This window comes from Eretmochelys imbricata, chromosome 10 (assembly GCF_965152235.1).
Source record: "Eretmochelys imbricata isolate rEreImb1 chromosome 10, rEreImb1.hap1, whole genome shotgun sequence".
In the NCBI taxonomy this organism is placed as follows: domain Eukaryota; kingdom Metazoa; phylum Chordata; order Testudines; family Cheloniidae; genus Eretmochelys; species Eretmochelys imbricata.
In genome coordinates this window covers 69707029-69847865 of record NC_135581.1, presented here as the reverse complement: position 1 = coordinate 69847865, position 140837 = coordinate 69707029, and the positions used below count along the sequence as shown (strand labels likewise).

At 49.9% G+C, this 140837-nt stretch overlaps 4 protein-coding genes and 2 long non-coding RNA genes across 7 annotated transcripts; 2 read left to right on the top strand and 4 right to left on the bottom strand.

The window, feature by feature from the left end:
- Positions 1-50669: 50669 nt before the first annotated feature.
- RHCG (Rh family C glycoprotein) lies at positions 50670-70163 on the bottom strand. The gene is made up of 11 exons (XM_077828316.1): positions 69977-70163; positions 61598-61784; positions 59285-59435; positions 56565-56712; positions 55689-55855; positions 54633-54770; positions 54401-54537; positions 53663-53787; positions 51995-52068; positions 51497-51574; positions 50670-50878 (listed from the first exon to the last, which is right to left on the bottom strand). Exons 1-10 carry the CDS (start codon positions 70161-70163, stop codon positions 51506-51508), a joined length of 1383 nt encoding a protein of 460 aa, XP_077684442.1. The 3' UTR covers positions 50670-50878; positions 51497-51505.
- An 18646-nt stretch (positions 70164-88809) lies between these two features.
- Positions 88810-113681, top strand: TICRR (TOPBP1 interacting checkpoint and replication regulator). Its single transcript, XM_077827999.1, has 22 exons — positions 88810-89525; positions 91022-91307; positions 92374-92612; positions 92876-93119; positions 93443-93575; positions 94717-94859; positions 96721-96930; positions 97867-98018; positions 99221-99321; positions 99680-99773; positions 99928-100007; positions 100745-100990; positions 102044-102140; positions 102353-102425; positions 103371-103517; positions 105347-105437; positions 106018-106079; positions 107026-107181; positions 107896-108050; positions 108440-110717; positions 112645-112755; positions 113111-113681. The coding sequence occupies exons 1-22, from the start codon at positions 88866-88868 to the stop codon at positions 113227-113229; spliced, it is 5877 nt and encodes a 1958-aa protein (XP_077684125.1). The 5' UTR covers positions 88810-88865; the 3' UTR covers positions 113230-113681.
- Positions 96759-100839, bottom strand: LOC144270982 (uncharacterized). The gene is made up of 5 exons (XR_013347288.1): positions 100715-100839; positions 99667-100073; positions 99184-99296; positions 97860-97988; positions 96759-96893 (listed from the first exon to the last, which is right to left on the bottom strand). It is a non-coding gene; the product is annotated as an uncharacterized LOC144270982 (long non-coding RNA).
- Positions 101997-104072, bottom strand: LOC144270983 (uncharacterized). Its single transcript, XR_013347289.1, has 3 exons — positions 103632-104072; positions 103328-103555; positions 101997-102037 (listed from the first exon to the last, which is right to left on the bottom strand). It is a non-coding gene; the product is annotated as an uncharacterized LOC144270983 (long non-coding RNA).
- A 966-nt stretch (positions 113682-114647) lies between the features above and the next one.
- KIF7 (kinesin family member 7) lies at positions 114648-131610 on the bottom strand. 2 transcript variants are annotated; one of them, XM_077828834.1, is made up of 19 exons: positions 131534-131610; positions 130202-130597; positions 127946-128146; positions 126106-126523; positions 124679-125213; positions 123555-123692; positions 122842-123069; positions 122275-122441; positions 121460-121569; positions 120922-121074; positions 119755-119957; positions 119324-119521; positions 118947-119072; positions 118089-118265; positions 117486-117701; positions 116835-117041; positions 116171-116369; positions 115829-115975; positions 114648-115522 (listed from the first exon to the last, which is right to left on the bottom strand). In XM_077828834.1, the coding sequence occupies exons 2-19, from the start codon at positions 130527-130529 to the stop codon at positions 115122-115124; spliced, it is 4152 nt and encodes a 1383-aa protein (XP_077684960.1). In that variant the 5' UTR covers positions 130530-130597; positions 131534-131610; the 3' UTR covers positions 114648-115121. The 2 variants fall into 2 exon arrangements, with proteins under 2 accessions (XP_077684960.1, XP_077684961.1); XM_077828835.1 differs by having other exon boundaries at positions 114649-115519.
- Positions 131611-134918: 3308 nt separating this feature from the next.
- LOC144271739 (ras-related and estrogen-regulated growth inhibitor-like protein) lies at positions 134919-138032 on the top strand. Its single transcript, XM_077829311.1, has 4 exons — positions 134919-135057; positions 135694-135747; positions 136319-136395; positions 137607-138032. Exons 1-4 carry the CDS (start codon positions 134919-134921, stop codon positions 138030-138032), a joined length of 696 nt encoding a protein of 231 aa, XP_077685437.1.
- The last annotated feature ends 2805 nt before the right edge of the window (positions 138033-140837 follow it).

The window sequence follows — 140837 nt, the reverse complement described above, 5'->3', positions numbered from 1 at the left end:
ACAGTCTGCTCTGAGGTTGGTACTCACACTCTTGAGTCACCTGAGACAGCTTGACAGACACATCTGATTTACTGTCGCCCGGGTGCTAGGGTTGAAGACAACAGAAGTCAGTAATCTGGGGGCAGGTCTACACTACGGGGCTAAATTGACCGAAGTTACTCAACTCCAGCTACATGCATAACGTAGTTGGAGTTGACGTCGCTTGACTTATTGCGGTGTCTACACTGTGCTGGGTTGACGGGAGACACTCCCCCATCAACTTACCTTATGCTTCTCGTTCCGGTGGAGTACCGGACTCAATGGGAGAGTGATCGGCAGTCGATTTAGCGGGTCTTCACTAGACCCGCTAAATCGACCCCGGTGGATCAATCGCTGCACATCGATCCCCTGGTAAGTGGAGATAAGCCCTGAGTCCACATTGGAAGCGCAGACATAAGCAGACGTAAGCCTGGCCTGCAGCTGAATCTGAGAAATTCAGAAGAAACCTGGAGCCCAGAGCCTGAAGAGAAGCCATTTCAGCAACCCTAACAATGCCAGGGAGAAAGCAGCTCATGGCGGGAGGAGAGTCTAAAGATCGTGTGGCGGGAGGGAGTTAGAACGAGAACAATCTAGGACTGAGCTAGAGAACTGCAGATGCACAGAAACTGGGGAGACAGAACTGGGGAGCTGCTAGTATAGTAACGATGACCATGAGAGACTAATATTTGTAAATGGAACCTCTGTAAACCCAAGTGGGGCAAATCTGGATTTCAGTTGACGGGAGGGGAGACTTTTGGAAGAGGACACAAAAAGCTGGGTGAAAATGGAGTTGATTAAAACAATGGATGGGAAAAGAACTGAAAGGAAAAATGGAAAGGGTCCAAGAATAAAATGAATGTCTCTTCAGTGAGAGCTGTACTATGAGTAACATCACAAGCTAGCAAGAGGCCAACATCCAGAAAGTAACTGCAGAGAAGAAAGCAGCTTCTGAGAGATGAAAAATTTCAGGTGCAGGAGAGAAGTAGGAAAGGGAATGATAAAAGAGAGAAGAGACGAGAATGAAAGGAAAACTGTATAACAATAAATAAGGAACAGGAGATCAGCAAAGCAGATAGCGGTGCTGCCTTTGAGAAGGCAAGAGGGGGGAATTATTGACATAAGAAGCACGCTGCTAAAAATTCAATACATTCCTTCCTCAGTTAGTATTTGCAAAGGAGGGCAGGGAAGAGATATCAAACCCAAGCACACATTTCCCCGGAGAGGACAAAGGAAATTGGGATTGCCCTGGACCAGGAAATCAGAGCTGCTGCAGGCCCAGGCGGGATCTGCCCTAGAATTCTGACAGATGAGACAGAAAAACAAAGAGCCATCAGTACATCGAGTGAAAAGGAGACACCGATCAGCTGAGAGCACTTAATGACACAACCAGACTTATGGGCCGTAGAGGAGATTTAGGAGCCCTCCAGACCTGTAAGCATGACATCAGCAGAGGGGAAGGTACAGGAAGTACTAGTCAGAACAGAGGAGGCCCTCTCCCCGCCCCCAAGAGTTATATAAGGGTGTCAAGGACGTGCTGCTGGAGAAAACTACTACCTTAAGTTTAGTTGAAGTTTTTGATATAAACACCAGGCAAGGAACAGGACCCACAACTAGGGGACAGGGGAAGAACTATTGTACCTGAAGTGATAGAGACTGGTGATTGTAGGTTTTGGATTGTAATTCGCCCTGGGCAGGGACTGTCCCTGTTTACAGTATTTTGCATCCAGTGCAATGGGGCACCAACCCCATTTGGGGTTTTTGGGTTCCACCATAATATAAATATTTACCGGCTGCTATTAGCACCAAGGCAGAGGTAACTGGAGAATGAAAGCTGGGGGGATGGAGGGAGGGAGCTGGGACACTGCCACAGAGATCAGAGCTAGGACAAATGTTGTCCACTTTCTATACCAGTGACCTAGAAAAAGCAGAAATTCATTGGCTCCATCATGAAGTTTACATATGACACAGAAATGGAATAGGAGATGCAATTCTGTATTATCCGGACAGAGGCAGAGCACGGGACAGACAGATGAACTACACGAGTCAGTGAGGAGAGAGAGAAAGAAATAAGACTCAGAACCAAAGAGAGTGGGAAATATCTTCAGTGTTTTGTGGCGTATGGCCCCTGAGCAGGAGAAGAGGAATTTGGGCTCCGCTGGGGAGAGAACACCGAGTACAGTTAGAGAGGACTGAACCCCAGAACACACAGAGACAACCGAACAAACACTTTCAGGCAAGTTGGGCAGAGCGAGGGCAGTCTGATCAGCGCAGCCCGGGAGCCAGTTCAGAGGAAATGGCCCTGGGCCACACCTAGAATTGTGTGCACAGAGCGGGTCACCTCCTCGTAACAGGGATATTACCGGAAAGGAGAAGCAGAAGTAGCCAGAACAATAGCGAGGGGAGGATCTCAACGACTCAATGTCAGAGAAAATCTGTATATACCCAGGAATAGCTTTCTGAAGACAAACACATTGAAAAGGGAGAGGAGCGCTCAGAGGAGAATTCACAGACTATTCTGAAGGGGCCAGAGACACCTATGTAAGCTGGCCAGATAATAAGGACGTAGCAGAGCTGGCACTGAAGAAATTACACAGGTTTCTCTCTCTAAGAATTTAGCAAGATTCAAAGAGGGACTGGATATTTAACACGGATTACCCAGAGTTAGAATAGGTTTCAGAGTAGCAGCTGTGTTCGTCTGTATCTGCAAAAAGAAAAGGAGGACTTGTGGCACCTTAGAGACGAACAAATTTATTTGAGCATAAGCTTTCGTGGGCTACAGCTCACTTCATCGGATGCATTCAGTGGAAAATACAGTGGGGAGATTTATATACATAGAGAACATGAAACAATGGGTGTTACCATACAGACTGTAAGGAGAGTGATCAGGTAAGGTGAGCTATTACCAACAGGAGAGAAAAAAAACCCTTTTGTAGTGATAATCAAGGTGGGCCATTTCCAGCAGTTGACAAGAATGTGTGAGGAACAGTGGGGGGGGGGGGGGGGGGAGAGAATAAACATGGGGAAATAGTTTTACTTTGTGTAATGACACATCCACCGCAATCTTTATTCAAGCCTAATTTAATGGTGTCCAGTTTGCAAATTAATTCCAATTCAGCAGTCTCTCGTTGGAGTCTGTTTTTGAAGTTTTTTTGTTGAAGGATTGCGACTTTTAGGTCTGTAATCCAGTGACCAGAGAGACTGAAGTGTTCTCCGACTGGTTTTTGAATGTTATAATTCTTGACATCTGATTTTTGTCCATTTATTCTTTTGCGTAGAGACTGTTTGGTTTGGACAATGTACATGACAGAGGGGCATTGCTGGCACGTGATGGCATATATCACATTGGTAGATGTGCAGGTGAACAAATCTCTGATAGTGTGGCTGATGTGATTAGGCCCTATGATGGTGTCCCCTAAGGTGACACAAGTACTCCTTTTCTTTTTTAGAGTTAGAATAGTAGATGCTAAATAAGTTTTGTAAGGGAGATAAAAAGCCTCATGCTTTCATGGCTTAAGCCAGTCTCTGACTATTACGGGTTTGGGGGACACTTTCTCAGGACCAGATTATTCCCACATCTGACTACTGTGGGGTTTCCTGCTGTCTCCTCTGAGCGCCTGGTGTTGCCCACTCTCCTAGACAGGATACTGGACCAGCTGCATCAGGAGTCTGATCCACTACGGCAATTGCTATGTCTTTGCCAAGTCTTTCCTGCAGGAGTGTTTCACTGATACAGGGGGACCTTCCTTTAGGGAACTGACGGCAACAAACCTAAACAGCCAAATTTGCAGCAGCGACTCTACCAGGGATCCGTGAGTGCATGCAGAGCCGCATATTGGCATACATGCCGCCATGCTTTGCAGACACAAACACCCACAGAGTTCAAATAGTGCACACAGATGTTAGAATGTCTGGGCAGAAATTCTAGCTCTTGTGTACATACACACACACACACGAATAGTTTCAGTGCACAGAGGTGTTGGCACCAGTCAAGGACAGGCACAAGTATTTGCTTGGGATTGAAAATTAACGCCGAAACGTTCGTCATCTTCATAAAGCACCTGAAAGCAGAACAGCTGTGTGGCCTAAGGGCGAAGGTGTTTGATGGCAGCTCAGAAGACTGCAGGTTTGAGTCCTGCCACAGCGGGTTTAGTTTCCATATGTTACAAGGGCAAATCTTATAGACTGGTGTGATGGTTGCCTATCGGCTTTTAACTTCTGAGTGCTGAAAGGTCACAGCTACTGCGGCACTTCAGCAGAGCACTGCTCAGTGGAATTCAAGGGCATCCAGAAGAGCATCCATAAGGCCATACAAATACCAGTTTGCAAAGGACAACATGGTACAGTTTTATAGGGCTCTGAAGGCAAAAGGAAATTTGGTACAACGTAGGTTTGAGTTTCTGGTTAGCACCTCTTGGGGGCTGTGCTGTGACTGAATCCAAGAGAGTTTTGCTACGCAGGCTGCATGGCGTTACACAGAGCTTGGGCATAAGTGGGAGGTGTAATGGCTTGGAACAAGCATGAAGACTCAGGGTGACCAGGCCATGTGGAGAAGAAGTGGACTGAGGACCAGACCCTCCGCTGGTTTGAGTAGATCTAGCACTATTAACTTCAGTGAAGTTATGCTGACTCAAATCAGCCAAGGATTTGGCCATGAGAACTGACTTAAAGCTAAAATCTCAGCACTTGAATAAAGCTAATCTGACTGGGTCAATCCAACACAGATCCTGTAAAGGAAAAAATTGTCTCTTTCTAACTTTGTAGGGCTCCCTGGTTAAGTTACTCAAACAGTAGAGAAAGGTGATCCAGAAAACATCATTTACTGGGTTTTTATAAAGCTTTCAGTGAGTCTCTTATGAGAGAGCTATTAAGGAGACTAAATAACTCTGCGATAAGGGGCAAAGTCTTGTTATAGATTTAAATCCGGTTAAGTAACGGGAAACAATGAACAGTGGAGAAATGGCCACTCCTCAGAGCAGAGGGAGGTTAATACTGGACCAGCCTAGGGGGTCTATATTGGGCCCATTGCTCTATAATACATTTACTAATTGTTTGGTGGAGGAAATGGATAGCAAGTTGGTGCTGTTTGCCAAGAACATCGAGTTCTCTTTGTTCATAAAAATCACAGGGTATTGGGAGGCATTCCAGATGGACTTTAAAGCCTTGAGGGAGGAGAGAATCAGCAACAGATGGAATTCAGGTTGGATAAAAAAAACCCTTTAACAAATCAAGCAAATAAATTAAACATGCCCCAAGCAGCGTTTTTAACCACCATGGAGGGCTGGGGGGAGGGAGTTATTCTCCCCATGCATTAAAAGTCATGGGAGCTAGGTGGGATTCTGGAAAAGAGCATAGACTCGCCAGCAGTGCGAATACACTGCTATGATGCAGCCACACCTATCTTTAGACAGGAGTGTTACGGACCAGGGCTGTAAATATCCCAATAATTATACTGCAGGTAAAGCCCAAGTTCCAGAGCCCTAGGAATTTTCCATAGAAACATCCTAGCTTCAGGGTCCTAGAAAACTATGGAATTTTCCATAGAAACATCCTAGCTTCAGGGTCTTCTTTGGCTGATCGTTTTTTCTGTTTTCCTAGAGGTTGACAGTGCAGATCCAGCCGAGCCTGGCTTCTCCAGGCTGGAAAGAGGGACTGACCATAGGGGAATATGATTTGGAAAGGGGAAAAGAGAGAGAGCGAGCAATGCATACAGGGGTCCAAGCTTCTCCAGCATTTCCCCTTAAGCTATCTCAAATCATCCTGTCCCACTCATTAATGCCTCCATACCAAGTAATGCAAACCAATGCCAATAACACAAGTGGGGCTGCTAGCCAGAAGCGCAACATTGTCGCTGAGTAGGAGAAAACCAAACAGCCAAACTTGCTGTGACAAAATCTGCTTTTACTACTCAGGGCCACGGAAACGGGTAGTGATCAATGGCTCCATGTCTAGTTGGCAGCCGGTATCTAGCGGAGTGCCCCAAGGGTCGGTCCTGGGGCTGGTTTTGTTCAATATCTTCATTAATGATCTGGAGGATGGTATGGATTGCACCCTCAGCAAGTTTGCAGATGACACTAAACTGGGAGGAGAGGTAGATACGCTGGAGGGCAGGGATAGGATACAGAGGGACCTAGACAAATTGGAGGATTGGGCCAAAAGAAATCTGATGAGGTTCAACAAGGACAAGTGCAGAGTCCTGCACTTAGGACGGAAGAATCCAATGCACCGCTACAGACTAGGGACCAAGTGGCTAAGCAGCAGTTCTGCGGAAAAGGACCTAGGGGTGACAGTGGACAAGAAGCTGGATATGAGTCAACAGTGTGCCCTTGTTGCCAAGAAGGCCAAAGGCATTTTGGGGTGTATAAGTAGGGGCATTGCCAGCAGATCGAAGGACGTGATCGTTCCCCTCTATTCGACATTGGTGAGGCCTCATCTGGAGTACTGTGTCCAGTTTTGGGCCCCACACCACAAGAAGGATGTGGAGAAATTGGAGAGAGTCCAGCAAAGGGCAACAAAAGTGATTAGGGGACTGGAACACATGAGTTATGAGGAGAGGCTGAGGGAACTAGGATTGTTTAGTCTACGGAAGAGAAGAATGAGGGGGGATTTGATAGCTGCTTTTAACTACCTGAAAGGTGGATCCAAAGAGGATGGATCTAGACTATTCTCAGTGATAGCAGATGACAGGACAAGGAGTAATGGTCTCAAGTTGCAGGGGGGGAGGTTTAGGTTGGATATTAGGAAAAACTTTTTCACTAGGAGGGTGGTGAAACACTGGAATGCATTACCTAGGGAGGTGGTGGAATCCCCTTCCTTAGAAGTTTTTAAGGTCAGGCTTGACAAAGCCCTGGCTGGGATGATTTAGTTGGGATTGGTCCTGCTCTGGGCAGGGAGTTGAACTAGATGGCCTCCAGAGGTCCCTTCCAACTCTGTTATTCTATGATTCTATGAAACACACCCACACCCCAACTACTCAGAATAGTCTGTACCCTCCCAGTGTAAGCTCAGGAGAAGTTTTGCTCTCAGAGACGCCAGTGTAAATCCAGAGCAAAGCCACTGACCGCACGGCAATTACTGCAGATTTACACCAATGTAACAAAGAAGAATCGGGCTCTTCAATTGTTATTAACAGTAATATAATAAATAACCCAGTGCAGCATTTGCCTCAATGACTTTGCAGGCCAGGGGAAGAAATTCAGCAAATCTTCCCCTTCCCAACAGGAAAGCGTCTGGTTAGCATCACGGTGTGCAGAACAGCTTCTTAGTTGAAATTCTCTTGATCTGATTCAGGCAGGAACTATAGAACAATCTCTGATCTCACAGAAATCAACCATGAGGGAATGACGCTAAAGCCACGTTTTGGCAAAGCCACCAGAGAAGAAGGGGAAACGAAGCCATGTTCAGACAGCTTTTTGAGAGAACAGAATTTGTCCTATTTTCTTGGTGCGATAGTCATCCCCATTTCAATGGGCCACCATGCAGCCCCTGAGCCCACCAGAAGTTTCATTTCATCCAACTCTCTCATTTCTCCCGAGAAAGAAGGTAGCTATCCCCCCCTAAATTTTCCCTTTGTTCATTTCATCCCAAGTTTTATGCGTCCTTGTGACATCCGCTTTGCTGTTAACACTCTTTGGATACCTGTAGACTGCTTCCATGCCCCCCTACCCTCCATTAGCTGTCTCTAAGCCATAGTTGAAATAGACTGTATGTGGGTGGAGAAATTCAGTCTGACAGCCGTTTAACGCTGCACCATTTGGCAGATTTAAATGCTATTTTAAATATAGGCTATGACACAACGTACAGAAATAGCACTGAAAATCCCCTGTCATGTTCCATATTGCGAGGAGCAGAGAAACAAGCCAGGCTGGGAAGCTGGGTTATTTTTATTTATTTCTTTTTAATGTGTCTGTGGAAATGTGTTTTAAGGAGCACAGAGCCAAACAACCCTCATAGAAATCTATATATTCGTTTCAGCATGGCGTCTGTCCTTGTCACCACGCCACCAAAGCAGCTTTGCTGGTCAATGGCTGGTACGACGATATATGTATTACCAAATAGTCCATGACCTAGATGAATAGACCTCAACCCTGAACTTCTCCAGCTTTGCCACCCCCAAGCCCTGCCTACCTTTTATTTATTTACATTTTTTTAATAATAGGATTTTTCTCTTTCCCCCTAAAATAGCTAGAGGTAATTATTAACTTAAGGCTTCTGGTTCACTGACCCCTCTCACCAGGCTAGAACCTCGGAGCAGGACCTTGTGGATAGAAACGGTGCAAGAGCAGCAGCCCAGAATTAAAAGGGAATGATGTCTGCAACGACTAATTTATGCAGCTAAGTGTAAAACACACAATGAATCCCCCTCAGATCAGCTCTAACACCCCTGCAGCCAGAGCATTTCTGCTCATTTGCTGATTAACTGCTGCGGAGCAGATGCAGGCTGCATCCTGATTGGCTGGCATGGGGCAATCGTTTAGAAAAGGACCCATAGCTGTCTGCTTGGTTTAGGAGAAACCTGCTTATACAAGTTTAAAAACAGAGCCAATGAACAGGCTGTCTTAAAAAGAGCGTCCAGATTTGAATGCGCTAATTTATCACAGTAATCAGCTATGGATTTTGCTCAGAAGCCAGGCCAAGATGACAGCAGAGCGAGATGACAGCCTCACACAACTGAGCAGAAACATAGCAGAATCACAGGCCAAGCCAACACTGTCAGTCACCAGCCTTGATTTCTCGAGGGGTTGGGAGTGGGGGGAGGGGGTTTGATGAGCTTGTGATCTGGTAACAGCTGCAAAGCAGTCACCAGATTTGGATTCTCAGGGCTGGTAGCAAGATGAGGCTGCACCCTTGACATTGAACTTGGGGTGCTAGCAGGAGGGCAGACAGGAAATCCCTCCTCAGATGCTTCCTCAAAACATGGGCTTTGCAAGCTGCTATTTTATCTGTTTTTCCTCTCATAAGCTCCTGTCCTGTACACACCCCCAAGGCAGGGCATGCAATAGGAATCATCACCATTCTGTGCTCTTATGTAGCACCTTCCATCTGTACAGTAACAGAGGGAGGATCATGATGGCTTTAGAGCCAGAGGGTTGAGAGCCAGATCACTTGGCTCCATCACTGATTTACTATGTGGCCTTGGGCAAGTCACTTAGGACTAAATTCTCCCTTGTTACGAGGGTGTAGGTCTTGAATAGCTACATTGGCTTCATTGGAGTGACTCTGGATTTGTACTAGTGTAACTGGCTGCAGTATTTGGCCCTCCCCCTCAAAACTCAGATTACCCATCAATATACTGTGGCTAACAACATGGACCACTTTCATAGGAGGAGTGAGATGGTTAGTTGATTCCTGTACAGCACTTTTAACACCTGGGCTTGGCACAGCAGAGAAGAGGGAAGGAGGGAAAGGTAACTCCAAGTTAAAACCACCATTGGGCTGCTCTAAACTACACTTCCTGCAAGGGTCCCATAATCAGTGGTCAACAGAAGTCTATAAAGAGAAGATCTACTTGCCTCTACTCTGTTCGATACCCACGAAAAGGTGTGGAACATGAAATTGACATGTGGTGGGGTTTTTCTAAGTGCTCCTCAATCCCTGTGCCCTTTCACCAGACTACAACCAGTTTGTAAGCTCTTAGGCTTTCCCACATGACCATAATACTGACTGAACAAGTGCAAGACTGAAGTCCCTGCTGAAGTTTCTATGGAAGGCCATTGGACTTCCTCTAGGTGCTAACTGATGTTGACCTTCTGTGTGCCTTCTGGGTCTATTGTACTTGTCATGGAGTAACTTACCCATGTGAAACGCACACTTAAGGATGGGTCAACCTGTGAGCATGGAAAACAAAACAGACCCAAAGAGCCAAACTCTGCCTAGCGTGAGCAGGTGAAACTCCCAATGGGCCCAATCCTGCTCTCACTCACCCCAGGAAGAATCTGGAGTAAATGAATAGAGTCCAGTCTCCAGATTTATACTGGTGTAACTGAAAACTGAATTTGGCCCATTGACCCTCTATCCTCAGACATACACCAGTGTGGAAGGAATGTAATGCTGTTGACTTCAATAGAGTTACTCTTGATTTATAGCAGTATAAGTTCAGGCCCACTGACTTCAATAGGAGTTATACCTGCTACACTAGGAGATGAATTTGGTCCCTACAGAACACCAAATGGTGTAAGTTACTCATTTTACACATTCACAAAATGCCAAAGTGATGCAAGTTTCACAGTTTTATTGCTTACAACACAATTTACCTCACTGTTCAATTTGGCCCAGGGATATCAGCCATAGCAATATTTCCTGAAACAAATAGGTCACTTCCACAGCCATTTCACAGCCAGTCGCAGGCACCAGGCCCACAGCTTGTTTGCTTGAAAGCCAGAAAGGAAGAACACACGTTTCTTCCCTCTTTGAACAGCCTGGGCCAGGATCTGATCTCAGCTAAAGCAGTGAAGACCCCAAGTAACTCTATGTCTCCTTCCCCTTGACTATGCAGGCTAGCAGGAGGCAGGAACCTCCCAGAAATTAGAATCCTTCATCCCTTCTGGACCCCCAATCCCAGTGAAGCAGGAACATGTGTTCCCATGAAAGAAGTGCACCAACCCACCGCTAATACACAGAGTGATGCAAAATGCCTGCAGCATCTTAACTCCTCCTTGAAGGCCTACTTCTGCCATGATGCCCGCTATATCTTCTACTTACTCCTCTCCATTTATCTGAAAATGGGGTTTTTGTCCATCATGCAATGCACCAGCCTGTATCATGTTATTGCATCATCTTGCAAGCTGTTTGGGACACGGATCTTGGGTTCTTATCTGTACTGAAAGCACCTAGTACAATTGAGGAGGGGGGGCACTAAAAGCAATAGACAAAACCCTCAGCCTCTTGACACACCTGGATTTGGGTCAGACTCAGCCCAGTCTGTCAAAAGATTCAAGCTCCTTTACAGTGAGCCAGTGGTTGATTTCTCCCACCCTCTAAAACCTTGCAAAACTCATCATTCCCCATAGTTTCCATGCAAAATTCCAGGGAGGCTCTGCAGAGAGATCTCAGTTTTGCCTTGCATTTTGGGTTCACTTGCACCTGGAACTCTGGCAAACTGATATCAGACTGTGTTTGCACTGTCTCCCTGCCAGCCACAACCTGTGTGTTTCCCAGGGCTCTTCTGATCAGTGCAGATTTCGAGTAACCAAGTTTTTTGTATTTACAACAGCCTTTGTCCATCCAAAAAGAATAAACTCAGCTTGTGACTTTTGGAAATAGAAGTGCTATGTGTACTTCAGTGGCAGGTACCACAAACAGAGAAGCTCTGAGATGGCATCATTCTCCCTGTCTGTGCATTGAGTTGGCATCAGGCACCTTATGTTGGATTTGGTCCTCCCCAGTGAAATCTGATACTGCACCTCGCTGCCCTTGTTTGTTCCATCACTGGCTTTCCCAGTGCAGCTGGTAGGTGCGCATATTCCCAGACCAATGTAATATGCAATAGCCATTCAAACTGACAGACATGATGAGCCAGTTCTATCCACTTGCATGAAAGAGCAGAGAAACGGAGTCTTTTGTCCTCTTTAATATTCCACAATAGTCTGTCTGGTCAATGGACCTTCCTTGTTGGCCAGAACATTCTGTGGGAGATCAGCACTTTACACTAGCTAATGTTTCTCTCCTGTCTTATGATTTTCAATGTCACAGAGGCTTACAATACAAATGCTTAAATATTACCTTACAATATGAGATACAGATGCTATAAGTGAGATTAATGCAGGCAGCAACTCACAAGCATTCAATAAAGTTTAAACACTAAACACCCTCTTATAACTGCAATACCTATTTTAACAATACTAGCTCACAGCTGAACCAGCCTGATTCCAGCCATGTGTTTGTCAGTGTTCAGCTGAGAAATGGGGACTGTGGCATGAACTGGTACCAGGTCTGCCAGCGTCACAAAAGCAAAGACCCCAAGACTTGCTGTTCCTCACAAAACTTAGTTCGTTGCTTGTTTTCCATCTCCTCTTCAGTCCGAATAGTATTTTCCCCCTCAGATGTTTGGCACCAAGATAACTTCCTCCTGAAGACACCACAGCTCAGAACAGGCCTGGAGCCTGAGGGCAACATCTAGTTTGTTCAAAATGGGGCACATTGTTGCCCCCTGCATGTGGTACTGCAGGCCATGGCTACTACAGAACCCAACATACAGAACTCTGCCTTGATCCAAGCACAGGACACTTAGATCAGAAGATCTGCAGTGCCCAGCACTCTGCGTAGGCAGCATTGGAGAGCTGAGTGGGGCCCATATCACTCTCAACCATACTTTGCACTACTGCTGGTCAGAAAAACTTCAACAGAACTCTAGTCCATCAGAAAATGCGGTTCCGTCAAAATGCTTCATGATATAAGATCAATTTCACCAGAATTGTGTTTTGGAAGAAAACCGGGGCTGGGTGCGGAAGAGTTCTGACAGGATGTTTTGACATTTTTGCAACAAAATATTTTGATTTTTCATTTTGAAGTGACTTTTCACTTCAAGTTTTTACAAATGTTGCATTCTAATGTACTGTTGTAATATAATACAAAATAAAAGTCACAACAAAAACAAACCTTGTAGATCAAATCCAAATGATTTCTTTCCCCAGAGTTTTTCCTTTTGCAGAGAATTTTGAAATTGGGGGGGCGTGTTTTGATTAGGAATAAAGCCAAACTTGAAAAATCTCAAACTCCATTGCAAAATAAAACTTTCATTCTCCACAGAGGTCTGCTTTGGACACCTCTGATATAGGTAACCCTTATAGAAATGCAGGTCTGCAAAGAATCTCAAGAAGTCATCGAGTCTAGCCCCCGGCGCTGAGGCAGGACCAAGTAAACCTAGGCCATCCCTGACAGGTGTTTGACAAACCTCCAGTGATGGGGATTCCACAACCTTCCTTGGAAGCCTATTCTAGTGCATAACTATCCTTACAGATGAAAAGTTTTCCCTAATATCTAATCGAAATCTCTCTTGCTGCAGATTAAGCCCATTATGTCGTGTCTTATTTCCAGCTGACATGGAAAAAAATTGATCACCGTACTCTTTATAACAGCCCTTAACATACCTGAAGACTTATCAGGTTTCTCCCCACCCGCCAGGCTTCTTTTCTCAAGACTAAACATGCCCAGTTTGTTTAACCTTTCGTCACAGGTCAGGTTTTCTAAACCTGTTATCATTTTTGTTGCCATTCTCTGGACTCTCTTCAATTTGTCCACATCTTTCCTAAAGTATGGCACCCAGACTTGGACAGCTGGAGAGGGACAGTGCTGAGTAGAGTGAGACAATTCCCTCCCATGTCTTACGTACGACACTCCTGTTAATACACCCCAGAATGATATTAGCAGGAGGAAGGAACTGTTTATTTATGACTTATACAGGATACAGACACATGCAAAGGCAGATGCCAGGACTCTTTTAAAGAGACAGACAATTAAATAACCTTTTCTGCTGTCTGAAAGCTAATGTGTCTCCATCCCAGGGGGGAGTTAGACCCGTAGATTCCTCCTCTTTAGATTCTCCGTCAAAGAGTCTGTGAAACAGAAAAAAAGATCTACGCTTTCCCTGCCTGCATCTATTTATTAAGATTTCTCCTTGTTCTTCAAACAGATTGGCAAAAGGAAATTGCAGCCACTACTTTTCCTTTTCCAACTCCCCTCCTTGTGCATGGCCATGAACAGACTAACCACAAGCCACAGTGTTCTCCTCTCCCACCAGTAGACTGCAGATTTGCTGTCACATCCCTTTCATCCCATGAAGCAGAAGGGCAGTTCATGTTTCTGAACTACAGCCCTTGCTGAGTAATAAAGCAACTGCATAGGTACCCACAATGCACTGGATTGAGAAAACGCAGAGGAAGGAAAGTTCACCAGGCCTAAACTCCAGGACATCTTAAGACACCATGGTCTTCTCAGGATTCCAGGCTACTGTGTCTGGAGTCAGTCGTAGAAGCTACAACATACAGATTTTGAACACCTCAAGTTTGAGGATGTTTGGAGCCAGGATTTTGGCTCTAGCTGCTACAAAGACAGATTTTCAAAATTCAGGCCCAGGTTCAGACTGAGTTGAGAATATGGGGGGGTCTGAGCTGGAGATCCTTGCCCAGGCAAAACCTTCTGCTAAAGCAAATAGGAACTTTGCTATATCAGGCCCTTCTGCATCCCAGTCCTTTCCTCTTTCCTTGAAGCTTATGTTTTCCATAGTACCAGCCTAACCCACATGCATAATCAGAGACTTCTCAGAGAACATAATACCTTGTCCTTGTCCAGTTACTTAACTGTGGGCTCTCCCCAAATACAGATTGCTCAGCCAGGGTACCATGCAGCCTTATCTCTGTACCATTCAGATAAACCAAAGAACACCATCACCATTTTCCTGTGACCATCTGTATCTTATCTCAGGGAGGAAATACCTTTTGGGTCCTTGTTGGCTGGGGGATGGACTTTGTTTGGGATCTGCTTCCTGGCTTGTCCTTCCTTCCTTGTTTCTCTCTCCCACTCCTAAACTGCTTCACTGCACTCTAAAAAGAGTTTCCGTTGAGAGCATTAAAGTCACTACAGTGGGAGTCTAGCTGCTCCCTGGACCTCAGAAGAGGGCAGAACACAGGGAAGCTGAGCATGCCCAGAAGCTGCTAAATGGAGTTCAGTGGGAATGCTGGGAGGAGCAGGGTCTAGAAGGAGGAAGAAATGGGGTTCTATGAATATAACTTCTCCCTAGCAAGCAAGGGCATTTTTCTGCTTGTTGACCTGCTTGGCAACTGGGCAGGGATTGTATATTTATTCTGCTCCCTTATCTTCACTTTCCAGGTCTCTGCTCTCAAATCTGTCTTTCCACTGACTCCATTATAAATGGAGCCACCCCCTTTTGCATCTGCCCCATTATATCAGGGCTCCCTTTCTTTGCTGAACAAGTCTCTAGACACATCCTGGGTCATAGGCACATCCTGGGACAGGTTCAATTCCTCCCCAGGGCTCTACTGGGGACGTGAAGAACCCTTTCCCGAGGTGGAGATGCTGAAGGCAGGCTCCACAAAGGGCTTTTGGTGTCCCAACAAAGTTTTAAATCACAGCAACACTGATATCCACAAAGCCTCAGTTAAGTGCTAAGGCTCCCTATACAACAAATGGGAGACATGGGCACCTTAGACTGTGATCCACAAAGCCATCCCACTAAACTAGCCAATGGGAGACGCTGGAGAGAGGGGTGTGTGCTAAGCCCCCTCCCTCCCTCAGAGATAGGCACCTAAGTCCCTGCTGCAGGGCTGCACCTCGTTCTGCCAGTGATCAACGAGCTGGGTAAGATCGATGCTCAGCCACCCAAGTGCCCTGCAGGACTTGAAACTAAACAGCTGCAGGAGAGAGCTCGCTAGTGGATAGTGTTCTCACCAAGTATGTGGGTGACTCCCAGGTCATGTCCCTTTGTCTCCTGAGGGGCAAGAAGGGATTTGAACGGGGATCTGGCACCACTTAAGGGAGTGCACGAACCACTGGGCTATAAAGTCATTCTAACAGTGTAGCTGGTCCAATTAATATTTAAGTATTTAATTGTTTAATTAAAGTGGAACAGCTTCAACAGGAAAGATTGTGGGACCCCCAAATCAGAATATTCCATAGCACAGTGGTGTGGGCTGAGATGCTGCTGATCCTTGTACACATCCCTTTGCCAGCTACAGAGGAAATTGACCAGAGGCTAAGGGAACTCCTTCCCTGTTTCACCTGAGGGGTCAGATCCAGGACGCATGCTCAGAGGCTATTCACCGGATTGGGCCCCTACACATGACTTGGGCAGCTGAATACCCTAGCTTTCCCCTTCTGTGAATCACACTGGGGCAGGGGTGGCCAACCTGTGGCTCTTCAGAAGTTAATATGGGGCTCCTTGTATCGGCACTGAGTCCGGGGCTGGAGCTAGAGCTGCCAACTTTTCAGTGTGCCAGGGGGTGCTCACTGCTCAACTCCTGGCTCTGCCACAGGCCCTGCCCCCACTCCACCCCTTCCTGCCCCCTCCCCTGAGCCCGCTGTGCCCTCGTTCCTCCCTCCAGAGCCTCTTGCACGCCACAAAACAGCTGATCGGGAGGTGCGGGGGAGGCGCTGATTGGCGGGGCTGCCAGTGGGCACGAGGCGCTGGGAGTGGGGGATGGAGTGGTTGGGGGGGCTGCTGATGTATTACTGTGGCTCTCTGGCAATGTACACTGGTAAATTCTGGCGCCTTCTCAGGCTCAGGTTGGCCACCCCTGCTCTGGGGCTTAGGCAGGAAATAGCAGCCTGAGGCCTAGAGTGAGGCCGCAGCGCACATGCCCAGAGGAAAAAATGTAGGTGCCAAGTGAGTTTAGGTGCCAGCCAAGCAGTTTTGTGGACCACTGTAGTGCCTAAGAACAGGACTAAGGGGTCAAAGTACCTTCATGGATCCCACCCAAAGTGTCTCTGCCCCACTTGCTGATACTATTTTAATGAGCATTGAGATTTCTCCTTTTCATAGGAGAATGTCCAAGTGTGTTATGAGGGTGACTCACATATAGCACGTATACAGTGCTTTACAACCTCAGAGCACTCTACAAACATTAAGAAAATAATGGCGAACATGAGTAAGACATGCCTCACAACCCCGTTTGAGACAGAGAGGTTCTAGATGGTACAGGAGGCGCAGAGAGGTTAAGTGACATGCTCAAGGTCACATAGAAAGCCAGTGGCAGAGCCAGGAATAGAACCCACAAGTCCTGGTTCCCAGTCTCCTGCTCTAACCAGCGGACAATACTCCTCTCCAAGAGCTGGCAATACAACTCAATGGTCCTGGCTCCCAGTCCCACCTTTCTCCTCATCCCCTGCCAGTGCCACAACTTCCCACCGTGCCACCAAAGGCGAGAGCCACACCGCAACCCACCTGCCTGCCTATGGGGAGCATCGCCACCACCTTGCTGTGCACATTCCCTCCTGGAGGGGGCAGCCCAGCAGCAGCGCATGCTGGTGCTTCCAGGAGTGGCATGGGGATAGAATAGGGACATGGTTTCCCTTGTCCTCCTTCCCATCATGCATGATATGCAACTGTTTTGTCTCATCTTCCACTGGGCGAGGTCTTGTCTTCCTATGTTTGTGCTGCACCAGCACAAGCCTACCCCCCAATCATGATCAGGACCTCCAGGCTCTGTGATAATGCAAGTATAATAAATAACAATGCTCAGTGGGAAGGCCCCTCTCAGAAGCACGGCCTCTCAGAGGGCGCGATGGCATCACAGCGTGGTGTCGCCATTGTCACCAGACCTTGCCACGGTAGAACAATCTGGCTGCTGGGTACAGAGTGAGCTCTGGGCATCGCCAACCCAGCGGGCATCGTGAGCTTCCCACTCATGTGTTGCTCTTCACATTGGGGACGGGGAGTTGCACATTATATTGGTGCCACTCAGAGGGGTGGGAGGGGCAGCTGCCAGCCACACTCTAGCCCTCCCCCCTCTCGCCCTCACCAGCTGCGCTAGCAGCTCGGGTCTCTTTCTTTGTTAACCGCTGAATTCATCTGACAACTCAAAGAGAGCCAGGGAGAGGAGAGAGACCTCGCAGCCCTCAGCAGCCTGTGCCTTCCCCAGCTCCCCCTCTGCCCTCATTTGCAATGCTTGAGTGGGGATTTCTCTATTTGCTAAGCTAACAATGCAAGTTCCCAGGGCCTGGGATGATGATGACATCACTGCAATGCTGCAGGGCGGGAAGGGGGATTGCACAAGGCAGAGGCAGGCGTGGGAAACCGAAGCATCTGCTGTACAAGTCTCTGCCAACTGCTTTCAGCCTCACTCAAAGGAATCCCAGGGAATCAAATGGGGGCAGAGAGCGCAGGGAGGGTCATGTGACCAGAGGAGACCCATAGTTAGCCTCAGGTCCTCTCCCACCAGCCTAGTAGGGAGGGGGATGGTGAGTGGGGGGCATTGAGAAATCCAGGCCTTCCTCAGCTTTCCTTCCCTTTGGTCTCCTGTACTGCCTCTCGAGCTCTCCTCCACCCCATCCCTTGCTGTCATTCTACTCACTGTGGGAAAATCATCCCCTCTCTAGCAAAAGAGCACCATGAGCCTGCTGTGCTGGGGGAGTACCCAATGATCCCCAGCACCCCTCTAACCATGCTCAGGCCCTCGTGTGTGTCAAGAGCAGAGTGTCCTGTGAGTAGTGTGCACCAGGCCCATAAAGTGACAGAAGCACAGGACCAGATATGGCAGAATGAGCCCCCCACACATGCTCCCAAGGGCCACCAGGGATGGAGTGGTTAGGTAGCAGAGGGGGAAGGAAGGGGAGGAACTAGGCCAAGACTAGGTGGGTATAATGGCAGTACAAGGATGGGGGGGAGTTGGATGTGTAGCAATGATCTCCCACAGCACTAGAGACGGCAGAGGTGTAAGCTCAGAACAAGGAAAGCAGCTAGAAGCGTTTATTTGACAAGAACCATTTTGGCCATAAAGGTACCATGGCAATAGTATCATTGCAGGCAGGGAGGTAGAAATGCTGGAACGGTGGTGCAGCCAGGACAGACTCATCCCAACTGAGAGTACAAGCAAACCAGGTGCGAGGAGGGCACAGGAAGGGCAAACAACAGGGTGTGAGGGTACAGTTAGTGCCAGATAGCAGACTAACTTTTATGATGTGGACCTGGCCCCTGAGCCCCTCCCACCAATTTATTTCAGCCATCAGACAACAACAGCTGCCTTGGCTGAAGGGAAACGGAGACCTGGGAATAAAAGACTTATCCCATCCCTGACCCTCCAGGCCAACCACATGACCCAGTCCGGTATCCCTAATCGCTCACCTTTACCCCTCCCAGCGTACGAGGGGCGGGCCTGTCTCCTCTGACCAGATGTCATGTGGAGGCCCCCTAGCTGCTGCTTGTAGTTACAGCAGATTCTTGCCCCTCATGTGCAGCTCTATCAAAGAGTTGATGGGGGTTGAACACTGACTCTGACCTGCTCCTACTCTGAGGCCTGTTCATTACAGAGTAAATGTGGAGGTGGCATTTGCAAATCCCTCAATTACACAGGCCAGAAGGCTGCTCATGAAGAGGCTTTATTAGCAGTTGCCTTGTTCATTAGCTGCTTCTCCTCCACAGCTGTCTAATTATGGCCACCATTAAACTCTCACTGTCTCCCCCACCACTGCCCTGACCCATAACCCTCTTATTGACCTTAATTACACTTTCTTCCTGGGGTGAGCTGTACTCACCTGAGCTGGGTAAGCCTGCCCACCTTCCTGGGACTCAATAGGTGAGCTGGGTAAGACCCTGCGGGGAGGTTCACTAATTGTTAGCTTCCCCTGAGCAGAGTAGAGTGCAGGGGGTGGAGAAAGGCAAGCCCCAGCCCTGTGTCTTTCAGCCAGCCACATGCTGTATACCAGATGTTTGCTGCTGAAAGGCTGAGGGCTGCCCTCTCACTGAGCTAAGAGATGGTAATTAGATCACTAGCAGAGCATTGAGGAATGCAGTGAAAGAGGCTCCCACCTGAGCTGATGGGTTGGGCCAGGCCTGCAGCTGAGCTTGCCAATTTATTAGAAAAAGGAAGGGAGAACAAGGCCTCCTGGCCCAGGGAACCCATAGTGCCCACTAGACAGATTAGTACAGCAAGTATAAGGGGGGCAATGGGGCTAGTCTGTAAAGCACTAGACTGGGACTCAGCCGCTTTGGGTTCTATGCCCAGCTCTGACCTTGAGCAGGTCACTTCACTCTTCTGTTTCCTCTCTCTTGTCCCTTTACGCTGCAAGCTCTTCAGGGTAGGCATTGTCTCTTCTAATACACATACAGTGCCCATCACAATGGAGACCTGCCCTTGATTAGGGCCTCAAGGCTCTCCTGGAATAGAAATAATAAATATACTCAATGCAGTCACATATTCCCTGTCATGTGCATCGTGGGGAGGCACAATGAAGGGGGGAGCATCATCTGCTGCTGGGACTAGCTTGGAGACCGTTTTCCCTGTCAGTTTTCTCTTCCTTCCTTCAGCCATCCCCATCATGAATACAAAGAAATACAGGGGAGATGCAGACATGTCCAGAGACCGCATCTATATGTAACAAACCCAAATAGCCCCTTCTAACTCCACGCCTGGGCTGGCTATTGCTTATCTCTTCCTTTCCTCCGTCTCCTCAAAGGCGCCAGCACTCCAGCCCCACAATGACGCAATTCGCGGATTCATTATTAGTTTTATCACACTTGCCCTCTATCCTTTCTTTGTCTCTTTACTTCATGTGTTTGCTGGACATGCTGTGTAAGCCCTTCAGGGCAGGGACCCTGTCCTCACGTCCCCAGTAAAGCATCAGGCAGAGCTACGACGCTGCCTGAACATTTAATAACCATAACAACGTATACAGAGGGAAACCCTGTCCTGCCTCTGAGGAGCCATGCTGAGGACTGAGTTAGTCCCTACACCATCCTGCTGCTACAAACCAGCATGGCTCAAGGCAGGCTTCTAGGCACGGAGCCCTACAAATATTTAGGCACCTAACTCCCATTTATTTCAGCAGAAGTTAGGAGCCTAAATACCTTTCAGGATCGGGGCCCCGGCACTTTACAGCTGCTAGGCAAAGGAGCAGCATGTACCCCCATTATTCTTAGCATGTCTTAGTGGCTGCAGCTTTCCTACAGGGGTCACTCACCCTATGGCAGTGGTTCTCAACCAGGGGTATGTGTTCCAGGGGGTACATTTGCTCATCTAAATATTTGTCTCGTTTTACAACAGGCTACAAAATAGCAAAACAGCACCATGAGCTGTCACCAGGGAAACTAAAATTTCATACAATGACGTGTTTTATACTGCTGTCGTATATGCTATATGCTGAAGTGTAAAGTACAATATTTATATTCCCATCATTTCATTTTACAATTAGATAGCAAAAAATGAGAAAGTCAGCAATTTTTCAGTAACAGTGAGCTGGGACACTTTTGTATTTTTATGCCTGATTTTGTAAGCAAGTAGTTTTTAAGTGAGGTGAAACTTGTGGGTACACAAGACAAATCAGCCTCCTGAAAGGGGTACAGTAGTTTGGAAAGGTTGAGAATCACTGCCCGATTGGCTTGTGAACGACTGAGGTGCAAATTAGCAATATGACACGGTGGCCTTAAAGTTCCTTTCCAGGTGGTTTCTTTTAAATATCAAACATGGGCATTGTTCCTTCACATTTTCTATGACCATCCCTGTTCCTAAGTAAGGAAGAGAGCCCTTCATTTCTTCTCCTCCCTTTCGATGAATGTGGCCAAGCAAGGGTCCTCAGATTAAAGGGAGGAGATTGAAATACACAGCCCTAGCTTCCCACACAGCCCCTCTCTGCCTTGCATTTGAAAGATACCAACTCTTCTCCACACCTCCCTCTCTGGGAAGAGATTAAAAAAACAAAAACAAAGGGGAATAAAGTTCTTATTTCCACCACATTTGCCATTTCCTGGCCTAAGTAAAGAGTGTCATAAGAGTGACAAGCTAAAAGCTGCTGATTACTGTGGATTCATGGCATTTATTCTCCCACTGAAAAGAGCAAACATCAGAAATAATGTGGTCCAGCCTGCCTCAGAGCCTAACCCTGCAATTAATCAGCATTCATGTGAAGAAGGTGCAAGAGCATCAGGGAGAGAGTAATTAAAGTCAGATGCATTCATTGCTTCTCAGAGGCATGGGAAGAGCCACCACAATCCTGACCAAGGATATAGCTCTCAAAACTCAGCTGGAGCTATGCTTCCCATACATATCAAGCCTCTCTCAGCTTGGCAAAGGCCTCTCCATTGCTGCTTCTTTCTGTTTACCCATCTGAACTGCTCTTAACAGCTCTACAGGGGAACAGTTCTCCAGCTCTTCCCTTTTGCCCATCCTTCCGCCTCCCGATAAGCCTCATTAGCTTGTTTCTGTATACCCAGCCCCATGCACTGTGAAGGGCTGTTCCAAATTATTCTAGTCTGGCCCCTTCATCCATCCCAGCCATCCTCAGCCATCTCAGGATGAAGACTTAGTTAGCACATCTCCTGTCCATCTTGTCTTTGGGATGAGATATACAATAGGTAAGATTACAATTTAGTCATGGAGGTCACGGCAGTCACAGATTCTGTGACTTTACCTGACCTCTGTGACTCCTAGGGCTTCAGGAGGAGGAGGTGGGACTGTGCGTCTCTGCTCTGCAACTGGGGCTGGCTGGAACAAGGACCCGGGGGCTGCAGCTGGGGCCGCATGCCCCAGCCCCGCATATTTCTCCGGGGGCTGCAGCTGGGGCCGTGTGCTGCAGATGGGGCCATGTACTCCAGCCCCATGACATCCCAGATTTGGCGGGGGCTACAGCCAGGGCCACGTGCCCAAACCCTACAGCTTTTGCCTGGGGCTGTGCGACCCTGCCAGGTGGCTGCACCTGGGGCCATGCGCCTCCCTTGTGGCTTCCCAGGGCCATGTGCCCACCCACCCAACCCTGCTGTGGCCAGGGCTTGGCAGGGACTGTAGTCAGGTCCATGCACCCATCTCTGGAGTGGGGGCTGCGTGCCCACGGGCCTGTCAGTCCCCCCTCTTCCATGGGACTCTATTTCTCCCCACTACCTAGCCCCACTCCCGGTTATTTTTAGTAAAGTAATGGACAGGTCACAGGCTCCGTGAATTTTTCTTTATTGCCTGTAACCTGTTTGTGGCTTTTACTAAAAATAATCATGATATAATCTTAGCCTTAACAATAGGGACTAACTGTGACACTGGCAGATGCCAGCTCATGCCAAGGGCCCCGTGTCTCAGTTGAACAGTGACAAACACAGAGCTAGAACAAGTCTGGCTCACCTGTATGTTAATATTGTTAAAATAAAGAGTAGAGTTATAAGAATGCGTTTAGTATTTGGACTTTCTGAAATGCTTGTAAATTGCTGCCTGCATTAATCTCACTGATGGCATCTGTCTCCCATATTGTAAGGTAATATTTGAGTGGTTGTATTGTGAACCTCTGTGACTATGTAAATCACCAGTCAGGAGAGAGAGATTAGTTAGTGTGAAGGGCTTTTCTTAAACAGAAGATATTATGCCCTTCCCAAAAGGAAAGGTCCATCAGTACCAGATGGACAATTGTAGGACTTTGCAACTGGAATTTCCCTTCGTGATATCAACAAATGGACAAAGGACTTATGTTGTCCTGCTCTCCTTTCCTGTGAAGATGAGTCATGCAAGTGGACTCCTCCCATCAGCTGAGTTTGCAGCTCAGAGCACATGGTAGCAGGGGGATAAAAACCCCAAACCAAAAGAACTTGGTATCTCTGTGCTGCTTGGACTCCAGGATGCAAGGTTCTCTAGGCATAAGCAAGAGATCCCCAGGTGATTAGTCCTAAAGAATATATAGATTTTATGGATTATAGAAGCTTCTATTACCTTTTGAAATTTGAGATTGTAACTCGTTTGTGTACTTATGTTTGCTTACTTTAACAGTGCAAATAACTGTCATTTCCTTTTCCTACTTAATGAATCATAGAATATCAGGGTTGGAAGGGACCTCAGGAGGTCATCTAGTCCAACCCCCTGCTCAAACCAGGACTAATCCCCAATTAAATCATCCCAGCCAGGGCTTTGTCAAGCCTGACCTTAAAAACTTCTAAGGAAGGAGATTCTACCACCTCCCTAGGTAACGCATTCCAGTGTTTCACCACCCTCCTAGTGAAAAAGTTTTTCCTAATATCCAACCTAAACCTCCCCCACTGCAACTTGAGACCATTACTCCTTGTCCTGTCCTCTTCTACCACTGAGAATAGTCTAGAACCATCCTCTCTGGAACCACCTCTCAGGTAGTTGAAAGCAGCTATCAAATCCCCCCTCATTCTTCTCTTCTGCAGACTAAACAATCCCAGTTCCCTCAGCCTCTCCTCATAAGTCATGTGTTCCAGACCCCTAATGATTTTGGTTGATTAAATCTTTATATAGTTTACGATAGGACTGGCTACAAGCATTGTCTTTCGTGTGAGATCTAAGTTGCAATTGACCTATAAGTGACTTGTCTTTTGGGACTGGAAGTAAACTGAATACTGCTGTGAGTCTTGGTATAAGGGACTATCAATCACAAAGTTAGGGTCACCTGGGTGGCAACACAGACTGGAGTACCCAAAGGAACTGTAACTCCATGTTAAGGTTGTTATAGCACATGAAGGTTTACAATTGTTAATCAGTTGGTGAAATCAAAGTATGGAACTCACAGCCAATGTGGGGTTTGTGCCTGGTTCCTAACAGTCTGCCCTGAGTTTAGTACTCATGCTCTCAAGTCACTTCAGGCAGCATTATACTTACCATTTGTGCTCCATAAGATCTCAAAGCGCTTTTCTCAGGAATGGGGCTGTTAACGTTAGTTTGTGACCACATTCCAGTTTGGGTCATTATACTTCTGCTCACCTATCTTGGAATTTCAGCTGGAGAGAGGATTCTTCTTCACTCCTTATGCTGTTCTTAATCTTACTCTGCATTGTGAAACAGCTTGCAATGTTCCAGCGCAGAGGTAGCTGCTTCCAGCAGTGGGGGAAGTGGTTCCTGTGTACGTATTGTTCACAAAAAACGTTGGGCTTCTTTGAAAACGAAAGGCATTACGGGAATGCAAAACCCTATCTTCAGCAGCTGCAACGGCATTTGTTGTCACACCACTGCAGTAGCAAGACGTCTCCAGCGCTGCTTCTGTCCCTCCATCCTCAGCAGTTTTAGCCCACGGCAGGTCAGACTACCCACACGTCCTCCTTCCTCAAACATGCCCAAAAGAACCCCCCCCCCACAGACCTGCACCCCGACACGTGCAAAGAAGCACTCTCACACATGCACACACAGACCCGTGCTGACACACGGATCGCCCCTTTTAATTGTGCACCTGTAATTCCCAAACCAGCACTAGTGCATGCCCGCGCTGCATTTCAGCAGCCTTGAGGCTGCACAGCCTGGCTTTGGGCAGGGGGAGGGGAGAGCCGCTCTCTTTTCCCCTGGCTCCAGTCCTATTCCCCACAGGGGAATGAGCCATTTGTTTAGTGAAGTGAACGAGAGGATTTGGGGAAACGCTGTTTAGTTTAGCTTCCGCTTATTTGAACCTTGACATGTCTCAGTGATGCAGAAAGGGGAGGAGGGCCAGGGTTCCTGCAGGAGAAGAAATCCTTCTTGTCTTCAGGTTGCCTTGGACTAGCGCTTGCTCACCCTCTCTTGGGGTTGGGATGCCTGATCTCGCAGAGACCTTTAATCCGCAGGGGATCAGTACATTAATCCACTAGAGCATGAAGGGCCTGAGCTGTGTTTAATGGCTCCCTTTTGTGCGGGGGAATGGCTAAATGATCATACAAGAGAAAAACCCACACAGGGGTCAGAGGGAATGCAGTAGGAGATTAACCCTCCTAACCCCTCTTCAGTCGACAGGGAAGGGTCAGACAAAGGGGCCTGACCAGCTGCCATGAAATGCTCAGAAATAAGAGCTCTGGAGACCAAGATCAGGTGAGATACAAAAATATACCAATTGGTCCAGCCCAGCAGAGAAGAAAACCTACTGACTTGAGGTTGGGCTGTGGGAGCTCAATGCCTGGCTCTGCTTTGGGAAGCAAAGTCACTAGCTCCCATACTGTCTATGCAAAGATGAGCTCTGTCCCAGTTTTTTCATCCACCAAGGCAGGTGCTGTTGTGGACCTTTCTGGCGGCAGTTGTTCTCGGCGTAGCACTGCTCGGTCCGAGGTTGCTTCCCTGCCTCGCCGTTTAGCAGGATGTGAGCTAGTCACAGGTGCGATGATTTTGCTTTTACACGGAAAGTGAAGGCAATTTTAAACCCAGGAGACATGCAATGGGTTAAAAAGCCTCTCACCTCTGGGCTGCCATCTCCAATCCAGCCTTTGATCAATAAAGAGAAAAAGTTGTTACTTGTTTCCTGGTCTATGTGATATGAGTCCTGGGAGAGTCTCACACCAGCTCCTAGTGGACTATCACTATTATTAGCACCAATTAACCTTCTCATTGGCAGCCTTAGCAGAGAGGCCGAGGTCTGAATGGGTCACTTGGACGCTAACCTCCCATTTCACCCCTACAGGGGGGTCCCTTCAGGACAGGGGTTGAGGCAGTGAACGGGAAGCGTACGCTGTCCCTGCCCAGGCTGTTCCAGGTGTGTGGTGAAGCAGAGGGCTCACTATTCATGAGCAGAGCATTCACAAGCACCCTAAAAAAATAAAACCTTTTAAAACAAATGACTCTGCCTCCCCTTCCCCAAATCCTCGTGCTCCCAGTCCCCCACCCCCACCCCAGCAGGAGCTGTAGCACCAGCCCGTGCTCTGAGATTCCCTGCTCCCCTCCCCCTCCAATTTTCTTTAAAAGGAGAATAACCTGCGATCATTTTTTTTTTTTCCCCTTTCTGGAAACTAATGGACTCCTTAAATAGCAAAAATTGCACCCTGTAATTAAGATCTTGCTTTTTAAATGATTAATCATTCTAACCCCTTCGAGCAGCATCCCACTTACTGTTCCTCTCACATTGAAATGCAGATCTGAGAGGGAGGGAGTGGAGCAGATCTGCCACAGACTAGAGCAGCAATTAAACCTTCCCAGCTGTCGCTTGGCCACTGTCTCCTTCTGGGAGCAGTGGGTGTTTTCCAGGGTTCTCTGCTTAGTGTCCCCCTCTGGATCCTGCTTTTGACCCAGGACCTGCACTCCAATCCCTGTTTTGTTTTGGGGTTTTTCATGTTTTTGTCCCTGTACTTTGTTGATGTCTGGATTCTGTGGCCCCTCCCTTACCTGAGGGGGGTGGGTCTTCCATTGCTTTGGTGGGCTCCAGCCACCAATCTGTTGTCTGATAGGCTGCGTCTCCATCTCTCCCAATGACCAGTTGTCACAGAGACAGGGCCACAGAAATGTCAGCTTAGCCTCAGTTAAGGTGTGTATGTATTTCCACTCAGGTCTCCATTGCCATCTCATGATGACGTGTGGAAATTCAAACATAAAACTACTCCTAGCCTTAGGAGAAGCCAGCTGCACATCCATGCTCCCAGGCATGAGGTATGAAGAACATACGCCTTAGGTAACACACAACCACAAAATAAAGACAGCTCAGCAAGGATATGCAGCATGCAGACACTCACAGCAAATGTAGAATCAGCAATTGCTCCCCATCCTTTCCACACCACAGAGTGTTTATCCCCACCCTCTCTAACGCACACATAGAATGAGGGTTAGAAATAAAATCATTTGGCTTTTGAGGTATTAAAAAACATACCGAGGGACCTGGCCTCATCAATGATCTGTGGCTCCTAAGTTATTAAAATTAAACATGTATGTTACCCCAGGAACAAATATGCAGTATTCTTTCTATATAAGCTTGTACACAGCGACATTGGGATATACACAGGCACACACACCTGTTTCCTCTCTCTCCCCCCCCCGCCCCCCCGCTTTCCTGCTGGTAATAGCACACCTTACCTGATCACTCTCCTTACAGTGTGTATGGTAACACCCATTGTTTCATGTTCTCTGTGTATATAAATCTCCCCACTGTATTTTCCACTGAATGCATCCGATGAAGTGAGCTGTAGCTCACGAAGGCTTATGCTCAAATAAATTTGTTAGTCTCTAAGGTGCCACAAGTCCTCCTTTTCTTTTTACCACCCATCAAGTGACTCACCAGAGCCCTGGGATATGTCTCCCACCGCATTCACACTTTCCTGGGACGTGCCATATGAATCTGAAAGATATTGGAATATTTCATCAAGCAAAACATATTATTTAAACCCCATCCAAAGAAGTGTCCCTCTGGCCCAAAGCCCCTCTCACCCTCTTTGAGCCTAAGACATGCTGGAGGAAATACCTTGAATGTTTTCTCTGAACATGCAGGTTAGGTTCCAGCTCATTGCTGGATGGTAGAACTGCAACATGATGCAACCCAGCCATGCAAAATGCAGTCACTTTTCATTAATCAGCGTAGTGTAATCCCGCTGGTTTACGAGGTTAGGATGTCAGAACTTGACATATAGCCCAAAGTCACGAGATTTCACTCTTTTCACTACAGTAAATGAGATGAGACTTTATTCCCTGTATAAATCCCATTAAACGGGCTTCTCTTCCCCCACACTTTGCTCCAGGGCCACCTCACCATTTTTGTCCTCTTTCTACTGAGCCTTATACTGAAACTCCATCAGTGCATGAAATTCTCTTTCTGGCCAGCAGAGGAAGCAAATGGCTTCAAAGGAATTTGGAATTCTAGGGATGAAATTCTGCCCCAGAGGGCAGCCCAATACTTTTACCTTTAATATGTTTCCAGACTGCATCATTTTTTCCAGACATCTTTGGTGGCGGATGATTCTTGGGACCCTGTTGAGATTTTGGGGTCAAAGCCTCCATTAAATCTAGTTGTTCCCTTTACCTCTGTCTCTCCTGCCCACTGTCATTCTGCATGAGCTGCGATGTATGTTTCATATCCTAGAGGCCACTAGGGAGTAAGCAGTCTCCTCCCCAACACCACAGGAGTCCACACTTCCAAATTTCCCACTGCAACACTGCCCCTCTGTCTCCAACTCTGAGCCCCAGATCAGCGATAGCCTTAGTAGGTACAGAGAGGAGTCCAGACAATCCAGGGGTGAGAATGCCAAACTCCAGAGCCCACAGAACTAATCAGAATTCTGGGCCCACAGCCAACTCAAAGCTGAGGCCTGGTTCAGCAAGGAGAGTGCATGTTACCACGTAGACTCCCCTCGTGAACAGCCAGATGGTAAACCCCAGCCATGCTGTGACGAAAACTGTGTTATCATCAGAGTTAAACATGGCTGTTGTGGCTACTATCAGTCCTGGATTTGGGGCTTGTTTACACTACGACTTCAGCTGAGTTGAGGGGAACCTGGTTTCCACATGACTGTTCCCTGCCCTGCTTACAACCCAAGGCTATTGACTGGGGTCAGGGACATAGTTGGAAGCCATCTGCACTGCCAAGTGGTGCTATATGGCACCTCGGCCTCCTGACATGGCTGGGAACTGTAACAAGGATGGGCCCTTCGTCTGACAATCATGGCATGCCAACCTTGCTTATTGTGTCCCCACCTGTGCCCTTCTCCTCCACCAAAGCCATTCTTGATGTCCACTGGTCTTCTTCTCCCACTGCCTTGGGCATGCGTTTTACCAGGCTGGACCCAAGTCCAGAGATGCTCTCCCCATTCCAGTTCACCAAACCACAACCCTTGCTTCATTCAAGCCCTTATTATACTCCACTCCTTCTGAGGGGCCCACAAGATGTGAGCCTTTTGATTAAAACAAGCAAACAAAAGACCACTAAGTCCTCCCCCCCACTTGGGATTCTCCAGACCAGTTAGGTGGGTGTCTTTTAGGTTGCGAGCATGTTGGGCCAGGGACTGTCCTTTTTTCTGTGCTAAGGCACTTTTCAGCCCAAGCAAAGGTGGTACAATGTGGCCTATAATAAGAAACAATGATAATGATGCTAAGAGTATAGAAGCAGGATAGTTTTCTGCGTGGTCCCAACTGCAGAGCGGACAGGACCTTTGTAAATGTATTGCACAAGGAGGAGATCACAGGGCACAAGACAGACCAACTCCTGAATTCATACAGTAAGGGCAGAGCAGAGCTATAGCCAAGGGCAAAAGTTCACCAAGGGAAAGTGGTGGATGGTGCAAATGGTTCCTAATGAAACCACATTCCCAAGACAGCAAGATGAGACTAAGAAAAAGTACATTATGCTCTGTATGCATGAGCCCCATCCCAACTCCCTGTTCATTTGAGTGGCCCCTTTTCTCTTTTCCACTCTCTGCCCTCAAAGTTCCAAGACACAAGACGACAGCCTCTCCCAGAGCTCCCTGCACACACTCATTTGCATTTTCACCAGCCTTGATTAATGCAAGTGCCTGTTTATAGAGTTACAAGCTCCAAATTAGGTTGCCGAAGGCATCCCAGGCCGGCCCTGGAAAAATCTCCCTGGCTGAAAGGAGCCATAACTAAGCCTTAAGCAGACGTCTTTATTCAGCTGTAATTGACGTTTAACAGACATCTGTAACTTCGTCTGGACTTTAAAAAAAAACAGTTCTCCCCCTTTCTTTATGTTCCCCCCTTTTATCCAGCAGTCAAAAGTGTAAGAAACCAACACAGAGGCCCCACTCCGTCACTGTTCAGTCGGGGCTGTGACAATAGTGGGCCTGAAAGAAAGGCATCCCTACGCTGCACACAGTGGCTGCTTGTATGTCTATTTACCTCCTAGAGTGTTTTATGCTAATCCATTGGCAAGTGGCTACCACTTCTGCATACTGATTTGACTCAACTTCAGACTGAGCTGGGGCCTGTTGTCTGAAGGAAGGACCATGAAGTGCCCCCCTCCTTGGCTCACTAGAAAAGGACATCTATGTTGTTTGCAGCATCGTCATGAAAGGCAAAGTTCCCCACCCAGCCCCCGTAGAACCGCCATTCTGGCTGCATTAAGTCTTTTTCTTTCAGTCACCTTTGGTCAAGTAATGATGGGGTGAAGTGAACTGACTGGCCAGACTAAACAAGGGCTCCCAGTCTGAGATTCCTCCACTGGGAGGGACTCCCACTGGGGAGCAGACAGCTTCCAATGCAAGGAGAAGTGAAAGGAAATCATTACGCACCATTTGGTCCCAGAACTCAGTATAGTCATTCATTGAGTTTTGCATGGAGTTCATCCCCGCATGCAAAGGGCTAGCTATAGTCCCCTGAGGAAAGGTATTCCAGATACCAAACTTGTACCATGCTGGATCTTAGCCTATAGGGTACAGAAGTAGATAGATACAGCTGGTGTAGCTATAGACATAGGTCATATATATATATATATATATTGAGAGTATTGATAGTTACATAGAGAGAGTGGTATATGTAATGATTCTGTTTCTGATGACATTTGCAGCTATGGGAGGATGGTTATGATTTGGGGAAGTGTTATTAAAAATCAGGATGAAATAATTTCTTTGTTTCTTGTTTGCTCATGTTGTATTCTCTCTTCCCTCGCACACAATATTTTATTCCAATATCTGATGAAAGAATTTCCAATTCAGGTTTCATTGGAGGAAAGTTTCTCTCCTCTCTTGTAGGGACACAGTACCCCTCCCCTCCTTCAGCCTTGTAAATGTGCCCCTTTTCTACCCTGTAGGTGGCCCTGTTCCCAGGACGATGTTCCAAATTTCAAGACACAAGACACCAGCCTCTCCCAGAGCCCCCTGCACACACTCATTTGCATTTTCTGTAGGTCATGTTTTCTATAGTACCCACCTATCTAATATAACCTAGCTAAGGATTATATATAGCGCAGTAGCATCTAAGCACTAGAACAGTGTTTCCCAAACTTGGGACGCTGCTTGTTCAGGGAAAGCTCCTGGCGGGCCGGGCTGGTTTGTTTACCTGCCGCGTCCGCAGGTTCGGCCGATAGCAGCTCCCACTGGCCGCGGTTCGCCGTTCCAGGCCAATGGGGGCTGTGGGAAGTGGCGGCCGGTACATCCCTCGGCCAGCACCACTTCCCGCAGCCCCCATTGGCTTGCAGCGGCAAACCGCGGCCAGTGGGAGCCGCGATCGGCCGAACCGGCGGATGCAGCAGGTAAACAAACAGGCCCGGCCCGCCAGGGGCTTTCCCTGAACAAACAGCATCTCAAGTTTGGGAAATACTGGACTAGAACATAAAAGCCCAGAACCAAAAAGTGTTTTTCTTTCTCTATGCTGTATGAGGCGTTGCTCCGCATGTCTGACATGAGTCTCACACCAGTTCTGGTGGTCAGGACTCCTTAAAGAAGAATGAAGCAAAAACCATAACTCCTTGTATTCCACACACAAACATAAAGCCTCCTCCTCATGTCTATCTATGTCAAGTGTGACTAGCTGTTCTAAACCATGAAGGTGAAGCCAAGCGAAGCAGCTGTGGGATGAGGAATAGAGTCAGGAGGTGCCATTTTTGATGCCTGTCTTGCCAGATGTCACACATGGAGCTTCTAGAAACACGGTCACCACTGCGAGCTATTGGGCCAGTTGCTTCACAAGAAGGCAGGCAGGGAGCTGGAGAAAGTGGGTAGGAGGTAGACTGAGATATCTCTAGGGAAGAAGAGACAGAGAGAAGACACACTAAAGTCCTTTGTAGGCCTGACAAACCCATGAGGGCACTAGGATGGGAAGGTTAGAAAACACCTCAGAGATGCTGTCATCCTCCAGAGCAGGGGCTACAAAGAGGTTTCCAGTCACAAGCCCCACAGCTTTGCCGGCTGCTGGCACCTCAGCCCTTCGTGCCTACTCCTCCACACCTTGAGGAGCCTCCAGGCTGGGCCATGGCATGCTGCAACTGCCGCCCATCTCCGATACTAACCAACTAGCCGTGCAGCTTGAGCGGATGTTGTAATTACAGTGACAGATGCCTTGTGAACCAGAGCACTTGCATTGCAGTGGGGAGGCACTGGTTGTTACAGCTGAGGTTTTAGTCTGGTAACTGGTACACTTGCCCACCTGAAGTAACCAAGGAGGATGCAATCCGTCATCTGGGAGTTTGGCCCTGCAGAGCCTGCCAGAAGCCCATGCCACTGAGCATGATATTGACTCAGCATGTGGGAAGTTAGCCCCTTCAATGCTGTCATTCCTGTGCATAGATGAGTCTAATTTCCAATTACCCCTGCTCCTTCCCTCTTATGTTCACTGTTGTGTACCCAGCTAGAAGCAGGGTAGTGTCCTTTTCTAGTGAGCCAAGGACAGGGGCACTTCATGGTCCTTGCTTCAGACAACAGGCCCCAGATCAGTCTGAAGTTGAGTCAGATCAGTATGCCGGCCCCACGCAAGATCCGTACAGGTAGCTGTGACCTACTCTCATGGACCTGTTATGATCTCCTGGAGATTTGACCAAATTCCTAAAAGGAGAAGATCAAAAAGAGACAAAAATTAGCAATTGAGACAGAGAGCGAGCACACAGGATGCTGTAGGGTTATAAGAGAACTATAGAAAAGAGGGCAGTAAATCTAGGACCTGGTCATTGATGACTTGGAAGTCAGGCACAAGCAGTGGCTGGAATGTCTCAGCCCTGGAGAAACTGCAGACCGTGAAAGATCCATTCTACTGGGAGTGGCTGGGGGACCCAGGAAAGAGCAAAGGGAGCTCAGGCCTTGCCTACATGGGAAGGTTTTTTTGGCACAAGTGAAGGTGTGAATTTAAACTGCTGTAGTTATACTGGTATAAGCCCCAGGGGGACCCTCTTATTCCAGTAGAAGAGTGACTTTTTTCAGCTTAGCTTACAATATTTGGGAGGGGGTTAGACTAAACCAAAAAATCCATTCTTATACTGGAATAAGAATTTCCATGCAGGGGAGGAGTTATACTGGCATAACTTATCTATATAACTGTACTGGTATAACTAGTAAAACTTTCCCATGTAGGCAAGACCTCAGTGTACAATGGGCCCAATTCTCTGGTTCCGCTGAGCTCTGCTCAGTGCAGGCCCCAAGTGGAAGTAAAAAGAGACTTTATTTCCCCCCCCCCACCCCAGTCCTGGGGTTGCCCAGAGGCCACTTTGGTGCCTGGTCCAATTTAGAGCAGCCTCAGGGTTGCTCTACATTGTACCCTGCTGCCTATGTCTTAAAGGTTGTTCTGGCACCAGCTCTCTGGCCATACTCCCTTTGCCACAGCTATGCTAAGTGCTCTGAGTGGGATGGCATAGGGCCAGTATGCTGGCTCTGTTCCACCTGGGGAATCCTCCAGGCCAAAGGAATGCTCAATTTACAAGCTAAGCTGACTTTTCAGCCCCTTTGTGCAACTGGAGCATCACAACCGGGCACTACCATAGCCAGTGATCTGGCCCTTTGTATTTCAAAGCCAAGGCCAGTTTCTTCCCATTTGCACATAAAAGGGAGATTCCACTGCTCAGAGTGGCAGCAGCTTATACTGCATTGTGTACCACTGGGTGTAACTGCTCTGGCAGGGAACACAGATTTCTCCCTGATGTTTTTCCCTCCAACCCATATGACATCACTGCTGCTCTTCCATGCTGGAGAGAAGCTCCTAATGGCTACACAAGGAGGGAGAAATACGGTTCCTGTGTGGGCCCCTTCTAGCACATTACCTGCAATTCTGTTTCCCTCTGCGCCTTGCAATGCAGAGTAGCACTGATCTAAAAGGTCATGTGCCAGGAGCTGGCCATCTTCATGTCAGCGAAGTATCTTTAGTTCAAGTGCTCTCACAAGATTAATACCCTGAAATTCTCCAGCGGCTGAGAGAGGGCAGGAAAGGAGGGTCTTTCCATGGGTGACCATTCACAGTGTCCATAAAAACAGACAAGAGGGAGGAATTCCTGACCCCGAGCCAATAAGGATGGGCTCAGGATGCCAAACAGGGGACTTTGGCTCAGCATAAAGAATGGGGAGGTCAGGACTGGGGTGGTATGATGAGGTGCACTGGCAGAGTTGTCTGTAAGAGACGTGTCCATAGCTCACCACTTGATCTAGCAGTCACTGAATTCCCCCAAAGTCTGTTTTAAACTAAGAGCCTGGCCCTACAGCACTAGGTGGAATCTGCAGCAGGCTGTGCTTTGTTGTTGGGAGCGTGGAGGAGGCTCAAAGGCTGTTCTAACACCTGAAACAATATGGCTTCCTCTGGTTTGGGTTCTCGCCCTCTTTGTGGGGTGCCAGGCAATTCCCTAAAACCCTGCACTGAGCATTGGCACTTGCAGAAAAGTGTCTCCCTTGCCAGGCCCGGAGTGGAAGTCAAACCACTCAGTTGTTGTTTCATACCTTTTGTCCCCAGCTGGGCACAATGGAGCCTGGGATCACGGACTTAGACAACTAGGGACATAGGGGGACTTTAGCCCTCCCAAAAATTTTGGGCTTACACTAAGGACGCCCTGAATTTGGAGCAGACACGCGTTTCTCTCACTTTATGAAACATGCACAAATGTAGTCATGGGGTTCAATTACTTACAAAAATGATACCCAGCAGCTATGACATTATTTTTAACTCTAGCCCCCACCAAATAACAAAGCTGTCTATGCCCCTGGAAACGGAGCAGCGTCAATCACCTGAGATTGCCAAATCTGTGCTGAGAAACCAAGCACAAATTGGTCCTGGGAGCAGGAGACAAAGCAGTTTCTGCCTTGGGTTTAGTCTGAGCTCAGCGCTTCTCAGAGCCTCGGAAAAAGAAACTCACCCAGAGTCCAGTGGCGAAACTCTCATTAGCTCTATGGGATGAAGGATCAGCCCACTACTGAACAATGACCTCTGACCTCTAGAACAAGTGCAACAAATACAGTGGTTTCAGCTTTAGGGTAGGGAATGGGCGAGACCTTGAGGCAGGGAGCCTGGGCATTAGGTGATGACTAGAGGAAACCTAAAATGAGTCAAAGAGACTCAGGCTCAAGATCCCCCCCCTTCCTCCCACCCGCATCCCCCAGCTCTGTCTCCTCCCTAGAGGTAAGAGGTGGGTAAGTAGCACCATGTCTCAGCGCGTGATATGCACAGTGGGGGTTACATTTATGAGGGCAATAACCCCCTCCCTTTCCACCCCTCCACAGCCTGCCTGCTGCAGAGCGAGCACTTTGGGAAAGTGACAGCCCTCTGCTGCGCTGGGAACTTGACAGCTTCCACACTGCTCTGTGCTCTGGCCCTGACACAAAGCCCAGCCAGCCCCCCATACACCTGTCTGTCTGGTGGAAAAGGAGGGAGCTAAGAGTGCTGTGCCTTAGCCTAGGGCGCCTCAAGCTGGCAGCTCCAGAAATAGCCTGGAAACCCTTGGTTTTAATTATTTGCCTTTCTTCTCTTAGGTCAGCCTGTTCTGGGTCATGCAGGGAACTGTAGCTTCTTCCCTGCTGGGAATGGGCTACAGCAGCCCAGAGGAATACTTCCATAGCACCACTGGGGTGCATGGGGCTTTATAGTCAACGGGCTAGGACCCTGCACCTGCTTACGCCAGGCTTGAGTTTGGCCCAGCCTGCCTTAGACAGTGACTATGTTACTGTCCCATATTTCACATATCAGGGTTTGATGGGAAGCTGCATCATGTGGATCCTCATGAGGCCTCCAGTAAAGCTCACTGTGATACCAGTTCCACCCAGCTCACCACTGGGAAGGGTCCCAAGCCTGCAGCTGAGCACAAGGTACCCCGTGAACTTGATACTTGGGTAAGAGGGCAGAGCAGCACCAGTCCCCTTGAGCCACTGCAGAGAATGGCGGGGAGAGAACAGTTCCCACAGGGGAAGGCTGGGCGCCCGGCTAGGACAGGGATGGCAGGGAGCTTTCCCGGGCCCCCTCTAGGGGTTTTGGTCTCTGGGCCAGTAGCCACCTCTGTCCTTGTGATCAATGCCACTGAGCACCAAAGGGCATGTTCAGGGTAATATCCCACCTGATGACCAGCAAGTAGGGAACATCCCTCCCTCTCTCCCTCCTGGTTAACGCTCCAGTTGGCTACTCCTGACACCAGTGCTAAGCCCACTGCAGCACAACAGTCTCTCCCATACTGCCCCTGCCCATCCATGCCAGCCACTTTCAGCCCCCACTCTGGGGCAGGGGCTCCTCCAGCGCTCTGGAATCTCACTGTATTGTGGCTGGGGCAGAGATGGGGGATGGGTGCAGACTGTGTTTTATTTAGATTGAATGGGTGAGCGGGTGGTGGCCCAGGTGCCCTAATGGCAGAACTCCCACTGCAAACTCTCGTGAGGTCAGCCGAGTCCCAGAGTACTCAGAGACTGTGGATGCACAGTGCAGTCTGAGATTTCATTATAGCAGCCAAGCAGAGGAAGTGCAAGAGCAATACAGCCGGCAGGCCATCCCAGCTGGGGCATCACTGGGTGACAACGGGATGTCCTGGACAGTAATGAGACATCACAACATGACAGGAGGTGGTTTCAGACAATGAATTCACACTGCCAAATGTGGATGATGGTGATTGCAGCAGAACCTTCTCTGAGCTGCTAGAACACCTGATGGACGGGAAAGAAATTGGGGAGAGCCAATGCCCAGAACTGCGGAGGCAGGACAATGAAGATAGCACTGGTGTCTGAATCTGGTGTCTGATGGATTTGGTGTCTGAGTGGCTTGGTGCCCAAGGAGTGTCAGCAAAATGAAAATCTCTCTGAAAGGGAAGGGTTGAGCTTTGTCTCCAGAGGTCTTGGGGACTCGAGTTTTATTCTTGCAATCTCTCAATAATAGCACCTGGGACACTCAGTTCTCTTTGCGGTTAAAAGGGGTCTCACTGGTCTTGAAAACCATACCATTTCAAAATCCACTGTACACAGGCTGGGCCAGGCATTTCAGTATGGGACAGGGATTTCTCAATGGGGGAGCAGAGAGAGAGAGACAGGGCCTTCCAGTTAGATCCTGTTCCCCATTAGAGAGGTTGGGAATAAATGAATCTTTAGGGGAGACATTTTTTAAACACCCCATTGAAAGGGCTTCCCCAGAGGAGCTGGGAGCCATTGGCTGCTGCGTGTCCCAAGTGGCAAAGGGAATGTGTGTGGGAATGGAGTACAGCAGCCATTCCTGGGGGACAAGCTTTATAAATCAAAGCCAAGCTGCTGAGGCCCAAACTCCACACATCCTGATTCATGGACCGCTCTGGAAAGGCCTCTGCGGCTGTCTTTTCGTGGCCACAGAGAAAGTGTCCCACCCTTCCCCCCGCCGAGGCACCTCCCACAAGTCCCCACATTCCCTTTCGTAGCCCATAACTCACCAGAGCCCCCGAAGCAACAGGAAACTGCTGGGACTATCCAGATTGGAATCGGGGGTGAGCTGTTATCTGTCAATCAAATGCCTATGCAAAAAGAACCCCCACAAAACAAGATGTCTGGTGTGAATCTCCTGATCCCGTTAACCCGGGGGCTCTGCCAGACTAGGCCCGGCATGCAATCACGGGCTCCATGCCTTGCCTAGCAACAGGGCACCGAACAGCCTGAGGCCTCACTGGAGAAAAAAGGCCCATTCTTGTCTGTGAAAGATTCATCGTTTGGGCTGAAAGTGGCCCCTCCCCTCTTTCAAATACTTGTCAGCAGGGAGAATAAAGCTTAGATACTGGGCTGATCAGATCATGGCTAATCTGTTATTCGTTGCCACTAAAACTGCCAGAGGACTTTCAAACAACTCTACTGTGTGTGTGTGTCTGGAAGGAAGCAGGCGGGAGGCAGAGGGACGCTCAGGCCATGGTGCATATCAATGAAGGCTGCTGAAGGCACAGCCAGACGTGCATTTTCCTCTGTGTCTGTCATGGGCTGCAGGAGGGCACTTCCAGGTTGCAGCGCTCTGTAGGGACATACCAAGCAGCTAAATCCATAATGCTGTCTCTGCCCCATCCCAGAAACCACGGAGGATTAACTGCAATCCCCAGCACTAACTAAAGAGTCAAGGGGGGAAGAGGACACAGGCCTGTTTCCAGCCAGGTGGGAGAAGCTTGCAGCAGGATATTAATCTGACATCACCCAGGTGAACCAGCCACAATGTAAATGCCACAGGAAGCTTGGCCAAATGCAGGGGCCCACTGGTATAAGGACTTGGCTGCTTCCAGATCTTCCAGGACCGGTGGTGCTTTCATGGTCGCTTCCCTGCAGTTTTGTGAAGTTTCCCACTTCGACAGCACTGGCACCTGTAGCCAAAGCTCACAAAGCAGCGCCAGCCAAAGTGTGTACATCTCAGAAAAACACCTTTCAGGCTGATCGCAAAGGAATAAGAGGAGAGATTGACAGATACCAGCAAATTCCCACAGGTGTGCAAAAATCTTACTGATTGGCCCAGCTCTGCTCTTATTTACACCAATATAAATCAGTTGGGACTTCACTGACATCAGCAGAACTGCACTGTTGTAAAACTGGTGTGAGATCAGACTGGGACATGGAGTTCAGAGGATGGCACAGAAGAAGCAGCTCACATGTTAACCAATCTCATATGAAGAATGTTAGTGCTAGAGACCGAAAGCCTTGGCTGGAATTAAGCAGTGCAGCTGGCTGGAAAATGTGGCTTTTTTCTATATCAGAGGGTAGCCGTGTTAGTCTATAGCCACAAAAACAACAAGGAGTCTGGTGGCACCTTAAAGACTAACACATTTATTTGGGCATAAGCTTTCGTGGGTATAAGAAGTGGGGTTTTTTACCAACGAAACCTTATGCTCAAATAAATGTGTTAGTCTTTAAGGTGCCACCGGACTCCTCCTTCTTTTTTCTATAGAAAATTTTGCATTTAAAAAAAAAATAAATTCAAACCATCCGCCTGAAACCAAAAAAACCCAGAAGTGTTCAGTATTTGGCTGAAAAATTTTGGTTTCTAGCCAAAAAGTTTTTGACTCAAATTCAAATTTTTCTGCAGAAAGCAGATACTTATTGCAGGAAAATTCTTCGTCAAAAACCCAAATTTTCCATCAAAAAACCGTTTTTGACGAGCCCTATTAAGCAGAGAGCAGAAGTCCTGGATAATCTCTGCTCAAAAAGCTCAGTGTCTGAACCTTAGTCTTCATCCAGAGCACCCCTTGGTAAGCCTGTTTTGGGCTCTTTACAGCCAACTTTGCTAATGCACCTCCATTTTGTCCCATAACACCCCCTGCTGGGCCTGTCTTGTGCTCCTTACACACAGTTTTATTGATGCATCTCAAGCCCAGCCTGCAGCACTGATAAACCCTCAATCTTACAGTTCTTCCGTGCTTGAGATTTGGGGAGGTGGATTATTGGGGCGGGCCAAATTGATGAGAGTCTGGTGAGGATGGGACAAGGGGTGCCCACTTAGACTGGTGCCTGGACTGAATCCTTCCAGGCTCAACAATCTCCTCTTAATCAAGAGTAATTAATGACCTTGTGGAGGATCTCAGCCTCAGCCCTTCCCTGCTCATGTACCAGCCCAAGGGGGGAGGAGACAGTGTAGAAGAGGGTAGAGAATTAATTGGATATTGTGCTGGGAATCGCCTCCTGGTTGCTGTCAATCTTTGAGTGAACAGCCTCTTGTCTCACTCAATGGGAACGTTATATGCTCCTTTAATCCTCCAGTCTGTATTGTCAGAGCTTCTCCCTCCTCCTGTCTCTTCTCCCCACCCAGGACTTCTGATGACCCCAGCTGGCAATCTTCTGTCTGATGCAATACAAAGAAGCCCTTAACTAACACACTGTGATCTATACAGGCAATAAAGGCTCCCCTTTACAAGGGCTTGCAGGCAAAATATATGCAAATGTTCATCCCAGTGTGGGTGGTTAGGTGTGTCACAAAAGCAATGACACAGTTTGGCATGATTCACACTCTCTTTGCAGCAGAGGGCCAGGACTAGAGTAGTGGGAAGTGCTGCAAGTCAGAGTGGAAGTGCTTGGGCCGAGCTGTGTACGTGGCCTAAATTAGGGACAGCAGGGGACTGCTTCACATAGGGACTGAGGTGCAGCAGCAGAATGGTGCATGGGAGACCAGGATGGGAATAGCAGGGAGCTTAGCCAGTCATTGGCAGAGCTGCCGGAGCGTGGGGCACAAGCAGACAGCAGAAGATGTTCCCAGTCAGAGGGCTTGTGTACACTGGCACTTTACAGTGCTGCCCAGAATGCCAGAGCTATTGGGGGACCCAACATGGGGTTGCTACAGGTCAGGACTGAGCTGCGTTGCCTCCCTGGCATGTGACTAAAACAAACAGGATAATGTCCCCTAGATTCAGTTTGGCTGTGGAGGTGTCGGCGAGGGATACAATCAAGTGTGTACAGTTTGGACAGACACGTGTACATTTGCAAACCAAATTTCCTTTGTTCTTCTAAACAGGTGAAGTGCAGCACTCTCCCCAGCAGTGCTCACTGGCTGATTCCTCTGAGGTGCCATAGCAGAGTGGGACTCCCGAGGAGAGCTGAATGAGGAGGGGCAATGGCCTTGAGGGCCAGTTCAGGGAGAGCATTTGGAACATAGAGGAAGGTGCAAACATACTTGTGTGAGGAGCTGACAAATGGGAGACAAAGCTGGTGTCGCAGGTGGAGCAGGGGGCAATGTACGGCAACCCCCATTCGTGTCCATCCCATAGATGGCGCCCAGATGCCCTGGGCACATCTGTCGCAGAGACGTCCTATGGGCACCCCCGGTAGCCTACATCCCAGAGAAAGTGCAGGGATGACAATCAAAGACTGCATGAATTCTCCACAATGTCCCCTTGACAATAGCTAGCTCCGATTTCGCACATTGGCATTTCTTCCTTCATCTCCTCCTGCAGACCATCCAGCCTCCAGCTGTGGTCCTCTTCCCTGTTGTTTCATCCTGCCTTCCCATTCTTTCACCCTGTGTTACCAATGTTCTCAGGAATTGCATCCATCTCTGGGGATGCCTCCTTCTCTGCAGAATCCCCCTGACCTTCCTCTCTGCTTGTCTCGACCTTAGAAAATGCTTCATCGCAACTTCCTTTAGCCAAATGTCACTAAGCCACAAGACGGGCAAGAGGAGCCTCCTCCAATGAAACTCCATTTTCTCCCTCTCCCTCCTCAACCCAGAGCTTCCATTTGACTGCATAGTCTGCAACCTTCATGCCATCCTTGACACTGGATTCTCCTTCCCTTTTGAGGTCTGAGACCTGCCTTTGGCTGCCTCTGCAACCTTGACCAAGAGTAGCATGGCCTCCCTGCAGGAGTCTTCATGCAGGTCAACATCTCCTCCTGCGTAGACTATTGCAACTCCCTTCTCCCCCTCACACACACCCCGGTCCCACCTTTCCAGATTCCAGCACACCCAGAATACTGCTGTTCCCTTCTCACCCATACAAAGCAGGCTGGCCAGCCCATCTAGCTCAGCATTGCCTTCCTTGTGTTTGCCATCGTTCGGCCATCCTTATAGCCCTTCTCTTTCAACCTCTCTTCAGTTGTCTAGCACTGGCCTCTTGTCTTTCCCTTTCCACTGTCTTACCACTACTGTCTTACCACTACTACAAAGGTGCAAGTTCTTGCTCCTTTGCAGCACCCTGTCTGTGCCTTGCCTCGCTCCCTCTGGTAAATAAGTGCAGAATTTCACTCGTTAAAGCACCATATGAAAGATGCTGTACATAACATGGCGGCATCCTACTGCAGCTGAATTCCCCAGTGTCTGCGGTGTCCCCTCCAGTGACTGTGCAGCCCTGGGACAGGGAAAAGAACCTCAAGACTCAACCACATGGAAGAAGAATGAAAGTTAAAGCAAATGCTGTGTGGAAGCCAAGCACCCCTTCGGTGATCTGCTCCTGTCCTGTGAGCTGGGCGTTGGAAGGGCACTAGCAGCCAGCAGCCTGCCTAAGTTTCTCCCCTGAGGGTTTGGATCCCTGCTCTGGGAGTGTGTGCTGTTCCTCAGGAGGCAGCATGCACCTCCTGAAGCCAGGAGGCCATGTTCCTTCCCACATTACCACATGAATAGGGCCGGGGAGGCAAGCCCCCACTGTCCACTCAAGCAAACAATTTGGATAGCAAATTGACATAATTACAAGGGACAGAGAGAAAAGAGAGGAGTGCCCCCTCCCCTGTGCTCCAGAGGGCCCGACCCCTGCCAAGTTACTTAGACCCTTTGTGAGACTCAATGCTAGGTACTGATTAGAAAACGTATGCCCTTTTCAAGGGCTCTAAGTGATTGGCTGCCTTAATCTGATTACAATTTACAGAGCTCCTTCAGAAGGGTCTGAAGAGCCATTCACACACACAGGGACACAGGGTCCAACACACACACACATGCATGGACACACTGAGACCAACCCACACATATATGAATAGACACACCGTGACTGACACACATACAGGTGACACAGAGACTAATGCACAGCTACACTGTGGCTGACACACATGCATACAGACACACCGTGACACACTCTCTCTCTCTCTCACACACACACACACACACATATGCAGGGACACACAGACTGACCCAGGCACACCACAACTGACACACAACCTGACACACACGCACGTGTGCACAGACACACTGAGACAAACACACGTGCACACCCTGACAGACGCCCCCCTACAGCTGCACAGTGGAGTTCCTATTCCGGGGGAGCTAGTGAGCTGAGTACAGGCCTTGCCCTTGTAAGTAGCTCTGTGGCAGCCCTTTCAGCAGCTGGCACATGATCTAAACCCACCTGCCTGCCTAGTCACCACAGGATTAAGTGCTGCTGTTCCCCACCTTGCCCCTTGCCCCGTTCCAACGCCATTTAATGGCCTCCCCTGAGGAAGCCACCATCTTTACATGAGAAGTTGTTTTTATCTTTTCTGCTTCTCGGCCCATACATCCCAGGGGATTAACTGCCAGGCTGGGCCTTAGAGCCTATGTGAACGTGGGTTTGTCCATCCAGCCCACGCTCCTATGGGAACCTGTCTGGACAGCTTTGGCCAGTGGCCTCATCCTTCCCATCCAACTGGTACCTCCTAATCCCCAAGAGCCTGGGCCTGAAGCCTTCCATGACTTCTTTTCCCATACATCCTCCTGCCCTCCAGAAGAGGCCAATTCTGTGTTCTCACCAGCCCCTCAATGGGAAGCTCCCAGCTGGCTGTCACTGAACTTCACACACGCCATCTTGAGACTGACATTCTTTACCAAGGCTCTGTTGGGGGTAGTGGGAAGCAAAAGGGGGAAAATCTACAGAGCCTAGTCCACCATCTCCCAGGGACAGGCATGGGAACGTACTACCAGGGAGGAAAACAGTCCATTGAAAGTTAGTGGACAGAGCAAATGTATTTGGAGGGACGGAGGGGCTGAGATGTGCAAGGCTCTGCCTGCCTGTCAGACACAGGCACAGAGAGCAGGGCAGACTCAAAGTTCAGCAAAGGGCCCTCACACAGTGTTCTCCCCCCAGGGAGACACGAGTTAGTGGCCTTGTTAAGCCAATGAGGGCTGTTTGACCTTTTGGGCGCTGACCTCCTCTGCCGCGGGGAGCAGCGAGAGGGCTGCCAGGAAGGACATGTCTGCACTGCATTGGGAGTGAGCCTCCCAGCCCGGGGCCACAGACTCATTTTGAAAAAAGCTGCATAGCCAGTGCGGCTCAGGCTGGCCAAAGCTGGGGGGTGAACAGTGGGCTTGAGAGACCGAGCTCCAGCCTGGGCTGCACCATCTGCAAAGCTCTTTTTTAGAGCACCAGCATGAGCCCTGCTAGCCTGAGTCTGGAGCAGGGCATGGGGCAGGGAACACACAATCCTAGCATAATGCAAGGCAACGCTTCTGGGAGCAGCCTATGGTGCAGACCTGGGGGACTGTGCAAGGCAGGGCACAGGAAGACACTAGCACTAGTTCCATTGCATGGTGATAAGCTGATAGAGATGAGATAAATAGACAGGGTAAGGATAGGGCCAGAATAACCTGAGAACCACGACACCTGGCTCCACCTGGCTCCTTGGGAGCTCCCTCTTTGGTGTGGCAACCAACATGCCCATTAAAAAGACTCACTCCCATATTTTGGGTTGAATATTTTAGGATTCACTTTTTAAAAGGGGGCACTTTACGACACCTAAGAGGTTTCCGAATTCTAGCTGGGCAGATTTCCCCCAGATGAAGGTATGTGCACAGAAAGGCCTGCTGTTTCCTTCCCTAGTGAAAACAGGTTCCGGGGTGAGCAGTGGCAGATTTAGAGTTAGTGGGGCCCTGTGCGCAGCTTCATTTTCAGGTTCCCCCCCCTTGGGACCCAACAAAGAAAAAGAACATTCTCTCTTATCTCCCTCCCGTTTTTCATTCCTTTTTCTTCATCCTCCTCCTATATTATAAGTAATAAGAAGTAAATGAAAATAAAGTGAGGTATCTTGATTGGGGAAGGGGATTGGGGTGCAGGAGCGGGTGAGGGGTGCAGGCTCTGGGCTGGGACAAGGGGTTGGGGGGGAGGGGTGCAGGCTCTGGGAGGAAGTTTGGGTGTGGGGTGTGGGGTCTGGGCTGGGACAGGGGATTGGGGTATGGGAGGGGGTGAGGGGTGCTGGCTCTGGGCTGGGGCAAAGGGTTGGGGAGAGGGGTGCAGGCTCTGAGAGGAAGTTTGGGTGTGGGGTGCGGGGTCTGGGCTGGGGCAAGGGGTTGGGAGGGGTGCAGGCTCTGGGAGGAAGTTTGGGTGCAGGCTCTGGGCTGGGGCAGGGGGTTGGGGTGTGGGAGGGAGTCAGGGGGGCAGCGCTTACCTCTGGTGGCGCGGCTCCCAAAGCGACCAGCACACCCTTCTGGCAGTGGCTCCTAGGCGGGGTCAGTTCTCAGCCAATGGGAGCTGCGGAGTCGGCACTCGGTGCGGGGGCAACGCGCGGAGACACCCCCCTCCCAGGGGCCGCAGGGACATGCCGGCCGCTTCCGGGAGCGGCGCGGCATGGAGGGAGGGAGGCAGAGTGGGCAGGGAGCCGCCTTAGCCTTGCTCTGCTGCTGCTGGCGTATCTCTGCATGCCCCTTGGGGGGGGGGGGGGGGGCAGTGGGTCTCCGTGCGCTGCTCGGGGTGGGGGCAGCACGCGGAGCCACCTCCCCCCAGCCAGGGGCGCATAGAGACATGCCAGCAGCCAACCACTTTTGGGAGCAGCACGGTGCCAGCGGCCATGGCATGCAGGCAGCCTGCCTACCTGTGCCCTGCCGCGCTGCTGCATTTTGGGGGCCCCCCTGTTGCTGGGGGCCCTGTGCCACCGCACAGTGTGTTTAATGGTTAATCCATTCCTGGGGGTGAGGGAGGTGAGATTAAATCTTTCCCCTGCAGCACTAGGAACCCAAACACCACAGCACCAAATTAGAGCCTGGGAGCCTGGGTGTGCCCCAGGCCTAGTCCTCAGTCACGCCCTTCCTGCCCTTGGGGCAGGGGTCGGAGAATGACTTTAAGCACCTCACCCTGCCCCTTACATATTCCGACCTAATCCCCTACTGGGAGCGCTTACATCTGCTCTACACCAGCCAGGAAGGCCCTCGGTGGGCGGAGATATTCCCAATGGGGCCATTTCCACCCCCCTGAAGGCTCCATTATGGTGCCAAAGCTGCATAAAAAGGAGGTGAGCAAAACTGAGACTCAAGCCCCATGAGTCAAAATAGAAAGTGAAACTCATCAGGCTTGAGTAGGGTTACCCGATAGCAACTGTGAAAAAACGGGACACGGGTTGGGGAGTAATAGGCACCTATTTAAGAAAAAGTCCCAAAAAACAGGACTGTCCCTTTACAAATGGGATGGATGGTCTCTCTAGACTTGAGTGAAATGCTCTGTAAACAAAGAGCATCACAGGGAAATCTTGAATACTGTGTGCAGATGTGGTTGCCCCATCTCAAAAAAGATATATTGGAATTGGGAAAGGTACAGAAAAGAACAACAAAAATAATTTGGGGTATGGAACAGCTTCCATATGAGGAGAGATTAATAAGACTGGGACTTTTCAGCTCGGAAAAGAGACAACTAAGGGGGGATTAAGGGGAGGGATAGCTCAGTGGTTTGAGCATTGGCCTGCTAGACCCAGGATTGTGAGTTCAATCCTTGAGGGGGCCATTTAGGGATTTGAGCAGGGGGTTGGACTAGATGACCTCCTGAGGTCCCTTCCAACCCCCTGATATTCTATGATTCTATATGGTAGAGGTCTATAAAATCACGACTGGTATGAAGAAAGTAAATAAGGAAGTTTTATTTACTCCTTCTCATAACACAAGAACTAGGGGTCACCAAATGAAATTAATAGACAGCAGGTTTAAAACAAAGGAAATATTTCTTCACACAGCACACAGTCAACCTGTGGAATTATTTGCCAGGGGATGTTGTGAAGGCCAAAACTATAACAGGGTTCAAAAAAGAACTAGATAAATGTATGGAGGATAGGGTCCATCAGTGGCTATTAGTATGGTATCCCTAGCCTCTGTGTGCCAGGGATGGATCACTCAATGATTACCTGTTCTGTTCATTGCCTCTGAAGTACCTGGCATTGGCCACTGTAGGAAGACAGGACACTGGGCTAGATGGACTTTTGGTCTGACCCAGTATGGCCATTCTTATGGAAAATGCAGTAAGGTCCCCAAGCCACCAGATCAGTTAGTTAAGCAGGGAAGGAACTACTTCACAATACTGGAATGGCTTTTTATCACATTAATAGAATTATTAGCACAAAAGACTGAAGCTCCCAACGTCTGTCCCTGGCTCCCTACAGGCATGGGGGTGAAGGGGGCTAGGATCCCTGCCAATTCAGCCAGCTGGACCCCTGAGGCAGGGGCACCTCATCTCCCTCTCTCCAGTTGACCCAGGAGTGGTGCTGATTGCTACCAGCCTCGTCACAAGGGTTTGAGTCTTTACTGCCCTGCACATTGTGCCATCATGTCCACCAGGGCAAAACCCTGCCACTTGGATCTGATCATGTTACACACTCCCTTTGCACTGCTCTAAGGTGCATGCAGTGGAGACTCTGACTCAGGGCCTTTGGACGGGGGAGAGTGTCAGGAAGAGCTCCCCTTTTAAAGATCCAAACTGCCCCACAGCCGCCCACCCCTTAATTTTTGCCACCCTGTCCAAGTAGAGGTGGATTAAGACTTATTGGGGCCCTGGACACAAAGAACATTTGGGCTCCCCACACCCTCTTCACCAGGAGGCCCTGTCCCTTGCTCCTCCTCTTCCTCCCATAAGGCCCTGCCCCCTGGCCAGGCCAGAACCCGGAGCCAGACCATGGTAAGGCATGGTAAGAGCTGCCCAGGGAGCCTGGGCTGCTGTGGGGAGCCCCAGGCCCGCCACCTGTCCTGGGCAGTGTGGGGACATGGGCTGGGGGCTGCTCTCGAGCACCCCAGCCCACCGTGCAGGGGTCCCCCCAGCAGTCTGTTAATCCACCACTGTGCCCAAGCATGTCCAGTACTGGCCCATACTGCCACAGTGCTCCAAGCTGCAAACTTTGGGCCATTACTGCAAAGGATGGCAGTCCTTTTTTCTAAAATAGCAGGGTCATCTCAGGTCAAACCAAGACAAACCCTGATTTCTACCAGAGCCTCTCCTGGCGCTGGGTTTCCTCAACCCGGGAACACAGCATTTCAGAGCCTCCTCCTTTGTCACAATGTTTTTCAGTTCCACCAAGCAAACTGTCCAATTAGAGCAGGGCCTCTTGCTTCCATCTTTGCCGACATTTAATTAACATGCTGCCACTGGCAGCTGCTGACAAATTCCAGAAACATGTTGTAAAGGGTTTTTGTCTTTACCCAGCATGGAAAATGAGGGTGTCACATCCCAAGGGGGCGTGAATAGCTACTTTCACCTCCCCCTCTCAGGTGTGAGAATTACAGAGAAACATAGAGAAGAGACCCCATCACCCCTCCCACCGCCTTTCTTTCCTTTTCCCTCTCTGTTCCTCATATATTACCCTGAGAAATACACTGGCTCCAGAACAGGTTTTCTCCCCTGCCCCCAAATTCCTCTCTTATTGCCAGTTTTTCACTTATGTGCTTGATGGATGGAAGAAGGTCGAGTGACTTGAGCACTGGACTGAAACTCAGGAGACTTAGGGTCTATTCTTGGCTCTGCTGAGTGATCTGGGGCAAATCACTTCCCCCCTCTGTACATGGTTTCCCCATCTGTAAAATGGGGATAATGATATTGCCCTCCTTTGTAAAGCACTTTCAGCTCTACCAATGAAAAGCAATGTACAAGAGCTAGGTATTATTAATATGGGAAAGGGATCCACATTCTGTATCTTGGACTCCAACGGATCAGGACTCTCCAGCATAACCATCTAGACAGAAGGGAATGATCTGTCCCAAGAGAGGGGGTAGGCACGGAGGAATGGCCTGAAACCAACAAAGAGGGAAAAGTTCCGAATAGTCAGTGACTGGGCAGTGAAACAGCTTCCCCAGGAGAGCGATAGAGGCCCAGTCACTGCAGCCTGGAGAATATGGGAGTGGGGACAACAGAGGCAGCAGTTCTGCTCAGACTGGAAGAGCAAAGTGACCCATTTTCGCAAGGGATCAACGTGCAGCAAAAATATTTCCACCAAGCAGCCAGCACAACACTATTTGGACCCAAACACCAGCAGTTTGGAGAAGCAGAGCCAGTACACCAATGATCCGCAAGGCAGTCCTAGGCCCTGATCATCGGAACCATGTAGGTGTGATATCTGCGTGCATGGTTATTGTGATTTCACATGCAGCGAGTACAGCTGTGCACCCAAAGGCCCAGCCTGACCTCAAACCAGTCACTGATATGGGCACTGGCTTGGAATGTGAGCACAGATGGGCCTGATTTTCAAGAGCTCAGCATTTGCCATGAGGGCCAGATTTCCAAAAGGGCCCAGCACCCCACCTGCTGAGCAATTTGGAAAATCTGGCTCTTTACTTTGGTGCCTAAAATGGGACCTGAGCTCTCTGGGAAATTTGAGTCCATGTAAGTGCTCAGCTCTAAGCAGCTAGGCCCTGATATGTCCCAGGCACAAGAGCATTGTCAGGCCACGGTGTTCAAAACACACAATATGTCTGAAGTCAGTCTGAAACCAGACCATGTGGGCCGGAGTCCCTAAGGTGTGGAGCTTCCCAGCTCCCTGGACTTCACGGGGCGTTGAGGAGAGGGGGGTTCAGCACCTGGGAAAAGATGGATTGAAATGTATTTCAGGAACATGGTGCTGGGCCCATAGGCCAACTGGCTCCCCTCACCCCATGTCCTTGGGTTTTAGATGCTCTCTCCTTTGTTTTCACCAGCAGCATTCCCGTTCCCTGCCCCAGTGTAGTAGCAAGAGGGGGCTGTTGGCCTGATCAGCTCCTTGATTGCACTGGCTCGGAGAGGAGGCTGGTAGCATGGGGCTCTGTGCAACAAAAACAGGGATCAACCTGCCCTCCTCCCCACACCAAACCTTCCATTGAAGGCTGAAAAATTCCCATGAACCAATCATGTTGCAAGTGAATCTGTCTCTATCCCAGCATCCTCCCACCATGGCTCCCTTTGTATTGCTACTGGGCGAAATGGGGCAATGGACAGAGTCCCACCTGACTCTCGCTGCTCATTAAAAATGGGACATCTCGTCACCCTAGTAAAGGGACAGTCCTGTTTTTTGGGACTTTTTCTTATATAGGGGCCTATTTACCCCCCACCTCGTCCCGTTTTTTCACAGTTGCTTTCTGGTAACCCTACTCATTACCCAATGGAGCACACCCCTGGAAAGAATAACACAGTGCTTTTTATTCACACGTCCAAGGAGCAAGAGCTAATGACAAAGAGGAGGGAGAGAGAAGGGCAGCCGAGCTCCAGGAGTCAGGGACGGTGGTCAGGCCAAGAAAGCAAACATTTGTTTTGAGTCAGCATCGCAAAGGAACTGAGAAAGGGAGTAGGCACGCAGACTCTTGGGTTCTAATCCCTTGAGCAAGTCACTTTCTTTCCTTGTGCCCCTTGTTCCCCATCTGCCAAATAGGAGTAATGATGCTTACCCACTTCACAGGGGTGTTGGGAGGGTTAATTATTAACGATTGCAAAGCACTGGATATGTGCCAAGTACGATTATCTCCTCTAAGTGTAACAGCGCCCCCCAGCTGCAAGGACATGCTTCTCTTACCCCCAAACTGGATCCATTATTATTGTCCCTTCATCCTCCACAATCCCCAGCATCCAAGGTGTCGCGAGGCCCAGTTAACTCTGGGCCCAGACACAGCGCCAGCTGAATTGTTCCTGTGTGAAATCTGGGAACTTGAAAGCTGAGAGATCCCACCCAACAAGCACCTAGTAAAACAACTCCCCCCACAGGTGCTAAGCCCCCTCCCACTGCCGCTGCCCTGTGGCAGTGCTAAGGGAGATGCCCCAGTGTCCGTTTCAAACCTCTAGCCCCGTGCTCTCAGGTAAGCAAAGACATATGGCTTCACTGGCTGTTCTCCAGCATGTTGGCTGTGTTGGCTTTACTGGCTGTTCTCCAGTGTGTTGCTTAGTGTAAACAGGGCCTCTTCCAAGCTATCCCACCACGGAGGGGAATGTGGGAAAGGAAATGGGGCCTTCGGAAGCACTCAGAGTCTGTGTCCAGTTGGGGATTGTCGCAGGGCACCTCCTTTTCTCAAAATACACCAATAGTGTCTCTGGAGAGCTAGAGACGGAGGAGGAGTCCGAATGCCACCTAAAGGAAACCCAGAGGAAGAGGCAGGTCAGGGGTCTGTCTGTGACCTCTTAACATCAGGATGATGGAGAGTATCCCTCCCGCCCACTGGCTACCTGGCACATTCCCCTGGCAGCTGCCCGGCACCTGCACCCCTCCCCCCCCGACTGGCCTAGTGACTGAGCAGTCGCCTTTGGGGTAAGGTTTCACTAGGCTGGGCATGGCCTGAGACACATGTGCTGGGCCGTTTAGCACCTCTCCTTACCCTTCTCCCGGTGAAATCCTGCCCTTTACTGTGACACCAATAACAGGCAGTTAGTACAGTCACACCACACACCCATATACACCCACTCCCCAACCCCCTTCCTGCCATACCCACATGAGAGAGGTCTCGGTGCCCAGCATTTCTGCCACGAGGCAAGCATGCTGTCGTGGATCCCTGATGGATAAGCCCATGTGTGCATGGCACTGGCCAGTGCCCTGTGCCTGTGTGCTGCCACGAGGGCAACTAGGATCCACTAGTCCCTATCCATGCAGACTTCCAAGTGCTGGGTACTAGTGCTCTAGGGGCACCCTCTGCCCGACCAGCTCTTGGGCTCTTCAAGGCCTGCCCTCCCCATGCATCGCAGCCCTGCCTACCCAGCTGGGTTAGGAAGTCACAGGTTTGAGGGTGGGGTCATGCATGTGGTACAGGCCGCTCTCCTCATCCTCAGGCACCTGCAAAGACAACGAAACTTCCATCAGGTCCCCATGCCCTGTCATGAAGGTATCGACAGAGCCTGCTTTCCTGCCAGTGGGGGGTGCCATAGCCACACAGCTGGGGAGGGAAACTATAAACAATGGTGCGGCCATGTCATGGACAATAGCGCCACCTTGTGGCACACCACAACTCCCAAACAGTCCACAGAGCTCAGGCCTAAAGCCACGAACAGGGTCCCAACACCTCCTTCTGCCACGCACCGGCCCCCATCACCAAACCCCATTACCCCAGCCATATGGACACTGAGCCCCAAATCCTCATCAGCCGAAGGGCACCTGACTGCGACACCCTCCCCTGCACTTCCTGCAAACAGGCCACCAGGCCCCGAAGCTCCCCTGCCCTGGCCACAGTGAAAAGGACCAGCCCCCATAGCTCACCTCCCAGTAGACATCATCCTCAAAGCAGTTCTCATCAGCAGGGTCCCCCAGGAACGGCAATTTCAAAATAGCACCTTAAAGCCACAAAACAGAGTGAGATGGGAAATGCCTCAATCAATGAGAAACAAGCAGGCCAGGGCCAGGGGAAAGCGGCCAGGGACGAGCCCCACTGGGGTGAGTGGCTGGGGGAGAGCGGGATCAGGAAAACTATTCCCTTCCTGTGTTGTAGGTGAAGTGAGGTTGGGTCAGTTTTGAGCATGTCTAGCCCTGGCCCTTCATATTCTCCCTGCCCTGCAGGCCCAGGGGGGTCTTGTTTCGGGGAAGTCAGTGAAGTGGAGTTCACAGGCTGGGGGTAATTTTAAAGCGTGAATCATGTGGTGCATTATAGCAATGTGGGCAACCCTATGGGAAACATCTGGGGAAGGGGCCATCTCCTCTCCTACTATCTGTTAGATGCTGGAAGCAGAAAAGTGCTTCCTAAAGATGGAGACCTGCTCCTGAGTGAGCAACATCCCTGGGAGGCAGCAGGCGAGGCTTGGGCTAGAATTCCGCCGTACCCCAACCACCCACAGGATGGTAGCAGCAAAACGTCAAATGGGGAAATGCAGAGCATCTGACCGCAAGTGTAACACCCGGGGCAGCCAATCAGAGATAGAAAAAATTAGAACTAGAGCTCACCCTTAGCTCAGCACTGAATCAAACCCGACTCACATCTAACCCAACCCAGCCACAAACTGAACCAGACCCAATCAGAGACAACCCCAAATGAACCTTTAAGTTGGTCCCAACCCCACTCAGAGACAACCCCAAATGAACAGCAACTTCCAAACTAACCAAAGGACTCAGGCTGAACCTGCTGAGATTCAGGGTTCTGCATTCGCTGATCTATTTCCTCTCCCCTTCTGGACTTGGGGGAGTTCAGCTGGAAGCAGAAGCCTTGGGGACCTCACAAGCCCTGGCCTGTTTTCCATGGAAATGCTCAGCTCTGTTTGGGATACAGAACTGATCCCCTAAAATTGTTATGTTCCCCATTCATTGCAGCCTTCCTGGTTCCTGCTGCTATTTTCCAGCCCCCCTTTTGGTTCATAACATGCCCCAAAGTCTCATCCTGCCTGCTAAAAGGGTCTGGAGCGGCAGATGGGGCTGCAGAACATCTGGGCAATTCCCCACCCCAGGCTGTCAAAGATGTGCCTTATCCCAGTGTGTCTCGTGGTGGACAACGTGCCAGAGCCAGGATCTGCCCATTCTGCTGGGGACCTGCAGGGCACAGCACTGTGCTGCCACACGAGGAAGGCCTACCTCCAGAGGGCAGTAGTTTTGGAAATGACATCATAGTCTCAACCAATCAACATTTCCCACATGACATCGGGAAGTGCCACTTTTGGAGGTAGGACTTCCTGCGATGCTGGGGTGGGAGAGGTATTAAGGGGTTGTTGTGATAGGGCCAGTGGGGAACAAAATAGTCCTTGGAATGCCACATGTTTGCAAGCCTTAGGGCTCATCTCAATTTCAGCGGCTGCATGTGGGAGCAGAAGGGTCTTCTAGCCCAGGAGATGGACCCTTCCTGTAAGCCAGGGTGTGAGCAATTTGAGTGGCTGAGCCGGCCACTCTACAACCACAGCCTGGACCTGGGCCTTCTCCTCCATTCCCTGCACCCCGCCCACTCACCCACAATGGCCCCCCCAGCCAAGGCCATGGCCAGGGACACGAAAATGCCAGCTGCCTGGAACCCCCCTTGGACAGTGGGCGTCCAATCCTTGTAGTCACCCGTGAAATCAAAGGCACTGATGAGCCTGCGAGGAAGGGAAACGATGAGACCAGCTGTCAGAGAGACACTCCTTTGAGTCAGGGAGTCCGCGCTGTGGAGGACGGGGGAGCTGCATTCACAGCCCCTTCAAACCATCTCCCTGGCACTGAGAGGACACATTCCCATCGAAGAGTGGGGAGATTGTAGCAACATAGCCCGGCCTCTTTGCTTTTATTCCTTCTTTTCCAGTCTGTTCCCACCCCCAGAGGCCTCAGCCTGGACCTAGAGGGGTCCAAAAACCACGAGACCCAGGGTAGCTTTGAGACCTTCACAGTTTATCCTGGAGTTTGACCCAGAAAAGGAAGCAACAGAGATAAAGAGATGCCCCTTCATGAACCCAACTGCCCCTGCTCAGAGTCCTCCAGAATGAAGGTGGGCCTTGGAGTTATAGGGGCTCCCAAAAGGGGGCAGCTGGAAGAGGCGGCAATCCTCCAAGCCTGACTCAGCCCTACAGGCCCAGCACCACTCAGGATGCATATCTGTAAGGGGGAACTCAGCTGCTGCCACTGACTCATCTCATCTGCCTCCCCCTCCCCCCAAACACACACGCTGGCCCATAACCCACCCCATCGCCATGGGAGAGATTTAAGCCATCTTACCCTTCTTTTCCATACACCTCTTCAGTGGCTGCGGCTGCGGTGACAGCCCCCACGATCCCCCCAATAAGCCCCGGCATGGCATGTAGGTTGTGGATGCCGCAGGTGTCCTGGATCTTCAGCTTGGACTCCAGGAATGGCTGGAGGGAATGGAAGAGAGAGAAAGAGAGAGAGAGATTATTTCCTCTCCCTAACTAAGAGGCAAGAGCCTGGAATTCCTCTGAGCAGCACTTACCATGAGGTAGACAAACCCAGCGGTGGACACGATGCCACAGAGGAATCCAACGATGAGGGATCCGTATGGAGTCAGCATCATCTCCGCGCTGGTCCCCACAGCCACACCACCAGCCAGCGTTGCATTCTGGATATGAACCTGTGCAAATAACACTCACGTCTTACCACTTCGGCTTTGGGACAAGAGAGTTTTAAGCCCATTCGTGGCAACATTTCAAGGCAACCAAGGAGAAAAGCAGGGGAGAAAATGTTCAGAGAAAATGAAGATCTGGGCCCATTTTCCTTTGCATTGGGATTGGCTCCCTGCCCATTGCAAATTCCCAATTACTGGATTTGCCTGAAGCCAGAGATTTTTGACCACCAAAAGTTACATGAATGGGAGGAGATTGAAGACAAATTGTCAACAGCTGATGGGCTGGGGCATCATTTTCATGTAGAAGAAACAAAACACTGGATCCACACGTGCACTGCTGCACAGATATTCCCAAAGCCTGGTGCTGCCACAACCACAGCACGGTACGGGGCCTGCTGTCTCTCCCATACACGAGCACACACCCAGAAAACACCCTGCTCTGACACACACGTCACTGTATGGGCCCCGCTCCCTCACAAGCGCACACACCTAACACCGTATGCTTTCATGACACCGTACAGTTCAACCCTGGCACATGCCCACCACCATGGGACCATTCTCACCGGCTCTGCAGCACAGGTGTCTGCATGGCTCTGCCGTCCTACGGATCCGCCGGCACACAGGTGATCACACGTATCTGCTCCTCCATTTGCCCAAGCATGCTCACATACCTGCTGCTGCATGGAAACCGCACATGAACCCAACTGCCCCTGCTCAGAGTCCTCCAGAATTGTTTTGAAAGCAAAACAATTCATTCCCTGAACATGGCTCAAGCTGCTGTGCGGAGGCTAGGAGCCCTGGATGCAACCCCATGAGATCCGGTGCACAGTCACCAAAGGAAGCAGCCCCAATCAGACTGCCTGGCCCTTCAGTCATCCATGAAGCCAGGAGAGGGCACAGCAGGCGTCTCCAGTCCTTGCTTACCATGTCAAGCTTGCCTTTCTTCTGCAGCAGGCTGGAGAAGGCCACGGTGGTGAGGACACAGGAGGCCAGTGAGCAGTAGGTGTTAATGGCGGCTCGGTGCTGCGCATCCCCATGGTTTGAAACAGCTGAGTTAAAGCTGGGCCAGTACATCCACAGGTACAGGGTACCTGGGAGAGGAGGGGCAGGAGTGGGACAGTGAGGGGGAGAAGTAGGAGGGAGGGGAAGGAAAACAGGGAGCAGCAAGGGGAAGGGGAGTTAAAAAGAAACCATAAGAGATGGTAGTTATATGGCGAGGAGGCTAAAGCTGGCTGTGCCCCAAACCCCCAGCTCCACCTCCATGGCCAACTCTTCCCTCTTTCCGAAACACTCCAACCAGGAACTCAAAGCTGCAATAGCACATGGAGCCTTTCATTTCTAGGGCACCAATTCCTGTCAGACCCCAGGCTGGGGGGACTGTCTGGCTCTGGAATGCTGGGAATGGCACATGGAGCCTCTCACCTCACAACACCAGTTCCAATCGGACCCTAGGATGGGGGGACTGGTGGGCTCTGGGGTGTCTCGGAATGGGACATGGAGCCTCTCACCTCATAGCACCAGTTCCAGTCAGCCCCCAGGCTGGAAGTACAGGGCTCTGGGGTGTCTGGGAATGGCACATGGAGCCTTACAATTCTAGGGCACTAGTTCTAATCTTATCCAGCCCCGGGGCAGGGGATTGGGGGAGGGACTGGCCAGCTCTGAGGTGTCAGGATTAGGAAATGGGATACACAGGTTTTCACCACTAGGGCACTGGCTCCAGTCTGGTTTCACACAGCCTGTGGGATGTAGGAGGGACCTAGCACAGCTTTCATGAAGTCTCCAAGTCCACAGTTAACTCACCGATCATAGCAAAGAGGTCGGAGTGGTACACAGAGCCTTGCTTGTCTTTACTCTGTTCCAGGTTGGGCCGGTACAGAATTCTGGTCACTGTCAGGCCAAAATAGGCTCCAAAGGTATGAATGGTCATGGATCCACCAGCATCTTTAACCTGTGGACACAGAGCAGAGGAAAATTCACATGTTGGGAGTATTCTGGCCAATCGACTGTCCGTCCGTCCAGCCTGTGCTGGGTCACTACAGGAGGGGAACAGAAATGCTCCTGGTCCCTCCGACTGGCAGGCAGAACATCTCAGCCACATCCTTCCAATTAGCCTCCTCTGTGGAAGGCATCATGGCAAAGGGGCATTTCTGGCCCCTCCATCATGTGATTCCATGGCACATGGGTTCCAGCAGCATCCCAGAGTAGAACTACCCCGAGGTGGCAGTCCCAGCGTGGGCAGGTAAAGGGCAGACAAAGAACAGGACTTTTAAATAGAGAGTTATTGCCCCTTGAAACCTGGGGCTTTTAGAACAAATATTAAAAAGCCACAAAACTCCCAGTAAAGGCCATGAGCAGAGATGGGCAGAACCAGAACTGCAGACCCATTGGCAATGCTCAGATCTGGATCCAAACTTCCAAGCTGGCCCTTATCTCTCTAAGGGGCTGACTCAGAACTCGAGGTGCAAACACCCCAGAACTTTGAGGGAGGGGTAATCAGGACCTGGCCACCATGAGGAATGAACCCCAGTCATCTCTCTCCTCAGCTCTTACTTTCCTCCTTTTCTTCCCCTCTTCCCTTCACTGCTGCTGCCTCCCACACTTGTGCTTGTTGTTTTCCATCCTTTTCTTCTGCCTCAAGACACACATGCAGCTGCTGAGATGAACTCTCCTGGAAGGGAGCTTTCCAAAGGCATTCCCCTAGCTAAGTTCACCCAGAGCATTGGTGTTGGGAGGAACAACTATGCAGATGGAAATAATGGGCAGTCCCCCAAAACGAAAAGGGTTGAACTTCCACCCCCACACACAAGCTCCGGTCTGGACACTTAAATTATTGGCTAATGAGACAGGAGGGAGTTTCAGAGATGAGAGTTTAAAGGGATACAGTAAAGATAATCATCACATATTTAAACAAGAATACACTTCCTTGCTTATAAGCATCTACTAACCACCCCGTCCCTCCCTGCATTCCCTCTGCTGGGTTACTAAGGCCACCTACGTAAGCGAGACAAGGTGGGTGAGGTCATATCTTTTGTTGGGCCAACTTCTGTTGGTGAGAGAGACAAGCCTGTGAACTTACCCAGAGCTCTTCTACAGATCTGAAGAAGTTGACCTGAAGCAGAGCTCAGTGTAGCTTGAACACTTGTCTCTCTCTCCAACAGAAGTTGGTCCAATAAAAGATATGACCTCACCCACCTTGTCTCTCTAACAGCCTGGGACCAACATGGCTACAACAACACTGCATACATAGGTTAGTGACATTTGGCATCTCAAAGAACCCAGTTTCCCTGTGGTGACTGATGTTCTGTGTTTCATTCAGCTGGGCTGATCAGTTTCTCTTGTTCCCTTTCAGATGCCCCTGTGCATTTGGGCTCCCAACAGTGGAGGATTTATCTATACTATAATTTTATTTTAAACCATGAAATTGTTGCCCTGGTATCTAGAGCACTGGACTGGGACTCTGGAGACCAGCAGTCCTGGGTTCTAGTCCTGACTCTGTCACTGGCCTGCTGTGTGCCCTTGGGCCAGTCATATCACATCTCTGTGCCTCACTTTCCCCATTTGTAAAATTGGAATAGTGTTGCTCACCTCCTTTGTAAAGTGCTTTGAGATCTATAAATGAAAAATAATATATAAAACCTAGGGATTATTATTTCTCTGCATTTGAGGGATCCTTCCTCCACCTCCACCCCAGTTTTGACCCCACCTGCACTTAGGATTGAGGTGAATGGGTTCCCCTTTCAGAACAAATCTCTTTTCCTCCACCAGAGCAAAAAATCTCTCATACGCTGCCAGAGGCCCTGCGGCTCCTTTACCAGACAGGTCTTCACTTTATGGTGTGCTCTGATTTTCTTCAGCTAAAGAAATATTATAGCAAGGGAAGGAGCCAAGAGGGAAATACTGTACAGCCATAAAGGGTCTGGCTACACCGCAAGAAAAAACCCTGCAGCAACGAGTCTCAGAGTCCAGGTCAACTGACTCGGGCTTGCACTACAGGGCTAAAAATAACAGTGTAGATGTTCCCGATGTGGCTGGAGCCCAGGCTCTGAGACTTGCTGCTGCTAGGGTTTTCTGCAGTGTAGACATACCCAAAGAGAGCATCAGGCCCTCTGTGTGGAGACTCCCTGGCTGTCTTAGGAAAACCCCACCAGAGGGGATCCCTTGCTCTCAAGTCACTGCCGCTGCTTGCGGAACCCTGGGAGATTTCCCATTCCCTGACTAAGGTAGGAGAGAAGCTAAAGGGTGGGAAAAGTAGCCCCGGCTGTTTGCTCATTGATGCGTTTGGAATCTTTTTACATTTCTGCTTGAATTGTTGTGGCTGGAATTAACCCTGTGTGTTTAGCCAAACAAGGAGCTGACGGACCTGACTGGAGCCAGGCACTGTACAATAGCCTACAGACAGCTCTGATGCTGCACCTCACTCCGGACCTGCCTCCCCTCTACCTGGCTCGGACACCCTGTTTGCACTGCCAGAGAGGAAGGGCAGTAGACAGCCGATTTTTCTGACTCGAGGGGAGCCTTACGTGGAGCAGGCTGATGAGGATGTACTCATTCACAGCAAAGAGCGTGACTTGAAACAACGTCAGGGTGAGCAGCTGCACAGGGCTGGTTTTGCCCAGGATGGCCCCAAAGGCGATGCAGACAGAACCAACGCAGAAATCTGCATTGATCAGGCTGGGGAGCAGGGGATGGGAGAGAAAACAACCTGCAGGTTAGTAATGGAGATCCTCCCCCGCTCCACCACTCCCAAATCTAGAGAGTCTCAACCTTGCCAGGACATGAACCTCATCCTGGCTTCCCCACCAACACCCCCCTTGCTGGGTGTGACTAGAACATGGTCCCTTTAAGGGACAGTACCACTTTTGCATCCCCCTCCCGCTGGGCGGTGGCAGCATAGACTCATAGATGGAGGCCAGAAGTGACCATTGTGAACCTTTCTAACACAGGCCACAGAACTTCCCCCACAATAACTCCTAGAGCAGATCTATTAGAAAAACATCCAGTCTTGATTTAAAAATGGCCAGTGATGGAGAATCCCCCACGACCCTGGGTAAACTGTTCCAATGGTTAATTGCTGTCCCTGTACTCGGTATATGCATGGCTAAGGGTGAGATGAGTTATGGGTCTCTCTTCACTGGGGTCCCCAGGGGAGCTCCCAGTGGGAAGTTAGGAGACCCCTTGTAAGGATAAAGCCTTTTCCTGTAGCCATATTGTAAGGTCTGAGGCCTTTGTCTGCAGCCATGTTAGGAGAGCAGCAGCCAGGAGCAGAAGCAGAAAGTCACATCTTCACATTCTATCTAAATTACATTAAAACAATGTACTATCGGGCTGTTAAGAAAGCGATCCTGTCCTAATAGTAGCCATCATCACCAGATAAAGAAACAAATCTTAAGATGGTTAAAGAAAACGTTGTGTGATGGCATCCTGTCTGGCAACCTATCAACAAGTTGTGGTTGTGAAATCCCTACTTCTCTATTGTTTATCTGTATGGTCTTTGTCTGGTTCTTTGATTGTTTGTCTGTTGCATAACAAATTTTGCTGGGTATAAATCAATTGAGGTGGTGGGGTATGATTGCTTAAAGGATTGTTTTACAATATGTTAGGATTGGTTAGAAAATTGTTTAGTCATATTTTAGTTAAATGATTAAGGTACAGCTAAGCAGGACTCAAGTTTCACTATTTAAACTGGATCCAAAAGGAAGTTCTTGAGAACCATCTCCAGGACACAGCCCCAAGATCAGAACTGCCAGACCACAACACCCTACTAATTACACCATGCAGAAACTGGAGTCCCCCAGATTTCCTGCTGGCCAGTCAGGATCAGGTTAAGTTTGTCTGCCTTATTGGGAGTGGTGAACATTGTATGCTTAGCATGGGCATTCTGTTTTGGTGATTGTTAATAAATAGAGGTTAAGTAGGATATTACTGTGTAAGACTTTCACTGGTGGAAGACCCTGTAAACCCGCAAAAGATTAAGCCCTGAGTCCACAGGGAATGGGTGTTTGTTCTCAGTCCACAGGGAATGGGTGTTTACCCAGAGCCCACGGAGGAGTAGAGCCCAGAGCCCACGGAGGGGTAAAGTTAGGTGCCTTTTGCCTGGAGCCCTAGGAACTGGGAAAGGGTGGGGGTGCCTAAATCAACTGGGTTATATGCCTTGAGCCCTAGGAACTAGGTAGAGGTGGGATGTCCTAGAATGTGCAGGCAACAAATTTAGGGTAAAGTTGGGTGCCTTATATCTGGAGCCCTAAGAACTGGGAAAGGGTGGAGTTCCTAAATTAACAGGGTTATGCCTTGAGCCCATGGAAGGGTAAAGGTGGGCGTCCTAGAGTGTGTGTAACAGAGAATTTTGTGCAGGTAACACCCTAGTCCTTAGCATGTGGAAAATGGCATAATGAAGTTTCATCAGATCTGAGGCTGTTTGTCCAAAAGGACCTGAGCAATGAAAGTCCCAAGACTGAGGACAAACAATGGCCCTGACACTTGGGGCTTGGCCTGGAGCCTGTGAGATTTGGTCTCATGTGGCTGGTCTTACCTGGCTCCTTCCTCACCAACCACCAGAGCCAGTCACCCCTGGAGTGGAGGGTGGAACCCAGTCACAGGTACACAGCGCCCTCACAGCTGAGGGGGGGAGGGGGAATTGGGACCAAAGACCTTTTCTTATGAAACAGGCTCCATGGGGTCTTTAACAGCAGGCAGGGCAGAAGATGTAATATGATCTGGAGCACCCTTTCTCCACAAAGAGCAGGGGCAGAACCTCCAGGCTGCTTGGTCCCCTCCCTCCCTGCATCTCCCCTGTCCAGCAGGAGATGGCTTCCATCAGCCCCAAACCCTCTTACTTTTCCACTCCAATGAGTATCTTTCCATTCTCGAAAGAATGGAACCAGCCCTGCATCAGGAGAGCCCACTGGATCCCAAAGGCGGCAAGGAGGAAGTTGAAGCCAACAGCTCCAAAGCCATAGCGCTGGAGGAATGTCATCAGGAAGCCAAAACCCACGAAGATCATCACGTGGACATCCTGGAAAGCTGTGTCAGGGAGGAGAATTCATCATTATCATGGGGGGAGGGGAGGTGGGGACTCCTGCTGTTTAGGAACTTGACAATACCCCTAGGTCAGAAATACCAATGATTTTTCAGGAAAAATTTTGAAAAAAAAATTCATTTTAAATTGTGCACAAACATTTTTAAAACAAACTGAAAAATGAAAAACCTTCAGTTTTTGGAAATGCTTTTTGGTAAAATAGTTTGGCTTTGAGGAAAAACCATCAGTGTTTGGAAAGCCCTTTCAGTAAACATCATTGATTTTCATTTCAGTGAAAATATTCAGGTTTGAAAACAAAAACACTTGTATAAAAATAACCTGAGCTGTAAAGCACAAACATCTACCAACACATTTCTTTGTTTTCAATCTCCATTTTTTAACAAAAAAAACCCCCAGAGACTTTGAATCAGAATTAACATTTTCCATGCACACTTTTGCTCTACTAACAAACCCCTTTTCATTTAAAAAAACAGAAGTTTTGATAATTTTTTGCCCAACAACCTGTCTGAGCTGGGTCAGAACCCAGTGTCACTGACTGCTCTGCTCCTTCCTGCTCTGGGAACTATTATTGTTAGCAGCCATTATTTGTATTATCACAGCACATACAAATGAATCCCAGTCATGGACCAGGACCCCATTGTGCTAGGCGCTGTACAAACAGCAAACAAAAAGACAGTCCCTGCCCCTAGGGGCTTACAATCTAAGTACAGGACAAGAGAGAACAGATGGACAGAGAGGAGGCACACACTCTGCTCACTTCAATGGAGGGTGAAATCCTGGCTGCAGTGAAGTCAATGGCAAAACTCCCATTGACTTCAATGGAGTCAGGATTTCACCCAGAGATTTTCATTCTTTGTTTCATTGTTTTCTTAATCGAAAGTGAACCTTCGTCTGACTGGAGGTGCACAGCCGCTTTACCGGACACTTGTACTAAATAAGCCTGGTACTCAGGGCATGACAGCTTGGACACCGCTCCATACATTCTGGTAGGACAATGAGCCTCGAGAGAGAAATCCTTGATGTGATAAACCTGGAGTGGACGTCAGCACTGCTGGTTTCTTTCCGATAACGATCAGCCACAGCAATTTAAAGTGAAACTTGGGCAGTTATAAATTAAACCATAAAAACCACATGTGCAAAAGCCTCCTGAGCAAGAGGGGGACGAGGAGGACCGGTTCCCTCCACCAGTTCCCAGGGGGATCCCACAAGCAAACCAGCATGTGCTGCACTCTGCCACTGTGGAATGGAAAGGGTAAACGTTCCATATTGCTCAGCTACGTCAATGTCTGTACTACACAGTGTGCAGAATATTGCACAACAGCATAGCATATTTGTTGTTTAAATGCTTGGGCACTGTCAGCTTGGCTTAGAGAATGGGCTGGCTCAGAGAAAGGAAAACACTGTGCAGCTAAATCATGCCGAGTCCGGTCTAGGCACTGACACTTACAATGGATTTTCCAGCCCTTTTCCCAGTGTTCAGAGGGAAGGCCGGCTGCGTTTTTGTGGCTAGTTTGCCATCTAGTGAAAGCGCACGTCTTGAGTGGAACGAGAGTCTGATCTAGCTCCCACTGAGGCCAATGGGATTCTTTCCATTGACTTCAATGGGAGTCAGATCAGGCCTTGAATGAAGCAAGGCTCTGCAGGAGTCCTGGTTTCAGTTACTGTGCACTTCACAAGCTCTACCAAGGTGTGGGGGGACGTGGGTGTGGATGGGATCCAGTCACGCTGTGCCAGACTCTGGCTTTTTTTTGTTCTTTCAGAAAAACCTAGGAAAATCCATACAGACGAGCTACAGGGACAGATCCGCAGCTGGTGTAAGTCAGCATAGTTCCACTTGCTCCAACAAACCTCTGCTGATTGATACCGGTCGAGGATCCAGACCATATAGATCTCAAAGGCCAATCTGCATACGCACAAATTTTACCAAATATACACTGATACACACTTTCCCCTATTAGGCTACATATCCAACACCATTCTAAAAAGAAAAGAAAGAAGCAATAAATATGTGTCTATTGCCAATTAAATAATATTAACTGACATTTCCCACTTTAACAAAAATATTTAGACAAAAATCAAGATCATGAGAAATAATACATAAAATAAGGCCCAAAAGTCATAGTTCAGGTGGTGGGGTTGAGATATTAATTATATTATTTTATTATTATTTATCTGTATTGTGGTAGCATGAAGGAGCCCTACTCATTGGCCAGGACCCTATTGTGCTAGGAGCTGTACAAACTCAGAACAAAAAGACCACCCCCCGTCCCAAAGAGTTTACAATCGAAGGACAGCTTTGTACTTTGTTTGCCCTTGAGAAGAGTAACATGTTTGCGTCTCACATGGGCAGAGTAGGAGTCATGATGCTCTTAACTTTTTATTACATTACAATTAAGTACTTGGGTTTTAGTTTGTTGTCATTTAGCAACTTCACTGTTTACTGCAGGAAGAGTATGGCCCCTGGAATACTGTCTACACTGAAGAATTTTTCATCCCTTCTCCCCGCATTCAGAACAGATGATTCATCCTCCAGGGAATTTCACCAGCTGATTTTAAATTCAAGTGAATTTTAGTGCCGTTGCTGAACATGGTTGAATTGACAGCCCTGGAAATGGGCACCCCTAGATCAGTTATACACACCTTCCTCCCTGCCCACATTTTTCAACCCTACCCAGGAGGAACCATCTCTAGGGCCAGAAGAGAGTTTCCCACTGTCCATTCTTTGTCTGCTGCTATTTTGTGAGCACCTTCCACCACTGCACAAATCAGGTCAGTTCCACTGTGGTACCAAGGATGGAAACGCTAATGAAAACCATTTCAACCACCTAGACCTGCTCTAAGCAGAGGTGACACAGAAAAAAATGCCACTGCCCTATCTACACTAGTGTGGCCCTCATTGCCACTACCCACAGAGCCACACTGGGGCTAATGCCACCATGGGAGATTTTAACAAATAGGCACAGTGGCTACCCGGACACTATGAGCTAGGGGTGTAATTCCCAGCTCAGGTATGTATACTTGCACTAGCATGACGAGAGTTAGTGAGCATGGCTTGTAGTGTAGACATGGCCAACTTTGGACGAACACTGGTTGCACACATGGCTTTCATAAGTAAACCCCTCTGAAAGACAATCCTTAGAGGCAACTGGGCTAGTCTCTAGACTTCTTTGTTTTAGCTATAAACACACTGTATTTGTAATGGAAGTGTTCTAAACCGGGGGTTCTCAACCTTTTTATTTCTGAGGCCCCCCCAACATGCTATAAAACATCCACAGCCCAACTGTCACAATAATGGGCTTTCTGCATATAAAAGGCCAGGGCTGGTGTTAGCGGGTAGCAACCTCATGCCACAGGAGCCCCTGCAAAGCTACATTGCGCAGGCTTCAGCTTCAGCCTCGGGTGGCGGGGCTCAGGGCCCGAGCTTCAACCCCATGTGGCAGAGCTTTGGCTTTCTGCCCTGAGCCCCAGTGAGTCTGATGCTGGCCCTGCATGGCGGCCTCCCTGAAACCTGCTCGCTGCCCCCCAGGGGGCCCTGGACCCCTGGTTGAGAACCACTGTTCAAAACAGATCTGTGGCTCAGTCCCTCATGCAGCCTTGGAAACAATCGTCTATCTTTGCAGACTCTTCTGAGCTGTCACTCACCAGGTGACTCCCACCGGATGGCTTGCACAGGGGCTCAGGCCAGTTGTAAAGGGGTCAGCCAGCTGAATGATCCCTGTTGCACATGAGACAATGGCCCGAGTGCACAGGGAAGCTGCTGTGAGCCAGGGAGGACTCAGACACCAGGATGGGATCAGCAATCCAGGTGAGTTTCCCTAGGAAGCTAGACCTCCCCATCTGAGAATGGCAGGTATTTTGCGTCCCCTTTGCCCTAGCTTGGGACAAGACAAACCTAGAAGGGGTTAATCAGTGGCATAGCCTTTGGCCTCCAGGGCACATCCAGTTTATTAAACAAGGCGACACTAGTTTGGAGTCTCAGCCTCATCGTCACTCCCGCCCTGGCAGACACCTGCACGCCTCCCAGCTTGGTGTGGCATGGGTGTTGCTCCATGGGCATTGGGTCGGTGGCACTCATGAACTTAACATGAATCTTGCATGCACTTGTTGATAAGGACACAACCTAACGAGGAAGCTGCCAGCTTGAGATACTTCCTTGGGTTGGGACCTGCAAGCCTCTTTGAGGGATTTGTATCTGAAATCCTCAAGGTCAGCTGCAGTTTGTCACACTTACTGCAACTGTAATGACTATATTGCACACTCCCACCAAGGGGTCCTTTTCCCTTTGTTTCACTGAAATACCCGGAGTTGCCTGCAGGCCTTGGAAGATCTTGTCCTCTCCCCTGTGACTTGCTCAAACACCAAAGTAATTTTCATTTGCCTTTGACGTCTCGCTGATCTTGTGCCAAACAGGGATGGGTGACCTGGAGTCCTGGCCCTGTATTGTACCGTGTCCTCTCAGCTGGAATTTCCTATCAACAGAGCTTGCAGGAGTCGGCTTTTTCTGGTTGCACATGCTACTGCCTCCCCCGTCCTCATGCACCCAGTTCACCCTCCACATACCTGCCTCCTTCCCTTCCCCCACTATACACCACAGCTGGTTTGTTCCAGAGAAACGGCTCATCCCCCAGCTGCCTTGCTATGAGAGGTGCGTGCTCTCTCCTCCTCACGTGACCCAAAGGCTGGTGTCTGTCACACTCTGTGTTCAGGAGCACAGTCCCTCCCCCATCCCTGAAAGAACTGCATGTCCCACTCCTGGGAGTGCTGCCCCCAGAAGCACTGCTGGCTGGCTGGTGGCATTTGGCACTGCTCCCAGTGCTATACTCAGGTGGACAGCACAGGAAACTGGCTTTGGTTACCTATTGCTGGGGAGAGAAGGCATCTCACCCGCCCCCACTAATCTTCTGATGCTAGCTAAACCCAGAACAATTGAAACCTTCTCATCTAAGGAAAGGAGGCCCCTAGGACACCACTTGTATCACCATGTCCACCCCCTACAGGAGTTCAAAATAATACTAACACCTGAATCTGCTCAAAGGTTTCCACGGAGATCCATTTGTACCAGGCACCACCCCGAACACGCCCTGAGGTACGGGGCTCCTTAGGGGACACAGCAGCAGAGTCCTCACCTGGTGCATCAGCTTAGAGTTTGCTGAAAGCTCTCGGGGCTGGATGTGAACGTGACACTGATAAATGCTCCTTGACTAGGGAAGACCTCACCACCTGCCTACTCTGCACCCTTTTCCATTGCAGTCCTAACGCAGCTGTGTCTATCCCAGCTGACAGCCCCTTGCTGCAAGTGCCAGGGCATCTCCGCCAAGCCGTGAGGTTCTGTGCACACAGCACCCACCATCTGGCCATTTTACACAATGTTTTAGATCCTCCCTGTGTCAGCTCCTATTTCCACCCCCATCAGCTCCTGCCACCCTCCCTGCTGCTCGTCTCACTCTTTGGCTTTCCATCCCCCACAGCTGGTCAGCCTCCCACCCACAACCACCCTGCCCATCGGTGCTACCACGCCGTATTTTAAACCAGCTAGTCAGGGGCTAAGGCGTCCCACCCTAGGTGTGCATGAGTGAAATCGAGCTCGTTCCTACTGGCTAGCTGTAAAAGAGGATACATTATTGCAGCATATGCTAGGTTGCAGCCATTTAAGTAGCGGGAGCGAGGCTTTGTCAGAGAGCAAAGCACTGCTGCTTCGGAGCACGACGAGCTGTCGGGACTGGGCCACTCACTGTTAGCTCCTGGTTTAGCAAAGTGAAGCATTTTGCTCAGGAAACCCAAGCAAGGATGTTAACGGCAAAGTCCTGAGCCCCGCAGATGTTGTCTCTGCCTGCCCTGTGCAAGGCAAGGGAATGCCTCGAAGACACTGCAGGCAGATCAAACTTCTATGTTACACCCATGAATCATTATTGTGGCCCCGTCAGTCATCTCCCAGAACGTGTCCCCCTGCCCTCAGCTGAGCTCAGGGCGAAGCAGCCAGCATTAAGTACATCAGCCCTTCATTCAGCACCTGTTTATTTACTCTGGGTGGCACAGCACTTCCTCATGCTACCCAGCTTGGTGAGCACTGAGCCACACAGGTGTTTGCTGCTGCTTGCCCAGGATGCCAGCCTCTCCCTTGAGCCAGCTGTCCACGGCACTGAGCTCTGGGAAAAACAGCCTTCCTCCCTCCACTGCAAATGAGGAGGTCAGGGCTGCTCCTGGGCGAGGGGCTCTCATGGCAGCTAGAGGTCAGTGACAGCTAGAGGAAAATGGAGTCAGGGATGGGGAGGGGAGACCAGGCGTTGTATCTTTGCACCCTCATCTCCTCCAGGGAGGATGCTCTGGATCTGGCCTGCTGGTCAGCGAGCTGCTGTCACACCCATCCCCACTCAGCTCTGTGGAGCAGGGTCACGTCCTGGGCTGAGGAAAGGGCTGGCGAATTGAGCGAGTCATTCCTCCATACGAGCAGAAATGCTTTATCCAGCACAGCCCATGGGAGGTGGCAGCACACAGAAGCCTGCAGGATGGAGGAAAGTTTATCCCCTGGTCCTACAGAGCATAGGAAACATGGCACTGGCATGGCAAAGTGCTTCAGTCACAGGGCCGGAAGAGTTTGTGGGAGGCTATGCACCTTTGGTGTAACCAGCCCAGTTTCTGGGCAAAAGGGCTGCCCCTTAGGAAGATGTGATAAGTCCTCTCTGGCAGGAATGATGGGGCTGAGGCCAGAAGGGGTGACTCACCAGAGGCAGGGAATCACCACAGCCATCCTTTAAATCTGGCGGCAGGACTGTATGAAGCAAGGACTGAAAGCAGCCATGTGCTTTCTCCTGGGCTAGATGTGCTGGGGGAGGGGAGAAGCCACAAGCATGTGTGCTGCTTGGCAAGGTAACAGCCACCAGCACTTTTCCTCCCAAAGGACCCCCAGGTACTTCTCAAACTATATACATAAAGCAGCAGGTGAATGCAGACACCTCTAGGGGTGTGCATCTCGGCCTATACGTGTCCTCACAGAGCTGGAACAGCAGGGACAGGCTAGAGAATATTAACCCTGCGTCCCACATACCACATTCCAACTGCTATGGACTCATACACAGTTTCCTCCTCTTCTCCTTAGTGTGTTTCACTGGACAAGCAGAGAGCATTCTGATGTCCTACAGCAGGGATCGGAAACGTTTGGCACGCGGCCCGCCGGTTTGTTCACCTGCTGTGTCCACACGTTCGGCCAATCACGGCTCCCACTGGCCGTGGTTTGCCACTCCAGGCCAATGGGGGCTGCGGGAAGCGGCGCAGGCCAAGGGATGTGCTGGCCGCTGCTTCCCGCAGCCACCATTGGCCTGGGACAGCAAATTGCGGCCAGTGGGAGCCGCGATTGGCCGAACCTGTGGATGGGGCAGGTAAACAACTAGGGGGTTTACCCTGGCGGGCCGTGGGCCAAAGGTTGCCGATCCCTGTCCTACAGCCTGTTAAGCAGGGGGGCCCTAGGCTTAGACTCAAGGATCCCAGCAGTAGATACAACATTCCCACATTCCTTTAGCCCTTCAGTTGCTTTCCCCCATCCACCCCCCATGTCTGCAGGTAATACAGACTAATGGGACTGTGAAATGAGCTCAGCCCCACCTGGTCTCTAGCAGGCAAGTATCTAAATCCCTAAACCAGCCAGTCTGACATAGTTTCTCCCCACAAGAAGTTCAGTCTTTGCTGCAGGAGAGGGATGAAATACATCTGCACAGCTGGAAGGAGATAGGGCTGGGGCAGCAGGGGTGGGGTAGCTGCAGGTCAGGACTGAGGTGCACTGGCAGAGCTGGGTGGGCAGCCCAGGACTGGGATGAGGGTGGGGGGAGTTGCAGGTCAGGAGTGAGGTGCTCTGGGAGGGCTGTTCTGGGGAACCTAATACTGGGATAGAACAGGGAGATGTAGAGCAAGATTGGGCAGAGCTGGGGCGGGCAGGGGCAATGGGAGGGCTCAGGGCAGCAATAGCCAGGGGTACTGCAGGCTGGGATGGAGGTGCATGAGCAGAGCTTCCGGGGGAAGTTCCCGCAGCACCTGCCTTCACAATCCTGGGGCTGCTTGTCTCGGACTTTCACAAGCCCCAGAACTTCAGTGACATTTGTCTCATTCGCCTTCCTCCTGGCTGGCCTGTGGGGGGGTCTGGCATTTACCAGTGCAGGGGCTGGTGTTTGCCAGCTGTACTCACATGGATACCTGAAGTAGAAATCGTTCTCTATGTCACTGGTGAGATTCTTCTGGCGCCACTCCTCCTTCCAGTGCGCATCGGCTTCGGGGTCAAAACGCACAAAGACCCCAAAGAGGATGATCATAGCGATCTCCCAGAGGAGGCAGATGAGCGGCAGCCGCCAGCGCATGTATGTGTTCTTCACCATCCCAGACCAGCTCACCCGCTCAGATCCCAGAGAACCCGCTGGGGTGGAGGGGGTCCACACACCTAGACAGCACGAGCCCCAGTCCTGATGCCTGGGGAGACTCAGTCCATTTATACAAGTCTGGCGATGTGGGGCATGGTGCTGGGAGCTGTCAGTCCTCACAGCTGCCTGGGGCAGGCTCATATTTCAGTTCATGGCAAGTTTAATAGATTTTAACTCTCTCTGCTTCCAGCCACAAGAAGGGGGGTTGGGAGCATGGAGGCACATCTCCAACACCTTCTCTGAGGAGCTCAAACCTACCTAGGAGGATTATACTTATCCCAGCTTTACAGATGTGGAAACCAAGGCACAAAAAGGGGCAACTGTCACATAGTGAATTGGCTGCAGAGCAGGGAACAGAACCCAGGACTCTTAATCTCCCCCACTCCCTTACTCTAGCCACTAGACCCCAATGTCCTTCAAGAGGCAGGAATAGAACCAAGGAGTCCTGAACCCCAGCTCCACACAGTAGCCACTAGATATGCTCCCCTCCAAGGGTCAGGAATACAGCCAGGGAGTCCTGAGCCTCATATCCCTTGCTCTAACCACTCAATCACTCTTCCCTCCTGGAATCTGAAATAGAGTCCTGAATCCCTCCCTACTCTAACCACTAGGCCAGGGGTTCTCAACAAATTTTTTGCTGACCTCAGAGTGCAGCCACCAACTCTTGCTTGTGGCTGCACTGACGCTTTTTCCTAAAAGTATTTATTTTTCATAAATTAACAAAGTAATATGCACATATATATATCCAAATCATTGTAATTGATTTATGTAAGGTTTTGGGTTTTTTTTTTTTTCCAGACTCAATAATAAAAATAATGCACAGTTATCCCTATTCTTTACTGGACCTAACAGATTAGAAACACAAATAAGGTGCTTTGCATGTTCTTGTCTTTTTTTATTATTGTTTCTTTTGCTTTTTTGGTAAAAGTGGTTGTACAACAATTCTGAAGTAAATTTTAAAAAGCTTTGACATAATAGAAGTCCAAATAGTAATGAAAAGCAAATCTGGGTGGCTTGGGTCTGGGAGAGGAGGGGAGGCATGGCTGTGGCTGCAGCTGGCCCTGGGGCTCCTCCAGGTAGGTGGCGGGGCTCAGGCTGGCCCATAGCTCCTCTGGCTGGGGGTGGGGTGGGTGTGCTCCGGGCTTCAGCCAACCAGGGGCTCCTCCAGCCAGGCTGGGGGCGTGGTACTCAGGGTTTTTCCCTACGGGGAGCTTGTGGCTCCAACCGCAGGGGGGCCAGGGCTCCAGCTGCTGGGGGAGTCAGTGGCTAGCCTTCCCAAAGGGGTCTCCACCTGCTGTCCATGCAACTGCTGCTCACCTCCTCACCCCCCACCCACCTCTTGCATCCCTCCTCAGTCTCCCACCTGCTGCTTGCTTCCTCTCACCCACCGCTCGCCTCCTCACTCCCCTGCCACAGACACCCCCCTGCTGCCACGGGAACTCCTGCTCACCTCCTCACTCCCCCACTTGCAGCCAGACCCCCACATCTGCCTCCTTACCCTGCTGCTGGCTTGCCACATGCCTCCTTATTCCGTGGCCAGGCAGCGTCCCTCCTCATTCCCCCACCTGCCACTTCCCCCCCCCCCGCCACCGCTCACCTCCTCACTCCCCTGCCACAGACACCCCCATGAGAACCCCTGTGTTAGGATATAGATATTCAGAGCTGTGTGTAAAGGCCTATACTCTAAGAATTTAGGTGTATTCTTATCACTTAGCTAGTTATACAGGTATAAAAAAGAATCAAAATCACTGTCTGCTGGTGTAAGGGCCTTTTCTTACTGTGACAGTCTGAGGCCCTGTGCTTAGGCTAAGGCCTTTGGCTAAGCAGCAGAGACAGCCATAAGCTGGGAAGCGAACAGTCACATCCTCACATTCCAAACTAGTCACATTGAAATAAGGTGCTATTGGGCTGTTAGGAATATAATCCTGTCCTGAGAATGCCTATCGCCTCCAGAGAAAGGGAAGTGCCTAGAAAATGTAAAAGAAAACTTAGTTTGATAGAATCCTGTCTGGCAAGAACTCACTTATCAATAGCTGGGATGTGAAATCCTCACTTCTGTATTGTTTTGTCATTATAGTTTCCACTTTGCTATTGTTTGTTTGCATGGTCTCTGCTTCTGTGATTGTTTCTGTCTGCTGTATAATTAATTTTGCTGGGTGTAAACTAATTAAGGTGGTGGGATATAATTGGTTACATAATCATGTTACAATATGTTAGGATTGGTTAGTTAAATTTCAGGAAAATGATTGGTTAAGGTATAGCTAAGCAGAACTCAAGTTTTACTATATAGTCTGCAGTCAATCAGGAAGTGTGTGGGTGGGGAAAATGGGAACAGGGGTGGGGAAATTGGAATAATGTTTTGCTAAGGGGGGAAATGGGAACAGGGACACAGGCAAAGCTCTGTGGTGTCAGAGCTGGGAAGGGGGACACTAAGGAAGGAAACTGGAATCATGCTTGCTGGAAGTTCACCCCAATAAACATCAAATTGTTTGCACCTTTGGACTTTGGGTATTGTTGCTCTCTGTTCATGCGAGAAGGACCAGGGAAGTGAGTGGGTGAAGGAATAAGCCCCCTAACATCCTGCTCGCTGGTGGCTCACTACGCTCTCTAATGAACTCACACAGGAAAATGACAAAAGACAAAAACATCACATCAGTTGTGGGTGAACACTTTTCAAAAAGCGATCACTCCATGTCTGAACTATCAGTCCTCATCCTGCACAACACTTTCAAAAGTTGAGCCTCGGACCTTAAATTGATAACTTTTCTAGACACTAAAAATCATGGACTGAATAGAGACACTGGATTTAAGGCTTATTACAACAATCTAAAACCCACTAAGAACTCCTCCAAGCTGCTTCCCCCTTCCTTTCCACCTTATGATTGGAGTGCTGTTAACAGGCCCCTTCACCTTGAAGGGATTGTTTGGCATAAGTAGTTAACTCATATTTTGAGGGACTGTTCCACCTTGCATTGAGCTTTGACATTTAAAGTTTCCCAGACCTGAACAAGAACTCTGTGTACCTCAAAAGCTTATCTCCCTCACCAACAGACACTGATCCAATAAATGATATTACCTCATCCAGCTTGTCTGGCTAAAGGAACCCTTTAAACTCCTGAGGTTGAGCTAATTAGACACAGCTGATCTGGCTTCCAAGTGAGTCAGCAAAGAGGCTCTTCATCTCTGTGCGGGGTCCTAGCACCTGACACCCTGATTTGCTCCTACAAGATGCTTAATTTATGCCAGCTCTTTTCATCACCGTTGCATTTGGCTCCAAATCTTCAAAATAAAGGACAGCTATTAACCTTATTGCCTGCTTCTAGATTGCCAATCTAGCCTGAGAGAGTATGGCTCTGTCCTGAGGCCTTGATAGCACCATCCATCCTAAACAATCCCCTAAGATAGGTCCTGCATGCATTGTGAGGCCATTAACACATGATACCATTATTGCAAAAAGCTCTCGTAACACAACAGCTCACTGCAGTGTTCCAGATGGTTACCATACACTGTTGGAGTATTTCTCATAAGGGAGAAAGAGCAAAGCAAGCTTGTATATCTGATCACAGCTCCTTCCTCCAGGGCTGTGTATGTCCCACCTGTGGTAGGGGCCATCCTGCATCAGGTAGGACCTGTGAATGAGAGGCACTGGCACCCAGGCAGATAACCCAGCACATTGTGTTCTGGACTGTAGTTGACAATGGTTCTCTGTTCCCCATCTGACTATACCACCCTGACTCCTGGCTATGGTACTGAGGTGTACCTGCCACTTGCTGTCCCAGAGAGTCTGTCTAGTTAGCCTGGGGGTGGAGTAGCCTCTTGGAATGCTACAGCTAGCAGCATCTGTCTTGGCTTACTCCAGCGCCCAGATCACAGCATGCATGTAGAGACTGCGTTTGTCCTTGCAGATTCCCACCAAAGGCCAAGCACCTTCCCCGAAGGAGGATCTTTGGAGGACAAGCTTAGTTGCCCTGAGGAGCTGGCACTCCCTGGAAGGCTGTTCAGAGTCCTACCCCTAATACCTCCATGTGACTCTGGTTGCATTTGCACGCCTGAGCGACATGCATACCTGCAGCTCCAGTGCAGGGCATGACCTGGGCCATGATCCAGACAGAGTTCAGATCCCTTCTTGATGTCCCCCGCAGCCAGTCCTGGCAGGCACCTGCTCCCTGCATTAGCTAAGGGAATGAGCACTGGTCTGTAGGATTGTTACGCCCCCTGTCAGAGATATGGGGAAACCAGCCCTTTGCCCTGCAGCCCAGTCCAGACGTTTTCTTCTGCTGCCAAAGTGACTTCTAGAAGGTCTCTGATAAATGAGCGTGCAGGGTTCAAGGGAGAATCTTGTAACACAAGGAGTCCTGTCACAGCTGGCTATGCTGCTGGGAGGCATGGCATGCGTGCGTGACTGTCCTCTAGCAGGGTAGGCCAGAATTGCTTTTGTATATCAATTCTGCAAAGCTGGATCTCTAGCTCACTGGGGAAAGGCCTGCATCCTGGGGACCATGCCACTGCCTCTGGTAATGATGCTATTGGCTCGGTTCTTCAGAGAGTCGCTGGGAAGATTAGCCGATACAGGCAGTGCTATAGAATCATCATTATCCTGGTTTCAGAGTAACAGCCGTGTTAGTCTGTATTCGCAAAAAGAAAAGGAGTACTTGTGGCACCTTAGAGACTAACCGATTTATTTGAGCATGAGCTTTCGTGAGCTACAGCTCACTTCATCGGATGCATACCGTGGAAACTGCAGCAGACTTGGCATAGAACGACGGCCATAGTCATCAATTGTTTGCCAGCCACCAGCATTGGCATACTATGGAGTAAGCACCAAGTGGCAGGGCCCTGCTTTACATGGGACGCAAGTGGCGAGGCATTTTTGCAGAGAACTGGGCTCCTTCGGTGCCCGAAGATGTCAGTCTCTGAGTGGGGGGGGCACTGGCACCCAGTGCTAGGCTTCCCTGACCCCTGCCAGCCCTCTCCTGCCCTGGAAGCGAGACTGGGACATTCCTCTGTGATACCACCCTAGGTGCTGTAAGGCACACGCTGGCACCATCTCACTTCCATAACCTCCAGTGTCAACCTCACACCAGCTGGACCAGAAGTGTCGGTCATTGGCTAACTATGGATTCTGAGCCCAATTCTTCCCTGGCACAAGTCTAGCTACATCCACTGGTTTACCCCAAGGGCAAATTTTGCCCATTGCAGTTACTATAAAAACTTGGAAGAAAGAGCTGCACATGTGTGTAGGGAAAGGGAAATCAGTGTGATTGCACCTAAGCCTCATGGGTTTGGCTTAGGGCCCATGGGTGCCTCTCCTTGTCCCCACTATAAGTAAGAAGTAAGTAAGTATAAGAAACTATAAGTAACAGAAGAAAGTGAAGTGAAATTTTCTCACAGTCCACATGTTCTAATCCACCTCCTCAGTCCCATCAGGGTGCTGGGAACAGGGCAGGGTTGGGAGGCTCCCGGTGGGGAGTGAACAGGCTCTGCAGAGCTTCTTTAGGGCCTGGGTGCTGCCCAGAAAGCCCCAATGCCCCACTTATTCTTCTGGGCAGGGGGTTGAGTGGAGCTTTTATGGAGAGCATTTATTATGTGTACTGCAGTAGTGCCCAGTCACGGACCAGGAATCTGTTGTGCTAGGCGCTGTACAAACACAGAACAAAAAGGCAGTCCCTGCCCCCAAGAGTGTACCATAAAACTTCAGCTAATTACAGGGCAGCTGGAAGGAAAGCATTTAACAGGGCTGGCATGGCAGATCATCTCCATGTAAAGGCCCAAGGGGAACTGGGTTTCAGGGGGGGGAAACTGTTCATTCCATTCACTGCCCTTTTCATTTCTGCTTCATTTTGCAGGGCTGGACTTGCGTAATTAGAAGTGGCAACTGCTTTTCACACTGATGAGTGTGAGTCACAGGGGCCTGTGCCATTATATGCATTGGTCCTGAGTCTGTGTGCTAGTCTGTAGTGCTGTGTGTGATGGGAGCTAGGCTGAAGAAAGCCATTTGGGCAATTATGGTTGGATTTATCAGGGATCAACCTTGTCCTACAGAACTTCTTGACATTTCAGTCCTGGGTTCCCCCCACCACCACAGCTGGGCTGCTGCTCCTCTGTCCTGACCTCAAATACCTCATTATTCTAGTCCTGGGCTCCCCATGCTGCCATCCCACCTCCTGCACTGAAACCCAACACACTCATTTCAAATGTGCCCCAATCCACATTTGAACCCAGCGACCCTGAAGTGGAAGGCATGACGCACTAGGTCATCTCAGCTCATCTCCAGGGCTTTGAACAAAAACATCTTTGGCCAGACACTTTACAGAGGTTTTCAGTTCAGAGCCTGATTGAATAACAGCATCCTCTGAAAACCACCCTGAGATGCTCTCTACCCCTACAAAGATCATTAGATCCGTGCGAAAGGCCAGAGAGACAAAGGCACTAGCTCCCTCCCTAGACCCTACAAATACTACTATTCTGGAACGCATGGATCATAACAGCTTCATTTACTGACCCCCTCTCTTTCCACCCTGCCTCCCCCTTCCTCACCAGCTGTTTAAGCACGGAGCTCCCATTATGGGAGCATGGGGCACAAGGTAATGTCTTTTCCACTGGTCTGATAGTCTCACCTTGCTGCACTGCTCAGCATTCCCACCTTATCAGCCTGCAGATCAGTGCTTTGCCACCAGAGTCCAGTCAGAGCCTGCATGCTCCAATGACTCCTCTGCACACATGCTCCCACTCTCACCTAAAAAGCCCCTATGGGGAGACTGTTCCTTTAGCAGCCACTTTCAGGCTTCTAGCCCTGGGAACAGTGCTGCTGGAGCGGCTGAAACAGGAGCAGCATTGTTAAGTGCCACAGAGCTTGAACTGTCCCAAAGAGGAGAGGTTGTGCAGTGCCACACCTGGGAGGGGGTACTGAGGAGTGGGGGTTGACCAGACAGCCTCTTGGAATCCATGGGCCTGATCAGAATCCCCCTCTCCAGGTAGTCATTCTGTCACTGGCTAGGAGTTCACCGCTATTATCAGCTGCTGTCGGCCAGCAGCATGGGAGTTCCTAAATATCTTCTTCCCTGACAGCAGCCTCCCACCTCTCCCAGACCTAGCTGGCCACATCTGTTGGGACAGCTCCATCTCTGGAGGGGACACTTGTCATGGGACCCTCCCACCGCTCTACACATGTGTAAAGTTCTCTGCAGTGACTCAAGAGCATGAGTACCAAATCCCAAATTGGTTGTGAGTTCTATTCTTAGATTTCACCAACCACTTATCAAGTGTAAACTCCTCAGGTTCTATAACAGCCTAAATAGAGACTCACAGACAGTCCCCTTGGATACTCTGATCAGTCTCATCACCCAGGTAAACCTGGCTTTGTGATAAATGGCCCCTTACACCAAAAATCACAGCAATATTCAGGTTACTCCCAGTCTCAAAGGACCAGTCACTTACCCCAGGTCAATTGCTCCTTAACTCTTACACCAAAGACAACGCTTCTAGCAAATCCTATAATAAACTAGCTAAAGATTTAACAACTAGGAAAAGGAAATATGAGAGTTAATTACAAGGTTAAAGCAGTTAAACATATATACACACAAATGAATTCCAATCTTAAGTTTTGAAAAGTAATAGAAGCTTCTATGATAAGCAAGCTCTATACGTCCTTTGGCTAACCCAGGCTAAGCACTGGGGATCTTTTGCATATGCCTAGTAATCCTGGCCCCTCAGAGCGCAAGCAGCATAAAGATACCATTCCTCCTTGCTAGGAGTTTTTATTCCCTTCCCCAGCTCTGCTTGGAGCCACAAGATGGGAGGAAATCACTTGCAAGACTGCTCTTCATGGTTTGGGGAGAGTAAACAATGAAGTCTTTTGTTCTCTTTAACATTCCACACTACTCCATCTGGGGTCTTGACCTTTCCTGTTGGGCAGGATGTAACACCTTCTGTTGGAGATCAGCAGTTCACACTAGTTAATGTCTCTCCCCTGTCTGGTGATTTACATAGTCAAAGACTTACAATGCAAACACTCAAATATTACCTTACAATATGGGATACAGATGCTATAAGTGAGATTAATGCAGGCAGCAACTCACAAGCATTCAATAAAGTCTAAACACTACACACATTCTTATCATTCTAATTCCTATTTTTACAATATTAACACCCAGGTGAGCCAGACTGACTCCAGCCGTGTATTTGTCAGGGTTCTCTTGAGGCATGGGGACCTTGGCATGAGCTGGCACCTGGTCTGCCAGTGTCACAATACTGTATTAGGCTTTTTATGGCAGCATAGCAGCTAGGGTTGGGGAGGTTACTGAGGTGGTAATAAGGTGCTAAAAGGTGTGGGTTCCTGCTGCAGAATATCACCATGCTCTCTGCTCAGGGCTGAGCCATTGCCCTAGAGGTCTTAGCACACATTCCTCTGTGACCGCCTAGGGATAAATCAATCCACCACGAGGCAGTTTGCTGACCACTGGGAGGACAGTAATCCCTTGAGGGGAAAAATCTGGTATTTATTTATGATTCCAGGGCAGGAGGGAAGGGCTCAGACAGTTCATAGATACTAAGGTCAGAAGGGACCATTATGATCATCTAGTCCGACCTCCTGCACAACGCAGGACACAGAATCTCACCCACCCACTCCTGCGAAAAACCTCTCACCTATGTCTGAGCTATTGAAGTCCTCAAATCGTGGTTTAAAGACTTCAAGGAGCAGAGAATCCTCCAGCAAGTGACCCGTGCCCCATGTTACAGAGGAAGGCAAAAAACCTCCAGGGCCTCTTCCAATCTGCCCTGGAGGAAAATTTCTTCCTGACCCCACATATGGCGATCAGCTAAACCCTGAGCATATGGGCAAGATTCACCAGCCAGATACCCAGGAAAGAATTTTCTGTAGTAACTCAGATCCCACCCCATCTAACATCCCATCACAGGCCATTGGGCCTATTTACCATGAATATTTAAAGATCAAATAATTATCAAAATCATGTTATCCCATCATACCATCTCCTCCATAAACTTATCGAGTTTAATCTTGAAGCCAGATAGGTCTTTTGCCCTCACTGATTCCCTTGGAAGGCTATTTCAAAAGTTCACTCCTCTGATGGTTAGAAACCTTTGTCTAATTTCAAGTCTAAACTTCCCAATGGCCAGCTGAAGGACTCCTCAAGTCAGAATTTGCCATAGATCTAATGGGGAAATCAGCTGGGTGACTCTGGCAGACATTGGTCCATGGCACGGCCCTACCACACAGTTTGGAAATATTGGTCATTTCTGCTCAGGAGAAACAGGACAGGAATGGCAGAGGGTGCTGCAGGTCAGGCCCGAGGTTCACTGGCAGAGCTGAGTAGGGAGGTGTCTGCACCATGCCTGGCCACAGCTGGATCTCTCAGTGCCTCGCTTTTATGAGCATTAAGTATTTTAAAAAGAAGACAGAACCCCTCCCCGTTTGCCTGGATTCAGTGGGTAGAATCCCCAAGGAGGCAGGGGAGGAAAGAGGCTCTTTGGTTGGCGGTGAGCTGTCTCAGCTCATCCCCTTGCAGTGAATTGCAGGAGGGTGCTGCACTGACACAGAGCGTACCTTCTGGGGTCAATGTGGCAGCAGGCTGCTCGTGTTCAGAGGGGATGTGGCGAGCCACGTCCTGATGCACCTTGCAGACAGGTGTCAGTGAGCTGGGAGGGCACGGCCCTGCAGGGCTGCAGGCTCCGGAGAACAAGGCCTGTCTTTTGTTTACCATGTTTGGGGTGAATTTGCTGCTCATGCAAGTGACTGGAACTTCCTGCACCAGCCAACAATGGAGACCAGGTTGGGGCCTTGCAAAGCACTTTGGAACGTGAGAACTGGAAACACAATGTCCTAGCAGATGCCTGATGCACCTGGGGGATCCCTGCCCAGGCAGCTGCAGCCTTGGTCCCAGGGGAAGCCGGGGCATCTTTGCCTAAGCAGCCACATCCATGTCCCCAAAGCACATCCCTGCCCTGGCAGTCCTGTCCCCAAGGCAGCCAGAGGCATCCCTGTTCAGGCAGCCCTGGCCCTGAATCAGCTAGAGGCATCCCCGGCCCTTGAGTGAGCCAGGGGCAGCCCTGGCTCAGGGTGCTGGTGGCATTCCTGCCTGTGCAGCCCTTGCCCTGTTTAGTTCTCATTTCTACTTTAATTAACTTCTGATAGCTCCCTGGGATCTGCTGGAATGAGGAGAATGAGGTAAATGCAGCCAAGATCTGAATCTTCTCTGAGCAAGAACACAAGGGCAGATGAGGAAGAAGATAGGGTCGGCATGGGCAGTGGAGCAAATCCTTCCTAGGCATAACTCCAGAGACTTCATTGGATTTACACCAGGGATTAATTTGGCCCAGTGTGTTTTAGTAAGACGTGAGTGGAGGCCGCTCAAATCCCTTCACAGGAAGATGGTGCTGAATGACCCCTTGTGGGAATTCCCCTTCCCAGAACCTGATTGTTGCATCTGCCTGGCTCTGGGGGCCAGGGTGTGAACAGGGTGTCAGTGAACCAGGGATGTAGTAACACAATCTTCACCCGGTCAGGAGAGGGCAATCTCTGGAATCGTAGTGCCAAGGCAGTTTAGTTAACCCCTGCACTCACCCAATGCCCCAGTTCTCTTCCTGGAGCTCAGTCACACTCACAAGGGATGGGGTTGATTACTTATTTCCTGCCTTTGAAAACATCCAAGACCCTCTTGTTCATCCTGACCCCACACTCCAAAGCCTGAATGAGCACAGGAGAAAACCCAGCAGCACCCACTAGAACTGGCCTTTGGGCATCAAGACATGGGACCAAATGTGGCCATGATATAGGTGGGCACAGCTCCATTCAGTCCAGTACAGCGGGGGTGAATGCTGAATGCTCTCTGTGAGCAGGAGTTAGTATCCCCTCATGCACTCATCTGGTGTCAGGAGCCACCTATGATTATTATTTACTACCAAAAGTGTCACAAGGTGCATCCTACTATGGATCAAAGGAATGATCCCTACACATGAATTTGATGACCTGATGCTATCAGGAGGATGTGGGGAGGGGTGATGAGAGCATGGAGTGGTGGGAGAAGAAGTAGGAGGTGACCCCACGGATGTTATTCAATTGCTGAGTGAGCGATGATTTGATCTTTGCCCTGCCTTCAAAGGTGGCTCATTTCCTGTCGGTTCTGCATAACCCAAGGTCAGTGCTTAATTGTAATGAAAGAGGTGCCGGGGCTCAAGCAATTTTTTTACATTCATAACTGATGCAGCAGGTGCCGGGGGGCTATGAAGTGCCACGCCTAGAGGTGGCAGGGCTCAGCCCTGGCACAAATTAAGCCCTGCACATGGATCTTGAGGAGCACCTGTAAAGAGGAAAGGGCAGCATCCTTGCAGACTAGCACGGAAAGGGTGAGCGTCTCATAGGGGGCAGCATGAAAGAGGCATAGACAAAGTTGTGGGAGAAGCAGACGAGCAGGCAGTCCCATCTGGCATCACTGGCAGAGCAGGTGCCTCGCCAAGGGCCAGCTCCATCTCCTTGTGAAGTCAATGGGAGTCTTTCAACTGGTTTCTTTGGGAGTTGGCTCAGGCTGTAAAATTCACGCACAGTTAAGCTGGGAGGGCCAGGTGAGGACAAACAGCTTGAACTTGGAGAAGGGGGATTCAAAGAGGGAGGGATGTGGTCAGGTGAGTGGCCAAGGGAGATGATCATGATGGCTGTGCTTTGTGCGGACCGAAGGAGGGGCAATGTCAGTGAGGGAAGCTAGGCAGGAGACATTAAAGCGATCAACATGAGAGGAGTAAAGAGGCTTCAGTGACGCACTCCAGCGGGACAACTCTGCTGGAGCAGCCCTTGCTCTGGAGGCCATATTAGCAGCTGTGGACTCTGGCAATCAATCCAGGGAGTTTGCAAACAGCATCTTTCAAGGAGACATCCATGAGAAACTGTGCTGGGCTCAGCTTGTTTTTTGTCCTCAAGCAATCCCTGATAAGGCAGGTCTTGGTCACACCTCGCTAAGTGCCCTTCTTGAGCTGCTGGGACAGGATCGGCCTGGAGGGAAGCCTGCTAAATGCACAGAGGGCACTCTTGCTAGACAGGAACCATCTGGTGTTCCCATGGGCGAGTGGCAGTTGGTACAGGGAGGGATTCTGCTACCCGCTGTGGGGGTGAGGCTTTATTAAGAGAAAGTAAGTGCTGGCCTTTGAGAGGCCAAACACAACATCCCACTGAAGACCAAACAGTGGAAGGAGGGGTGGTGGAGCCCACAGCTGCTAAGAGCAGAAGGGGCTATACCATGGCCAGCCAATGACACTCAGTCTTGGCTCAGCTGAGAGCCTGGGAAGATTCACTGAAAGCTCAGGTTTGAATACAAGTCACCCTCACCGGACTTGGTTTATTTCAGAGATTCTGCTTTAGCCCAAACTGACACCCATGCAGCAGAAAACACAAGACACTCAATCCTCCCCCCAGAAGTACAAATCAAACGGGACAGCTCCTAGGTTCCCCAGGGCTCACTGGCCTGGCTTCTGGCCAGCCCACCCCCCTGCCCCGTCTTCCCTAGGAAAAGAAGCCATTGCTGACAACAGATGGCACAGTTGCTATGGTGATAAACACGGTTCAACTGCAACTTTAGCCATGGACAAAGCGTTTCAGCTGTACCTGTTAGTGGCCTCTCTGCAGCTAGCAATGGGTCACATTCCTGAGTGCAACACCCCCTTCTTTTAAAGTGCTCAGCTGCGTCTAACTAGCTTCCAGCTGCAAGCCTGGTTCATCCCCAGGACACCACTCCATGGTGGACAGTCAGTCGTGGGCAGCCTACTGGGCACACCCATTCCACCAAAAAGATATCATGGGGCTGGGGGGACCTCCTTCGGCCTCCAGCCCATCAAAATGGCTGAATATGGGTGGGGTGAAGGGCCCGACAGCCAATACCCTCCAATGACAAGGCTGTTCAAGGGTCTGGTGCGGGGGTGAGGAGGCATTCGGAGGCATCCATTCGTTCTGCCACGTTACTTTATTATTTGACCGTTCGATGGAAGGGGGATTGTGAATCAATGTATCAGCACACTGAACAAGATCCAAATTCGGGAATCATCTCACCCCTCATTATTACCGCCTCATTTTTCAGAGTAGGACACTGAGGTACAGAAAGGTGAAGTGTTTTGCCCCAAATACAGACAGTGGGCCTGGCTCTCCATTGCCCTGCACCTTGTACAGTCATTTCTGCCAGTGCAAATCAGACAGCAGCCATTCGGACCTGATCGCATGGATCAGATCACTCCTCTCTGGCTGAACTCAGAAAGCCCTGAATACCCAGTTCCATGCTATGTAATATCTGATATATTCCATGGTCTAATAGCAGATGTCATATCACAGGAGGGATGAGCTTCTCTAGAGAGCCACTTTGCTACATGCAGAAGGCTAATTGAGATCGGGTGTCCCTGAGTTACTTCTGGCTGGTAGTTTCTTCTTAGCCCCTGACTGGACCAGCTCCTGGTTCTGGGCCATTAAAAGCACCTGCTTCCATAGACAATAAAACTGATTGGGCAGTTTACTGCACACTTATCTCTGTTGCTCTATAAATACAACTGGTTGCTGAGGACACCGGTTTAAACTGGGGTGTGCAAGCTCTGGAGAGAAGCATGGCATAGACATGCAGGTGGCTCCAGTCTGCACCTCCTCCTCGACACACCTCCCAGCCCCTCTGTGTTTCTCCACTGAGAAGAACCATCAGTACCTGGACTGAACCTAAATCTTACTCTCCAGATCGAGGCAGGCAGGGTCTCACGTGGGATGCCGGGGGGAGGAGCAATGGAGCTAGATGGCGCAGCATACAGTGGGGAGTGGAGTCAGGGGAGGGAGGGTGGACTACAGTGGAGGAAGCGGGAGGGCAGCTGTGATCAGGCCACAGTGTATAGATATTACACTGGACTATTCTACCCTCTCTGGTTCCCCTTCACCCTCATTTCCCATCCTTTACATTCCATTCTTGGCCTCATTCCTCCCACCCCCATATCTCAGCCCTTCCAGCTCCTTCCCTCCGTGAGTCCATTCATTTGTACCCCTCCCCCGGAGACCCCCCCCCGCAATTTCTCCAGTATACTGTTTCTTCTGGCTGCATTCATCCTCCTCACTAATTATCCCATTTACCCTGGCTCTGTTCAGCTAATATGATGCCTCCTCAAGCTCTGTTCCTCCTTCCTCCACTGCAGTCCACGCTCCCTCCCCTGACTCCACTTCCCACTGTACATTGTCCCCTCCAGCTCAATTCCCCCTCCCTACCAGCATCCCATGCACTTGGACTCAGCACCCCCATTCAGGTCCCATTTCCTTAGAGCTGCCTGGGGTCAGCACTGTCAGACACTATCCCAGGAGACCTGGCCATCCATCAGATATCTGAGGGTGAGCTCTAGGAAGTGGCTGCTCTCCCCACCATGCTAACCCCAACAGGTTACCCCCCACTAGACCCAATTCCTCCCCCTTGGCAGGATCTTTAGAGTAGTTGAGCAGGGCTTCTTTATTCCCAGCCCCTTTCCCTCCTCAACATGTGTCAGTGGAGATGGAGTAGTAGATTATTTCCCAGCCTTGTTCATTAACAACACAGGAGCCAGGCCTCCACATGAAACTGTGAGGACTGGAGTGATGGAAAAAGTCACCTCTATGCACAAGACCCAAGGTCTGATTTTTGGGTGTGTAGTGACCTCTAGTGGGGAACATGTGTATGTTTAAAGTAGCCATGTAAGGTGAAAGGCAAAGGGCGTATAAGGAGAGAAAACGACAAAGCAGCGATAGGGGTGCAAGAGTGGGAAGAAAACCGCGTAGTGAGAAAAACAGTAAAATCACAGACAATACAGAGCAATCCAGAATTTGCTGGTGCCTCTCTCTAGAAAGTCAAATATCTAGCAACTGGGAGAGGGGACTGTGGCTCTTGGGTTCTCATGCCTGTATAGGCGGTTATGATCCCCAAATCTTAGCAGCAAACTGTAGGGCTAAAATAAATTCTGCTACTGAGACCATAAGAACCATGGGAGAGTGAGGGAACATGCCTGGACCAGCAGGTGGTTCTACAGGTCTAGAGGAAGTACAGGGGGAGAAAAGTGGAGGGCCTGGAACTGGATTAGCAGAGGGTTCTGCAGGTCAGGACTGGATTAGTAGAAAAGTCAGTACAAATACCAAAGAACTTGATTCAAACAGCCCAGCAGATTCAAGGAATACACACTTAGCATTGCTAGAAAATAGCTCAGCACACCTCAAAATGCTTGATCGTTCAGACAGTCATGGGCAGAAGAACAAAGCAAAAAAAAAAAGGGCCAACATCTAAGAAGCTTCCTGAGCCAAGGACAATTAACCCTGAAGTAGTTACAAAAAAGCTATATGCCAAGAAACTAGAGTAGCAGAAACATCATGACATGAATGCCAAGCCTCCATCCCTGCTAGGGGAGAATGTTAGATTCTAAACAGAAAGCTGCTGGCAATCTTCTGCCAAAGTAAGAGCTACACCATCCAAACCAAAGTCATTCATCATAGTTACCCTGAGAGCCATGCCTCTAGAACAGAAGCATCTAAACAAAACCAAGGAGAAAGCTAGTGCTCTGTTGAGGAAATCCAGAATCCTGCTGACAGAAGTAACATACATCCACCCCAGCCACTGACCAGGAATAACATACGGCACAGCAAACACACATTGCAGGTGATGGATCCACCTCAGCAGCCAAACAGAGCCCTGCTGAAGGAACTGTTCTGAGAACAAATGACCATGAGATCACAAAACCATGGAGAATAAGAATTGGTGGCTACTGACAGATGTCCACTAAGAGGCAGCATAATCCTCGCCCCCCCACACCCTCATTGGGAGTTCAGGTTATCTCCATTTTTCATCTCATTGTACTAGTCTGTGGTTATTGTTTCTGGCTGTTATGTTTTGTTTGCTTTTGATTTTTAAAAAAATTGAAAGACCTCCGCCATGACGCCGGAGTGTTAGTCTTTGAAACCCTAACCCACTTCACATGAACTGCATCACTGCTGATCCCAAGTGTCCAAAAGTCAGGAGTCAGGCCCCAAAATCATAAAATAATTTTAAAAAACACAAGATTTCAAAAATATTAAATGCAGGATTCTTTTAATTTGCCTCCTGGAGTCTGAGCTTTTAGGGGTCACATTTTCAAGCTTTTCTCCACCAAATATTGCAAGATTTGAGATAAAAATCATGAAGGTTGGCAACACTTCCAGGGTTACCAATTTTGGCTGGATGTATTGCTCGGGGATTCATCATGACATAATATTTAAATAAAGATTCATCTTTAATTCCTGGTGACTCCATGACAATCCTAGAGGGTTGGCAACCCTTCAACCAGTTCAGGGGACTCATCCTCAAATGTGACTAGGGTTGCCAACCTTCCTGGCTTCATCGGGAGTCTCCCGGAATCAGGCTCCCGGAGGCTACTGAAGCCAAAACAGGAGATTTTAGGCACTAAAAGTCCGGCAGTGCAGCTGGGCTAAGGCAGGCTTCCTGACTCCACACCTGCTCCCAGAAGCAACTGGCATGTCTCTGTGGCCCCTGGGGGGCAGAGGGTCTCCGCATGCTGCCCCAGCCCTGAGCACTGACTCCACAGCTCCTATTGGCTGAGAACAGCAACCAATGTGAGCTGCGGAGGCGGTTCCTGCAGGCAGGGGCACTGCAGAGCCCACTTGCCACACCCCTTAGGTGCCGCAGGGCCGTGCCAGCCGCTTCCGGGAGCCTTCCTTAGCCCTGCTGCACGACCAACAGGGAGCTGCCCAAGGTAAGTGCTGCTCAGCCAGAGCCTGCACCCCTCACCTGCTCCTGCGCCCAAGCTCCCTCCCATAGCCTGCACCCCTCACCCTCTCCCACATCCCAACCCCTTACCCCAGCTCAGAACCCCACAGCCAAATTCCCTCCCAGAGCCCGCACCCCTGACCCCCTCCTGTACCCAAACTCCCTCCCAGAACCCACACCCTCTCCCATACCCCAACCCCAGCCCAGAGCCCACACCCAAACTCTCTCCCAGAGCCCACCCCCCAACCCCTTGGCCCAGCCCAGAGCCTCCACCCAAACTCCCTCCCAGAGCCCACAACCCCTCTCGCACCCAAACTCCCTCTTAGAGCCCACAACCCCTCCCACACTCCAACCTAGGGTTGCCAGGTGTCCAATTTTCAATCGAACACCCGGTCAAAAAGGGACCCTCTGCCCAGCCATTACCAGCCCAGTGAAAATGAGCGAGTGCAGAGGGAGGGGGAACGGAGCAAGCCTCAGAGAAGGAGTGGGGCAAGGGTGTTTGGGCTTGTGGAGTTAAACAATTGGCAGTCCTGAATGTGGGGTCACGGAGGGGCGCTGTCAGCCTTCCCCAGGGGGCTGGGCAGCAGGAGCCCTGACCCAAGGGGCTGTTTCACTGGAGAGCAAGGAAGCCTCTGACGCTCCAGTGATGGATACCACCATAGTGACATCACAATGAAACCAGCGTTTCAGAGACCAATGAGCGGGTGGCAGCATCCTTGCTGCGATGGCAGCTAGGGTGTGAAGGGGGAGGGCAGACACCACGTGGTCGCCCGGCCAGGCAGCAGTGACGCCCTAGAGAGGGCATAGAAGACCCTAGCAATTACCTCATCATTGCCCCGCGATGACGTCATCACCTCCATCCCTCTATTTACCATCCTCGCGCTTCCTCTCATTCCAGCCTTTAAATTTTAAACTCAGGGCACCAGCCAATCAGTGGTTCTCTCCCACAGGCTGACCCTGTACGTCACGGATGACCGCCAATCGCAGCCAGAATCCCTTCCGTCGGACCTATCAACTGGGAGTGGAATAGGGACTCCTGAGGAGGCTGCGCCGCCCGGGTACTTCCGCCCGGAGCCTGTTCAGCAGGAGCCAATCAGAAGCCTCTGAGGGAGGGACGGGGGGGGGGTCACACAAACATCGCGAGAGGGCAGGGCTTGAGGGGATTCGGCCCAATTGGAGAAGCGGGATCGGGGCAGCCGGGAGCCAATGGGAGCAGGGGAAAGATGAGCGCGCGAGCAGTTGGATCGGGGCAAAAAAGGATTGCAATGGCGGTGCTGGCACCTTGAGAGGGGCAGGTGGCAGCGACTCCGCGGGGCGACAAGGGGCCCATGGGGTGGAGTCGAGGGGGTGCCCGGGGGGGTCGTTGGCTCTGGGGTTAGGGAGCCCCTCTAGCCATACGTGTGGGGGGAGGCAGCAGGGTGTGTGCCTGGGGGGACTAGGTCGGGGGGGGGGCAGCAGGGTGTGTGCGTGGGGGGGTCTAGCTGGGGGGGCAGCAGGGTGTGTGCCTGGGGGGACTAGGTCGGGGGGGGCAGCAGGGTGTGTGCGTGGGGGGGTCTAGCTGGGGGGGCAGCAGGGTGTGTGCGTGGGGGGGACTAGCTGGGGGGGCAGCAGGGTGTGTGCGTGGGGGGGACTAGCTGGGGGGGCAGCAGGGTGTGTGCGTGGGGGGGACTAGCTGGGGGGGCAGCAGGGTGTGTGCGTGGGGGGGGACTAGCTGGAGGCAAGGAAGCAGCTGGGGGGCAACAGCCTGTGTGCAGGGGGGTTAGCTAGGGGTGGGCAGTCTCTGTGCATGTGAGGGGCTAACTTGGAGGGGGCAGCAGGGTGCGTGCGTTGGAGAGAGAAGCAGGGTGTGTGTCGGGTAGGGGGGGTTGCCGCCTGAGGTGCTTTGTGATTGGACAACTCCTTCAGTGGCAACATGACCTGCTCCCACAATGTGGTTTTTCTACTGGATGTGGCCAGCTCCCTGCAGAAGAACCAGCTCCAGCTGGGCTGCCTGAGGATTCTGAACTACTTGGGCTGCAGGTTTGGCCTGGCCAAGGTACGATGGGGTTTCAAGTTCTTTGACTCGTTGGGCGCCCGAGGCAGAGCTGCCCGCGTGGGTGATTTCTGTGAGCTGGGGCCCCGCAGCTGGGAAGACTTTGAGGAAGAACTGGAGTCCAGGTTTGGGGTGCAGAGCCACAAATCTCATTTACCTGGCCCAGTGCCGAGAGCCACCCTCACCCAGAATGTGCTGAAGGAAACACTACTGGATTACCAGTGGGATCGACCTGAGATCACCTCACCAGCCAAGCCATTCTTGAGGAGCCAGAAGAGCAGGTTGATTGTGGCCCCGGATGAGCCACTTGAGAGCCATATGCCCTCTGAGGGCTTTGTGAATGCCGTCTTTCTTTTCTCTCCCTGCCCTCATTCTCAGAGGGAGCTACTGCAGTTTGTGTCTGGAAGTGATGTCCATTCCTGCTGTGATTTGCCCTCTTCTCAAGAGGTGGCAGAGAAACTCTTACCCAAGAGAGTCCAGGAGATGATTGCAGGCCAGAAAATCACTCTGTATTGGGTAGACACTGCTGAATGGTCCAAGGTAATGAGAGCTAATGCAGTAGAATATTTAATTAGTTAGTGTACCACTCCCTACCAGGTTTCAGAGTAACAGCCGTGTTAGTCTGTATTCGCAAAAAGAAAAGGAGTACTTGTGGCACCTTAGAGACTAACCAATTTATTTGAGCATGAGCTTTCGATGAAGTGAGCTGTAGCTCACGAAAGCTCATGCTCAAATAAATTGGTTAGTCTCTAAGGTGCCACAAGTACTCCTTTTCTTTTCACTCCCTACCAGTTATCCAACTGCACAGGATGATGTCAGGTAGCTTTATAGTCTAACCTTTTGGTGTGAGGTGACTTTCATTACAAATGAAATGAGTAGAATTATCTGCTTAATAGCTAATGGGCATCCCTGCTCAGCTAAGGCCCATGACTGGAATGGCAATTACCTTTGTTCAGATTTAGGTACACTGGAAGATGGGGAATCATAGAATCATAGAATATCAGGGTTGGAAGGGACCTCAGGAGGTCATCTAGTCCAAACCCCTGCTCAAAGCAGGACCAATCCCCAATTAAACCATCCCAGCCAGGGCTTTGTCAAGCCTGACCTTAAAAATTTCTAAGGAAGGAGATTCTACCACCTCCCTAGGTAATGCATTCCAGTGTTTCACCACCCTCCTAGTGAAAAAGTTTTTCCTAATATCCAACCTAAACCTCCCCCACTGCAACTTGAGACCATTACTCCTTGTCCTGTCATCTGCTACCACTGAGAATAGTCTAGAACCATCCTCTTTGGAACCACCTCTCGGGTAGTTGAAAGCAGCTATCAAATCCCCCCTCATTCTTCTCTTCTGCAGACTAAACAATCCCAGTTCCCTCAGCCTCTCCTCATAAGTCATGTGTTCCAGACCCCTAATCATTTTTGTTGCCCTTCGCTGGACTCTCTCCAATGTTTCCACATCCTTCTTGTAGTGTGGGGCCCAAAACTGGACACAGTACTCCAGATGAGGCCTCACCAATGTCGAATAGAGGGGAACGATCACGTCCCTTGATCTGCTGGCTATGCCCCTACTTATACATCCCAAAATGCCATTGAACCGTGCCAAAGTGCTTATTTGTGGGATGTCTCATCCATTGACTTAAGTGGGAGTGCAGGTGCTTTAATAAACAGCCTGCAGGTGCTTAAATACGTGGGTGCCTAAATTCAGGCATCCAAGCTTGAAAGCTGTGGCCTTACCTTGTTAAATAGGAATGATAATACCTTCCTTGCAGGGTGGTTGTGAGGATTTGCTAGATAATGATTATAAAGCATTTGAAGAACCCTGCTGTATTGAATATAATTATAAAATGTAATTATGCATAAAAATTAAGGATGCAGGAAGCTATATTTAAGAAGAAAAAAGGCAAATAGGCCATCCCTCGCCCCAGTACCTTCTTAGATATTCTCTTGCACCATTTTCTCTAAATGACAACTATTTACATTTCCTGATAGTGATCATCTTATTCCTAGTACTAACTTGTTTCCTTATTTCATTTCAGGTGCTAGAGTCTCCAGATCATGCTGGGTACTGGACAATCTTTGAACTGATCTGTCTGGTGGGTGGCATCGTTTTGCCATCCGAGACCTTAATTCAGGGTTTGAGTCACCACAGAACAGAGGCAGCCCCTCTCTTTTGTAGAGAGTCCAGCTCTTCTAGGCCACAGTTTGTGCCATGGACCACAATCCTGCCCTTTACTTCAACCTTGAACTGTCTGCTCTCTAAGCCTTCTGTATTCCAAGCATCATTCCCGCAGCAAGAAGGAGCATTATTCCTCAGCAAGCATGGTAATGGAAGGGGTGGCCAGGCTTTACTTAATAATGGATTCTGTGTTAGAGACCAGAGCCATGATGTTTCCTCTTGCTAAAAGCACATGTAGAGGATTCCAGTTATTTAAGGAGATCTCAAATGATGACAGTAAAATAGAAAGACAGTGCCCTGAACAAACTCCAAAGGGGCCACTCATGTGTGAGCCAACATAACTAGGCTTGGAAGGATTACGTTTTTACGGGTGAATGTCAGTTTCACCATATACACACAAACCAAAGAAACAATATTTCCGTCGATAATAATCAAAATTTACTGATAGACGAAGTATGAAAAATGCTTCTTGAGAACTTATTAGAGTTTGATTTAAGGATAATAACTGTGTATATTTGTGATGTTGATTAACTGTATTGGTTATAAAGCTTTAACTTTTTGAATTTGTGTCTGCCATTAAATAATTAGTGTCTGACTTCTTCTATTGTTTGACACCCCCCATAATTTTCCTCATTGTGAAAACTTAAATTAATAAAAGTTTATTTTAAAGCATTTTTAATTTAATATCTATTGATATTATAAAAAATACAAATTGAATTCTGCCCAGCCTAAATATAACTGTTGGCCTCTGTTGTGCTGTTTCTGAATGAATACAGATAAGTAATGGACAGGAGCCTGATTTGAGACCTTCTGAAGTACCTATACCTCTATTGCAGAGCCTTGTGCACATGCATGTGTGTGGGTTCCTGTGTGCGTTCCTCTCTTTAATCTGCACCACTTTCCCTTAGCTTTCCTTTGGCCAAAGAGAGCTGAATGGGAGACCTCCTTCAAAGCTGATTAGATCAGCTTACAGGGTGTAGCTTTCCAAGTGATATGCAGTGCTTGTTTTTCTCCAACATGAGCTGAGTTTGCTGTCTCCACAGTGCTCTCAGCCCTTGTGCTCAGGACCACAAAAGCTCAGATCTTTCCTGTGGTCCCATAGCATACTTACCACAGAGCCACTGCCTGCCTGCCTAATCCATGAGCTTTTTTTACACTTGCTGCTGAGTCTTCTGTTCCTTTACCCATTGTTTGTTTTTTCACCTTGAATAGGAGTAGAGAAGCAGTGGAGATGTGCAGTGATTTTGGAGCCCATAGCCATGAACCAGAGACACTTCCAGAGTCCAGTCAGCATCTTCCTGAAAGGCACCTTGACAGACTGGAATTTGGTGAAGGCTGACAACTTCCTCACTGAGAGCTGGATACTGCAGAGCTCCCAGGCAGGACAATCAGAACAAGACATGTTGTTTCAACAGCTTGTAAGAAGGCTAATTACTGAAAAACTACACATGGTAAATGTTCCTGCCTGTACTTAGCTACTACCCTTTCTAGAAACTGCAAAGAAATAGCAGGCACTCATATTACAGTGATGAGGGCTATCTTAGTGGTTTGATAAATATTAGTCTGCTCCACAAACTCATATTTTGTTCTAAATTTAGAAACTTTTTTAAAAAATTCAGTCTCTAACCTAGTTGTGAGCTGCTTCTTCTGCCGTTTGAAGGCTGTTTATATTTAGTATTTTTAGATAACCTAGATGTCTTTCCCCTTCATATAGATTGCTGAAGTGTCTGCATCTGAAGTTTGGTCCCCCTGCACTGCAGTTTTATCCCCACTCTCTGACAGTGTTGCAGTCCTTACCCTATTCTGCACTGAAAAGGCTGCTGAAGTTCAGAGATGTCTCCTCCAAGGAGCTGTGACTGAGAGTTCTTCCAAGGACTATGCCTTTCATCTCCCAGAAGTTGTGAGCAGTGTATTGAGTCAAGTTGATATTTCAATCAGAGATGATCTAGATAGTTCTGGTAAGCGTGTAGAATGCAAAATGAGTCTCCTTTTGATAGTCCCTAGGTCTGAATTCTTAGAGATTGAAAATTGGTGTTCCTAGTGGACCGTCTCTGGCTTTGGAACTTGCTCCCTCTGGCTATCTGCCAGGGTCCAAGTTTGCTGGACCCCAGGCTACTGTGGTGGGTGGTAAGTGTTGTTGTTGACTGAGCATTTGCTTTACTATGCTTATTGGTAAGGCTCGGTGACACGTGCCAGGTAGTAGAAGCGTTTGGGGCTTTGGGAGCGCTGAGGCCACTTGAAATATCGTTAGTTTCGTTCTAACTTTTGCCTTTCTGTCCAGAAGAGCCTTCAGTCCCAGAGTGGGTCCAGCAAGAACTGTCCCGCACAGGTGGCTGGAATCCTGCCATAGTTGAAGGGTGGTACTCTCTATCGAACATCTGTGGAGCAAGTTCAGATTTAATGGAGTCATTCAAGTAATTCTCTTTCACCTATCCCTGAATATCATTTGGACATTGTTACTTTAGACCAGGAAATGTCACTTACACTTCTCTAACTAATCTCTAAACTCTACATAATTACCTGATACTTGCAATGCTTGTTAAATAGTTAGATGTTACTGTACCTGCTTTACAGAGGAGTAAGAACCAGGGCTGGAATCCTGACTAGTGCTCCCTCGTTTTAAAAACTATACCAGTGGTTCTCAAACTGTGGTTTGGGACCCCAAAGTGGGTTGCGAACCCATTTTAATGGGCTCATCAGGGCTGGCTTAGACTTGCTGGGCCTGGAGTTGAAACTGAAGCCTGAGCCCCATTGCCCGAGGCCAGAGCCGAAGCCTGAGGGCTTCAGTGCTAGGCGGTGGGGCTCAAGTTACAGGATCCTGCTTGGGGCTGAAGCGCTTTGGCTTTGCCCTGCCCCGCCCAAGGGCTCTGTCAGGCTCAGACTTCGGTTCCCCCTCCTGAGGTCATGTAGTAATTTTTGTTGTCAGAAAGGAGTCACGGCTCAATGAGGTTTGAGAACCCCTGAACTAGATCTATGTCCTTTGATGCTGTGATGATGGGTATTTCTAGGACACCAAAATGAGACCGAGATACTGCAGACTTCATCCCTTAAGATTTAGTACAATCCAGCGCAATACAGTGAAGTCAATTGGCTCATTAAGAAGGAACTTTGTTTCTATTTATGCTTACTGGTGCCCCGTGAATGCTGACTGATTATAGTGAAATCCTCCTAAAGGGCTTTCTGTGTGAAACATGCAAAAAATACTTACTGAGGGTCAGGATGTGATTAGATTACAGAAACTGTGTTCTTGGCATTGGTCAGTGACATGTCTATTATACAAGAAGAATTCTTATTTTTTTCTTCCTGAGCGTCACCTCCTTAGCATAAACTGAAAATATTTTCCTTTTTCTCTGTGCCAGCACACAAACTCTAGGCAAAGTTTTGAGAGCAAGGGGTTTGGAGAAAGTAGGGGTTCTCTAGCAGGTACTATGCAGGGGATCAGGCTGAACTTTCCTGAGATGAGGGTGGGTGGGCAACCTGCAGTGAGGGTACCGAATTCCTCTCGTTCCCTGCTTCTGCTGATATCTATTTTTAATTGCTTTGACTTTTGTACAGGCTGCTGCAGGCTGTTTCTGCTACTGAGAAGGAAGAGGCCTCCCAGCCTGAAATGGAGCTGACACACTGTCTATCTGAGTTCTATCAGAGAAAATCGAGTGAAGCATCTGCCACAGCTGAGCCAAGGGACCACAAAAAAAGACGTATGTCTAGACGAGGATTGCGTGAGTGCTGAGCATTCCCATCATCCTGTAGTCTTTGGCATTTTGCAGCAACATTCTTGGTAACCTGAAATTTGAACACCTGACCTTCCCTGAGCAAAGGCACAGTTCTGAGCTGCTTCAGATGGTGGCAATGTAGCTTGTTTATTAAAGGGCAATGTTATTTATGCATAAAATGAACCCTGAGCCCTAGCTGGACCCAAGCAAAGCTGTACAGTTATTGACAAACCCATTTTCAATAACCATGCAATATGCAAATCTCTGCACTTTAGTTGCCTATTGCCTTCTGGACTTCTCATCTTTTTGCCCACAACTAACATGACATCACATCTTCTCCACTTTTCTTAATTTTTTAAAATTAGAACAAACATTTTAACTAGCTTTCTTCTCACAATATTTAAGCATTAGACATTTCAGTATAATAATTCAGGGATACTTTATGAATGTCTTGGACTGCTAATCCCCTACATTTTCAGGGAAAGTTTACCTAGCTGGGATATAGTGGTGGAATTATATAAATAAGAAGCTGCCTCATATTACAGAAATTGAATTCTTTCTGACACAGGGAAGGATGCTTTAGTCTCTAATGCAGAACTAGGGTTTTTACCCGGTTAAGCAGCTCCACTCTGGGAGCATCTGAATCATATAATCCCTGTATAGCTATTTCTCAGTGACATTTCAGTTAATATGCAGATTTCTATACTCTGTATTATAAACCCTCTGCTCTAATTAGACTCTGTACTCAGGATTTTCAAGCTGCTTGCCTGCAACAAATATACCACTTAATCATCATTCTCTCTTCACTGAAGCAGAAAATCTCTAAAATGTACTTTAAACATTAGGAGAAAATGCCCAAAAAGCACTGAAAAGTGGGGTTTGCTTTTTAAAATTAAAAAAACTGTATTTCCCTGTTTACAAGCCAGCCGGGCACTTGTCCCCACCATAGCTCATATATCTGGATTTATATTGTCCATCCTTCACTGCTGATAAACAAAAATGTATTGAAATCATTCAGAAGACATGAGCCTGACGCTTAAGGAGAAAGAGGCTGAGGAGAGGGAGGCAGGAATGACAGAATCTTTTAAAGAATTTTTAATGTTTTAAGCCATTTGCCCCCCTCAATTTGAGAGCCCATTTTGAAACAACAGACTGGGGAAACCTTTTGTTAAGCTGGTAAAAACCATGTTCTGAGCTAAAAACAGTTTGGTTTCCAGCCTGGTTTTTAGTCCAGGATACAACTGTTGTCTTGAAAACAGGAAGCTGAGCTTGCTCTAACATTCTCCCCCCTTGTGTAACATGGTACTCTCGTCCTTACTCTAAGATGAAGCTACTTGCCCTGGGTTCCTCTTCAGTCACTCATGGGGTTGCCCCTCTAATACCATTTCTCTTGTAGAAAGCACTGAGCAAAGGCCAGGTGCCCGGAATAACTGTTTGAGAGCAGTGTATCTATACATTACGATTACGTTGGGTACGTGTGTTGCATACGTTCAAAGATCATGATGTGGCTAGCTAACTGAAAACAGTTAGCAGTCTCTATTCCTTCCTAGGTGAGCTGGAGATCCACCCTTCAAAAAGGAGGCTGAGCCTAGTGAAACTGGCAGAACCACCTGCCTGAGTCTTTCCCTCACATTCTGAATTCTTCTTGCCCCATCACTGTGCCGAGGGAAGCTAACATTGCTGTATTGAAATTTACATTTTAAACAACCAAAAATTTATTTTAACGATGTAGCATCTAGCCTGTCTTGTGGTGCCAGTGTTCTGCCGGATGGTGTCTTGTGATCACTCCGTCTGAAGTCCAACTCCTCTGTGCCCGATGAGAATTTAACCTTTTGTGATCCTACAGGGGGGGTCCCCCGGACTCCAGTCAGGCAGAAGATGAAGACCATGTCCCGCTCCCTGCAGATGTTGAATGTAGCAAGGCTGAATGTAAAGGCTCAAAAGTTTCAGCCAGATGGAGTGCCACCAGCAGCTGGTGAGAAGGTACCTCAGAAGCTGTTACGGAGATCAGATGATAAGCTGGAAGAAAATCGAAGAGTGCTGAAAATCTCCATAGGTACATGTCAGACAGGTTTATTGGCTCTGGTGTTTGTGACTGGGGCAGAGCAGAGCAATTAGGTAAAGTGGCATGGCAGCAGATACAGGTTTGGGGCACTCTCTTGAGATTCTATCTCTTCATGCCAGTGGGGGTGAAGTTCTTTCCCTCTGAGGTTTGCTTTCTAGACCTTTATACTGACCTATTGGACTGCATAATTTGTAGCATAGGATGTGGTTAATTACTCCTCTAGTTGCAAAATAATTGAAAGCAATGTGAGACTGTATACGGGAGGAAACAAAGATGTCAAAGCATCTAGGTGTAGGTGGAAACAGTTATGCCCATGATATGGGGGGCTTTCTTGTCTTAGGCTTTATTCTGAGGCAAGGAAAGAGCCCTGTGAAGCTACCTCTGGTGTTGATCTATTCCAGTCCTCCCTCTTGGGATTTTGAGGGGGATTTGACTGGGTGGCACTGAAGCTAAAGCCCCAGGAGCCCAGGCAGGATTTCATTTTAATCTGATGGTGTTGGCTTTTGTTTTCATAATTTGGAAGTGAAGGCTGTGCCAGCTATAGGTACTATAGCTTTTTACTGCTATCCTGTATAGGAATAGTCCTGTGTGCATGTGGGGAGGCTTGCATAGCGCCTGCCATTCCAGACAGTAGGTCTTGCTGCCCCCAGGGCTTGGTGTCTGTTACTGGCATATTAGAGGTAGTCTGGAAGCCTGTTTCAGTCTGAGAAGGACTGAGAGCTTTATCGGTTCACTTGCCTTGGGTCTGAGTTGAGGATTCCTGAGGGACTTCTTTTGTAAATCTTCTGTTGGCCTGGCCATCATGTTGCAAGAGAACTGCTGTTACAACCCCACTCTGTTACATGGGCCTGGTTATTGGAGAGGACAGCTGTATCTGCCCATTCATTACTTCTTGCTTATAGTTCGTTTGCTCTGCTTACCTTGCAGATTTCAAAACTGAAGAGGAGATGCTTTCCCATTTAACTGCAAATTACCAAGAGGCTCTGGTTAATGGAGAATTTCTGACGTTTGTGTGTGCACGGAATATGGTCACAGCCATTAAAAGCTTTCTGAAACCAAAAGATGCCAAAGAAAGAGAGGTAGGCAAATCTGTTGACAAATGCATATGCTGAGGCTGTGCTTTCAGTGACGCAGGTCTTTCCAGTTAATGCCACACATGGATAAAGATCTATGTAAAAGTGTTTCCAGGCTCTTAAACTCTAGAGATGTGGGTGTTTGGTTAAAATTACATGGCGGGATCACTGCTGAAGTATGAGATTAAAGAAAAACTCACTAAATTTTAGAATTATTTCATCGTGCGTGTGTGTGTGTGTGTGTGTGTGTGTATAAATGAGCCAGTTCAGGCGCACAAACAGAAACCTTCGCTCTTCTGCCTGAACTGGTTCATTTATACATGAATCAGACCGTTATAAGAAATGTACTGCCATGGAGTTCTCTGGAAAATTGTTTGTAAACTAAAAACTGATTTGGTACTGATTCAAAAGAAAATGTATTTGAGTTCATATTTGAAGCAACAGCTGGAGAGTTGTGGGTTCATAAGGCTATTTGGAAATAAAAAATTGGTTGGTTCACAAATAATTGAAGGGAGGAATAGTGTGGAAGATACAAAATTCCAAAGTTCTTTTGAGGGTCCTCCAGTCAAAACCAGATCTATGTCTGCACACTTTCCTGCCTCCTGAGTGCTTACATTAGCTACATTTTAGTACAGATAAGACCACACGTATGGATGAACTGCAATAACACTGAATTGGTTTCCTTTCAGACACACTAGATTATTCATAGACAGAGATGGAAAAGGCCTATTATGTCACATTTAGTTCTTCCTCTGCCAGAGGCCAGGGCAGGATTGTGGGGTGGGTTTTTTTTGTTTTTTTTAAATCCCTTCCTACTAAAATGTCTGCCACTTCTGTTGGGAAATTATTCTATGGTCTACTATTCTCAACCCACGGCCCAATCAGCACATAGCTGTGACCCATGTGACTTCCTCAGGGCTATACAGGTAGTGGCTGAGGCCCACATCGCACAGCGAGCCGCATAAGCGGCCCACAATGGTAAATCGGTTGAGAACCACTGATCTAACTGATGGTCTAAATTTTCCCTGCTTATTTTCATCCCTTTACTCCTTATTGTATATTCTTGTACTATTTTTACTAGCTTCAAAACCTGGATTTTTTTACTGAGTTGTCTTCCATAGTACTGAACAAGTTAGAATGAGAACTTGCTGCATGATGAGGGAAAAAGTACCTTGGAGCCTCTGTGCTATGTTTCTGTGTATTTGCAGGTGGCCTGTCTGGACAGAGTCCGAAGTCATCTCCTGAAGACCAGCAAAACTCTCCGACAACAGTATGATGTCAATCCTAACAAGGAAACCAAAGTCAGAGAGTATGATGCACAATATTCTATTTACTGCAACTTAAAAACCACTGCAGTTTTGATTAGCTATTTTAGAGGTCACTTTGCAGTACAACTAGAGATGTATTTCTATGGGCAAATCTTCAGGGATAATTTCTGTATCAAAGTGAGTGAATATCCACTGCAGTGAAAGCTTTACTACAGCGAGATACAGTGTTTAAGAGAACATGTCACTCCTTTCAAGGAAAGAAAACTAACCAAATGAATTTTATATTAATAATCCCACCCCCCCCACAAACCTTTGAAAGCTCTAGTCAGTGAGCAGTACCATGAATGTGACTGTTTGACTAGAAAGAATGGCAATAAATTACTTACTGTTTCTGTGTAGGTGTCAGCTTCAGGTATTTCTGCGCCTTGAGATGTGTCTGCAGTGTCCCTCGCTACAGAGCAGAACAGATGAAATGGAGCAACTGGTGGAGGAGGCAAGTAAATACGGCTGGGCTTCTAGATGGGATTGGAAATGTTGACCTGGAACACGTAGCTTTCCCAGCCCAATTTTCTTTGCTCACACCATAAGGCTCGGTCTTGGAGTGGTTGATCTGTGACACTTCTCCCCCATCTGATCTTCTCTTATAGATGACCGAGATGCTGCGCATTTTGTGTCTCACTGAAGACCCAGGGTACCTTACAAAGTTTCTTGAGGACGTCTTAGTATCGTAAGTGCTTTATGGTGGTGGTTAAATATTAAATGTTATCACTGGAATATAGACTTGGTTAGGTACCTGTCATAGGTAAATGGCAAACTTTGAGCATTGATTTGAGGTAGCTTTGTAAAACTGTCATGAAAATGTACTAGCTCAGATACAATCCACTTGCCATACTTTATCCTTATTGTTAAAGAAAAGACACATGATATTTTACTTGCCCATCAAAAACAGTTACTTGCTTAGGACGAGTAGAATTTTAAGTCAGGGTAAAGGCATAGGTACAAAAGTTAGAAGTGAAATCTCACAGGGGTGGATTTTGTGGGTCTTGCTGCCTATTGTGTGTTTGACATGTATTCAGGCTTGGAAGGGTTAGATTATTTTTTTCCCCCCCAGTAAATGTCGATTTGACCATACACACACAAATTGATGAGAAATATTTCTACCAATGCTAACTGAAATTTACAGATAGACAAAACAATAAAAGGGCTGCTTGAGAACTTATTAAAATTTGATTTAAGGCTATTTTGACAAGCTGCAGTTCAGCAGTTATAAAGCTTTAACTTTTTGAATCTCAGTATTGGTGGTTAAATAATTGTATGATCATCCCATAAGTTCCCCCATTGTGAAAATTTAAATAGATAAAAATAGAAAGCTTAAAAACAAACATTGATATGTGTCAAAAGTAAAAATAAAAATTTGAATTCTGCCAAGCTTACCTATGTTGTTTATCCGGTGGTACCTTCTAGATATATGGACTCCATACCGAAGACCCTTGGTGGTCTTTACTACAGTCTGGGTACGCAGATTCCTCCGAAGTTGGCATCTGTTCTGCCTGCAGACTTCTTCAGTGATGACTCGATGACTCTGGATAGTAGATCTCCAACTCTTCCTCCATCTGTGACATCGGTCCCAGCTCACAGCACAGCTTCCCTAAGCACTGAGACTGATCAATTGGAGGAGCTGCGCACCAGATCTGCCAAAAAGAGGAGGAGGTATTTCCTAAGGGGAAGGGTTTTATTTTGTTCACAACCCTGTGACTGAGTAGCTATCTAATCTATAGTCCTCATCATGGTGAGCTCAGTTGCTGGATAACTAATCAGGGCTGATCTTGGTAAGTATCTAATGAATTAGTTCATGCTATTCAGGCCCTAAATCCGTTAAATCACATTAAAAGCTGTGCCATGCTTCTGGGAATATGGTTGTTTTTGTCCATGGAAATGGAACTGTGCCATGATGGGCTTGTAAGAGAGAATTGTGGCTTGGGCCTTTGACATAAATTAAACCCAGAAGACATTTTAGTTAAAAATTTGTCAAACTACTTTCTTTATATCTGGATTAATGACTAATGCTAGTTTTAAACAACTTAATCACGCTCCATGGGAACATCATGGCCTATTGTGTAAATTGATTAGCCAGGTAAATGAATTTGAATCCTGCCTTTGTGATGTGTTGCCCAATTTCTCTTCTGGGAGGGGTTCCATACCCCAGGCTGGAGTGTTTGTTTATTTTTTTAAAAGAAATCAAATCAAACTCCACCAGATTTCTTAGACTACAATGGAGTTAAATGAAACCCACCCAAACAAGGAATTCGCAATCTAACTCCATGTGTGCTGAAAGTTTTGCATGCTCTGAGATATCCTGCAGTCTTAATAGTGTCACTGATCTGTACAGATACCAAGTCCATTCTGTGGAGGAGTCACGCTGTGCAATATATTTCTTCAGGAACCCGAGGAGTTAAAGATGAAACTGAATTACTCATTGTGGCTGAGCCTAGGTGATATGGTTTTGAATGAATTAAGGACTGAGTTTCAGCCTTGTTTTTGGATTATAGTTGGAGCTGTTTTATCAAAACACCTAAAGGCTCCTTGCAGTATAGATGAGGTCCCTGTCCCAACGAACTTGCAATCCTAATACTGTAATATGACCTGCTTGCCTCACTAGAAACAAACTCAAGTTATGTTCCATATAAGAACTGATATCAGTAGAGCTGGTACTTACATTTGTCTGTCTTTATTCTATCTTCGTTTCTTGTACCCTTTCTAAAGGAATAATGCATTAGCCAGACACAGGAGCATGACAGAAGCATCGCAGAATTTACGCCAGATTGAAATTCCCCAACTACCCAAGAATGCCATCAGAAAGGTAAAGCTTTCCTAGGGGATTGGGTGGGGTATCTGCAGCATTGTAATACCACATGTGGGTGCATTGTGTTCTTTGCCTATTGAGTGCCCTGTATCAGCTGCACAAATCATTGTGAGGCAGAATTTGAAAACTGAAATACTTGTCTAAATGTTTCACACTTATGATTTTAAGTATAAACTAGCAGTTTAACACTTATTACATCTTCATTTCAGGAAAACACTCTCTCTTACTTTGCCACGGAAAAAGCCCAACAGCTGCTTCCCCTGCAGAAGGAGGCAGTGCAAGGTATGACAACTAGCTTCTCCATAGAAAGCTGAATGGTTCCACACACGGCTGATTTCATTGTACATTGTAGTGAGCCAGGAGTGTTCCACAAATAAAGAGACAGGAAATCTGCAGGAAATGTTCCCACGGTCTGTGGAAACTTTGGGGAAAACTATAGGCGTTCGTGAGTTAATTCACTCAACACGCTGATAGGCTGTTGAGTAAGTTACTGAATAATTTTATAAAAAATGACTAATTTCAATCAGTGTAGTCTCAAAAATATACAAAATGTCAGTCTTCCATGTCTCCCTTGATCTGCCAGTTTCCTTAGATCTTCTTAGATTTCCTTAGATCCTTTTGCCTCTGATTCATGCTCAGAGGACCACAAAGAAATTTGATATAACAACCACTGGGCTTCAGTCACCACCCCATTGAGACGAAGGGGCAGTTCATACTCCATTCTTATCAAAGCTCTCATAAATGTCATGTTCAGGATATCTTTGCAACTAGAAACTTGTTAATGTCGGTTTCAAAATTCAAGTGTTCTATAAAATGTTAGGTAACAAACCCCACGACCACCGGTGCTGCAGCTCAGATTCTCTGTCGTGGATATTTCCCATGGCCCTAATCGTGATCCTTTTGGTGCTTTGAACTCTACCTACCTTCTTTCTCCTTCTTAGCCTCTTTCTGTAGATTACTGTCAAGGGAACCCTAAATAGCTGACAAGTGTAAATAAAAAGGAACCCTCATAAGAGAACTCCAGGGTGGGTTTGGGGAAGGGCATGGATAGTGACTGTTTTCACCAGTACAAACTACCTCTTCAGTTATTTGGCTTTTTCACACCTTTTGAAAAGTTATTTGCTTTCATAAGTGTCGGGTCTATTTACATTCTTCCTACCTCCAGTGCCCCATGAGAGAATTACCTTTGTGGTATATCTTAGTTTTTGCCATTTCTGGTGCTTTCAGAGGTGACAAAAGTGCGACGGAACCTCTTCAATGAAGAGATGCTTTCTCCATCAAAAAGGTCCCTGAAGAAGATGCCTCGAAGCCAGTCAGTATCAGCTGTGGAAGGTCTGAGACACAAACGCCGCTACTCTGACGAGGATGGTAGAGGTGGGATATGAGCTTACGCAATTGCCTATATCTGGGATCTGCAAGAGAAACTTGCATTTACTTCCCCCGCTTCCATAACAAAACAAAACAAGAATTTCTGGCATCTCTTGTTACCTGTAAAGTGAATTTGCTTCCTATTATGGAGATGGTATTTTTAGCTCAATGCTGCAGTGATTGGGTTGCAAATGGTGCAGGGTAATATTTAAATCCAAACCTGTTTTCATCTGTAAATTAAATATTTTCTCACAAAGAAAGCAACTGTTAATCAGTTAAGATCGCTTGAAGTGAAAACCTACCCACACAAACCCTTAAAGAAAACATCCATGTAAGAGATTGTTTAGCGTACCTTGACACTCAGACATCACATTCAACTTTCATTGACTTCACGCCTCTATAAAACGGATGGAGTCTGTGCAAATAACTCACCTTCCTGTCCTGAAGGCAGCTTGGATCTTTTAATCTTTTTTCATGTGTCTGGCTGCTGTGGTACAAGAAAAATGAGAGATGATTGAATCCTTATACAGACCATTAAAATGTGGATGTCTGTGAGGGTACTGTGCATTTATCTGTCACTAAACTCAATTCAATAGATATCAGGGCTATCCCCTGAAGTCCCATGTGTCTGTATTTCTATACTATTAAGTCCCATAATTATACAATGAAAGTTAAGCACAAACCTGCTTAACTTTAGATCCCTTCCTTTTACATTAATGCTATCTATTATTTCTTTAGCACTGTAGGTGTACTCAGTGCATTACAGATCTATGGGAAGACAAGGTTCCTGCCCCAAACAACTAACAACTTAAGTACACCTCTACCCCGATATAACGTGACCCGATATAACACAAATTCAGATATAACGTGGTAAAGCAGCGCTCTGGGGTGCGGGGCTGCGCGCTCCAGCAGATCAGCGTGTCTGGCTCCGATACGCTTCTCTGAGCAGCATGTTAAGGGTCCCAGGCAGGGGTTGAGGGCTTGGATAAGGGGCAGAGGGTCTTAGGGGACGGTCAGGGGATAGGGAGCATGGGGGTTGGATGGTTCGGAGGTTCTGGGGGCAGGGCGGACGGGGAACGGGGGCATGGGAGTCCCACGGGGCCTGTCAAGAGGCGGGGGTGTGGATAGGGGTCGGGGCAGTTAGGGGAGAGGAAGCAGGGGGCTTGGGTAGGGAGCGGGGTTCTGGGAGTGATTAGGGATGGGGGGGTCTTTGGATGCAGCGGTCAGGGGACAAGGAGCAGGGAGGCTTAGATAAGGGATGGGGTCTTGGGAGGGATAGTTAGGGGCTGGGGGTCTCTGGAGGGGTAGTCAGGGGACAAGGAGCAGGGGGGGTGTTGGATGGGTTGGGGGTTCTGGGGGTGGGAAGTGACTGTTAATAACGGAAATGCTCGAGGCCAAAGCAAGTTCGATATAACGCGATGTCACCTATAACACGGTAAGATTTTTTTGGCTCCCAAGGACCACGTTATATTGGGGTAGAGGTTTAGTTATTTGGGCTACTTGCAAGATAAGGACTTAAATTAGGTCTAATAAACGAGGGAACAAAGGGATGTAACATAAAAGTTATGTGAATGGACTAATTTCAAGATTTTATATATAAAACTCACCTTTAACTGTAAAATTTATATTGTGTGTGAGGTGTGCCATGAGAGCAGCGTGGCTGTTGTTTTGATGGTTCAAACTGAAGTGTACAATTGCCCACCTGCCCTGAATAGAGACTAAATAATATGTAGATGTGATCTATAAGGCTCTAAAATCTTCACACTCCCTCAATCCTATCCAACTCCCCTCTCAGGCTTGTTTTTAATGTCTGACTGTGGTTTCGTCACTTTCAGATCATCGCAAGCTACTGACCAAGAGAGTCTCAGAGACCCCACTGCACAAACAGATCTCCAGGAGGCTGCTTCATAAACAGATCAAAGGCCGGTGAGTGAATGGTATTGGGTAGTTCTGAAATGTTTTTAACCAACTGCTGGGTGGCCAAGATGTGGACTTCAGACCAAACAAGTACTATGGAATTTAGCAGTGTGGATACAGCAAGACAATTTGTGGAGACTACAGGTCCTAGCATTTAAGTGAGGACAACAACCACCTGCTTCATCATGCATATTAAATGCATCTCTTATGCTTGCATCAAGTTGTCATTGTGCCCCTTAGGCAAAGTTGGGTGCCACTTCTTAGGTTCCCCTACAAAGGCTGGTTTGGTGGTGTGTTTTATACAGTGAGTTACTAATGAGAACCAGGGGAAATCTCAGCTGAAGTTGGGCCTGTTCTCCTGTCTGTTACTTGTTTGTGCCACAGCTGGAAAGACATCCTGTGGCCAGATTGATCTCTTGATGGGAGGCGGTGCCTACTAATCACATGTTGAGACTACCTTGCAACTTGTTGATGTGGCCTTTGTTAGCAAATGGTGATCTCTGCAGCTCTGAAAAACAAATGTTTAGTTTACTCTCAAACCAGGCATGGTGTTATGGGGAGTCTGAAATGTTTTCACTGTTTCTCCAAGGTGTTCTAATCCTGGCTCTGACATCAGTATTGTGGAAGAATCGCCAGAGAAAGCCATGAGTGGTAGGTATTAATTTAATACAGACTGATCACTTTCCTTTTTTTACCTTGCTGCAGTTAATACTGAGATAGCACCCTTCAGTCTGGATGATTCCCAAGGACCCTAAACTACAATATATAGAGAACATTCCACCCCTGGAGTGGAAGGCAACAGTGAACTATACAGAGCTTTTAAGAAAGAATGAGAACTTTAGGGAAGCAGAACATAATTCCCCAAACTGGCCATATCACAGCTATGAACATCTCAACTTTTGCCAGGAATGCTGTGGGACTGTTGGACCGCGGAAGCCACATTTAAAAGACATTACCTCCTAGCCTTGTGCTGGGACCCCTCGTTTCTCTTCTCTAATATACTACAGCATAGTGTCTGAGGCTCTGCAGAGAGTTAGGAGACCATGTGGTTCCAGCTGCTCAGTCTTGCCCCCAGCTAAGGAACAGAACAGCAAGATGGGTTTGGGGTGAGACGAAATGAAGAGCAAAAACCAACAATGGAATTAACTAGTCAAAAGACAAAACTCGTATTATCCAAAGAAGCCAAAAACACGTTTTCCTAATATTACTTTTCTAAATAAACAACTGTTGTTGATGCCACAGAATGTTGAATGATTATGAATGGGAGGAGATGTAGCCATAAGGCACCTGTTTAGATGCGGGGGGTCTTTGCAATGAAGATATTTGGACTGGAAGGAAGCATATGTTGTAGTATTAGAAGTCCCCACTGAAGTTGGGGAGTTGGGTTTCCTTTTAACGCTTTTCATCTTCTGATTTTGTTGAATGTTCCACAAACTAGCCCCTTCCCTGCCTGAGACAGGGTTAGTGAACAAATGATTGTTGGATAGCTGCAGAGAGATCCCTTCCAGAGGCACTTGTCTGCCAGCTGTAGCTTCCTTTTGGAAGTGGTGTGTGTTTTGAGAGAGAAAGCCCTGATAGTATTACTCTTGACTTCCAGAAGTGGGTTTAAGAAGAAGTCCGCGCATCAAACAGCTGTCGCTGAATAGGACACACTCTGGCTCTTTCTACTCCACCGCACAGCCCAGCTCACGGAATATGCAACGAGTACACTTGGTACAGCGAGAAGTGACCTGTGTTAAGCAGGATATAACAGGTACTGGGGTTACTTACCTGGCATTAACTGCCGTAGGTAGTCTAGCGGCCAGATTCTGGTGCAGAAGCATTTTCTGGTTGGCACTACAGACAGAATTCTTAAGGGTCTGAGGCATCTGTTGTGGTGAGAACTGCCAGATGGCATCCATTATAGCCAGCAGAATATAGCATTTTTGTATTTGGAATCTCTGTGTTAGGAACCACTGTAGTTCCATTCTCCTATGAGAAAAGGAAGGTCTTTATTACTCAGCCAGCCAAGAAACAATCTGACCCAAACCAAGAAACTGTCCTACCCATTAAACGTAACATAACCTTGTCAGCAGCAGGAGTCCTAAAGCTGCTGCCAGACCCAGGTCTTCTCTGTGGGAGCATAATGCAGTGCTTGATGGACTCTTCAGAAGGATTGTAAACTGATTCTACTGAGCAGTTCAGGACTTAGTCGTGCTATTCATCCTAACAGCTTTGTCCTTGAGGACTTTTTCCACACGTGTGTGTTCAGCTATTAGTAACAGCTGTTTAGTGTTAGTTATTTTTCTGTGATACTACAGAAAACAGTACTGATTAGCTCAGGATGTGAAACTTTGGGTAGCCAGCAAAGAGCAAGTGGTGCCAATACTGTAGCCCTTTGTCTCTGACCATCTGAGTGCCAGGAACAACTGTGCCCAATCACATGTCAATGCTTGGTGCCAATCTAACTGCACTATGCTTTTTGAAGGCATTCCACAGTATCCTGATAACCCAACCATCCCGTCTCCCAAGAGGCTTCTCTTTGGAGCAGTTCTTGAGGCGAATAGCCCTAAATTGAAGGATTCACTTGGAACAAGGAGAACAAGACACAGCTCAGACTTGGAGGAACCAATTGCCTATCAGGTAAAAACACCTTCCCACTCTCTCCCCCTCTGCTTATATGTACTTAGAGAGACAAGGTGGGTGAGGAAATATCTCTCACCAGAGAGAAGCTAGCCCAGTAAGAGAGACAAGACACAGTGTGGCTTGAAAGTTTGTCTCACTCACCAACAGAAGTTAGTCCAATAAAAGAGAGTGCCTCACCCATCTTGTCTCTCTAATATCGTGGGACCAACATGGCTACAACTACATTGCATATACGTACTTGTGCGTCTTTAAATAGCAGCTCCTGTTTGTGTGTGACTTAAATTGTGCAGCTCTAGTCAAACAGCTTCTGTGGTTTTTATCACCAGAAATGGGTTTTAAGATGCCATTACACAGTAGTATTAAGTATGTTCTGTTCTTACTCTTAGACTCCCCAGAAGCCCCTGAGCTCTGCCAGTAGAATGCCAAGGAAATCCCCTCGTACTCCACACAGAACACCAAAAACGTTGAAGACAACTCCTGGCAAAAGTCCAGCTGCTAAGCAGACTGCAGCTAAATGTTTGGGAAGGTATTTCTCTCCTTCCAGACAGGAGAAGTCACCACCTGATCGTAATGAAAGAAAGAAGGCTTATTTAGCACAAGTAACTCCTCGGAAAGATTCTTCTCCAGTGAGATTATCCTCCCCTTACAAGGAGGTGGGGTTACTGACTCCAGAAAATCAGGCTGGGAATGAAGTGCTTGATGATATGTTTAGTGCACCTCTAAAAGATTCCAGTCCAGCAACTGCTTCATATACAGCAGCACAATTGCTTTGTACTACCAATGAAAAATCTATCACAGACCCACAGACTCAAAGACGCTCCTTGAGATCCTTCCAGAAAACAGCATCTCCAGCTTCTATTCAGATGCAGACTCTCCACGTGGAGATTCAGAGAAATCCACAGCTAAATTTCCATTTAGAGTCAGTGTCTCAGCCAATGGAAGCAACTTCCAGGAAGGTTAGATGTGCAGCTCCAAAATCTTCGAGTCCAGTGGGTGGAGTGGCTGCTGCTTTATCTCCAGAAGCCCAAGCTACTTTGAAAACACGGTCTTCACTTAATTCTCCTTTTGAATCTTCCATAAAGACTCTGTCCATAGATTCTCCTCCTCACAGTAAAACAAGATACCTTGACTGGGAGTTTAATACACCTAAAAAACCTCCTTTGAAATCTCAAAACATCGCAGGCACATCCCCAAGGAAAGCCCTAGGGTCTCCTATCTGTGCACCTGGGCACACCAAATGTGGAGAAGAAAATCCTGCTCTTTCGCTCTCAAAGTCTGCTAGAAATAAGCAGAAACATCATAGTAATGGTAATGCTAGGCTTCCTGCACAAAGCTCTCTGATTCATGAGCCCAACGCTTCTGAAAGTGTCCACATGTTAGAGAGAAGTGAACTAGTGGGTATAGATGCTCAGGGCTCCTCCCCAAGAAAGGATCAGAGTTTGGAAAAGCAACTGTCCCCTGAAGGACATGTGCAGATCTCAGATGTTGTGAGTGAGTGTGAGCACTTAGATTCCTCTTCTTTAGACAGCAGAAAGAGTGATGCCTCAGAAGCTAGAGTTTTGCCATCAGAAGAGCCTAAAGAGTCAAAGACGTTTACTGTTAAGAAACTCTCCAGATCTGACATTCTGAATACTTTGCCTGCTACCTCAAAGTCTGCCTCTCCTGCCTACTCATTGCGCTGCACGCCAGACAGAATGCAGCGGGAGGCTGCAGCACGACTAGGGAATCCTGAACTTCCAGCAAAGTTTTCTACTCCTAAAAGTCATAAGTTGGCCTCTGCTAGTCCACCAACTTATGAGGTTGAACTTGAGATGCAAGCTTCTGGCCTGCCTAAGCTTCGCATTAAGAGGGTTGGTTCTGGCTCAGCCATGGAAGTACAGTCACAGCTGAAGACCAGCAAACCCAGTGGAGAGGAAAGTCCCTTTAGTGAACTTGCTGTGGCCTGGTGTGCTAGACACCCAGGAAAACTAGCAGCTGCCTGTGTTTCACCGTCCTGCTGTCACTCTTCCCACAGTACGCCTGGGAAGGGTGGAGGCCAGACCTACATTTGCCAGTCATACACCCCAACTAGCTGTGCTTCTAACACCACCTCCCCTTCTCATGTGGATGCTGGAGTTCCCTGGACACCATCTCCAAAGCACAAAGGGAAGACTACCCCCGATGCCATCAAGGACTGGCCACGGAGAAAAAAAGCAGCAAACAGCAATGCCAATGGTGGCTGCGGTCGATGTGAGAAGCATGCAGAATGTACAGGGAATGTGTCAGCAAGTGAAGAGGGAGGAACAATTTCTGACCAGTGCATCAGCAGCAAAGCTCTGCGGCTGGCTGACTTTGAACTGGAAGGGGTTTATAGGCTTCAGGACCAGTCACCTTCCAGCGACACTGAGCCCCGAGCTGATGAGGGTGCTTCCACAGGGACTTTTGGCCTGAAATCCAGGAAGCGGGCCTTTGATCTCCTGTCTCCAGAGGAGGAAACCAAAGGAGAGGCTAAGAGGTCTTGCACAACTGGAGACTACCTGGATCTGGTCAGCTCTTCCACAGATGAGAGCAGCACAAGCAAAAGGAGGATATCCACAATGCCTCCTGGTAGAACCACCATGTCTTCAAACAGAACTCCTGGGCCACAAAGTTCCATAGGGGATGACGATGTCTTCAGTATTTCAGGTAATCCATTGTCAAGTGTCACCCTACTGAAATGCAGAGATGCTAATTTGGGGATTTGGAAACAAAGTGCGATGCAGCTGGGAACATGCAGCTAATACATCAGAAGAAATCTGAAAGGCAGATCCATTGGAATGAGATGGAAGGGTGTGAATGGATAGCAAATTACATGAGTCCTAATGCCATATTGCAGCTAAAAAGACCAGTGTTGATTAGGGTGTATATGCAGTCATGTCATGGACTGGGTAGGTAGCTCTGCAGCATCAGAATATTTGCCTCTGTTGTGGGAAACTTTTATTAGAATATTGACAAATTGGAGAGAGATCAGAGAAAAGGATAAACTGACTGGCAGCTGGAGGCTCTTACATGGGGGTGGGATTAAGGGCTAAAATGATTGTGGAGTCATATCCCTATCCCTTTTCTTAACATAGTGAAAGGGTATTAAAACCCATGATTGGAGAGTTGTAATTTGGGGTGGTAGCAATGTGGTGAAACTAGGAGTAATGGAATGGGAGGAATGTAAGCTGCATATGATTGGAGAATCTCCCTGACACATGTATTAGGCTGGGGTGTAATAGCCTCAGGCCTTGGACACTTTAAATTGAGCAATATATTAGACACCTGGAAGAATGCTGCATGGGTTCGTGGGATATGGAGTATGATTCTATGCTTCTCACCCCTAGGCTTGCCTTCTCTGGTACCAATAGCTTTATTTCCACTCACCCTTTTTCAGCATTATGCATTTCACTCTTTAAACTCATTTTAAGAGGTTGGTTTTTCTCTGAAATAGGCACATGCAAGAACGTACGTATTGTACATGCAAGCACCACAACTGTGTGCAAATGGCCATGTCGACAACTGGCCCTTAGCACTTGTAGTTTCTTATTTTCAGATGCAGACATGGCAACTGCACGCTCAGATAAGACGTGCAATTATATGCCCATGTCCTTGCCAGCAGTAATGCCAAGTCAGCAACAGACTTGGAAATTACAACTAATTTTATTAAGGGGGTTTGCAGTCATAGTCAGTATTGTAAGCAAGGCCCCATAGATTTCATGTCCTTGGAATCCATCCCTTGTTCTACAACTTATGTTGTTTTTTTAAGAATTGTTTCTATTCCTTATGGTTGCAAAGAGCCTCTTAACTATGATGCTAGAGTAACTGATGCCGTGTGTGAGTCTGCAGGCAGCCTGAAACAATAAGTACTAAAAGTTACAAACTGACAATTCTTCCTGGGTATTCTGTTAACTCAAAAGCTTAGTTATGCCCTTAAGGGAAGTGTTGCTTACTCCTTCACATAAGAACCAGGGGTCACCCAGTGAAATTAATAGGCAGCAGTTTTAAATCAAACACAAGGAAGTACTTTTTCACACAATGCACAAAGCTCCTGTGGAACTTGTTGGCAGGGATATTGTGAAAGCCAAAAGTATAACTGGGTTCAAAAGAAAAATAGGTAAGTCCATGGAGTGTAGGTCCATCAATGGCCATTAGCCAAGATGGTCAGGGACACAACCGCATGCTCTGGGTGTCCCTAAATCTCTGACTACCAGAAGCTGGGACTGGATGATGGGGATAGATCACTCAATAATTGCCCTGTTCTGTTGAATCCCTCTGAAGCATCTGGCACTGGCTTGTCAGAAGACAGGATACTGGGTTAGATGAGCTATTGGGCTGACCCATTATGGTGGTTCTTATATTCTCTGCTGATCACTTTAGTAAAATCATTTGCATATCCCAAATTGTCTCCCACTCCTTCCTAGACTTCTCAGTTTCCCCTGACCATCTCAAACCAGCAGTTGTTGACATAGGGCAGCGTAAAAGCCAGCTCTTGACTTACTTGAAAATTTCCATTGTGCCACACCAGTGTGCTGCAGTAACCAGAGGCCTTGGCGGGAATGCTGCAGTTTCACGTCTCATTGTGCTTTTCCAGGTTCAACTCCACCAGTGAAGGGCTCCCTCTCCGCTAGTGGTCTTCGAGCACTGACCCAGTCCCCACTGCTCTACCAGGGACAAACACCATCTCGGAAGAAGTGTGCCAAGGGTAACCTTTACCTGTCATTTCATAAAGCCTTACACTCAAATAGATACTAGACCTGTGATCTGCCTGCAGTTAAGTCAGGTGGAAAGTGCACAGGCTCCGTACCTAGGAAAGGGGGGTGTGGGGAAAAGCTGGAGGATTTGCTGTGTCTGTGCCCAGTGGGCTCCTGTTGCCAAGGAGTTTGGCCTTAGAACTGAGGTAAAACTGAGCTACATTTGCTTGGAAGGGTGGGGAAGTAGCGTGGGGCTAAAATGATTTGAAGGGAAATGGAATTTACTGGTAGTGGGTTTCCTGAGGCAGGTGCTGAGCTGTAAACCTGAAAGGGTAGATTTTCACTAACCCTTTCTGCCCTCTCTAGAAGATGAGCTGGATGTCTTTCAAAGCATTACAGACCAAGAAGTGTCTCCGTTCTCCAGTGCAGGCTCCCGGAGGCGGCCCCTTAGCAGGACTTATTCACGGAAGAAGCTACTCAGCTGAACTCTGCAGCCAGCGAAAGAGAGTACTTGAATGATGATCTCGCCCACTATGTGGTACATGCTGCTGTCCCTAAGAGAGCGAGCTTGCTTTTTTGAACTCATGGGGGGCTCATTGCTATAGGGACTTGTCTGTAGCCAGGATGTGGGAATCCCCATCTCCACACCTGTGGGGTTTAATGAGGAATCAGTGTTTGAATCAGCCCTGCAAGCTCCTCCTTCCATTTGGCTGGGAAAGAGGCAGTCATGTGGCAGTGGGAATAAGGAGGGCTCCTTAGGGTTCACTAGAAAGTTTTTTTAACGCAGTAGGGATGTATCTCCATCTATTCTAATCCTGGTTCTGTCTTATGGGTGTTTCCCTGTTGGGGTTTGTGTGCCACAGATTCAGTTCGACCACGTGAAGAGAACGGTCACTATTTTAGCGTTCTTTTGTAAAAATAAACTAATCTGAACTGCTACTTTTGTGCTTTGTGTTAAGAATTGTGGATCTGGTTCTGGGAGTTTGAAGGGCTGTTGGATGAGCTTGTGAAGTCCTCTAAGCCTGAGCAGTGGGGGGCATATACTGTGTATTGCTCTTACATAACATGTACTTCCTCTCTGTGAATCTAGTCTAATACAAGGCTGCGAGCTTTCTCTTCTCCCCTCTCCCAAATTTACGATGGGTGGGCTGGCCTTAACCATGCAACAGCTGTATTCTCTGAGCAGGATACTGCAAGGGAACACTTGAGATTATAGTTCAGAGCCAGCTGCTTCTCTTTCTACTAAATGACAGGGTGTGTATATCTCCCCTCACTGAAAAGCAAGGTGGTTAAGTACTATGTGGATTGCACTTGTTGTGTGTAACTTCTCTCTCCTGTAAAATCTCATTGGGTGGGGGGGAGATGAAGTGCACTTCCATAGCATGACAGGCTCCTTCCAAGCTTCAGCCTCACAGATTCTCATTTCAGTTTCCCCTGGGTAAGGAAGATCAGATGGCACTTAACAAATGCCAGTCCCATGACTGCTTAGAGATGCCTGCACCTCCCTCCCTCGGGAAGATGTAGAAGTAGGGCTTTTGTAGCAATTACGCTGGAGGCAGAATGCAATGGATTCTCCTCTGCTGGAGGCTATTCCGTACAGAAGGAGAAAAACCAAGTGAGTTAAAAGCTTGGGAAAGGAACAGCCATGAAACCCAGCCTCTGAAATGATGATCCAGGACCCTTGGAGCTCTGTGTAATGTGCTGCTACCAACAGGCAATACAAGAAAAAAAGGTTAAGTCTGGTCAGAAGGGTCAGGTTCTGGCTAAAACATAGCACACAGACACGTTGCCTGACCATAGCCAGTTGAGAGGTTCCGTGTTCCCAAGCCAGTGCCTCACCCTCAGGGGTTGAGAGAGTGTAGGAGGCTGTGACACAAGTGATTTAATAAAACTCAGGCTGCTTTATTAGAAAGTTACAGCAGAAATGTAAAAAAGTTACTACAAAGATATTTACAAGTCCCCCTACACATAGTGCTAATGTCAGAAAGCAGCTCCCCCTGCTGCAGCCAATAGAGGCTTTCCCCTAGGGAGATGCCAGCAGGCAGGCTCCAGAACTGTAAACGTAAGTCCATCGTGGTAGAGGCTGACCAGAGCTCTGCCCAGGGAAGCTGCTGGGGGGGGGGGGGGGGGGGGGGACGACTGCCCAGCTAACACAACTGGGCTGGGACACCAAAGTGGAACTGACTACACCTCCCATCAGCTGCCTTTTTAGCAATTTTTCCTTGTGGTGAAAATGTCCCAGCCCAGTCCTCAATGAAATGCAGTGTGTTTGTAGCCAAGCTGCCTAGGCAGAGCAGGAAGGTATTTACTAGCTACCTGTGGCAGTGATTGCTCCTCCCAGCGCTGTGCACAGTTAGTTAGGGTTCAAAGCTTGAGTCTAGACTGGGTTTCTCCTGACATCAATCATTCCTGGATGGGAGGGCATTGGAGCAACACTGAGGCTTGCTCTGCGCAGCTCCCTCCAGGATTTGGGCAGAGGAGCCAGGTTCCATGGCAGAACCACGTCCTGGGGCTGCCCAAGTCTCAGCAGGTACTCTGCCTCTCTCTGCTGAATCCCCTCTGGGCCCAAAGGGTTGTCACTGGGTAGCGAAGAGCGCCTCCATGTGGATGGTAAAGGTGCATGCACCAATTCCCTATTCTCATCCCTGCACTTATGGCTTCCTTCAGTGACAGCCACCTGCACCTGCTGTTCCACAGTACCAGTGCCCGATTCTTCACAGGGCCCAAGTACAGCAGGTGGTCTGTCCCCAGCTCCAAGCATGCTTCTGTCCGCTCCTGCTGGAGAAGACAGGTTGTTAGAGAAGTGGTTCTTTGGAGAGACCCTTAGATAAGTCAGGGAAACTCAAGTGCGTGCCAGTTACAGCAAGAGACTGCTGAAGGGCTCCATCCCCTCTGCACCGAAAGAGTGGGCATGGATAATAATCCAGAGGCAACTGCCCCGACATAGGCTCTGCCCTGCCCTTCAAACTCTTGCTGCTATAGAAATGGGAGTTTGTACCTGGTCACGTGCAGGCAAATGAAAGCATGCCTCGGGGGTAAAACTCAAGAGGCACTCCCTGCCCTGACCAGCAGGGGTTTCCTCACCTTTGCTCTGTCCTGGGTGGCTCAGATTACTCAGCCTCTGGTTCAGCACCTGGTTTGCCCACACGTAGCGGCTCAATTCTTTTTCCAGCACTTGGATTTTTCCCTCAAACTGTAGCTTGCTGCTGGCCAGCCCCTCACCCATGTGCTCTACAAAGAGAAGGAGTGTTATTCCAGGCGGTGGAGCTTAGACACTGCGCTGTAGTTGCCCTGCAAAGGGCTCATGAAGCAGAGGAGCTGTTGGGCCACAGAACTCCATCATGGAAGGGTTAACTAAGGCAGGGGTATCAAGGAGCCCACTTGGCTTGAGGGAAGAACAGGGGCATAGGGAGACAGGGGCGTTACCTTGGCTCTGCTGGAGCAGGAACTGGATGTTCTGCTCGTGCTCCTTCTGTTGCAGGGTGAGCTGGCGGTCCATCTCCAGGTGCTGGCGCTCCACGGCCACCTCCAGCCAGTACACCTGCTGCTGTTGCTCCTCCAGCTGCATTTCCAGCTCGGAGAAAGCAATGTGCTGCCTGTGCTGATCCTCTCGCAGGGTCACCACCTGCCCCGGGCCCAAGAGCAGGCCCCATGTCAAACCCTCACCAAGGCTCGGAAGCTTCGCTCTTCCCCGCTGATCAAGTTAGTTTCTTGCTAAGGAGCAAAAAGGGCTTGGTCTTCAGTAGACGCCAGCACTTTCAAAGGGCCACAGCTGCCTCAGTGCCACGGGGGGGAGCCATGCAGCATCTGAGAGCAATGTCAGGGGGCCAGCTAGAGCAGAGCCCAGCTGGGGTACCCAGCACTTCCGCCCCAGTCAGGGTGTTTGCAACACTGGGGGCTTGTGTGTCACACAGAAACCAGGCTACAAAAGGAATAGCGGGGGGCTGCCCCCTCACAGTAGAAAGCCAGCAAAGGACCAGGACTCCTGGGCAAAGGTACCGCACAGTACAGGAGGGAAGTGCCATTTGATTAGACACCACGGTCCCAAGCTGAGCAGAGGGCTGGGGCAGGGCACCTATCTGGACCCTACCTTATCAAAGTACTTGCAGAGCAGAGCTCGGGTCTCGGAGGAGGAGAGGTAACTGAGCTTGGCCATGAGGTTCATCTCGCACTGGGACAGCAGGCTGGCCGAGGCCCGCAGGACCCGCTGTCTGCATGTGATTGACTCGTTCTTGTACTCGATCGCAGCATCCAGAGCCTCAATAGCCTCATCCAGCTGGAACAGGATCCGCTCCTCCTGCCGCCCCGGGGGGAGGAAGGGAGCTGCAGTTACTCCTGGGTTAGAATGAGGGGGAATGGAATCCACCCAGAGCAGTCAGGTAGGTGATCTGCAAGCTACACCCAGGCTTCAGCCCTGCCGGGGCCCCTCACTCTTGAGCCCCCCCTCTTATTCCACTCGTATTTGACACACACAGAGCTCTGCCAATGCACCTTACTACAGACACGGGCCTCCCAAAACGGATATGTCCAGCCTCAGGCCTCTTCCAAGGCTGACAACTGTACTCAACTGTGCTAGATTTGGATTGACTGTAATGTGCAAAATCAGGCCCATCACAGTCTTCTTCCATGTGACCAGCGTAGCTCTGAGGCTAGGCGCGAAAGGTTAGCACACAGCCCTTTCCTAGACATCCTCTCACTATCTACACGAGCTATGGGGTGGGCCCAAAAGGCAGCTGGTTACCTCCGGGGATAGCAGGGTGCCCTGGCGCAGCTTGTTGTCTATCTCCAGCCTTTGTTTGAGCAGCTGGTCCTTCTCCTGGCGCAAGCTATTGATCTCCTGCCGGATCTGCTGCTGATCGTGGGCGCTGCCATGACGGAGCTGTCCGTTTTTCTCCGTCAGCTCCTTTTCCAGGAGTTCCAGGCGGCTGGACACACGCACGATGTCATCCGTCAAGGCCTGGAGCAGCAGGAGAAACAAGACCTCACCTGAGCACCTCCCCAAGGGAAACCCAGCCCTGCAACTGCCCTCCACGACACCCACGCAAGCCAAGGGCAATTAAACCAAACCATCCCCCAAGCCACAGCGAGAGGAGATTCCAAGGCAGGAGTTTAATGGAGAGGCTGATGTGGCTCAGATTAAAGGTCAGGAGAAGGCAGAGAGCCAGCAGAAGTCACACAGTGTGGGCACTACTCCCTACCCCAAACCCTGCTGATGCTGCCTCAGTCCAGACTACATCCCCAGCCCCGCCAAAGCACCTCACTCCTGCAAGCGTAGGGCAAGCACTCTCCCCCTCCTCATTCCCCAGCAGGAGCAGCTGTGTCCGAGGGACCTCCTGCATCCCACCTGGCTGGACCGGCGTCTCTTCTTCTCCAGGCCGTTCTTCTCCTGCAGCAGCGCTTCCTTTTTGGCCACTATGGCTTCCCGTTTCCTCAGCTCATCCTCCAGCTCGTCCAGGGCACGACGCTGCTCAAGGACTTTGTCCATTTCCAGGTCCAGCCACTTCTTCTGCTCCTCGATTTTCTGATGGAAAGAAAGGAAGAGAGGTAGGGGATGGGGGAAGGATGTGGTCACCGATAGGAGGGAGGTTAGGTCTGGGGGGCGGAGGCTTCTACTAGCTACTTCTCTGGCCCCATCACTGCAGATCTGAATGCTTCACCCCTTAATGGATTTATCCTCACACACCCCTCTGAGCTAGGGCAGTGCTCTTATCTCCAGTGTATAGAGGAGGAACTGAGGCACGCATAGGCTGTGATTTGCCCAAGGGCACACAGGAAGTCCGTAGCAGAACAGAGAACAGAACCCAGGTCTCCTGAGTAACAGGTTAGTGTCCTAAGCACTGGGCCGGCCCTCCTGTCATCCGGCCAACAGAGAAGGCTTCACCACAGCTGCTCCATGCCCCAGCCATTTGGGATTACTGGGGCTCAGGAGGGTCCTGGCTAGGACAGGTCAGTGCACTTCAGGTCCCAAGAATATGTGGGGCCCAGAGCAGAGGCTGCATGTGAGCTTTGCCCCCTGGGAAAGGAGGATACAGTGAATGTTAGGGGTGTGGGTCAAGCTCAGTCTGTCCTACCTGGGGGGAGATTCCAGTGACAGCTGCTAATGAGGGCATGGGGGCCAGACACCTTTGCTGACATTACCAATCTGGTGCAGGACTCCCCTAAGTGCCCCCCGCATTGGAACAGTCAGGTCACTGCTATGTACCTGCTGTTGCTCCAGGCTGATCACAGACCCATTGCTGCCGCTCCTCCGTTTCCTCTGGAAAGCTGCAATCTCCTCAGTCTTGATGCGCAGGATCTTCTGATGCTGCTCATGTTTCAGTTCCAGCTCCTACGCGGGGGGAGCAGCCGTTAGTTTGGGGGTGCAGTGGGGGGAGAACAGGTTGATCCCGAGCCAAGGAGCTCAGACTGACAGACGGGGCTGGAGCCCTCACAGCCTCAAGCTCAACTCATTGGGCCAAGCTGTTACTGCAGAAAAGGCAGTACAGGCTTCCCTCCGCAACCTGCTGCAGGTGAGGACACACGGACACACACCAGAGCTACCCTCTGCCCTTGGCTGGCCCCCAGGGGTCTCGCTCTTACCTTGACTCTGTGCTGCCGTTTGTGCATCTCCGTCTCCAAGCGGCGTTTCTGCTCCGTCTCCTCACGCAGGCGCCTCTGCAGCTGCCCCTGCTGCCGCCGCATCAGCTGGATGTTCCTTTCCAGCTCCCGCACCCGCTTCTCGCTCTGGGCAGACAGCGACACCAGCCTCTCCGTCGCTTGCTTCTTCTCTCGCAGCACCTGCCGCGGGACAGCTGCTCTCAGACTCGAGGCCAGGAAACTGGACACCACCCTGCCCTTCGGAGAATCCCTGATAGCCTTTGGAGAGAGAGCGAGCCCCCAACCCTATTCCTTCGACAACCCCTCAGACACAGGAGCCACAGCCTGGGGGCAAGCAAGCTGTGCTCAACCTGCAAGCGCTTCAACTCCTCCCAGCTAGGGCAGAGAGGTGAGGACCCCGCGCTCACACTGACCCGAGCCTTGCTCTGGGCTGCTGCAACCCTCGTGCGATATTCCTGCAGTTTGCATTTCTCTCCAGCGTCCTGGGGCTCCTTCCCCTCCAGTTCCTGCAGCTGCTTCTGGCCACTGCTCAGCTCTGCTCGCACCTGTTCCGCCTCCTGCTCCAGCTCAAAGATCTTCTGGCAGTACTGTCTGTTCATGGCCTGGGCATCCTTGCCTGAAAGCACCAGGAAATCCACACTGTTGCCAACTGCTCTGCACCCTCCCGCCCCTCTCCCTTCCAGGAGGCACAGCTGGAAGGACAGCAACGCCAAGGGACTGAATGGACCTGGCAGCTTCAGGCATTCGCCAGCCCCTCAAGAGCAGCAGTTGTGGCATCAGGATACTGGGCTGTGCTAGAATAACCTCCGCAGGGCACGAGCTGGGGCTGTCCCGGGCCTGTTGCACAGGTGCACAGGCAAGGAGTCACTTCCCTTTTCTGGGGATCAGATTTCCCACCTTGCCCCAACGTTCTCTTGGCTCATCCTGCAGGAAGCCCCACTACAGCATACTACGTAGGCCACCAGCCCTTCTGGTCTGATCTCCAGCAATCCCTGCTCTGGCTTGAGATGGGGCTGGATGCTGTGACTCCTCCCCTTCTTCCAGTCAGCACCCTTCCTTCCCTCAGCTCCTCCAATGAGAGACCCTGAGAGAGCCAGAGGAGAAGCCAAGAAGACGGATCTCAACCAGTAGGTGGTGGCAGAAGCAGCACTAGAGTGGATAGAGGGGGAGAGAGATGGCTGAGGGGGGGACTGTCTCATACTGCATGCAAGGGTTTAATCAGTATTTTCTGAGGCCAGGCAAGCAGCTGGGCACAGGGCCCACTTCCCTGCTGAGGAGGGAGAGTCCCCTTGCTAGCAGTAAGAGCAAGCCCCCCAAGATGCAGGAGAGCGTAGCCCAGATCCAGGGAGTGGGGCTATGCTTGTGGTAACAAGTGTGGCGGGGAAGGTCACTCAGCGCACTGCGAACCTAGCCTAATGGGGAAGGTGCACAGGGAGGGATGCAGAGTTGGAGGAACAGAGGGAACAATGTCCCACCAGGAGAGAAGACAGGCAGAGATCCAGCACCTCCTCCCATAGGTGTAAGCCCAAAAGCCCCAAAGCCTCCCTGGTAGGAACATCACCACTCCAGTAGCTCTGCACCTGTCTTGATGAGCTCCGCGATCAGCTCCTCCTTCATGCGAATGTTTATTGCAAGCTCCCGGACCTTCTGCTGGGCTTGCACCAGCCGCCGCTCTGAGTCCTTCCCTGAAAGACCTTCCCTGGGACCAGCCTGCTCCCTTCTCCCGCAGGCCTCTGTAACACAGAGAGCGAGCCTGCTTCAGATCCTCGCCCAGGAAGCTGCCGTCCCAAAAGCAAGGTGGAGAGCGAACAAGCCAATAATGCTGTGGCCCAGATCAGGCGGAACGCAGTCCATGGTTGCCCTCATCTTTAATACCACCGCTACAACCCTCAGTCTACAGATCCCAGCATGCAATGCTCCATCTTGAGAAAAGCGGCCGGGCCACAATCTGCTCCGTTCTGCGTTAGTCTGGCCTAGGTTGGGCAGTCTGGATGCCCCTGCACCACCCTTTTTTTCCAGAGCAGAGCACATGGCTGGGCTCCTCACCACTGCCAATAGGGACTGAGGGCATCACGAACCTTCAGAAGATCCCCCCCGGGATACGCAGTCTCCACTCACCTTTGGCCAGTTCCGGGGGCTCCTCCTGCATGGGCAATGAGTTGCCTCTGCTCTGCTCCTCACACACCTTGCTGGAAACGTCCTTCTTGATCCAGCTTCGGATCCCATTTCTAGAACAGCAGCAAATCAGTTTAGCTGGGTGCAGGCTCCGCTACAACTGAGGGAAGAAGGAACCTGCTCCAAGCCTGCCACATGGCACTAGCCCAACAGAGAGGGACGAGACTGCCCTTGGCCTATCAGGCAAACCAATGCTCTGTGGGAATGGGTTTCAGAGGGGCTGGGATCAGGAATGAAGCAGCAGACTCAAATCCATCTCAGGCCATTTTCCAGTGGACAGGTGCTCACATCCTCCAAGCCAGCAGTTGGCCAAGGGCTGAATGGCCCCAGAGATGGAGCTCACCTCTCAACTCTAAAAATGGCCCCTCCAAATCAGGGCAGCGATACAGGAGGAGGAAGCTTGAAATGCCCCTGCCTGTGCTGTGCAGGGTGGGCTCAGTCTCTGGGGCCATCAGGCCTCTGCCAGCACTAGCCTTGCTGAGCAGTTAGATGCTAATCTGCAATTCAGCCATTACAAACACACTCACTTTTCCTGACTCTTCCGGTTTGGCTTCTGTAGTTCTACAAGTACCTCTCGGACTTAGGGGACATGGCACACGCCTGGCCAAGGGCTCCGAGGTGGCTCATTTAGAGCCAGCCCAATTCCTGGTGCAGGAGTCTCTGGCTGGCGATTGGACAAGTCCTTAATCAGGGGAAGCAGAGATGGTGTTCAAGGAGTGGCCCCAGCCGACGTTCCCGTGTGTGCAGCCTCCACTCACCTGCGCTGGTGCAGGGACCGTTTCTGCTCCCCCTCTTCGTCCAAGGATGGCTCAGAGTCCTCACTGCACTCCCTCATCAGCATCACGTCTTTGGCCTCCAGACTGCAGGCACGGCTTTGGCAATGCACCACCAGGTCCTCCCCCAGGTGGGATGGGCTGCTGCTGAGCTGCTTGGGGCAGAGCGGGTGGTCATGCACGGAAAGATGAACAAACTGCGTAAGGCCCAGGGCTCAGGAGGGGGCACTGAGTTATAAAGAGGGAGACAATGTGGAGCTCAGTGGCTTTGTGAGCAGGGCTGGTGAGTTCCTGGACCCAGCCAGCTGCTCAGCACACCAGGCTTTACCTGCAGCCTGGGCTCGGGATGCAATATGTAAGTGCTCAGACTTGGTTGAAACCAGTTTTTTCCCAAACTGAGCAAAGGCCTCACAACAGGGAGGACAACACCAACGCCTAGGGCCGAGTTAGAGACTGAACATGGGAAAGGCCAGCTCCTCCAATCAGGGGAGCCAGAACAGAAACCAGCCCTTCCCAAGAGCAAACACCCGTGGAAATGACTTACACCCCCACCTTTCCACAATGGACTCTTCTGCTCTGGCTCGTTTGGGACGGCCTTGACTGGACCAGGCTGAGGCCATGGGACCGCGTGGTATCCAGCGGGGCCGTGTGAGGTCTCTGAGCGAGCTCCACCAGGTGAATGTTCTGCAGCAGCTCTGGCACCTGCAGGTCTGGCATCGCCATCTCCAGGCGCACATGTAGCTCAGATATGGCATCCTGCTGCTCCTGCAACTTGTTGCTCTGAAAAACAACGGAAGATGGGGTTTCCCACGCACGTCTCTCAGGCCTGCTGCTAGCACAGAAGCAAACAGGACATGCTGCACTCTCCCTGATTTCCCGCCCCCGCTCTCTGTGCCATCCGGAAAAGGAGTGGCAGATTAATAGGAGAGATGAGATAGGCAGGGAGATTTGGCTGGGTTTGGGGAGTGGAGGGGGCAGGCACTAAAAATCCAACAGGAAAATCCCACCCCAGAAGGGAGAATCTACAGCACAGGCCAGGCTGGGCCAGGCAGCATCTGAAATTAAAGGCTCCCTAGTTGGGCCTATTCTCTGAGGAATAACAGTGCGATGAAGGTTGAAAAGGGAGCAAGGGCCTGCAGGGACACCAGGAGGGTGCAGGGAGGGTTTGCCCACCAGGACAGAGAGGTGCAGGTTGCAGGCAACAGGAAGGGGAGGGGACTGCTGGGTCAGATATTCCCCTGGGCATGGGCAGAAGCCAGCAGTACCTGCAGTTTGTACTGCTCCATGGCATCCTCCAGGGCAGCTAGGAAGTCACGGTTCTCCTCCTCCAGACGCTCCACCTGTCTCTGCAGCTGGGCCAGGTGCTCATCTCTGGCTGCCTCACATGCTTTCTCTGTGCTCACCTGCCCGCAGGGAAGGGAAGAGAGACGGCATCAGTAACCCCCCTAACGTCACTGTGCCCCCCTCCCCGCCCCACACGCGGCACAAACAGGTATGTCTGCTGTACGGTGTGCCACTCACCAGTCGGACACAAAGACCTGTTCTCTTCTCCCCATGTGACTGGGGTGACAGGCCCGAGAGGAAAGATGTTATTTAGACCGTTACTAAGTCAGGCTGCAATGGGGGACACCGCTGGGAGCGAAGAGTTGCAGTGCTAGCCATTCCCTCTGCAGGTTGTGCTCAGTGGGGCTCCCACAACACACACCCCCTCCCGCCCCATTGAAATAACTTCTCTAGTTCTACAACCGCTTTCCCCACCAGAGGGGTAGGTACGTTCCAAACTACATTGGAAGCTAGTTTAATTTCACATTTAAAAAAAAAATCCCACTGGAACCCAGCCACCGTTCGGCCTCGCTACCATCTGCCAGCAGGATCCAGGCTTCTCCCTCACTCCCCGGCCACACTCCCTGTGTGGATGCTGCTTTCCACCTCAACAGCAGCTGCCTTTCAGTGGGGAGGCACCTAAGAGGAATTGGGAAGCTTTCCTAGTTGATGTCTGAGAAGCACTTTGTCCTCTGTGGAGGACAGGGACTGCTGAGTTATTCAGGGGAAACCAAAACTGAACCTGTGTCTCCCAAATCCCAGGCTAACCCTAACCACTGGCCCATCCTTCTTCTCTCATAGGGAGTACTACTCCCCTCTACCCCCAGGAGGCTGCGCCCACCCACAGATGGGCTCTAATGAGGGCCTAACACAGAGACAACCTCATTTCATTCTCTTCTTTCCCACTGCCAATGCAGCTTTTCCTTTACTGTCCTTCCCGGGTGCTTCTCAGCACTCTGCTCTCGCACCAAGCATCACTGCCTGCGTAGCCTGGCCTGGGGCAGGTGATACCATACTGACACTTCTCACTGCCCAGGGTGACCAAACAAGGGTGACACCCCAATACCTGACTCTGTGGCGGCTTTGAGCCTTGTGCCTGGGGGCGCCGATCCTCTGCTGAGGTGCTCTCAATGCCGCTATCCAGTCCAGAGGAAGAGGTCAGCTCGCTCCTCTCGCTCTCAACCGCACACAACCACTCCTTCACTCGCAGGATCTGCTCCACGGTCAGGTTGCCCTCCCCCTGCAGTTCCATCAGGAGCTGGTAGGCAGCGTCCGTGCACGTCCTGTAGTGAGCGCACTCTGCCAGCAAGCGGGCCGTGCGGTCTTGTGGGCACCGCTTGGCAGCGTCGGAGCGGTTTATGATACGGGTCTCCGAGCGATGCCGCTGCTCCAGCGCCCTCTGCAGGTTCTTTATTTGAAGCTGCAGCTCCTCTACATGCTCTGTCTCCCTGCGGCAGTTCACCATGGCCTTGTTCTTGATGTTCTGAGCTCGGCTGGCGTAGTTCAGCGTGTTGAGACTCTCATCGAAATCAGAGGAGGAAGGGCTGACGCAGGCGATCATGACAGTCTGGGCATTCCCCCCCAGGGAGTCTTTCAGGATCCTAAGGAGAAGAGCGGAGACATCAGATCAGAGCAAGGGGCTGCAGCCCATGCTACGGCAGACATGCCAGGGGCTGGCAGGGTATTCACAGCACCACCCTTCTGACAGGGTAAACCCAGGGGTACAAAACGCTTTATCATCAGCTCAGTGCTGGGGAAAGGGGCCAGGACGACAGCCCTGAGCTCCTGTATGTTCCTACGGGAGAGGGAGAGCACAGCCTGAAGCACTGCAAGAGTCCCTCATACCGATCTCTGGTGAAAATGCCTCCAGTACAGCATCCCTTCTGGGGATGAGAGGGGCTCCAATAACCTCTGCTGGGCATGGTAACAAGGGAACCAGTTATGTGACCCTGTCCAGGCTAGGAACTAGACTGAGACCACCTTAGTTCACACAGGCCCCAAACCGCCATCTGATGGGAGCATCTGCTAGTCTCGGCTAGGCAGGAACAGATGGGACCCTCCATACCCCACTCCCAGTGCCCTGAGCCACAGCAGCACAGGTCACCCGCCGAATGTTTTATAGTGAAGCAGCATTGGAACAAGCTGGACTTTCACACTTATCCTTGGCTCCCTGCTTCTCAGGGACCCCTCCAGCCAAACACACCTACAGGATGGACTGACAGGCCTGGATACCTGTGGCCTTTTGGAGAGATGGACAGCTGACCCCTTCAGAACCAGTCAGAGAGCCTCCAAGTGAGAGCAGCAGGGGCAAGCAACCTGGCAAATTTAACTGTGGCAGCCACCAACCCTGACTGGGCAAGGGTGGTCAAACCCCAGCGAAACCCCTCGGCATGCTGGGAAGGAGTAGAGAAGGCTGTTATCCCTGCTACGGGGCTAAGAGAGCACCAGCCAGATGAGCAGCGTGATGTGGGTGGCCCAGGAACCATGGGGTACCTGGTGATTTTGGAATCCCTGTAAGGAATGTGGCTGCATTTCCTGCGGGGGTCTCCCAAGGCGCTGATCACATTGCCCAGAGCCAGCAGGCCACTGTTGATCTGGATACTCTCCTTCAGGCGCTCCCCTGTGTTTCCAGTCTTCACCACCCGCTCTGAGCCCGCTAGGTCCACAAAGTGGAATTTGGAAGCCAGGACTTGGCCGGAGGCCGGGACCGAGGCCCTGTCGTGGAGGGTGAGGCGGGTGAGTCGGCCAGCACCGCGCCGCTGCTCCATGGTTACTGTGAAGATGGTGTGCGAACGGCTCGACTGTGTGTTGATGTGGGTGGCTCCCGTGTGCTTGACCGTGTTGCCCATTTCCAGCAGGCTCAGGACCTCATCCAGCCCCTCCACTTCGGTTTCCTTCACCCCATACAACACTGTAACGAGACAAACACAGCAGTGACAGTGCTGGCATGGATACTCACACTTACTGCCCGGGAAAGCCACACAAAGAGACAGCTAGGATGTTCAGCAGGGGTGGAAGGGCAGTTGGGACTCACATACAGAGTAACTCCCAGAAGGGAAATCTGTTTCCTACCCAAAGGCTTTTCCTCCAGTCAGCAGGGTACACCGGTTTGTTATTGTAGGGTTGCTCGAAAGGGCCAGACTGCGCACCCAGCTAATTCATCATGGGCCACGCCCCTGCATTCAGCCATAGGCATCTATTTTAAGCAACCAATGCTGGCTCATTTGTTTGGGGGACAAACTCTTCCACCCCAGCCTCACCAAATAAATAATGGGCGTAGCTCAGATACAGCGAAGCAGAAAAATGAGGTTGCTTAGCTACCCTTGGGAACAGCCCCAGGACTGAAATGTCAGTCCCGATCACATACAATCCCTTTGGAGGCCTCCATAGCACACCCTGGCTGAGCTTCTCAGAGCCGACGGTGCTTAAGAAAGGCGAGGGGCCACAAATCTCAAGTGTTGCTGAAAATGGAGACCGGCACCCTGAAGGCGTCCCTTTAGACCCCTTCCATGCCGACTGCTGCCATCACTTTCACATGGTCCAGCTGGACCCCAGGAATTTCAGAGGGAATGGACCAGAGACATCAGGCAGCAGAGCAGTACTGAACTAAGGCCAGTGTCTCATCCAGTATTGTCCTAGCAATGCCAGATGTCCTTCAAATATTCCACTTGCCTTAGAGAATACGTAATCCGGAGCTGCCCCTAGAAGACAGAGACTCTACCACAAGGCTAGTGTGGGTTTGTTTGGCCACAATTACTTTCTGTGCATAAGGTAACTACTAGGCACATGGCTAGTGTTCAAAGGTGAGGCCCCTGCGCTGCTTTAGAGAGCCCAGTGCAGATGGGGCTATAAAAAAGCTCTCCTTGCACTATTCAGCAGAGCCTGCTAGCCAAGGTCAGCTGCATGGACAGAGAGTGAGATCTCAGGTGCCAGGAGACTTCCTTTTACCCACATGTTAAATGGCCACCTGTGAAATGACTTTCCAGCCCCGGGGGACCTGAACGGCTGAGCTGCTGAAGATGTTGGAAGGGATGTTGCTCCACCCACGTTCAGAAAAAAAAGCCCTTAGATAAAGCCTCACAGTTGGGCCCGCCCCAGTCAGAGCACATATTATGCCCCGTATTCTGTAACTGCATGCTATTGTGGCCAAAAACCTGAGTCCCAGCCACGGTCACCATTCATAAGTTTCATAGTAAGAGGCTGGGGGAGAGAAATGGAGATAATCGCTTCTTTGTCAGGGCAGAAGCACAGTGCACTGCTTTGCAGGAACACACGTCCAGCCCTGGCCATGGGAGTCAGTCCAGGAGGGGAGTCTAAGAGCAGCCACAAGTACCAATATTGCCCTTGTCGTCCTCACGGATCTGGATGTCCTTGCTGGCCGTTTCCACTTGCAGCAGGTCCTGGAACTCCTCCTTATACACCTCCAAGTAGGAGATTCTGACTGTGTAGTCAATCAGGTCATTCTCATCAATGAGTTTGAAGGTCTCAGCCATGGCACGTGGGATGATGCCCTGCTCATCCTCATTGATGGAAGCTGGCATCGAGAGAGACACACAATCACCAGAAGCAGTGGATGCCCAGAGAGCCAACTCCAGTGTGGTGTGCAGCAGAGGACAATCAAAGCAGAGCACATCTCATGCCGTAAGGACAGTATGCCACAGGGACCAGCCTTACACCATCCCATGTGCTCAGCAGTGAGGGTCCATATTAAAGGCCCCTAAAGGAGCACTTCTCATAGGAGGTCCTAGGGTCCTTGTCCAAAATTCCCCTCAACCCACTGGTGCATTACTGCTGCCCTTCATGCAGAGGTGGTGTATCTTAGGGTATGTCTTCACAGCACAGTTAACTTAGCCTGGGTGTGAGTGTTCCCACAGCCAAATTATGCCCATGTCCTCACTGTTTCTGCACTCGCCCTTGTGTATGGAGGCACATCCCACAGTTCTTTGTACTGAGAGGTTCTAGGATTCTTTCCCAGCCAGTTGTGTCAATTGTAGGAAAACTTGCTTGTCCTTTGGGGGGAATTGTGGGACAGCACTGGAGGATTATCAACACTTGAGTGATTTAGCCTGAATTCTCACTGCAAAATGGACAGGCTGCAGCCTAAGTGAAAGCAAGGTCTGGGCTCTAACCCACACCCCTAGCCAGGATAACTAGCCCAGGTTCAACCTGGGTCAGAGATTTTTCTGTGTGGAAGGTCCTGTGGGGTTGGGCTAAACATAGTGAAGAACCAAGGTTAACTGTGCAGTGAAGACATATCCTTAGTGGCACTGCATGTATGGACTTGTAAAGTGCTTTCTTTAGGAGAGAAAAGTAAATTATAATATCCGTAGGTAGCAAACATTATGGCTGAGGCTGAAATGTGATTTCCTTTGAATCCAGCTCTGCTCAGAACTTTCTCCAATCAAAAAAATGTTCTTCTGGGCTGAGAATTTCTTTAAATTAAATTAAGTTTTACATTGACCTTTGATGTGTGTGGGGAGTCTCCAATATCCCCAAACCATCTGAAGTTGTAAGCCTCAAACTTGGCATGAAGACAGCCCCAACTGCAAAAGGAAAAGTCAAGCCAAGCTTGAACACATACAAGCAATTTAGTATTTTTATAGCTATCTTTCTGCACATGCGCAGTAAATATTTTAAGGGGCCTTATGTACCAAAACAGCCAACCCTTCAGTATTAAAGCATTTATGGGAACTGAACAGCAGAAGCTCAAGAAAAGGGGGAAAAGGAAAGTGCAACAACAAAAACCTATGAAATGAAATGAAATGCAAAACTCCTTCTGTTAAGACTGATTTAGGGTATGTCTACACTTAAACAGCTATAGCTGTAGTGCTTCAGCATAGACACTCGCTACAGCAGCGGGAGGGGTTCTCCCATCGCTGTAGTTAATCCACCTCCCTACGAGGCAGTAGCTAGATTGATGGAAGAATTCTTCCATTAACCTAGCACTGTCTATACTGGGGGTTAGGTCAGCATCTCTGAGGGGTGTGGATTTTTCACACTCAGAGGGATGTAGCTATGCTGATGTAAATTTTTAGGGCCCTGAGAAATAAAGGAAGCAAGGCTCAGGAAAGTCAAAGGTGAAGGCACCCTTAGGAAATCACAAAACAATCTCCTTGCTTGACCTTCCCAAGATAAGCAAGTGGTAACCATACTTCACGTGCTGCTCAAACACAGGTATTGATCCCAAGCCAGTGGATGAATAGTTTTGCAAAAGTTAAGTCAGGTTCCTATGGGAATATTACATCAGACATAGGAAATGTGCAGTGCCTAGTTTTGCAGCTAAACATAAAAGCTCACTATCCACGGGGCACCAGAGAGAGATGTGTACTCTCTTGGTACAAGTGCAGGACAGGCAGTATGGCCAAGCTGAGGAGCCTTTGAATTTCCTCAACTTTTTGCCTGCTTCATTTCTCAGCCTTGACGTTGCACTATCACCAGCTTTTCATGCTATTATTACTAAACTAGCCCAAGAAGTCCTGTCTGCCCTGCTCACAGCCAGGCCCTGGGCAGTGGGTGGAGGAGGGTACCATTACCACACATGCATCAAGGGGGACAAGACTAGGAAGGTGCTACTTCTCCAGATACTCACAGACACTTGCTTCCCCAATGGTGTACGTTTTGCCCGAGCCTGTCTGGCCATAAGCAAACACAGTAACGTTGAAGCCTTCAAAGAAGGCCTCGACAAGCGGCTGCACACAGGCGCCATACACAGACTCCTGGTTTGAGGATTCAGTGAAGACAGCATCAAAGTGGAAATGGCGGTTACGCCCCAGGGTCACCTTGTTGGTCTCTGGGTCCCCATGCAGGCAGGCCTCGTGTCCATGCAACAGCTCCTTGGGCAGCAGGGGTCGAATGCGCACGGCCACTCTGACGGGAGTCTCCTCAGCTCGAGGCTGGGCCTCAGCTTTCAGACCCATGGTCAGCAACAGCAGCAAAGTCAGGAGAGCCCCAAGCCAGGTGCTGGCACCATCTCCCTGCCCACATGCTGTAAGAAGAGAAGTGGGTTAGTGTAGATTCAGGCCAGCAATTGCCTCTGAACAACCATGGAGAAAGGTTCCTGATGATTTGATTGAGGGCTGCAGAGAGTAGAGCTGGAAAAAATCCAGGATCCAGCTACCAGGGGTCAGTGCAGGGCTGGGCCCTACTGTACATTTACTGGAGCTTTATCCAGTCTTGTTTCACACTTCCTTAGTTTTGGAGCTCCCACGCATTTCTTGAGGGGCTATTCCCCAGCTAGCTCAACCTCAGAGCCAGGACTTTATCCCCATAGTCGGTCTACATTTCTCCACTGTTAATCTCCTCCAGCTCCCCATGCACAGCCTGAACAATGCCTCCGGCCCCTGGAGTTCATCTGCTTCACCTTGACTCTGCCCTGGCGACTGGAGGGTCACTCCTTTCCCCCACTCATCTGATTAAAATGGGGACAGGCTGGGGGCACAGGCAGACCTGGTAATCTGTGCCTCTTGGTGCCACCTACCAAGGCCTCTAGGCACCACCACTAAGCGGAGAGGGCAGCGCTCTCCGTAACTACCCGGGCGGCCCTAGCAAACCCCCACTCCCACAGGTACACACAGACCCTTAAATCTCCCCAGGGGCTTTGGGGGGTGGGGGAAGCTGCTGCCCCACTGAGCCAGCTGGAGACAGGAGGGGTGCCCTGAGTCCCTCCAGATGGGAGAGCAAGGTGGGAGAAGAGGGTCACCACTCTGACCCCAGGGCAGTGGCTGTGTGTGTGTGTGGGGGGGGGGGGATGCCAAGGGACCCAGGGGTGGTGGGTGTGTACCATGCTGGGCGTGTACCCCCGTCGCCGGGCACTGCACTGAGCCCCCTAGGGTGCTGGGCGCACCGGGGGGTCGGGGGGTCACTGAGCGCCCCGGGGGCGGGTTGGGGCCGCGGCGCTGAGCCCAGCAGCCCCCGCACTCACCCCTCGAGCCGGCCGGACACTAACAAGCCCCGGGCCGGGCGGAGGGGCCGGGCGCGCTGGGATGGCGTCAGGCGCGCGCCCCGGCCTGGGGGGGGCTCGAGTCCCGCCCCGTTAGCACCGCCCCCGCCAGGGGCGTCAACTCCGCCAGCCCGGCCCGTGCTAGGGCCCGTGTCCCCGTCCTGCCTCCCGCCGCGTCAGACCCCAGCGTCATCAGCCGCCCCCCACCGCCCCAGTCCTGCCACCCCGCTCCCACCGGGGTCATCATCACCCCCCCCCCCCGCAGTCCTGCCACCCCGCCCCCACCAGGGTCATCCCCCCCCCAGTCCTGCTACCCGCCCCCACCAGGGTCATCACCCCCCCCCCGCAGTCCTGCCACCCCGCCCCCACCAGGATCATCACCCCCCCCCCGCAGTCCTGCCACCCCGCTCCCACCGGGGTCATCATCACCCCCCCCCCCGCAGTCCTGCCACCCCGCCCCCACCAGGGTCATCACCGCCCCCCCAGTACTGCTACCCGCCCCCACCAGGGTCATCACCCCCCCCCGCAGTCCTGCCACCCCGCCCCCACCAGGATCATCACCCCCCCCCCGCAGTCCTGCCACCCCGCCCCCACCAGGGTCATCACCCCCCCCGAGTCCTGCCACCCCGCCCCCACCAGGGTCATCACCCCCCCCCGCAGTCCTGCCACCCCGCCCCCACCAGGATCATCACCCCCCCCCCGCAGTCCTGCCACCCCGCCCCCACCAGGGTCATCACCCCCCCCGAGTCCTGCCACCCCGCCCCCACCAGGGTCATCACCCCCCCCCCGCAGTCCTGCCACCCCGCCCCCACCAGGGTCATAATCACCCCCCCCCGCAGTCCTGCCACCCCGCCCCCACCAGGGTCATCATACCACCGTCCCACCCAATCCTGCCACCCCGCCCCCACCAGGGTCATCATCACCCCCCCCCCGCAGTCCTGCCACCCCGCCCCCACCAGGATCATCACCCCCCCCCCGCAGTCCTGCCACCACACCCCCACCAGGGTCATCATACCACCGTCCCACCCAATCCTGCCACCCCGCCCCCACCAGGATCATCACCTCCCCCACCCAGTCTTGCCACCCCACCCCCACTAGGGTCGGGGGAGGGATAGCTCAGTGGTTTGAGCAGTGGCCTGCTAAACCCAGGGTTGTGAGTTCAATCCTTGAGGGGGCCATTTAGGGGATCTGGAGCAGAAATTGGGGATTGGTCCTGCTTTGAGCAGGGGGTTGGACTAGATGAGCTCCTGAGGTTCCTTCCAACCCTGATATTCTGTGATCACCCCTCACCCCCCAGTACTGCCACCCCCAACCAGCATCATCAGCCCTCCCCTCCCCAGCCCTGCCATCCCTCTCCAGGGTCATCAGCCCCTGCCACCCCAACCAATGTCAACAGCCCCCCAGCTCTGCTACCCCCCCAGAGTCATCAGCCCCCCAGTCCTGACACACACCCCCACCAGGGTCATCAGTCCCCCGGCCAGCCCTAACACCCCTCCCCCCACCAGCGTAATCAGCCCTCTCCAGGGTCATCATCCCAGGAGTCCTGCCAGCCCAACAAGTTTCATCAGCCCCACCCCAATCCTGCAACCCCCCCGGGTCATCAGCTCCTCAGTCCTGCCACCCCAACCAGCGTCATCAGCCACCCTGCCACCCCCCTCCCCGAGTCATCAGCCCCCCCCAGCCCTGCCACCCCTCCTCAACCAAGGTTGTCACTTCCCCCAGCCCTGCCACCCCCAACCAGCATCATCAGACCCCCCCAGTCCTGCCATCCCTCCAAAACCAGGGTTATCCCCCCCAGTCCTGCCACCCCCCTACCAGAGTCATCAGCCCCCTATCCCTGCCATCCCCTCCCCAGTCCTGCCAACCCCCACCAAGCCCTGCCACCATCCTGTTCCAGCCAGGGTTATCAGCTCCCCCAACGCAGCCACCTCTTTCCCCAACCACCCCTTATCCCAGCCAGTCAAACACTGCCTGATCTGGTGTAGGCATTCTGGTTCTCAGGAGTGATGGGGAGGGCTTACATGGCGGTGTCTTTGTGGCTTAGTGCAGGGAGGGCTTTTATTGCATGAACCCCCTTGGGATGGGGTGTGCCAGGCTGAGGGTGGTATGAAGAGAGGTGCTCAGGAGGTGGAATGGCTGGGACAGAGGGGCCAGGGGCTGATGTGATGCCAACTGTGAAGGGCAAAGTTGTGAAGTGCTCTGAAGGGTTGGTGCAAGAAGCTTGAAGTTGGTGTGGTAGAGGACGGGGAGCCAGTGGAGGAAGTCAAGGAAGTGGAGGTGACATGGTGAGAGCTCTGGGCAAAGCAGGTAACCAGCCTTGTGGTCTGAGGAGGGGTGACGTGGGTGAGATTGGCACAAAGACACCTCCTTGATGTCATCCCTGACAGGGGCCTGGGACTCCGCTCAGCCAGTACAAATCCCCTCATTCAAAATACGGTGCAGTCTCGGCCCTGGTGAGAGGTCATGGACAGGAGTTACAGGCTGAGTGACGGCTCTGGACAACTGGGTTAATTGTGCTCATGTCACAAGTGAAATGAGCTTGGTGATCTCAACTAGTGAGTGTTTGTCCACATCACAGAGTCATTGCACATAACGGCACAATTAGAAGTCCCTGCTTGTGCGACAGACTAGGTCTGGGAATGTTATAATCAGGAATGAAGTGTGTGTGTGTGGTGAGGGGAGTTGGTGGCAGACTGGAACAGGAGTGGGGAGCTGCATGTCATAACAGATGTATCAGCAGAGCGGCAGGGGGTGGGAAGGGAAGCACTGGAATAGCAGGGGGTGCTGCAGGTCAAGATCAAGGTGTCTTTGCAGAGTTATGGGGGTGTGTGTGTGTGAAATACCCACCTTCCTCACCAGAAGCCCCATAATACATCCAAGGATGTAAGAGCAAAGTGGGAGGAATGCAGCTCTGTGATGCCTGCGGGGTGAGGTACCATGGATGGACTGTCCTTCCAAATGACATGCCAAAAGCATGGAAGGAGCTGGCGGCCTGTTCAGCTGAGGATCCACTATTGGACATGGTTTGGAGAACAGCTGCTGAGGTCAGACACTGCTTAGCCCCATCAGGATCCTCCCAGCCCTCTGCTACTGCAGGGTCAGGTTTGGGGTCTTTCTTTTAGGATGATTTGATTGGTATCAAAGTTGGGATTTTTTAATCTTGGGAATCTTACAATGAATGGTTAGGTCTGCCGCTCTTGGTGTGTCACCCCCTGCAAGTTTTGGGAATGGTATGGCCCATGCAGATTACTCCCTCAGTGAGGGCTAGAATAAGAAGAGACGGGAGTCATTCTACCTCAAACAGTGGAGAGGACTGGCAGACAGACAGACAGACTCTGCTGAGAGAGAGAGAGAGATCGATCTACAAATGGTTCTCCGAATCCCTCTGCGCAGAAGTGCCAGCTTCACCCCAGACCACCAGCCCTTGATGGAGGTGTCCAGTCCCAGCGCGCTGAAAATGGAAGCGAATATGCTAGTTATGGGAGCAAACAGCGTGGGGAAATCAGGTAAGAACTTTAATCACCAAAGGAAGAGCAGGGAGAACATGGAAAACTTCCTAGCTGGGAGATCCTTGGAGCTGGGGAAAGCTCCCCCAAGGGAAGGGATATGACTGTGAGCTAAATCTTAGGGACTTTTAAAAATCGAACTGGACAAAGCTTGGAGAATAAGCTGTAGGGAACAACCCTGCCATAGCCAAAAGACAGTGGAGATGGGACATGTTTGGTCTATTCCATCTCAAAGAGCTGTGATTCAAAGTGGGAAAGCAGAGTGCATCCTCTGAGACAAGAGAGTTTCGTGATGGGTATGTTCTGTAAGTGAAAATGCTTCCTAGTCAGTTTCAGTCCATTGAAATGCTGGTTCAGGAGAGTTCCTGATCTATTCATCCTCTCTTAGCAAACTTGCTGGTTCGGCAACGTGTGAAATAAAATACAGAGATTGTTCACACGCAGCTCAGTGAGAGTTTAGTGGATACAGAAATGGAGAGATGGCTTCATTGCAGAGCAGGCTGTCCATACCAGGCTGGTGGCTGGTGCTGAGCTGGGTTCAGGGTAGTAATCGCTCCACTCGGGTTTGCAAGGGAGCTAAAAAATGTCATCTAAAATCCTTAGGGTTTTTTTTTTTTTCTGTTCTCTTCTTTGAAGCCTTGACGGTGCGTTTCCTTACCAGGCGATTCATTGGGGAATATGGAGACATGGGTGAGTGCCGTGCTGGGGGCTTGCGTGTTAACTTCCCCTTGTCCTTGTGGGGTGTGAATTGACCAATTTGGAAAAGTCCTGATTTGTGTGACTGGGTCTATCTGTGGGATTTGGCTGTTTCCTGAGCCATCTCTTTTCCTCTCCAGGGTTCTTGCCTGCTAACTGCAGGCTTAAGGGTTAAATCTACTCATCAGAACCAGTTTGTGCATTTAGAAGCGTTTCTTGTAGAGCTGCGAGGAGCTCCTGCGCGACCCGCGTGGAGCAGCTAGCGGGGACGCAGGTGCAAGTGCACTGACGGAAGGACAAGAGGGAGATGGATACTCCGACAGGTTGGGTTATTGGATGGCAGACTCTCTGGCTGAATGCCAACATGCTAGGTGTGGCTGGTGCCTTACATACAGCACAAAGGCCGCCGCGGTCCTTGCCCCCTGGAGTCTGATCTCCCACCTGGAGGAGAGGGGGTGTGTGCAGCAGGGAGGCAGTGAGTGCGTGGCAGGGTTGTCATTCAGAGGACACGGCTCTCTGGTTGTCTGTGATCTATACATGCAGTGATTTCTGTGCCTTTTGGCAGAATCCATCTACAGCCACAGCCTGGCAATGGAGGGCAGAGAGATCCTCGTCCACATATGGGACGTCCCCTGTTCACAGGTGAGGGGCCTCTGCTGCTGCTGTCTCACATTCTTGCCCCCAGGAAAAACTATTCTCCTAGCTAAGAAAACCCAAAGGCAAACCATGGACTTGAAGCATCAGCCAGACTGTAACCCCTACTTCCGACTCTCCCCAACATGACTAACCTTTGGGCCAACCAGGTGGCTAGTAGGCAGCTTGCAGGGATGGCGCCTCTCTCGTGCTTCCAGCTGGAGGGTAAAGGCCTTGGGACAGCAAAGACTGTATTCCCAGGCTAGCACCAGTGCAGAACTTGCCACCCTGCTCCACTAGTCCTGGATGGGAAAGAAAGGGGATGAAGCAGCAGCTAGCTCAGTGCTGGACCTGATTGAATTCCCCCCCCCTCATACTGGTTCAGTGGACGTGGCAGGGAGCGCCAAGCGAGGTCCTAAGCTGAGAACGCCAAACTCGTATAACCTGCAGCCAGAGCAAGCATGGCCAAAAGCCCTCTTTGCTCCACACGATGCGAGGTGAGGATAGCAAGCCTGACTCTTGTCTCTTCCCAAGTGTTCTGGCCTAGCCTTGGTGGGCTCTGCCAGGTATCGCTCCTCCCCTTCCTTTTACATTGAGGTTGTTGCTCTTCTCATTTCCCCCTCACCTTCCCTGTTTCTTTCTGCCCACTAGGGTGTTCCTCCCTGGGGAGGATGTGACTGTCACCCCCTTCCCTTGCCTGCCTGTCCAAAGACAGGGTGTGCTGCATCTCTGCCAGCATGGAGTCAGAAGCCTCCAGCTGCTCTTGAGCCTGGATGCTTTGCACAGAAGGGCAGGAAGTTGCTGCTAGTTGCAAGCACAGCCTCCTTGAACCAAACTGGTGGAAGGGCCCCCCGCTCCCCTCCTGGGAGTCGAAGGTGGCTTGGTTTGGGTATAGGAGGTTAGGTGATAAAAACTTTACCTTTGGGTTATGGGTACCAGTCTAGTTTATGGTCGGGGCTCAGCCCCTGTGCTGGCCAAGACCAGGATCAAAGTCTCTCTCCTCCTGCAGCTGGTGTTTCCAGATCGGGGTTGACGTGACCGGCAGAGGTCACTACCCAGCTGCAGTTGGCCTGTATGTTGTTCAGAGGGGAGTGTAGGAGCTTCAGTTTCCAGCCCAGCCGGATGATCGTGTGACCTTTGTCAACACTAACATCCTCCCCAGAGACTCACTCATTTATCAAACTCCACCCCATCTTCCTGTCCCATCTCTCCTCCCCCAGGACTGGGTGGATGAGAGCTCTGCCAAGGAAAAGCGAGTCCAGTGGGCAGATGGCTTCGTCCTGGTCTACAGCATCTGCGACCGTGCCAGCTTCAATGTGCTGCGCCCCAAAGTCCAGGTCCTCAAGGCAGCCAAGGAGGCTCTAAGCCAGGAGAAGGTGCCTATCGTCATCGTGGGCAACAAGCGGGACCTACACCACCAGCGGGCGGTCTCCAGTGAGGAGGGCCGTCTCCTGGCCCTCTCCATGGACTGTGAATTCTATGAGGTCTCTGCAGCTGAGGCTTATCATGGGGCACTCATGGTCTTCCAGGGGCTGGCGGAGCGCATCTGCGAGGCCAAGCTGGCACTGAAGAAGGGCACTGGGATCCGCAGCATTGTCAAAAGTATGTCGGCTGTGTTTGCCCGGAAGAGGACGGACTCGCTCTGAGCTGGAGCCTGTTTGTTACTTCCCCATGTGCTGCCAGCTGGAAAGACCAGGGTGCCCAGCCTGCTTCACTAGACTAAGCCCTCCTACCCCTGTGAAAAGAGCCATGTACTCCATATGAGGAGTCAAATGGATTCCCCCAGCCTCACACCTGAGAGCCTCAGGAAAATGGCTGAGCCTGCCCCTGCCATCATATATATACCAGTGCAACCTGGGGTCTTTATAATTCAACACCTAGGAGTCCATACTGTCCATCCCCAGGGGGTTGGGCCCTGTTATACAGTGACTAGCATGGTGTCCAATTTAGCTATAAATGCGCCACCCCTGAGCTCCCACCTTTTCCCTTGAGGACAGGATTCCTCAGCCAAGTAGTCTGAATATTATGTGTATTACAATAGCATCCAGAGACTCCAGTCAGCACCGGTGCCCCGTTGTCAAGCTCACAGGCTCTCTTAGTTTTCACTCTGCTAAATAACTCCCTTCCCCTCCCCTCCCCTCCCTAATATTGGAAAATACCAGAGCATCTTTCTGCTGCTTCTGGGAGGATCTTACCTCCCCCAGTTCCTTTGGTGGGGAGCTGCCACTTCCTCTCAATACAAATGAGTGGGAAGGACCAGCTGTCTCCTAGTCCTCCATTCCAATCTCAGCTCTCTCAACTGGGAATCTAGGAGCAATGACTTGGGCATGTGGCTGTTTGTATCTGTCTTAGATACTTATTATGGTCTCTATCACCATAACATCTGAGCACCTCACAAGACTGCTGTGAGGTGGGGCAGTGCTATTAATCCTACTTTACAGAGGGGGAACTGAGACACAGACACATTAAGTCACTTGCCCAAGGTCACACACAGTCTGGTAGATAAGGGAATTGACCCCTGGTTTCCAGAGTCCCAAGCTATTGCCCTGACCCGTAGACCCTCCTTCCTTCCTTCCCCTTCACAGGGAGGTGGTACTGGGTAATGCTCCTTGTAAGCATGACTGATGCTGATGTGGTTCTGGAGTGGCTAGTGGGTGCACGCCGCATGTACAGAGGGTGGCATCTGTATCTGCCCATTGGTGTTTCTCAGCATCTCAAATGTCTGTATCTTCAGCTGACACCAAAGCCCCTGGGATTCAGGGAACGTTGTCAGCCTCTGGTTCTGTCCCTCTTCTCTGTGCAATCTCGACTAGTTACTGAGCTGTCACAGTGCCTGGTGTTGTCTGTGCCGACCAGCTCCCTCCCCTCCCTTTTGCTGACAGCAGAGGTTTCTGTTGTTTAAACGATGCATTAGACATGCATGTAAGATTGGAGACTTGGCTGGTTTCCAGGGCTCTAGCGTGGGATCCAGTGTATGCTAACCCGGTCCCTGCTGGGAGCCACAGTTTGTCTGTCCCTAGATGGTCACCAGGCAGGGCCTGTGAGTTGAAGGAAGGGCTAGGTTCTCCCCACAGATGGGCTGAAAACCAGTAAAATTTCTCTATGAATGTGGAGCGGGGTCTCTGCTCCTTCTACCCCAGCCCCAGGGCTGTAAAGGTTGAGCGTAAATAAGAGGGTGCGTCTGTAAACACAGTGATTTCTACTGCAATAAACCCCCTTTTTATAGGAAGCTCCTGGCTCATCACAGCTGTGGTTTTTGTGCAGGGGAAGGGGGAACACACCTATGGAGGAGGTGGGTGAGGATAACTGCCTTTTGGCCTAGCCTGCCCTAGAGTGTGACAGACCAAGGGCAGAAATCTGGGCACCTGCTGCAATTTAGCTAAATCTTCCTCTTGCTGTAGTCCCAGGCCCTTCACTATTAACCCAGCACAAGTCAGCTCAAACTGTCCGGGTGAACTTGTGCCTTTTGCTGGCAGCCCAGATAATCCGGCCGGTTTGATAGCTGTGAGGAGCTGGACAAACTATTCTTTTCTCCCTTGGCTTCTGTACACAGCCCCTGGTTTGGATCAGAGTGCTATGGAGCAGCGTGTATACGATGAGCTGTGTGTGGTTATTGTTGGACTGGCATTGCAATGCGAGGGGCTCAGCACCTTAGCACCAGGCCCCCCAACCTTGTGCTGCTGCGTGGCACTAACTTGTCAGATTTTAAATAGTTTTGGGTTTCAGATCAAACCTGTGAGAGTGCTGATGGAAGGCAGAGCCTGGCTCAGACTGGTCCTTGCAGCGCTGGAGAATGAGTTGGACTGTCCCTGTGTCCACACTTACAGAGCGGGGCCCATTGCCTGGATTTGCAGAATCCCCAAATGTCTTGGCCCATTAGCCCTCTGGGGCCTGACACTGTCTGGAGCACCTGGGAGCCAGGGCTCTAAAAAGCCAAGCTGTAGGAGCAGGTGCTGCCTGAGCCTTTCTCCATACAGAGTAAAGAAAAAACACTACAACAGCTGTGCTGTGTGACTGTGGAGTGCAGGCGAGGGCAGGAAAGGCAGGAATCTCCTGTCCCTGCTGTACAGCAGCTCAGCAGAGAGAGCTACGGTGGGTGCATGTTTCCCTGCCTATGGCTGGAAGGCGGCCTCAGCAGCTCCCAGCAACGAGTATGGGACAGGACAGCTCCGTCTGGCACTGCCATCTTGTTCCAGGTCTGAGTAGGTTAGTCACATCCATCAGGGCAGCCCCAGCCCCAGCCCTCCTGAAAATAGTCACCCCTCCGTAAAGACAGAGAGCTGGAGGGGAGGAGCATCTCCAGCTAGGCCTGTTCCCTCCCATCACCTAGTGCGTGGGGTGGGGAAACTGTTGAGGTGTGGGCGAGGGGCATCCCATCTGATAAATGAAAGGGCCCAGGCTCCAGGCCACTGGAGGTTCAGACCCTCTTCTCCCCTCACTGCTACCCTGGC

What these genes read in the sequence shown, in the direction of transcription:
- RHCG (XM_077828316.1), bottom strand. Translation starts at nt 70,163, where the DNA reads ATGGTGAAGAACACATACATGCGCTGGCGGCTGCCGCTCATCTGCCTC. An exon ending in CGACCTCTTTGCTATGATCG is followed by an intron (nt 55,856 to 56,564) that starts GTGAGTTAACTG and finishes CTCCTCTCCCAG; the next exon opens with GTACCCTGTACCTGTGGATG. An exon ending in CTGGGTTTGTCTACCTCATG is followed by an intron (nt 54,538 to 54,632) that starts GTAAGTGCTGCT and finishes CATTCCCTCCAG; the next exon opens with CCATTCCTGGAGTCCAAGCT.
- KIF7 (XM_077828834.1), bottom strand. Translation starts at nt 130,529, where the DNA reads ATGGGTCTGAAAGCTGAGGCCCAGCCTCGAGCTGAGGAGACTCCCGTC. An exon ending in TGGAGCAGTACAAACTGCAG is followed by an intron (nt 123,070 to 123,554) that starts GTACTGCTGGCT and finishes GTTGTTTTTCAG; the next exon opens with AGCAACAAGTTGCAGGAGCA. An exon ending in AACGGCAGCACAGAGTCAAG is followed by an intron (nt 119,073 to 119,323) that starts GTAAGAGCGAGA and finishes CCCCCCGCGTAG; the next exon opens with GAGCTGGAACTGAAACATGA.
- LOC144271739 (XM_077829311.1), top strand. Translation starts at nt 134,919, where the DNA reads ATGGTTCTCCGAATCCCTCTGCGCAGAAGTGCCAGCTTCACCCCAGAC. An exon ending in AAACAGCGTGGGGAAATCAG is followed by an intron (nt 135,058 to 135,693) that starts GTAAGAACTTTA and finishes TCTTCTTTGAAG; the next exon opens with CCTTGACGGTGCGTTTCCTT. An exon ending in TGGGGAATATGGAGACATGG is followed by an intron (nt 135,748 to 136,318) that starts GTGAGTGCCGTG and finishes GCCTTTTGGCAG; the next exon opens with AATCCATCTACAGCCACAGC.
- TICRR (XM_077827999.1), top strand. Translation starts at nt 88,866, where the DNA reads ATGACCTGCTCCCACAATGTGGTTTTTCTACTGGATGTGGCCAGCTCC. An exon ending in AGTGCTGAAAATCTCCATAG is followed by an intron (nt 96,931 to 97,866) that starts GTACATGTCAGA and finishes CTTACCTTGCAG; the next exon opens with ATTTCAAAACTGAAGAGGAG. An exon ending in GCAGAAGGAGGCAGTGCAAG is followed by an intron (nt 102,426 to 103,370) that starts GTATGACAACTA and finishes TGGTGCTTTCAG; the next exon opens with AGGTGACAAAAGTGCGACGG.